The sequence below is a fragment of the Tigriopus californicus genome, chromosome 11 (genome assembly GCF_007210705.1).
Source record: "Tigriopus californicus strain San Diego chromosome 11, Tcal_SD_v2.1, whole genome shotgun sequence".
Classification (NCBI taxonomy): domain Eukaryota; kingdom Metazoa; phylum Arthropoda; class Copepoda; order Harpacticoida; family Harpacticidae; genus Tigriopus; species Tigriopus californicus.
Window position 1 is genome coordinate 12,732,822 of NC_081450.1, and position 114,380 is coordinate 12,847,201.

Sequence of the window (114,380 nt, forward strand, 5' to 3'; positions counted from 1 at the left end):
GGGATCCCTCAACCTTAACCAATTGCTTCCTACCAGAAATGAAACTTTTTAACCAATTGAGAACCTTGCCTTGGATCCCAATCTCATGGAGCCTGTTAACTAAAAGACCATGATCTACCTTGTCAAAGGCCTTGGCAAAGTCGAGATAGACTACATCAACTGATTCATGGCTCTCTAGTCCGTCAATAACCTGCTCAATATGTTCAATCAGTTGGGTAATCGTGCTAAAATGTGCTCGGAACCCATGCTGGCTAGGAGAAAGGACTTCATGAATATCAAGAAATTCAACAAGCTTGAACTTCATGATCTTCTCAAACACCTTCGCAATATTCGAAGTGAGAGAAATCGGCCTATAGTAACTGGGGAGCGACTTATCTCCCCCTTTAAAAATTGGAACAACGTGAACTAATTTCAGTGAATATGGAAACTTGCCCTGATCCAAGATGCAACGCATCAAGTAAGAGAGAAAACAGGAGCGAGAACCAGTGAGCATCTCATCAGAAACTGAGATGTCACGCCATCAGAACCAGGAGGGCTCGAAAGCCACAAGTCCCTTATGGCCTCTAAAGCATCTTGATCTGTGACTACAAGATCATCTAAACGCTCAACCTGACTAACCTTGTGAATCTCAACAGACTCATCCTCAGAGCAATGAGCTGTTGCTTCCGAACTCAGTGGGGTTGAAAACACACTGGAGAACTGATCTCCAACCATGTTAGCCATAGTCTCTACATTGCTAATGGCTGCCCCATCAACCTCAAAAGGCCCAACAGAGTAATTCATTTTTTCTCTTAGATTTCGCATAAGAGAAAGAAGCCTTCGGATTCGACCTGACCTCATGAACCATCTTACTCTCAGTTTGGAACTGCTCATATTCGATGGAGGCCTTAATCTTTGTCCAACTTTTTTTGGAGACTACCCACAAGTACTGGATTCGAAGTGCTCTTCAGCCTTTTTGCCAGTTTACAACTCTTTTTGAACAATGTCTTCCTACATCTTAGAATTTTTGTCCGTGTACCAACTTTCGGCACACATTCAGAAATTGCTCAACTAGAGCAAACTTCCTTAAAAGATGAAACTAATTTATCAATGGCTGCATCTATGAACGATTCCTGTTTCAGAATTGAAATCAGGTCAAGTTCTTCTAATCTTTCTATTATCAATGGTAAATGTTCATCTTTGAACTTGAACTTAGCCAGACCGACCTTTTTGACCGGTTTTACTCTAAAACACGCCGGCTTTTGAGTAATGGTCGACCCTATCTCAAGAACATGATGATCTGACAGATTACTAGGTGTCACATGGACATACTGGATCAGATCAGGGTCATTGGAAAAGACCAAGTCGAGACCGCTTTTCTCTCTAGTGGCTACACTAACATGCTGGGCGAAATTGCGCAAGATCGCGAATTCTTCCAGCTTTTCGAACGACTGAGATGTCGATTTCGAAATGGGAATATACCCATCAGGACTAACCTCCCACTCTAAAACGCTAATCGGAAAATTAAAGTCCCCTACAAAGAAAACTTCCGTGCAGACTGCCTTATCCAACTCATTTCCAGTGAATTGGAGAGCTGACATAAAAGAGCTTACTGAACAAGAAGGGGGTCTATGCATTGTTACAATAGACAAATCAAAACCTTGAAGATGACAAACTAAGACCTCTACTTCTCCATTCGACATTTGTACATGACTAATGTGCAAATCATTTCTAACATATAGGCATACACCGCCATGTGGGAATATGGGATTATCAGCCCCTTTACGGGCCTCTCTTTTGACGGACCAAGTTCACAAGATCTTGGACCATCCTCTCCAACCGTAAAAAATCCCTCTTATCAACAAGGCTACGTTCTACTGGAGGCAAAGCATAAGCTAATGGGGATGGTTGGGTTTGGGAAATGGGTTGGGCAGCTAGATCTGAATAGGAACGTATTTTGGGAATAGGGGTGGGGCAAGGAATATTAGGGAGGAGAGTGTTTATAGGAATAGGGGTGGATTGGGTATTTGAAGGAAGAGGAGGGAATTGGGAGAGAGGGTGGGAGGTAGGAGGAGGGGGAGGGAGGAAGTTAAATGGGTTAAGGAAGGGGGATGGGGCGGGGTTAGGTTTAGGAATAGGGTCAGCTCTAAAACTACGAAACTGAGGTATCCTATTTCTCGCTATTCTTTGTGTCCCTTCTACGTGGATGGAGAAACCGTACATTAAAGCGCGTCTTAAGTCTCATGGACTGACGGCACATGTACGGGTGAAAAGAAGACAATCTACTTTTGAACATCCCTTCTTCCCATTGTACTTCTCAAGGCCGAGCTTGAGAAGTTTTTGACACCATTTAGGGTGGTCAAACTGACAGCCTTTTCCTTCATGAGAATAAGGCTGCTTTCGATAAACAGGACAGACTATTTTCTCTACAACTGTCTTTGCTTGTTCTTTTTCAGGAGGAGGTACTACTTCAACCTATACATTGATCAAATCAATCGACCTCTAAAGAACCACACATACCGATTTGGAACTAGAAATACTACACTACAAATCAGAGAGAAACAACTGAACATAAACATAAATGAGCAATAAACTTATTAGGTTTTAAAGTAATTACGTCTTGCCAAAGAGCCGTGAAAAACCAAACCTAATTGAGTGAATGAATGGCAATTCCCATTCATTCACCCACACACAAACACCACGAACACTACGCGTGCACAACAACCAAGGAGCAACAGAGGAAGTCACACCTTGGTTCGAAATTCCTGGGAGATAAGAACGAAAGCAAACTAAATGCGTCTGTTCTCAGCGAGCTCCAAAATAGGAAATGAAAAAAATAGCAATACCATGGTCTCTATCATGGTTATTATGATTTAGAATCAACACCACGGCATACATTCCTTTCAAAAGATTTTTACTTATTATTTGGCAAATTTCTGTGTTTCACGCCAGAACATTTTAGCAATCTACCATTTTAGTCAAACGGCCAATGTCGCTTTTTAACTGCCGGCGGGAAGAAAAGAATGGAAATCATAAAACCTCCAAATCCATTCCTCATTGCAATGAACACCAGAATGAGTTACATTTTCTCAATATTTCGGTGATTTTGCAAGCCATTTCAAGTGACAAGTTTTTGAAGATATCTCACCTCAAGTGTGTCATCTTTTCTCGAGTCTTGTTTGGATTTTGAACCGCCAACTCAAGTCGTGGGATCAGAGGAGATATTGGATATATCCGGCCGTACTCATTTAATTCGTACAGGGGCACTTATTTGCTACGTCAGACAGCCCAAACGAAAAGGCACGGTAGATTGCAAAATAAGCTACAATTAACTTCTGATAAGCGCAAATTGTTTACCCGACGTTACTTGACCTGGGTCTCTAACTATACATTATATTTTGATAGAATTTGCCAAAAACAACCCCTACGAACCATAATTCAATATAGAGGGATCAGCCCAATCGGACCTCTATTTGGTCTAGAGATGAGGACTGCGAATAGGAGCAACAATTTGTTATCTCCCAAACAGTTCACTTTAGGCCAAATAAGCACTTCATAGGACCACAAGATCTTGTTGAATAGATGAACTTGGCCAGATTTGAGACCAAAAGTATGCTTAGGAAATTCAGGACGTAAGTCCAAAGCTATGTGGTAAGTATCAAATTTTAATTTTCGGCTTCCTCATGGTCAGGTACATGAGCATTTGACAACATAACTTTGAGACGAACCAGTTCACTTGTAAATAATTTAAAAATGACTTACCTTTAATTAAATGGGATCTACGCTTCTTATTTTATTATTTGAAGTCGAAATGTGGCTCAGAGCTGTTATGACCAAGAGCAGGCCGATTTGAAGGAAACCCCTTTCACAGTCCACATTTCTAGAAGTTCGTAACGCGGTAGAGTCTAACGAGTCTAACTTATAAAGCGCCCTCTGAAGTGCAGAACGTAAAACATATTTCGCGTAGCGTAAAAAGCGTATCGACAGATGTTTCTACATGGAATCAAATAAGGCTTCAATATATAATCTTCTGACAATTGGCTACTCAAAGTTTCTTAACAATTGAAAGTTTCTCTTCAAAAGTTTCTCTTCTCTTCCCTGAAAACACCAGTTCCAATGTTCATAATTTCATAAAAAAAAGTTTTGGTCGATAATTTATTAAGCATTACACTTGCAACGTTAATAAGAGCGTTCATGTCAAGCTGAATGATTTTTGTTTGGGCCAGAGTGTATGCAAGACCGCGTGAAAAAAGCTTTTGGAACAGAGAGTATTTGCACTTCAGGCTGGTTCTTGAGTTATTGCATCCGATGGCAGATGTTTGTCTTGCTCTTATTTTGGACCTATGATTGAGCCCCATCGTCCCAAATAATCCAAGTTGTTTCCCTTACAGCGGAAATGCGAGAAGCCTAATGTCTGCCAGTAGGCAAATATGTGTCCGTGAAGTACCCTTCTTTGTATGGGCTCGCTAGCCATAGCTCTCTGCAGCATAACAATAAATACTTTCTTTGCTAACTAATACTCCATGCAACCCGCTCTTTCAAAGGTGGGCACCGGACCCTGACGATATATTTAAGGACATTTGAAGCTAGCGAACATTTTTTAAGTACTTTTTATACTGAAATCAAAGAAATAAAATTAGAACTAATACACAAAGATGACGAAAAAGAAGTAGTAAGTTGGCATTTTACAATAACAATTATTAAAGCAAAAACCATGACATCGGACGTATAGCCGCTATCATTATGACAATATTGTTATGGCATGGTTATTAAAATCGCCGTCAAAATGAGAAGGTTGGAGAATTAAATGATCAAGTTAACATATACTATTAAAAGTAGTGCTCATTTAAGGACCTACCTGAAATGAGACATAAAATGTCATATTGAAAGAGTTAAAATGAGATACCAAGGGTTTTTTTTCCTTTTGTTGGCAATACCACGGTCTCTATCAAGGTTATCATGATTTAGAATCAATACAGGGACACCAAGGTATATATCTCATTCAAAATATTTTTAATTGCTAACTTCCAATTCCAATCTCTGTATTTCAAGTATCAAGTCACTAAATCAGCAACGGAACTGATTCTCCTCCTCTGCAACCCGGCCAAACGGCCCATTTTGCTTTTTTTTGCTGCCGGAGGTAAGAAAAGAATGGAAATTACTAAACCTCCAAACTCATCCCTCATTTAGTTTGTGTTACAAAGTCAGACGGCAACTCTCTCGCTTGGCCTGCCATCTGATGATGGGGGTCCCAATTGCAGAAGAGAAGTGGATAAACGTTATTCTCCACCGATTAGTTGGCGGTGCTCATTTTTAAATTTGTGGCAAAATATTGAAAGGTATAGATAGAGACCTTAAGGGTTATTAATATCGTGTTAGATTGGGTTGGGTTGGGTTAGGTTAGGTAAGGTTAGGTAAGGTTTGAGTAGGTCAGGTCAAGATTTAAAAAAGTAGCACCGCCAACTAATCGGTGGATAATAACGTTTACCAGAGAAGTGTAAAGATCTGGAATTTCACACTAGTGCGCCCTCTGGTCCTTCCATGAAGTAAGTGTCACCACGCCTTTACTGATGACCAGATGTTAGCACCAAACATTTTTTCAGATGGATGACATATTTTTGTCCCTTGCCATTTCATGACAGTTTTTTTAAATGAACGTTGGACTAGTATAGTTTAAAGTAATTGTTTAACGATGTCCCAAAATGGATAACAATCTATTAATGCAGAGTTGGAAGCACTGAATGAGCTTCAATTATGGTAGTTCTTAGCGTGATTGTGGTGCAGCCTGGCTAGCCCACACAACTGAATACCGAGCCAGTATTTTACACGTCTCTATTGAGGAATAGTCCCGCTTCGACCTCACAGTCATTAGAAAAGACAGAGTCCAGAACGTTATTCGCCCTCGTGGCTACACCAACATGCTGGGAGAGATTGTGCAAGATTGCAAACTCCTCCAGCTTTTTGAACGACTGAGATGTCGATTTTGAAATGAGAATATACCCACCGGGACTAGCCTACCCCTCTACGACGCTAGGCGGAAAATTGAGGTCCCCCGCAAGGAAAACTTTCAAGCAAACTGCCTGATCCAACTCATTTCCAGTAAATTTGAAACCATAAAAACTGGTTTCTGGTTTTTAGCACCTGTTATGTTTTGAAAGGTACGCCAATGATTTCCCGAGCATATGTAGCATCATTTTTTGGTTCATATAATGCACTCTACCGCCCAAAAGATTCAAAATTTTAAAAGAAAATTGCTTGATTGGCAAATGTGCAAAAAATGCAGTTTGGCCAATTTGTTACACAAAAGATGTAAAATATCTGATTGCAATTCTCTAGCTAACGCAAATCAAGAAATTGATTGAAATGGTGAGTGCCTGTATAAGAACCAAGTCGCAATCTTGATGCAAACGTAAGCATTGATTATTTTCCTGGTATTCTTTAAGTAAACGTAAATATCTCATTATCTTCCGAAAAGTATTTCCCTTCACGAATTTGAGATAGACCAAATCAGGAGCTCAAAAAATAGTTTCGAAAAATAAAAATAGGAGTGATAGGCAGACAATTATTAAGCTTTATTGCACGCGACAAAAACAAATTATCTTTCTTGGATGATTGAATCTTGCTTAAGAGGAACACTTATGACAATGAGAATAATTTTTGATTGTGTATAAAAATCTTCCTCAAATCCTGGAAAAATATGTATCATTTTCTCAAATAAAACTTTTATCACTTTTTGTTGTCCCCTTCAAAGTGTTGGGGTTCAAAATTAGTTGAACTTTTGAGTGATAATGTCAAAAACACAACAGCATCAATTTTACTGTGAGGTTTTCTTTGGATTTTTGTGTGTTTCTTATTTTTCCTGCATTTTTCAACTATGCATTACAAAACTCGAGAATATGTCCATTTCTTTCTGCAGAATTATCAGTGTACTAACTCTTGGTTCAATAGCTAAGTACTGTTCACTTCAACAAGCTGGAACTGAATCAAATGACAAATTCAGTCTATGCCCTGTACAGCTTGGCCATAATATTGGTTTTCCTCAAAATGCTCAGTATGAGGGTTGCCGCACTACATTTTTCTTAAATATCCTGCACCTAAGATGCCCTATACATTTGGCATGTTTTGGAAAACATAGCCATTTCATTTATCAGGTGTGTAGAGAGTTTCTTTTTTGTATTTGTTTATTTCAATCCCTTTGCATGCACGGAAAATCAATCAGAAAATGGATAACAGGACAAGAGATCGGAGAATCGCTCATGTCTGAAAAGACCTTTTAGTGAGCGTTTACCCTTTTGAATATTTGACGTTTTGGAGAAAAGAACATTTTTGTAGGGGGATAAGAAACAAAGAAATAAAAAGAGAAAGACGTGGAAGTAAGCCCACAATAAGGAAATTGTCCAATAATATAACTGGACCTGTAATCCGTTCCTTTCATTGAGGAAGGAGTAATGCCCTGTTAATTTGCCTTATCATTGCAAAATGCAGGAATTTTTTGGCCAAACCTTGATACCCTGTTAAGTCTTAAAGTCGAAGCAACCCCCATCTTGTTCCAAAGAATGTATAAAACGTGTCAAACCCGTTTTCTTAACAGTTTAGCTAAGAAATGACACATATTAAGTTCTAAATACTGACCAACCATGATGAAAAATGATCATTGAGTGCAACTGTGCCGCAAACCATTGCGATGATTCCCCTGGAAGGAGCTAAGTCATTCAATCTCTACTCTCGTTTTTCAGGGGATTGATTCGGTCGTTCGATCAAGCTGACCCCTATTCGGACATTTAGGCAAGCGTCGGTACCAGCAAACAAACTTGCCTGCCAATGCTAGTGATGCAAAATTGACGTTTTCAAACTGGTTTTAACAAAACTGACCGTTCCTCATATAGCAATGTGAAAGAAGGGGTCAGCCTCTCAAAAACGTGTTTGAAGCCCCAAACTTGCATCACTGACACTGGTACCAGCAAACAAACGAACCTGCCAGAGCTTGCCTAAACGTCCCCATATAACTTGGAAATACCTAATCAGTAGTCAATTCTCAATCTTAGCATGCCCGTCCATTTTCCAGTGGTTCCTAGAGCAGCTAGCTCACCTGTTTGCCGGTCTCGGCCTCCTTCCCCTCGCCCTCTGCCCCTGATCTAGCTCGCTCGCCCGGTTTTTCGCCCTCTCATGCATGCCGCTCAGCCACTTCAATGTTCATTGAACACCATGAGAGGAATGTGGTGCGTTGCTCGCGTTCCTTGCTTTGCTCGGCAGAACTCCTTCACAGTCGGAAGTGAAGGATCTTGGAGTTCGTAAGGCTCATTCCTCCTGAAAGTGGAATGGTTCCACCACCAGGCAAACAGTCGGAACCAGGCGGGAAAGCGTGCTACAGTCGTTCTCGAAACAACAATAAGACCAGGCCATGCCTCTTCTATGAGGACACGCCAGATTCCCTTGGATCAGATGTGAAGCAACATGTGCGATGCCCATCCCGTTGATCAGATCGCCGAGAATCTGTTCTTGGGGGACAAGAAGGCCGCCACGGATTTGGAACTCATTGGACGACTGAAATTGACGCACATTGTCACGGCTGAGCTGATTCCATTGCCACACTCCGTCTCATCCACCTTTCCGCATTTAGCTATCCTCCACGTGGCTTTTCCGGATGTGCCAGAGGCGGATCTTTTGACGCATTTGGAACAAACCACCCATTTCATTCGTGAAGGGGTGGAATACGGGGCGGTTTTGGTCCATTGCTATCACGGAGTCTCGAGGAGTGCTGCCATAGTAGCTGCCTTTCTTATGCGAACCCGCCATTGGACGTTGGACAAGGCTTTAGCTTTGATTCGCCGAGCTCGACCCGCCATTGGACCCAATGACGGGTTTCTACGGCAATTGGCGCTCTACAAACGGATGCAATGCCGTTTGGATGTCCATGACAAGGCCTACAAGTTGTACAAGCTCCAATGTGTCTCTAACCAGGTGAAAACGACCAAGATTCTACCTCATGAATTCTATCAGCCCTCGGGTGTGGTTGAAACTGCCCATGGGCCCTCCTCCACCACTGCCACTTCAGGTAGCCCCATGACTTATCACACCCGATTCAAGTGCAAGAAGTGTCGACAGACTTTGGGATCTCAAATCAACGTATTGCCGCACGAAAGAGGACAAACCTTGGATTGGAACACCCTTGGCCTTCAAGATGAGAGCGAGTTGCGAGAGTGTCAGCAAGGAGTCTTCTTTGAGCCTTTGATGTGGATGGGCAAGATATTTTCCACCACGCTCTCGGAAAAACTGCATTGCAACAAGTGCCTTTACAAATTGGGCTCTTATTCCTGGGTGGGGACAGTTCAATGTGCCTGTGGGGGTGGAACCACGCCCGGTTTCCTCCTCAACCTCAACCGAGTTGATCGGTGCACCATGTTGAAAGTGGTTGAAGCCGATCTTTGAATTGTGATCGAATCCTCCCCCTCCCTCGCTATTTGGCAATTCCAGCTCGTTATGTTTTGGTTCACGAACCTTTCACACCCTCCCCTATTGGATGTATTTGTGATGGCCCTAATAGTGAGTCAAGGTGTGGGGGCTTTGACCTTTATAATTGGATAACTGGCTAAGGACTTGGTAATCTAATGAGTTGAGACCAAGAATGATGAAGGGAGCTTGTTGAAGAGACGTACGCATAACAGCGCACCTTATTTCCATCAACAACACTATAATTGGCCCTCTAGTTGAAAAGCAAGGCGGGCTTTGCTCTTTCCCATTGGATTCACTCGACTCTCTTTCTTGATTGGGTTCATGGAAACTGATCATCATTTGTCGTGTGCAGTGTGTATGCCTCACTAATGGACCTTTACGGAGACCGACCACGATGCCAGATGATGATGATGAGCCCTTGGCATCGAGATTATTTTGGTAATCCTCAAACATCCAAAGCCCGCGTATTATTATTGGTATATCATTAGGACCAAAAAATGTCTAGCCCCCAGAGAAGAACAAGATCCGGACCCAATCTGGGAACAATGAATAAAAAGACCTTTATTGTCAATTGCTCACGTAATGAATGAGGGAATGAGATTTGTATGAGACCTTCCATTGGGTAAAACGGGTAAAACGAGTATTCCGAGTTTACATCACTTTTTTGATGATGGCAGGAGCAGGCACTCCCATCAAGTCTCACAACTTATTTCGGATGGGACGGAGGTTATCGATGCTTTGATCCCAATCCGTGTCGCTCAAAAGCGTGTTGACCTCATCCAAGTTCTCCTCGGGAACAATTGTGCGGTCGGCAAAGGTCAATAGAGCTTCAAACAGTTTATTAGCCGTAACTTTCCGAATCCTCGGGAACTTGTGGCACAAGAAAATGGCCAATTGGACCAAGCTTTTCTTGACCGTGAGTTCGTCGTGGGATTGGAGTAAGGCACAAATCACATCACAGCTAAGCATAAGTTTCTGCGGATCACCAGATTTAGATATTTCGTTCTTGACCAGGGTCAGCAACTCGAAAGAGAACGTGTGCGTTTCATCTTCGAGAATCGCTTCGAAGTGACTTGTGGTGAGAAGTTGGTCCAGAAACTTCAACACTGGAATGGTGACTCGGTCAACCTTGTGGTTGTCCCTCAGAACGGTTAAAGTGGCCTGAGCAAATCGATTCAGAGCCGTTCCGTCCATGGTGTCCAGTTCCTTGAATAAGGCTGCACTCGAATGTTTCACAAGTCTCTCAGTGAGACCACCCACACTGACCACTAACCCAACCAGGACCTTTTCAAGGTACTCGTCGAAATGAATGAGCTTCGTGAACACCGGAAACGTCTCCGATTCCACTGTCCATTGAAAGGTAACCATGTCCAATTGATCCGGAAACAGGGCCTTGACTTCCTTTGCCCGAGGGATTCCAGGCACTTGCTTATCGTGGTACAACAAGCTGGCGAAGAGTTTGGTGGCCAGACCCCGGGTCCGATCGATTTTTTCCATAGCTTGCTGAGCGAGGCGGGGCATCAGGTCTCGGATGCAGATTTCGGGAACCAAATCGGCCTCAAGATCTACCAAGTCCAAAGTCAGGGAACAGAGGGACGACATGGCCGCTTCTCGGACCCAAGCACCCACATCACCTCGACGGTCAAGGGTGTAATCGTTGAAGCCACCCAAGAGACACTGGTACAAACGAACCACGGTCGATGGAACGAGTTTGTCACCATCTGTAAGACGGATTAGATCAGAAATTATTTTCATAATCCATTGCAGGAAAGTTTGCATTCGTAATATATGATGTAATTTTAGCATACTTTGAAATTAAAACTTATCAATCTGACTCGTTAAGAAAAGAAACAATTGTGGCAAATTTGCTTTTGATCCAAGCCCACATTAAATTGAAAGATGAATAGATTTTTTTGAAAGCATATGAAGAAAAACGTGCGAAGGCTAAGTATTTCCAAGAACTGAGATTGAACTTTACAGGCTTCCCCCCCCTGTGTAATATTGATATTAAGCCAAAAAGAAATTCAATGCAGGTGCGAACACATCTTGAAATATTGACTCATTATAGAAAGACCAGGATTCTTGCGCAAGACCATTCAAACATAAACAAGCTGGGCATGATCGCTACTTAATAAATCTCGACATGGATATGAGTTAAGAATGCGAGGGTGAAAAAGATCCTAGGAACCAAATAATCTACGTATAGCTTGCACTCACCAGTGTCTCTTGAGAACCCAACGGTCTGTGCAATCGAAGTGAGAGCGAGAATCGAATCACGTCGACCTTCCGCCCATTTCTCTGTACTGGGCGTGATCTCGGTGCATTTGATCAACTTCTTCAAAACATCCCCGACCCGACCACTCAAAGCGAAGCCCGGGAACGCCCCCAAAGCCATAGCAAAACCTCGGCGATGCAATTCGCTCGAGTCGAGCTCGTGCAAATACTCGTCCAGGATGGCATCACGTTTATCTAGCAGAAGCTCTCCGGACTTCACATCCTTGAGATACTCGGACAAGAAATTGGGAACAGCGGCTCGGGCTTGATCCTGGATCATGGGGTCGGAGTTGGATAAGTTCTCGGCTGAAATTTAATTTCTGTTAACTAAAGCTTGAAACCAATCAGGCTTGAAAGATGGCCCTACTCAGAATGGCATGCCAAAGCTCAACAGTTTGGTCTTGGTGGACGGGAAATTTGGCCTTGGAGCAATTACTAATGTAACTGGTCACTGCTTGGCGTAACATGTCGCCACCGGTCATTCGCAAGGAGAGCTTTTCCACTAATGCACTTCCCACGGACTTGATATCCGAGATGGTGCCCGGTTCTGCAATGAAAATGCTCAGATGAGACCAATGAGAACTTGATCCCAAAAAATCCAATTCCAACTGAATTCTAGATCTTACCCAGAACATCTTGTAAGGTTTGGCCTTTCGTCTGAGCATCCTTGGCCAGGGCAAAGCAAACGGATCCAATGGCCACAATGCTTCCATGCTTGGCGAAAAGGTCCGAACCTTTGGCCTCTTTCAGAAGCTTGGACATCACCTCCTTCTTCATCATGTCTGGATTGATCGGCGTCAGATTATGCAGGGACTCTGCGGCTAATTCGCGGATGGCCGAGTCCCAGTGATTGATTTTCTTCTCGATCAAGTGGTCCACCAAAGCCGGGAGATAATTGCCCAACTTAGCCACAAATACACTCAATTCCAAGTAGGTGTGGCTTCGACTGCCCACAGCGTAATAATCGGCCTGCGTCAAGATCTCAATCCCGTGGGGAAAGGTGCCTTGTCGACCAACGTTCTCCTGAAATGCGGCAGATGCGGCTCGACGACAATTAACTTCACGGTCAAAGATGGTCACGGTCAGCAGAGCACTCGCGATTTGATCCACGAATGGTCGAAGCACTTCGGGGTCAAAAGCTCGGGCAAAGGCCCAACAAACGTAGCAGGCCGCATCTCGGATGTGTGAGCCCACCGAGAAACTGCCCTTCTTCTCGTCGTAGACCAAGGCCTTTAGCACAACACGGACCACTTCTTTGAGTCGCTGAGGCAACAAAAGGCCGCGGCGACCGAGTTCGGCCAAGGCCAGACATCCTCCGTGCCAAGCTCCGTCGGATTCTCGGAGGGAGAACAGCTTCAGCAAAGACCCGACCACGTCATCGGCCAATTCCTGGGGTAAACGATTGGTGATTCGACCAATGCCTGAGGTTGGAAAAAAAAGGACATACTTTTAATTTTGCGATATTAAAAATCGATGTTATTTGTATGAAAAGAGTAACAATACATACCCCGTAACTTTAAGCAGATCAAGCGAATCATATGCTAATTTGTATCAAAGTTCTATATCAGTGTGCTACTAATTTACACCAAACGCGTTTTACAAAACTCGAGTTCATCAATTATGGTTTAGGTTTTGTTCTATACATGTGGGTGGACTTGATAACTGAATGAATTTCTGACTAGTACGTTCGTATGTCAATGACTAGAATGATACATCCTAGATGAGCACGAGCATGTGCTCACCTAGTACAGCACAGGTATGTAAGTTTTCAACCTGAGTTACAATTTATTCATGAGGCAACAAAGTCTAGGATATTGTGAAAAAATACGAGTATTTCGGAGGAGACTACAAAGTAGGGCAGAGGCGAGTCCCAACGGTAGATATTACAACTTTTCTGCCGGACTCCAAGGTCACGCAAACACCTAGTTTGATTTCATAAATCCAAATTAGGCTAATGCAATCACCTTTAAAGGGCTCGTATCTTACGTGGTCAATTCATGACGGACTTCAACCAGTTTTCTAAAGAAATACATTCAAAAAAAATGAACGGTCAATTTTTCTAGAGTCGGGTAAAAGCTCGGACTCGTCCCAGCACTACTTATGGTATTTAAGTTTCCATCAGTCAAAGCATCGGGTAAAGTGTATTTTGAGTCGATAAAGTGGGCAAAGTATCATTAACGAATTGGCTTTTCCGTTTGGGAATTTTCGAGCTTCGGCTCAGGTTAAAAAAATTGAGCGCTGATGGCCCTACCCTTGGTTGATAAGCCTAAGACTGACCTTTAGCGGCCGACCATCGAATGACCGTGTCCTTGTCCCGGAGTCCTATCAGGAGCTCTTCAATGACGTCCTCAATCTCATCCGGGATGTCATAGTCATCCTCCCCCCCGTCATCCGGATGGAGTTCCAGATTCTCTTTCTGACCCGTCAACATACCACTCTGATCGGGTTGCAGGTTGAAGGCCAAGGACCGATTGCCCCGTTGATACCGCCAGGCAGCCACACGGGCTTTCAAAAAGATCAACCCAAAGCGTTGGATGACCTTGAGATTCAATTTGCGCAGCCAAGCACTCAAATTGTGCTTCAGGTCCAAGGCCAGTATGGCTTTCAGCAGGCGGGGCGTGAAGGCCAGCAGATCGTGGCGTTTGCCTTGCTTGTACACGGCCGCCAAGGCCTTGAGTGCCCCCATTTTGGCCGTGTTGACCGCCTGCGCGTCACGGGCCAGAGTGAGGGCCCAGTCGAAAAATTCGGGCAAGAGCTCGACCACAATTTCGGGGCGAGTCAAGAACTTGGAGGCCAACATGGCCGCCCCATCTTGGGCCCGATTGGCCACCCGCAGACATTGGCGGGTGGCTTGGTAAATGCGTCTTTTCAAGGTCAGGGCCTGTTGCCCGCTGTCAAAGCGGCTCATGTCGAAAGGAATCAAGATCAGCATGGACATCCAAAGTAAGAGCACATTCACAGTTTCCCAATGCGGCTCCACGGCCCGTAGTTCTTGGCTTAAGAGGGCTAACACGGGCTCGACATCGGCCACTTCATGGGGAAAGTGCCGCACGGCCACTTTGGCCTGCCGGACTTTGACCAGGTGGCCCGTGAATGCGGCGGCTTGGTGCAAGATCTCGGGCCGGTCGGCATTGGCCCGCATGATGGCCAAGAGCTGCCTGAGAAAATGGGGCAAATGCGGGTCGAGCAAATGGGGTTGTTCTTGGTAATAGTCCAGCACGATGGTGAAGTGCTGGTAGGTCCATTCCCACTGGGCGGGTAAGCCCCGCTCCGCCCCTTGGGCCAACACCTCAATCCAAGCTTGCACTTGCCGGGCTTCTTGAAAAGCCTCGAGCGCGCACCCTAAACCCACCGCATTCGTGTATAAATCGTCCGGTACGGGCCCTGGAGGCGTGGCCTCCGCTGATGCGGTCGACCCGCTCATGCTCACCAGCCACAGACCGTTCAATCTGACCGGGTGTGACACTTCAAGGGCCCATCAAGGCAGCAACTGGTCTGAGAGAGGGGGTCGGTCGGTCTGTCAGCCAGGTACGTATTAGTACTACCAGGGACACTGTACATATAACAGTTCATATAAACGGTACAGGGAACCATCTAGATAGGCTGCCATTTTAGCTGGCCTCACGGTGCTCCAGCCATAAGTCATTATTCAGATTGGCCATATGGCTCACGAGCTTGGCCAGCCCTGGGTACCCGGACTACGGCTTGACTGTGGTCCTACCCTCGGCCCATATTCTTCCGTTCCGGCTGAGATGAAGCGGATGAAGCGCCGAGTTTGGCCACCCTGAGCTCAGCGTTCAGCCGGCATGAGTCACATGGTTCATGCGTGAGTCATCGGAGTCAGGCCCGGCGTGTGTTCGTGACGATTCCCTCGTCCGATTTTGAGGGGTAGAAAGGGTAGAACGGAGAAAATAGTTAGGTGGGACATTCCTCGGATATTATGTCATGGGGTAGTTTTCAGGGGCCTAACCAACATATTAGAACATGCGGGGGGAATGATGACCAATGGGCTGGGTAAAATGAAGTGGCCACCGATACAGCTAACCCGGCTGGCCTTCTGTGGCCCACTTACAATCCATCTCATAACAGGGTCCTCATCTTGATCGTTTATTTTGCCCTAGCTTCCGAAGTTTGGTGCCTTTTCGTAAGGTCAGGGGAGACTATTAGGCCTAACATTTTTTTCTCGGTTGGATCTCATCGAGGAGTTTGCCGCCTCATACACTCTTGACCTACCATTTTCATCACGAAAGCGAATGATGAGCGGACGGGTCCAATCTTGCTTTGGTTGATCAATTCTAAAACATGGTAGAATGTCGTCTCTTTGTAATGCACCTAACCATTTATCTTCAGCATATAAAATCGGTCTTAATTCTGACTGATTATAATTTCAGTTAGGGACTTTTGATTTGATTTATAGCGGCAAAACCAAAACTTTCCTTGAGATTCTTTTTGAAAGCTACACCTCCTTTGGCAAGTCCATCATAAATGATGCATGAGAACTAAAAGGTTTTTCGTCCTCCCGACCAACATCAATTAAATCACACAGTCGCATATCACAAAGAAAGATGATTCTTCGTGAAAAAGACCGAACCATAAATCAACAGGCGTGTTGTCAAATTATTCTTGTCAAATGTTAAATTTGAAACCTGAATACATGTAAATGAAATGATACTGGATTTTCAATGAAACTCAGCATAATCGCTTCTGAAAGTTCTGTTGTTTCTTTTCTTCAAGTTCATTTGTGCGTTAAGCTGATTGTAGCAGATAATCTGATACGGGTTGAATTTCATGATGCTGAATCGAGTCCAAGATCCAGGATTCCAGCAAATGGGTCTTGCCACCCCCAATGTCGACAGTCTTTTCACTTTCACCTATAATCACATGAGCTTCTCGGGCTCGTTTTACCACTTGACCTCCTCCCAATTGCACCAGTTCTTTCAATTCTGTCCGAGACACTTGATGCGTGCGGGATGCTCTGATATAAACAGGTCCAACGGAGGCAAACAAATCGGATTTGTAAACATCCTGACCGAACGATGTTCGATCCAAACGACACCGTTGCACAGCTGTAGACAAGTCCACGCGTTCATAAGGTTCTTCGTCCACGTGATAAGCATGCTCTAGACAATCCCGCACCCACTGGATGGAGACAATCCAGCAACCCTGAAGGACGCCTTTCAACCAGTTGATAGTTCTCCACCTACCCTGATCCCCGCCTACAATCACGTGGCTGGTTGAGGGTGTCACTTTGGAGGCTAACTTGAACTTGCCAAGTGTATTCAACACTTGACGAGTCACCGTCAATTCCTCTTCGGAACAAGCCGTGCAAACAATTTCGGACCAAAGAGGTCGCTTTGGGCATTTCTTGACTTTAGGTGTCATGAATTCGACAGAACTTCGACGAGAGGGTTGGATTCTTCGCGCTTGCGTGGGAAAAGATGACGAAGAGGAAGCTGTGGAGGAGGTCACATTTGGACACTTGACCTTCTTTTCTTTTCGAATATGCTTGGTCGGTTCTTTGATTTGAGTTCTCCGAGGGGGTTGAGCCATGACAATGCGGCTACGATCCTTGATGATTTTGGTCTTGGACTTGGTTTTGGGTACGGTTTTGACAGCTACTTGAGTATGAACATTTTCAACGATGGGTTTGAGCACGTCCGTTTGGACTAAATCTGGAGTTTCCGAGAGTAAATCATTTTGGGAGAACAACTGGTGGCGTTTTTTGAACTTGAGATTTTTTTTAATGACGGGTTGGATTGGTTTGTTGGGTGTTATAAGAGCCTTCTTCTCTTCACGGTTCTGAAAATAAAGCGAACATTTTTTTGAAGGGCATTTACTCTTTTTTTCTTCAAAATTTTCTTCAAAATTTGATTAGATCCTCAATCAAATCAAGTTCAAAGGAAACGAAGTCGTTTCAATAAAAATTACATCTTAAGCCTTGTTTTGTGGATTTTTTTTGTTTTAACACTGCAGTACGCATAAAACGAAAGGCGAAAAGATTTTCAGGATCTCTTCAAGGCTATTTTTTTGACCATTATTTCTCCATCATTGGACCACTTGATATCACACATAATTGGCTTAAATTTGTCAATGAGCGTATTTTTAACAAGTAAATAGTCTATCTCAAAAACACGCTAAATAGTCTCTAACCATAGAAAATGCACATAAGGAAGAAATCACAATCTTATACCTTTGAGCCACCTTGTCATGCAGATCCTGGAAAGTGAATCGAATTGTCTCACAGGAGTAGGACATCAACTTAAATCTAATCCGGATCTTACCTGCCAAAGACTGGCTTCTCGACATTGTTTACCCATCTTTTCCTCGGCCAGCCAACCATCTGCCGCTAAATTCCGTCTGGGCGGATCAATATTTCTATCACACGAACTCGACAGGCCCTTAGCTTTGGCGAAGAACGGTGAACTAGCCGGTTCCGATGCGGATTCGGGTTCCGGACTTGAATGTCCCGGGTCATTCTGAGGTTCGGGTTCCGTGCCGTTGGGGCGGGTCAAAGGGGATCGGAGGCCGGGCGTGCTCGCGCCATTCGAATTCGATCGACTCAATGGGGTGCCCGGAGGGTCAGGCACGGGCGTGCGGAAGTATTTCTTAACTAATCGACGAGCTAAAGGCGTATCAAAGTCTTCGCTGGAACATGGACTGCCCAAGGGCGTACCTGCCGCGCGGGGCGTGGCTGGCTTAGGCGAGGTCCAAAGCATGGGCGAGCGAAGTTCGTCCAAAATATTTAAAATGTCATCTTTATCTTGACTCCGCTCAATGGGCGGCACCCACTGGAGTGGAGGCCCGGGTCGGAAAAGCGGCGACGCCTCGGGCGGACCTATGAAGGAGGGTTCGCGACCTTTGGCCCGTCGACGCGAGCGGGCCTCGATCCATTGCCGCATTTCATCGTCACTTTTGGGCTGCATGGACTTGAGTTTGCGCAGTTTGGGGAACAACCCGGGCGAATCATACTGGGAACACGACACACTAGGAAACTGGCTTTCATCGGCCCGGTATCCCAAATCACGACTGGTCAAAACCCACCGGACTGACACGATAAAGCAGCCTTGCCGTTTGGCCTTGTTATACGTGGACAAACTGCCGTCCTTGAAAATGAGATGCGTGGTCTTCTTGGTCAGATTGCCGGTGATGAGCGCGCCCAATCGCGCCAATTCCTCTTCCACGAACTTTGACCGATTCTCGTGTCGGGATCGGACTTGAACGCAAGCCACCACCGATGCCAAGATCTGGGTGGAGGCCACGCCCGGAGTTGGCCGCTCGGGCCCGGCCCCACGGTCTTCCCACTGGGCGATCAACGCCTGGGCCGAATCCGTGCTCAAGTCGGTCACACTGATGCCCGCATGGGGCCGGAAAGTCACTTCGGTTTCGAGGTCCAAACGCGCGTTGATATTGGCCGGGGTCAAATGCATCGGACTGTCCAAGCGACAAGTGCGCAAAGTCGGTGACAAGCCGGAGGCGGGCCCGGGGGACGGGCTGGCTTGGGATTGGAGCCACTGGTCCACCTTGGCCTGGGCGGTGGCCTCTTGCGTGGCGGCCACATAGGACCGGGGCCGGGCGGCCGAACCGCGGTGGGGACTAGCCTGGGCAAAGACGGGATGCTGGATGCGGCGCGGCCTGGGTACATCAAGCCCAGTGGGCCGACCCGGACCGGGCTGAGAGTCGGGCGTTTCCAGGATGTGTGTGGGGTGGTGGACGGGCGAGGTAGGTGTATCCGGGACGACCCGACCCCCGGAGGCATGGCCGCGGGCCAACGAGAGGCGGGTGGAACGGCGCGGTTCCGGGGTTTCAGACGTCACCGAGCCCGATCTGTTTGAGGGTCAAATTGAAAGGGGAATTTCCGCGAAGCCGCTGAGTGCACCCATAAAGAGGAGACCATGGGAGCCGTACGTGTATTATGCATTGNTAAGTTCGGATTTGGGAGCTTGGGAGGGCAACTTTGAACTGATACGTTGACCGGCCATTCAGGTTGGCCACAGAGCACAACGTGTTTGAGGGTCAAATTGAAAGGGGAATTTCCGCGAAGCCGCTGAGTGCACCCATAAAGAGGAGACCATGGGAGCCGTACGTGTATTATGCATTGTAGGAATTCGATATTGATTTCCCATGGTCATTTTCTTGGGACCAACCATATTCCGGATTTAGCTATGATAAGAATACATTGTCAAAACTTGATTTCAAATTACATAGCTTATCGTAAAATTGAAATTATAGTTGGATCCCATGGGCGATTGATCTAGATATTGGTAGCCCTCTTTCCCCAACCAAAAACGAATGCTTAGCCCCAAAATTAGGACATCAAATCGGATGTATTTCAATTCACCTGTTTCTTGATTACATAACCTGTTCCGTTTGGCCTGGCTATTATTTTCAATGGAGCCATATCATTTTTTTTTCTGGGCCCACCAAGAACAACCTAACGTGGAAATATTGGGTCCCAGAATTCTTGCCCTTGGAACACCTGATTCAGTGATCAATTCAAGTTTGCTATTCTTTGAGTATCGTCATTGACCCTCCCATCCAATGGAAGGTCCCACACTTTTGTGGTTCATTTATCCCCGTCGTCCTATAGTGGCTTAGGGACTCAAGATGGCTGATAAAGGGATATTTTTGGCATAGCTGAAAGCTGGCTGGGTAGGCGGTAGCAGCTGGTCTCTGGCCAACCATCGATCAGCTGATTGGTGATAGCTGTAGACTCCGACAACATATGTTGTTTTCACGTTGTCCAGCAGAAATTGCGAAAGTTTGGCAGTTCCGATGGGCGAAAGAGCTGGACTGAGGCATGGTGAGGAAAACCGATTAGTGCCACCCTCTCGAATTTCTCCTCCCCATACCAACAGCATTTTTTGTCGATGTCTAGTGAAAGGTAAAGATTACTTAACAGTGCTGGGTTTTGATGGTCCATTGCTATTTTTTGCTCTTTGCCAAGCTCGCCAAATCCGGACTTATGTCTTTTTGTAGAATTAAGTTTTGCAAAAATCTAAGAAATAATTAATAGCTCTTTTCGTGACGCGTCCAGACTCGAATCCTTTCGAAAAGGGTCAATACCGGCCATTTTCTCCCAAAAAAAAAAAATCGAGTAAATGACTCGAGTGCACCCGGGCTCGAGTTCGAACTTGCCCCAGCACTAAATTGCTTAATAAAGAAATATCAGCTGATTCGCTCGTTCTCTGATTGATCAACAAACAGACCGGAATATCAGCAACATGTGGAGTTGCTAAAACTCATCCTAAAATTCTAACCCTTTGAGGCCTTGATGTCGCTCTGGCCTCGAGTGCGAGGTCACATTTGGGGCATGGTCCATGTCGGAGCTTTGCCCGGCACGCCTTTAAATGCTGGGCAATGGCGAGCCCGGCTGGACCAAGCCCTAAGCGAATCCCGGATCTACGCTCAACACGGCTTGGACGGGATCATTCTGGAGAATATGCACGATCTGCCCTATGTTCAGCCTCAGGGTCACTTGATGAACGGACATAGGGACACCAAATCTTGGAGAGCATGGGTAGCTAGGATGAGCTGGAGGACCTCCCGAGACCCCATCAATTAGAGTAGTGGATGACTTTGGAGTCGATGAGTTTCACGAATGTCGCTTTGAGGAGGATCTTGGAAAATATAGCTTGGACTGGAAGTCATTTTGTAATAACGAACTAGAGACCTCTGCCTTAGCTCGGCTCAATAGCTCAATATCAGTCCGGTTACTCTTGAGACTCTTCCGCAACTAATGGGTGAGCTTCACCGTAAGTTTTGGGCTACAAGTACTCACTCAGTCTCATATCTACCTTTTTATGGGAAGGGGGGGGGGAGGCTCTGAAGTGGGTTTAACGGGCCTGGGTGGCTCAAGGTGCTCAGAGCCCAAGAGCGACGTCTTGAAGTCCCGTCTGTCAATTGACCCTGAATGCATTCTCCTTCAGCCATGGGCCCAGAAATCACGGCTCATATGGCCGTGATTGCCCACGAGGTTCGGGCCATCACCCCCTCACACATGTCGGTGGGCATTCAGATCTTGGCGGGGGCCAATCGTGAAGCCATGGCTGTGGCGCAAAGTGCGCAACTCCAATTCATTCGGGCCGAGGGATTTGTGTTTGGTCACTTGGGAGATGAAGGCTGGTTGGAGTCCTGCGCCGGTCAGCTCCTGCGCTACCGTCGACATATTGGAGCCCAGGACGTGGCTGTTTTCTGTGACATTAAAAAGAAGCACTCAGCACACGCTGTCACCCAAGACGTCAGCATTGAAGAGACTGCGCAAGCGGCGCAGTTCTTCTTAGCCGACGGCCTGATTGTGACGGGCGCTAGCACGGGCTCGCCGGCTGACCCGCGTGAGCTGGCTCGTGTACAACAGGCTACACCCAAAATGCCAGTTATGGTGGGTTCGGGCGTGGATTTGGGGAACGTCGAGAAATATATGAGCGCTCAGGCCCTGATTGTCGGTTCCCATTTTAAAGAAGGGGGTCATTGGGCCCACAAGTTGGACCAGAAAAGAATCGAGGCATTTATGGCCAAGGTATCCATCTTGCGAAATAAACAGAACGCTTGAAAGAAGACATCCAACGTAGAGGGATTGCTTTATGAAGAGATGCTTATGTTTTTTTCAGTTATGGCTTCAAATGGCAGCCGCTATCTTTTTTGGTGCTCCAATGAGTTGACCCAGTTCCGGATTCCAGAGTTTCACGCTCTCTCAGAGCTGTTCCAGATCAACCTCAAGTGGGTGGATCAAAATGAAAAAATGCCCTGGATCATCTTAGACCTGGAAAGTGAGTCTCAAGCTCGCCAAATCTTGAGCCGCAGTTTGTCCGTGAAGTATTGCATACACTTATGGGGCTCGGGAGATGGCGTGCCAAAAATGCATGAAGCGGTCAAAGCGTTTCCCTCCGAGTTCAAAGAGCCTTATTTCCTGGAATCCTTGTCTTTTAAAGTCTACGTGGAGGCCTTCATGAAGAAATTGACCATGGCTCAAAGGGTGGAGCGAATAGAAACTTTTGACTATCTACCAATCAAAGGACCAATCCGAATGAAGGACCCAGATGTGATTTTTTCTTACTTCGAGTACTATGGCGATGACCAAAACAGATTGGACGAGCATCCTCGTCAAGCGTTTTTTGGTCGCTTCATTGGTGACGGTCAACGTCATCTCATGTCCAAGTTGTCCATTAAGACTCGAAAATTTATCGGAAACACCACCATGGATCCTCTTCTCTCCTTGTTCATGGCCAATTTATCCCTAGTGCGACCCAATGACCTGGTCTTGGATCCTTTTGTGGGGACGGGTTCGATCCCCGTTGCAGCCGCTCAATTTGGCGCTTTCATCCTCGGTTCTGACATTGACTTTCTCGTTATTCACGCCAAAACCCGACCTTCCCGATGGAAGCAAAAGATCAGGGCTCAAGATGAGAGTATGAAGGCCAATTTCCAGCAATATGGATTGGCTGCCAAGTACTTGGATGTCGTTGTGGCGGACTCGAGTCGACCCATTTGGGCCCGGAAATCGATTTTGAACGCCATTGTAACAGATCCACCGTACGGAATACGTGAAACCATTTTGAAAGTGGGCACAGAGAAAAAAGATCTGGTGATCCCAGAGGAGTTCTTGGAAACGCATTACCCACAGAAAGTTGAATATGGGATCAGTGACGTGTTCTATGATTTGCTCAATTTTGGCGCAGAATCGTTGTGCGAAAGAGGCCGATTGGCGTTCTGGCTTCCGGTGAACCGAGAAGAATATTCGGAAGAACGATTACCTCGTCATCCGAATCTTGTGCTGAAGTTCAATGTGGAACAAGTGTTGAGTTGTCATACGAGCAGACGGCTCTTAGTTATGGAGAAGGTATGACTTTTTGCTCTGGCTATAGTAAAAACATTTTTTACGAGTAGGTCAATGGTGATTCATTTGCCAAATATTCATTATGAAGTTATCATGAACGATAATATATGCACTCTTGGTGTTCAATTTTTGAACATTGCATGCCTCTCTTTAGAGCAAGTGTCATATTGAGGTAGAACAAGCGTCATATTGACGTCTCCATTTTGGCCTACAACAAGTATGAAACACTTACTTTTTATGAGTCTTGAATTTCAAGTCCAACCCACATTTTCCAACTCAAACCTCGTCTAAAAGTGTTAATAAATAATGAATAGCTCTAACGCACTTCCTAACCACATTTACATTAGAATGACATGCTGGAAATTGGACAAAACTACTGTAGAACCTATGTTACGGAGTCATGTCTCTTTTATTTTTATTGTGCCATAAAACACCATAACCGAACATAAACCTGAAAGGAACGAGCGTTTAAGAAACACCTTTCGCTGATCCGAAAAAGTACTTGTGTCTCATATTCAAGTCGTTACTTCATTAGGAATTGATTTTGTAAGGTGTAACAAAGCAAAGGAAAGAAAAATTCAAAGATTTTCTTTGAAGCAGATGGAGCATTCCTATTCTGGAATCCTTTGTTGGGCCCCACCTTAATGTAGGGTGTGGGGCCTAACGAAAACAAGACACCCTGCAACAACACTTTGCTAGGCATCTACAGGGTTTCACATTGCCATCGTTTTCGTGACAAAAATAGATCTGAGTAAGCTCCGAAACCAAATATGTTTACCTTCAATCAAAAAATGAAAAGGTGGTTGAACTTTTAAGTCGTCCATTTGAGGCTTAGTCTAGTCTTGTTCATGAGGGTATTAAATTCAAACCACAACAACGACCTACTTTCCAACTATTGTAATTGACTCTCGAGACCCTAGTTGTTCAGAAATATTAATCCCATCTTTTCCACTTGTCATTTTTATTAAAATTATTCAAATATAGTACTATTTGGGAATATTTTGCTCCACTTACTTCGACCATCTCGTTGTATATCATTCGCAGTCATGGAAATTTGAGTTCATGCTTTCATCCCAATGATGAATATTTGTAGAAAAGTAATAATATTTTCCTTTTGTTTTCCTCTGTTTTTCGACAGGTCACGACGAAGGAAGGAGGCAGAGCTGTTCCACAAGAAGCTATTCCGGATTTTCGGGACAGCATTCAATCTGCTTATGCTCTGGACAAGAAAGATCGTAAGGAACGCATCAAGAAATTTGGCCATCTCAACCTGAACGGAAAGTGCTCGGACACAAATAAAACAGCGGACTTGTAGAAAACCAAAATGTACTTGTTTATTGCTTATCTACTATCAAACGAGTTCAGATGAATGATGGTCACAAATATTGGGATTTCACATGACAGGACAAAAGCTGATACATTATCACACGGGTAGTTTGGTTTAGTTAAGTAAAAGTTATTATTTCGCTTCAGATCTTTCTGGATTTCGATAGAAAACATCAGCTAAAACGGTGATGCTGAACCGTGCCTTGATGCCTGGAGTTGAAATACTGAGAAATCTCTCTCAAGACCAACCGCGACAATAACTATATTAAGAGAAGGAGAAAACGGTTTTAGTGCAGATGCTCAGCATTCAAAATGCCTTATCAGTGTTAGTAAAATTGAATTCGAATCAACCGATTGTGTTCCTATTTACACAAGACGATTGGATTTAACTTCCACCTGAATTGTACATTTGTGCTCATTTGAAGTGGCCCAAGCTTACGTGAAAATCTTTTTCCAAGACTACGCCAATTTCAAAATGCCCTCTTTGCAAATATACCGTCTTTCCCAAAAATGAAGAAAAAAACAACACACTCGGTTGATTGAGGACAATCCAAGTCATTTTTTCCTGTAAGGATACTTACAATAAGTGCCAACACATCCGCTCCCATGAGCATGTAGAACACGTATTTGAGCTCAGGAATAGCTCCCGCCATGTATGGTCCAATGGCCGCTCCAATGGATCCCGTTCCATCTATGATCGAAGTCACCGTGGCCAAAGCCATCGAGGATCCACGAAGACTCGGATGAGTGCCAAGTTCGGCCGACACGGCGGTCGTGATTAGAGCGTAGGGCCCGTTGACCAAAAGGCCCACCATGAGCAACATAACCACATTGGTCGAGAAGCACCCGTTGGAGACATGCCAGTTGATGGGACAGATGCTTCCGAACCATTCGTAGGTGAACAGCTAATGTGAGAAGGGAAAAACCAAACCAATGGGTTTCAGATGTTTGGGGATGGCAAATGTTCGGCCTTACCATTGGAATTGCTAAAACCAGCATGACAGCACACGTGGTGGCGCTTTTGCCGGTGTAATCCGAGGCTAGTCCGGCAATTATACCGCCCAGGATGCCTCCAATGTCGAACAAGGTGGAAAGATAGGCTGCATTTTCCGACGTTATGTATTTACCTGAGAGGCAGAATAATATTGAAGGGGTGTACCCACTTTAGAGCAGTGACAAACTGTCAATCGCTTACCGTTCTCTTTGATGAACGTTGGTAACCAGAAGAGGAAGGTATAACTCACTAATTTGGCAAAAAAAAGACACAAGGCGAATTCTGCCACACCCTGTAATGGAATCAACACAAATCAAGCACTCAAGCCTCAAATGGCGTCGCCATGATTGCTAAGTCAGTCTTACTGGGATTTTCAAGGCACCCCAGAATGTGATGGGACTTGAATGGTGCTCCTGAAGATTGGCCTCAATCTCGTTCGGGTCCACAATATTCGCATTCTGAGATAAATGAGACAATTGTAACCATTACGTCAAGCTCAAGGCGTCAAATTGTGCATTGCTTATTCGGACAAGGTCACATGTGTGCAATGCAAAAATGTCAAAGGCAAACGAAAATCATTGGGATTTTACAATTGGTTTGGTACACGTGGCAAAACCATGAAAAAAAAAAACCCGCAATCCCAAGAACAACATTCGAAAAGCTTACTACAATGCTCTCGGACGTAGAGTTAGATCGTCGAAGAACTTGCAATCCGTCATCATCCTTAAAACATGCATGTGATTTATTGAATTGGTTCCAACCTGGACCGTGTTCCCGACTTACATCGTCAGAGTCTCCCAGAAGGGGCGTGGTCTCTCCAGAGCGAGGCTGTTCATGATAGGCGGTGTCCGAACCGGGTCCGGAAGTTGGCACACTGGTTAAACCGGCCTAAGTGGGCAAGATGAGCAAAGAATAGGACGATTCCAATGTCGTTCTTGGAACTGGATATTCAAGGCCAACTTACATAGTTTCTACTGGAATCCACATCCAATCCGACATATTCGGGCTTGGGCACCAAGATGAACCAGAAGATGAATCCAACCGAGCCGATGATCATACCAGGGAGGATGAAGGACATGGCCCAATCTGTTTCCACGTAAACACCTACGGTACACAATCGCAATCGAGAGCAAGTCACTTGCGTGTTAAAAATTGGAACAAGCAAGGGAGAACCTCGATGAAAGTGGACATGGTTCTTTAGACAGGAAAATGATCCATCAATTGCTTTGGTTTTTGGCGTGAGATCGGACTTATATGAGACACAACGATAAACAGGACAATCTAATGTGAGGGTTAATAATCTTCTCCGGTCAAATAACCTAGATGACAAGATGGCAAGAATCTTGTTGAATGGGAAACAAATGATTGTTTGAAGTTTGTACTAATGGTATAGGAGCTCAACTTTTTCGGATAAATGCAATATATAAATGCATAATACTGAAAGTCCTCATTGGTTTATAAGTCAGCACAACTGTCTAGTATTGGGTGGCTGATTTTTCATGCACATATCTGTCTTCTATGAACGTAATTTAGCCGTTTCGAAAAAAGTTACGATCATGAAAACTTGAATAGGAGAAGGGCTAAATATTAAAGAAAGATAGCGCGATCAAATACAATGTTTTCTGCCCATTATGATATGGCAGAACTTGCAATCATCTGAGGTGAATTCACGGCCACCCGGTCCTTCTTGCATTATTCTAGTAAGTGAACACGAACCTGCTAGAAGCGATCCTAAAATGTTGCCAATGGAGGTGTGCGAGTTCCAAATCCCAAAGATTAGGCCTTTCTTGCCCTTGCCAAACCAATGGGCGACCACCGTGACCACACCAGGCCAACCCGTGGTTTGAAAAGCGCCCGCAAAAACCTGAACAGAATAACCATCACACCTAGGTCAAAGTCACGGCCCCAGGGCAATCTTTGCAATGTTAAAAGTCCTACCTGAATGGTGAGATAATAGTAGAAACTGTGAATCTCCCAATACTTGCCCAAACCAAAGGCCATGGTGAACAATCCGCACAGCATCATGCCCGTGGACAGAAAATACCTCAAATCAACGCGCTCGGCCACAAAACCGCTGCAACAAGAACACATTCGCATGCTCGACCTATAGATTGTCTTAGGACTCGGTCGTCGATATTACCTGATAAACATGAAGAAGGCGTAAGAGAATAAGAAAGACGTGTCCAACAGGCCTTCAATGCGTTTGGCATCCCGCTCTTCCTGGCCATTCATTTGGTCTAGGAACAAAAGACATGTGAGGGCCATCCGGTTTCCAGGATCACCTGATCCCAGGGAAAACTCACCAATGAACGAGGTGCAATTGCCTTTTTCGCCGGCTGACTCCGTGCAATTCAACAGAATGGTCTTGACTACACTGATGGGTTTGCGGGACATGTGGTAGCACGTATAGGCCACATAGGTCAGGAACAGAATGAAGAACTTGTATCTGAGGGAGCACAACTCATACATTCAGACGTCACGCCCGCTTCAATGACTTCATCCATGACTTACGATTGTAATCGAGCCGCGGGCGCAATGGGACACACCCAAGGTTGGATCCATCGGACCACCCGGGGACAACCCGCATTATCCACCAGCATGCTGCCCACGAGAGTAGAGAGGGTTTGACGAGTCCAGGCCCAGGGGAGTTTCCAAGTCGGACTAAGCGCCCGACCGATACGCCCTCCAATCGTTTGTAGTGGGATCCCGCCGACAATCTTGCCACAATGTCCAATGTCAAAGGCCCGATGAGGGGCTGGCTACGCGTCACCAATTGGACAGGAAATCCCGAATCAGCCACAAAGCAGGAGGATTCCGATCCACACTCAAACTAGCAATGCAATGCGATGATAACATGACGACAAGCCCACTAATATAGTCCAGGAGTAGTAGTAGTAGTAGTAGTAGTAGTAGTAGTAGTAGTAGTAGTAGTAGTAGTAGTTGACAGGAGCACTTGTACAACAATTGTGCGATAATCGACAGAGCTCTTTCTCTCTGTCTGATCTGTTCGTTCTGTTCATGTGTTGATCTTGGACGGCGGGGAGGAGGTGCCGATGGGGGATGAACACGCTCAAGACGGCGGGGAGGAGAGGGAGCACAAAGACGGAAGCGTGCCCGATGAGGAGATGAATGGCGATGGGGGTAGCTCGGGTCGCCACCAGCCAGTTCAGGGGGAGGACATGGGGTTCGACTCAGCGGAGCCCTGGCGTCATAGAGTAAGTTGGACCAAGAGTTGGCACGGCCAAGAATCCAAGCCCACCAGTTTTCACGTAGATGTGCCAGGTAATCAAAGTCTCCCAAAGGGGAATATCTTTGAAGCACAATGGCCACGAAAAACATGGATGGCCTCCGACATGGCCTCTGAAATAGTGGTCTGGCTTTGGCTTTGATTCCCAGTCTCTATTTTACCAATACGTAGTCGAGGTAATCCTGCCACCTGGCGTTTTGGAATCGAACTTACAGTCAGCTGTTTGTTATGATTTGCTTTGGGGTGGGCAGAATTTGAGTTCAAGAAGAGGTTTTCTCATTTTCAGATTAATGTTTATTTGAGGAGTTTGCCAACTGAAGCACAAAATACTTTAGCCATAATCACAAACTTCTGCAAATATAGACTCAATGAGCTTCCCGCCAAATTAGCCTGCTCCTAGTCATAGGAACTCTGAGCCACTTTTCAAATTGAAATAATAAAATGAGGATTATAGATTGCTTCAATTACAGGCAGGTCATTTTACATAATTCACTTGAAAATTGGTTCTTTTCAAGCCAAACAGTTGAAGTTTATTTTATGCTTGCAACATAACTTTGGACATATTTCCTGAATTCCTAGGCAGCTTAGTTTGGGGCTCAAATTTTGCCAAGTTCATTTATTCAACAAGATCTGGCAGCTGTATTGAGTGCTGTTTTGGAATAAAGTGAATGGATTACGAGAAAAGAAATTTTGGCCTCTCTTTGCTGTCCACATTTCTAGAAGTACGTGGAATAATCCAACATTTGCCGCCCAACCCAATCAGTGAGGCTCAGAGGCTCAAGGGTTCAAAGACTTCTCTAGACACTTCTTCCAAATCCCGTCCATACCAATGCTATGCTCTCAGGTTATTCAGAGGTCTGGCTTGAAAGAGCATTTGCATATTACTTCTTCTTTCTTCCGGTCAACTATTTTTGGGCCACTCACTCTTCATGAGACCCATTCTGATTGCTGACTGAGTGAAGGTTGAATCAGTTGTCTTGCCTGCCTTTCAGAACAAAGATCAATGCACAAGTGAGTGCATGATAGGTAGAGTTGTAAAAAAAAATTTGATTAAATTTGGCAAAGTAGTGGCTAAAAAAGTTGGGGAAAGTGGCGAAATAGTCAGGAAAATGGTCAATAGAATATGCAGGAAACAAGCACTTAGTGGTGTACTTCTAGAGTTTGAGGTACCAGAAGCTAGATTGCCAAATTAAAACCTCTGGACATTAGACAGACCCCAAAAAGGTAACTAATTTGGAAATTGCTTTCCTAAGACTTTTGAAATTGAAGGATCTTCCCCTCATTCTGGTCACCCTGAAGAAATTCTTAGCAAATTGCTTTAAGTTATAAATGCTTCTATGAACTTTCTTGGTCAAAGCAACTATGAGCCACTTTTCAAAAAAAAAAGTATACATGTATATAAAATTATGAGTATGTGAGTAAGGTATAAAGTATAAGAACGTAGATCTATTCAATTGAAGGCAGAAATTCTTAGCAAATTGCTTTAAGTTATAAATGCTTCTATGAACTTTCTTGGTCAAAGCAACTATGAGCCACTTTTCAAAAAAAAAGTATACATGTATATAAAATTATGAGTATGTGAGTAAGGTATAAAGTATAAGAACGTAGATCTATTCAATTGAAGGCAGATCATTTTTTATATTATTTCCTTGGAAAGTGGTTTCTTTCAAAGTTATGGTGTCAAAAGCTTATGTTGCTGACCAAGAGCAGGTTGAAAATTCAAATTTGATGTAGTGCTTACTAAATAACTTTGACCATATCTCCTGAGTTCCCTAAGCAAAGCTTTGGGCTTAAACTTGGCCAAGTTCATATATTCAACATGATCTTGTGGTCCTATGAAGTGCTTATTTAGAATAAAGTGAACAGTTTAGAAGATAAGAAATTTTTGCTTCTATTCGCAGTCCGTAGCTCTAGAAGTCTGTGGCTGAACTCATTGTCGTACTCTTCTAAATACAGAGCCCTAGTTGTACCTTCAACTGCATTTCTTCACCATGCAGCTTTGAGCTTTGTTGGGACATCTCCTCCCTAAGGCGCCCTTGTTTCAAACACTAGAACATATTAATTTCGTTTTCCCCCTTCTTGGCAATTCTTTTCAATGGTTGAATGTTGATGATGAGGGCAATCTGGCACCATTGGACTGATCACTTCCTTAGCATGAGGCGGACACGATGTCATCGACAACAAACACAAAAGCAGGGCTGGTAAATAAGTAGGTGAAAACTCAAAAAGGAGGAGGGAAGAGGAGAGAGTCCATGAGCGAAGGCCAGGTTGGTGGTGTCAAACACGATGATGAAATCCCATTCAACTCGTTTGATCCATTTGTCGTTGTAGCAATAAATATGGTTACTAGAATTCTTAACATTTGGTACTCAATTAATGGCGTAGGTATGACAGAAAGATGTTGAATAATGATTCTGCTGCTCTTCACATTCACCGATTTCTATGAAGATGAGCAAGAGGAACAACCTCGAGGTTATATAAACACGGAGTATTCGCTAATATCGAATATTTTGACATCACTCAAGGTATGCTAATACAGTACATGGAGTGCCAAAAGACATCTCGGCTTGGATCTTATCATATTTGAAAGGCCGCACAGCTATGGCCGAGTTTCTGGGGACACAAGAAACACGAATATTGATCAAAGGAACTCCACAAGGCGGAATATTATTGCCCCTCATGTGGAACAACGTTTTCGATAGTCTCCTAAACACATTAAACAGGGGACCAATTTAAATGATTGCTATTGCTAATGATACCCTCTAACAATAACTGGCCATGACCCCAAGTACATTGGCCGACCTCATGAACCAGTCCTTGATAGAAGTGCAAAAGTGGGGTGAGATACATGCAACACCTAAGCTATTATCTTTTCGAGGAAGAAAGGGCAACTAATTGTGAAAATCGATATCCTCCTCGAACTCTCCATTATTCTGGAGGGCTGCACCTAAATCTTTCATAGATGAAACCTGCGCAATATCTTTACCTCCATTATCTACGAGTGGCGTATTCAAAGGGGTTGGTTTATTCCGTTCTGGGCCATATTACTCTCAATAACCCAAGAGTAAATTTTATCCATGTCCTGCGCAAGGCTAACGGAATCTTGGCCATTCCAACAAGACACTAACTTATCGTCGTCAGCATAAGAAGAGAGACTGGCAGTAATTTCAAGCTATTGGAGCGAGGCAACGTATAATTTAAAAAGGAGGGGCCCTAAGATGGAGCCCTGGGGAACACCTGACTTGACATCATATGTGACAATAAGGGATCCCCCCTAGAGAGCTCTAGATCCCCCGACCTTAACAATTTGCTTCCTATCCTGAATGAAGCTTCTTATCCAATTGAGAACCTTGCCTTGAATCCCAATGTCATGAAGTCTATTCAATAAAAGGCCATGATCTACTTTTTAAAAGGCCTTGGCAAAATCAAGATAGATAACATCAACTGACTCGTGTCTTTCCAGTCCTTCAATGGCCTGCACTAAATGCTCAATCAATTGGGTAACCGTGCTAAAATGTGCTCGGAACCCTTGCGAGCCAGGAGGAAGGACTTCATGGACCTCAAGAAACTACTAAATTGAACCTTATGATCTTCTCAAACACCTTCGCAATAACCGAAGTGAGAGAAATCGGCCTAAAGTTACTGGGGAGCGATTTATCTCCCCCTTGAAAAATTGGAACAACGTGAGCTAATTTCAGTGAATATGGAAACTTGCCCTGATCCAAGATGCAACGCATCAAGTAAGAGAGAAAACAGGAGCAAGAACCAGTGAGCATCTCATCAGAAACTGAGATGTCACACCATCAGGAGCAGGAGAGCTCGACAGCCTCAAGTCCGGGATGGCCGCTAAAGCATCTTGATCTTGACTACAAGATCATCAAATGGCTCAATGTGACTAACAACTTCTATCTCAACACACTCGTCAATAGAACAATGAAATGAACTGTTGCGTCTAAACTCAGCGGGGTTGAAAACACACTGGAGAATTGATCTCCTAGCATGTTAGCCATAGGCTCTACTTTGCTAATGGCTTCCCCATCAACCTCAAAAGGCCCAACAGGGTGTTTCATCTTTCTCTTAGAGTTTGCATAATTCAGATTCGACATGACCATTTGAACCACGTTACTCTCAGTTTGTAAGTGATCATTTTCGATGGAGGCCTTAATCTTACCTTGAATTATTTGGCAAATTTCTGTGTTTCACGCACCATCATCTCGTTAAATCGACGGAGCTTTTTGCTGGGTTGAAAAGAGCTTTGTCCACTCAGACAGTGCGAGAGGAGGAGAATCAGTTCTTGTTTGGGGGGGACTTCCTTATCACTGCTGGGATTAGAATCCCAACAGTTCAAGGCGAGAAGTTTATTCATTTTCCTTAACTTTGATTTATATATATTATTTGATCGACCAACGAATTGAAGTTGGCTGATCAGGCTAACCCTTGAATATAAGGTTGATCTGAAATTATATTTAAAAATTTGTCCAAGTCTGACTTGAAAGATGCTACCGGATCAACAAGGCCTACGTATTCCCTACGAATATCAGAGGGAAGCAAATTAAACAATGAAGGAGCCCGAGAAAGAAGAGATGTGGACTTCATTGTTCGAACTAGCCTGGATTCTCGAAGACTTGAAGGCGCTCGCAATACGCACATTAAGCCTCTGCGGTCACTAGATTTGACCCTAAATCCTGGATTGGGACAAAGCTCATGAATGCTTTTGAAAACGTACAGTATCAGATACCATTCGTACCTTCTCAGTCCAAATAATTGTTGGGTCTTTGTGAAATTCCTTGCGACTGCAAACTAGGTGGTGGTCAGAGACTAATATTTCGTCCAAAAGAGCCATCCTTCGTTCACATTTGAGCGTAATAATCGTCAGACATTTCGCTCTCCAGAAATGTGAGGGAATGTTGGAATCACGTTTGAGACGAAAAGTGTTGGCAGCAAGTCGATAATGGAGATGCTTAGTCCTACAAATTTCTGACCGAACTGCACAACAAATTAACAAATTGATTTGATCTTTTTATGGAATAATCCAGGGCTTTCAAACTTATCCGGTATGAAGCCAATGCTCATTTATACATTTGTACCTAAGAATTCTGGTAAAGCGAAACGGGAACCATTTCGATAATTCAGATAGTGCATATTTTCTTTCCTCCCAATGAACGTAATTTTTGTAAAGAAATGTGCGAAGACATTTATTTATGATGTCCCATACACTTTCAATATGTCCTTCATGATACGAAATCCAAAACGAACAAAATATAAAACAAGGTGAAAAATGGCAAAAAATCGTGTGCGATCAAAGTTTGAAAAAAGTTTGGCCCCAATGTCAGTGGTTCATGCCCTATTATAAAATACCTCTAAGAATCCATAATCTAGTGATTTGTCACCATGAACATGACACTAAGATTGAAGTCTGTTAAAAATGACGCCCTGAAACTGATTCTAAACGTATCTAAATAGTCAATCAGAAGTCAGTTTCTATGCTCTATTTTTTGTTGTCCATTTTAAGACTTTTGAATTGATTTCAAACTATTATTAACCAATGGTTTTTGCTACTTTGTGCTTTTCTGTGAATGGCAGATCGTTTGAGCAAAGCCTCGTTTGTGGTCTTTTTATTAAATATACCTATATCTTTTCGAGGGCTTCTAGATAACGATTACAGAACGTGAGAGAGTAGACAAAAAGATCAATCTAAAGAACAACATGCAAAAACTGTAGTGAAATGCTGATGGCCCAAATGTGCAATAGCAAAAAAACTTGACGAACCGTTCCCTTCCAATGAATCATTTAACAGTCCTCCGACAGCTTTCTTGTAATTGTGAGAACAAAAGACGTCTCAAGTGTTGTCTGACTCCTTTCGTTGATTGCAGACAAAGAAAAGCGCGTCGAAAACACGAGAAAACACTTTAAGAGATGCCTGACTTTAACAAGGTGTTTTTCTCTGAACAACTAATTGCTGATCCATTCTAACACCATAATTACTCCACCAAATACTTTGAGAGACTTTTGTCATTTCCTACAAGGGCTAAATGGTTGACACTTTTGACATGCCAATAGGAATAGGAATAAACAGGGAGCATACGTAAGCAAAAATGAAGTTTTTAGAGTCAGTCACCAAAATCTTGCGAAACAATATTTTTAACCCTTTAGCCCTTCCTTCTTGACTGTTTGGCTAAACCAACAACCTACATCTTTATGTTCCATGATAAAAGATATCTGAGTTCAGCGTCCGCATAGAGCGTAAGTATTAAAGAAAAACATCTTTTAAAGTTAGACCTTTTATTATGTGAAAGAGATCAAATTATATCGTTATAAAATTGTTAAGTTACACGAGTGAAGCTGCGTCCCAACCATTGACATTGTCTCTCTTCAATCATGCCAATTTTTTTTTGAGTCACACTAAGCTATTTAAGATGGATGAATATTAATGCAGGCAGACTGATATCATATCTGCAACCTATTTTATAATTTCATTTCAAAAGACTGCAACAAACATGGAAAATTTCAACAACACAACGTGTTCCTCGAAATGACCCAAATTCACGAGTTATGATAAATTGTAGAAATTTAGATACTTTTCTGGTGAAATGGCTGAGATCGCGTTTCTAATTGCAGAAAAATGTTAGACATTATTGATAAAAATGCAAGAATTGGAGATACAATAAATCTGTAAAAAGTCTGGGATTTGCAGGATTCAAATTTTGGCCAGCACTAAAGCTGACACAGTGCATTGCAATTGTATACGAACGATGTGATGGTTGGTTGCACTAGCGGGGCAGAGCTCAAACCCCCGACCCTTGAACCCCAATTACAAAAACAAAAAACAATCTGCTATGTTTCAAAAAATGAGTAAATTGGGAAATCGAGCAACGACTCATGCCCACAATTCTTAACCGAAAATAATGGGTTGACAATTTTCACTCTAGATTACTTTCGACTCTATTGAAAAGATATCACGGCACATTTTATGGTAAAAACCGACAACCGAGATATTAGAAAGAGTTCAGCTCGTAAAATATGATTTGGTATTCCACTTGTGCCTGCTCGTTTCAGTTAGTTCATTATATAGAACATCACTTCATCCACCGATTTATACAGGCATTTGTCATTTATTTGGACTACTTTTTGTCTTGATATAACTTACATCACTACAAGAACCTTCGATTAGGTTGCTCTCTCCCCACAACAGGGTGGGCATTTTTGAGAATCAGCTTGATTTTTGGAAACTTGTGGACAAAAGTGTCCAAAAGTAAGCACAATTGTCCAAAAGTGGGCATACAAGCAATAACTTTTTAAGTCTGATTTATTTTTTTATTTAATCTATTTCTTAACCAGCAAATATAATCTGTAATTGATAAAATGTAACCTTTGTTGATATGCATACACGTTTAGTAGCAACTAACCTTTGTAGAAAACTGAGAAATCTATTCAACGATGTTTTTTATTTTCAAAACATGTACTGTTATGTGTTTTGTGGATTTGAATTAACTATTTTGATCAAATACAGCATTGCATTTATGCATTTTTAACATTTAACAATATTTTTGCATTTATGCATTGTGATGTATTACTTTTTAATTATGATAAGGTGTTCCTCTTCATTTTCTGACATAAAAAAATATCTTCAAAGCCAAAAAGACTTACCAAACAAAATTTTAAGCAACTTGTTTATGGAATACAATACATCAATGTGGGCAATATATCATTCTTTAGCTGTAGAAATAGCGCAAGACGTTCAATTCTTATTATCAACTGTGCAAAAAAGTTACAGACTTGAAAGAAGATATTCTTGTAAAAAAACAGACCGTGATGAATAAATGAAGGTATATAATCAGAATATGATGTTAACCCATCCCAGTTTTTGAATTGCTTTGGTTATAAACATTTATTTTGCTTTTGGCCCCATCAATGAGCTATTTTTTAATTGAAATAGTAGTTTCATTTAGATTTTCATATAGATTTGTAGTTTTCAAATTTCGCATTTTTCGACACTTTTGGACGCCAAGTGTCCAAAATTATATGCTCACCCCCTGCCCACGAATCGTAAAAAAAACGCATGGATCAGGTAAGAGTTCTTGGATCAGTAGAGAAGGTGAGACTAAAAATGACAACCCCTACCTCAATCTGGTCGGAATTAAGACCAAATAATCCAGGAGGCCACAGAAAACAGTGGGTCTATCAACCCAACTTAATCAAGTCATACACTTCTAAACGATACAAAGTAAGAAATTCTCATCTAAGGAAGTAGCTCACTTGCAAGATTGAAATTAACGGAAACAAGAAATGACTCACTAAAAAAATCAATTGTGCAATCTTTTTCCACTTTCCAACCAAATCATTCTACACACAAGCTTAAAATGGTATTGCTACTTCAAAATGATGAATATAAAGTCAGCAATTCTCATAGGAAGTGTCAAAATGAATCAATTCCACTTTCAAAGCAACACGAACTTGACCGCATCAATATTAGCTGTAATCTGTATTGACATAAGAGAATAGTAGTACACGAAACCAGAATGCGTTGAGAACTGTAGATGACGAGTGGTGGACCAAAGCAATGCCATGGATTATCGATTAGACGGCCGTACCTCGCTCCAAGTTGTCCTTGATTTCTTGCGTGTAGGTGCCGTAGAACCGTTCCAATTTCTTGTTGAACTTCATGTTCCGCTCGTTGATATAATCGATATCGGCATCCGCATCGTGCATGCGTCGTCGACTGAACTTGTCGCGCTTCTCCACTTGTTTCTCCACATCCTCGGCCATACGGTCAATGGCCGCTTTCCGATCCGTGTGGAGGCCGTGAACCACGGTGCCTACATTGGCGTAAAAGGCCTCACCCGCGTTTTCTTTGGCCTGGGCGTAATGTTCCATATCGGGCTTGATCTGGCGTACCAATTGGTTGTATTTGCGGGCAGTGGCGGCTTCGAAACTGGAAAACCCTTGATCCGGGTCCATTTTGCCGCGTTTGCGCTTGTCTTGAGCCTCAGCCTCGTCAGCCCCGACCCGTCGCAATTTCTCGCGATCAAAGTCTTTACCCGCTTCCTCGCATTTCTGCCGCATCTCCTCCTGCAAAGAAGTAAACCATACCCTGATTACATGATTGAATCAGCCTTCATGCAGTTCGAACTCGATGTTACTCTTTTGGGTCCTTTTATTCTTTTGTCAGTGAATTAGTTTGTTTTTGTTTATCAGCTTTGAAATCAAAGTTGCTTTCGTGTACAGCACGGTAAAAAAAATTTTAGGACTAGAAATGGGTAGTGTTGGATATCAAAGACACCCTAAATATTGAATTTCTCTCTTGAAGTATCACCTACTGGCTTGCGAAGCCTACAACAAGCTAGATTACTATACGTACAAATAAAACCTTATTCACCGTTTGGGCTGAGCATGACTCCCTCTACCGTTTCTACTACATAAAAACGTATCACAGTTTCGTCCGTATATTTGGGTGGTGATGACCCACACACATACCCGTTGTCTGCTTACTATGCTGATTTTTACACGTCTAAAGGCTTTCAGCACAATTCAAAAAGAATTTTTGGAAGTTCATCCACACCACACAAAATGTGGTCATCCATCCATCCCATTTTGGTATTGCCATGCCTAAGCTAGCATCCTCCAATTTTGCCACAATATGGCAGACAATCCAACTAACCTCTTCCAATAGATATTGGGCCCGACGTTTCCGCGCTTCCATGTTTTTGGGCTCTTGTTGGCGACGATCTTCTTCGACCACCTCGGCGTGATTCAATTGGCGGGATTGAGTGCGTTGGCGATGCAAATCCGAGAGTTTCTTCTTCCGTTCCGCCATTCGACTCTGCCAACTCGAAGAATCCATTTCGATTGACAGGATGTTCGCGATTTTATTGGGTATAAATGGGCTTCTCAGTTGGTTAGCACTTGTCAGCCTCTAATTTTTCGTCTATTACGTTGAACATTTGTTTGTGCTGAATTGGCAGCTGATGGGTGACAGAAGTAGACAGGCTGACGAAAAAGGCTCTTTGCAAAATAAGTTGCAATCCTTATACGCCCCCATGATGACAAATTTCATACTAAAGTGAGCCAAGATGAGTTGAAACAATGTATTAATAAAAAGGTGATGTCAAATTAATATGTAATATGAAGCATGATATCGGTTTTCAGGTTATGATTCATCTCCCAGAGTCAATGAAAGTATCAAAAATGCAAGGATTTTGGTCACCCTTAAAGACGGGAAGAAGAGCTCTAAATTATTTTTAACAGACAAGCCACACGGAGGTTGTGCCAGTGTTTTTCCTTATTACTGCGAATCAACCAACTTTTTGCCAACTTCCTTACCATCACTAAGAATAGAATCCCTAGAAGTTCGACATTGGAAAACATTTTGAATCCATTTGATTCTTTAACGCTCGAGCCATGACCTTTTCAAATGAAGTCATGGCTCAAAGAGGAAGAACGCCCTTAACAGACCAGCCTTAACGCTATGGTGAGGCATGGAACGATTGGGCAAGTCCTAATGTTGTTTGCCAATCTCTGTGTTGTCAGAGTAGATTACCAGTTCTTTATTTTTCACTGCACAAAAGATTGAGTGACATGGAGGAGCTATAAACGCCTTGATTCCATATCATTTTGTTAGGTTGGAGGATGAGTGCCTGGAAAAAATCATCGTAACTTGTAACTTGTAACTGAGCCACTCCAAAACATGCTTGAAAAGAGATGGCAAGATGTAGGCCAGAAATACTCAAAAATTGAGTAAGTTGCCATTGAGAATAACCAGTGACGTTACGACGAAGGGCAGTCCTTCGTGTTAGTAATACTTATGTGTGCTTAGATTTAGCTCTTGACCATGAAATCCACAAACCAACGGGATTGGCTCTGTCTGTAATAGTGCGATTCTAGCCCATCAGAATTGCCTTTTCAACCTCTTCATTATATGTGTGTAAAAAGTAGGTTCAGGCCTTCGACTAATTCGGCAATGCAATGTCTTGATGAAAGGTCAAAACGGTTTTGTTCCATTTGCGATGGTTGAGATCCTACTCTTCCATGGCACCTGGCAAGTTTGACAAATTGCGCTCATGGAAGGCCCATTTGATATTTGTTGGACCGTTTGTGTCTGATGAATTATGTACAATTTGGCATGGGTGTGTTTCCTCGACAATGATGTGGGCTTAGCCAGGCCTGCCAAATTGGAATGCCTAAAGCCTCAGGGGAAATAAGTTGGTAGAATAATGATTTTAAGCTTGTCCGTTATATGAAGTGATTTATGATGCCAAAGCCCCCTAGAAAGCGGCGCGAATATCTATTTTGAATTGATTCTCTCTCGAAAATTGAGTTGGGCAAGAATTTCGACATGGAGGTAGTGTATGGAGATACAATCAAATAAGATCTCAGAATTGAGTACATGAAACTAAATGCTACCGAGTGCAAGAATTACGCAAGATTGAAACTGGGCTCATTATGGGGTGGATGTAGGCTATCTTAACTTTGAGCCATCAGTGACATTTACTTCTGACATTCAAGTGAGCTTTGCCTTGAAACTACTAGTCTTCAAAACTTTATTTTAACGGAACTACTCTGGCACATCTATTAGACTGCTTAAAAACGGGTTTGTTGTGATTTTCTTCATCAGTTTAATCAGTAACCATTCACAGCGCTACTCCAGCCAGATGAACGTACTGCATCTCTACAATCTGAAACTGCATCCTAAAATATGTTACGTTGTTACCGCTGTTAACCCTTTTACTAATCAGTCTGGTAGTCATCCATCTGCTAGCAAAACTGCTTGGTCGGTGGTATACTAAAGGGAGATTCCATGTCACTACCATCAAACATCATAAAAGAGTATAAGAAACCCTTTCATCTCAAATAGTTGCAGGAAATTTCCAGGGCATTAGTTGTTCCTCAATAAAAGGAACGAATTACAGTTACAGTTACATTAGTCAAAAATAGTATTTCGTTGCACAACCATTACTCGAAAAAAAAAAAGGAATGGCGTTACTCGTGACAATTACTTTTACTAAAATTTTAGATGACCTATATTTTATGTTTTACCCCATCCAGACCATTCATCTCAAAAGGAATGGAATTTTTTTGACTCAAGCAGTCCTAATGCGTAACATTTGAAGATTTCTTGTCAACATTTTTCAATAATGAGCCTTAGCATTTAATTTTTGCATTATTGTTCAAAATGTCTTGCATCATAATACTTTGAGGAGTCAAGGTTGGGACCCTGGATGGGATGATGATTGTTAAAGGTTTGAAACAATGTCGCAAAATTCATGATGGAAAACAGAACAGTATTAGACATTGTGAAGTCGGTAAAGCTTCTCTTTAAGAAGTCCATCCCTTAAGTGAAGTGAAGTGAGGAGGCTTTGGAAATTTGAAGCATCATATTCAAGCCCAGGAGACATTTTCCGTGCTTGGGTCCAACGGAATTAGATTGAGAAGATGTTTCAACCCTGGCTTTCTTTGATCAAAATAGGCTAGATGGAATTAGTAAATCTGGCAATTTCTGTTGAGATTTCAGTTCTTCACCCGTCACGAGATAAAAAATTAAAGGCCATTCTGGAAGCTGAAAAGGGAACGACGAGTAACGAGTAATTCTTTTAGATTTAGGGTCGTTACAATCACACAATTTTAAAATATAATGCCATTACAGTTGCTTTTTCGATAAAAACGAGCGAATTACTGTAATCTCGTTACTAATGCCCTAGAAATTTCCTCGCTAATGAAAACGGAGACAAGTCAAATGAAGTGTCTTTTTCTCTTCTTGAACCCCAACTGACCCACTCCCAGGGTCTCAAATCGGCCAAACTGAAGAACTACGATCTGACGTCACTGCTTAGTCGATCTGAAACTGAATTCGAGATTGAACGTCAAATCGCCGTTGTCATAGCAGACTCATTTTCCTAAGAGATAGACAGACCCCTCGGTAAACGTTATTCTCCACCGATTAGTGGGCGGTGCTACTTTTTTAAACTTAACCTAACCTTATCAAACCGAACCTAACACGATATGAATAGCCCTTAAAGCCTCTATCTAAACTTTTCTAACAGTTTGTCACAAATGTAAAAATGAGCACCGCCAACAACTAATCGGTGGAGAATAACGTTTATCCAGACCCCTCCCCGGGTTTGATTAGCATCCTCTTTGACAACATGGAGGACGAGGAAGCCTACGTGGAGTCGGTGACCGAGAATGACTACGTGACACTGGATGAGGCCGAACCGACCACGCCTCCCTCCCTCCCAAGTCAGATCTTGCTCACCTTCAAAGAAGGTCAGTTCTGCGGTCCCTTTCTGAGCCAAAAAAATGGCTCTGTGTTTGATTTCAGATGATTTTTGTTCAAAGTTCATTCTGTCAAAAGTAATCTGGGACAATCTGCAGGAAGTTTTATTCAAATTGTTTTTTTTAATGAAATTAAGAATATCCTTTTAACATTCTGTAAGTTGGGAAAAATATCTAAGAGCCCATGTGAGGCCTTGCATTGGTAGAATGCTATCCATTGCAAAAACTTATTATGACGTCTGAGCTTCCTTTCTCCGGTTGTACCCTAAACCCTAAAACCCTTATTTTGGCGTCTCTAGAATGTGGGGAGACCCTAATTTGGAATTACCTTGTATTAACACGCGCTTCAAGCACCAATTAAATCCTAGGATATTGCATGACAGGAAAGGGATCGTTCGCAGATAAATATGTCTCATTGTAAATTGTTACTCACGAGCAACTAAAATTCTGAGTTTACAAGTATTTAAGAATGATTTGCAACACGTTCCAAAGGTGCTTCAACGGACGCTTTCAGGTTGGCGTCATCAATTTTATTGGCTACCGCCATCTGCCGTTCAAAGCGACAGTTTCTTGAAAAGTGACTTTTTTAAAAAAAAGTCTAATTTCGGTCAATTTCGGAGGAAATTCGAATTAATTTATATTCAGTGGAGTCTAGAGATAGTTAAGCAACTTAATCTAAATACACTGTCACTAATTTCAGTATTAGACCTGCGCTCTTGATTAATTTTAAAGTGATGTTTTTCTTCCTGAAATTCATACTCTGAACTAAGCACGGGAGTCCATAGTGCAAGTTGGCCCAAAAACTGGGGCCAAAAGTATATTGTGGGGACTCGGTTTTGATGGAAAGAAAACCATGCAAAGCTACCTTTGAAGTCAATTCAGTGACCTCACCCCTTACCACGTATCTCTCGCTCGTTTCAGTTCTGAACCCGTGGTACGTTGTTTTCGTGGCTGTTCTGGCATTTGTCATTTACCAACGCTTCAAGGACCTGTTCGACGCCAAATGGGCCCGATGGCAACGAGAACTCCAAGAACGACACGAGCAGGCCCAACTCAAGAAGAATCCCGACCTTTTCCGGGCCAAAATGGAGGCCATGGAAGCGGCGCGTCGACGAATGCAAGACAAATACGACCAAGAGAGCCGTGAGGCCGTGGCCAAGATGAAAGAACGCGAAGAGGAGAAGCGACAACAACAGATTCAAGACTGGGAAAATCTTCAGCAAGGCAAAGGTTACCGCAATAAGGTCAAAGTGGCCGAAGCCGAGTTTTCGGACGGGGTTAATCGATCCTCGCAGGCCAAGAAGAAATCCGCCTTCCGACCGGGTAAGTGGATCAATAATATGTTGATTCGGAACCCGAAAAGACGTCTCATTGACTTCATCAGTATTATTTATCACCGTCCTTCTTTTTTAGAATATAATCCTTTGATGGGTGGCGCTGGAGGCAGTTCGGGATATCGGCCATCCCGTCGAAGAGCCAATGCTGGCGGATGAGGTTAAAACCCGCGCGGATGAGATTCTTTTGAATCTTGGAAGCGCTGGTTGAATGACGAGACGAATATTGTTCTATCTCCATTTGAAATGACATCTCGTTCGCGAAAACCTTGCTGCAGGGTTGTGTTCGAGATTGATGTGGAACATTTTTTTTCTCGCGTTAGACAACCTCGCGTGATAATGTAGTTGCATTTGAGCGATGTTTTCCTTCTCTCTATTGTGGGAGATTGAACTAATTTAGTCCTTTTTGTGGGAGAATAAATGAATATCAAGAATGAAAGATTTATTCAAGACCGTTGGATTAATAAGAATTTTTGTGGTGGTAGTAGGAAGTGCCTCCCTTCCAATTTGGGCGGGATTTCAGGCCTCATGGGAAGATACCAATCGCCATTCACCTGGCAGGCGTTCGTTTGATACATCGTGGGTTTCTGAAATGACGGCATTTACATTGTCGTTACGGTTATTGCTCCAACTTTTTTGATGACAGAGCATTAGGGGACAACAATGAATGCCATTACTGGAGACGGCCAAAACATGCATTGAAAACCCTCGGTTTCGTGCCATTAAATGTTCATAAAACTGGTCAAAATATGCACTTCAGTATGTATGCAAAATCCAAAATATGTAATCTAAAATAAAAAAAAGTAGGATCAAAAGGCAAATGGTTGAAAAGTTGCGCCTAGCATACGTCACAAATCTGTACATCTCAGCAAAACCCATGTTGGGAGTGAGCCACTGATTTTTTGAGACATTTCACATTACAAATTTTTGGTCAAAACCAACCACATTGTTCTTGGCCAGAACACTCCTTTGTCCGCCTCCCAGCCAAATTCCATCAATGAAGGAGGCTGATAAAGGATTTGCTCAATCTGGCCCACCAACTTTACCAGAAAAAATAACAAGACTTTCATCTTCACATCTGCCGATCTGTTCTTGCTGTGCCGGTGACTTTGCTTTTCACTTTTCCCATGTGCACTGAACCAATTCAAGTCAATTTTGCTGTGATTTCACGTTCTAGGCAACTATTTTATCCCTGTGCCCATTTTGACCGCTCTTTCTTATACCCATTTATTTAGGATTATGTATCACTCTCAGTGATACTTTTTACGCACTGACATGACCAAAAGTCGCAACAAATGATCACTAAACTAAATTTCAATTTACTTACGCCCAAAAAACAAAAAAAAAATATGGAGAACACGAAATATGCAATATATGCGAATAAACCAGTTTAATGACATTAAATGTATAATGCATAATTTGGCCGTCTCTAGTCATCACAAACCTTGATATCGTGGATGAGCTTGCCATTCTTCGGGTAGATCATGTGAAATCGTTGCCTCGAGATTTGCCACTTCGTGAATAGACGCTTAGTCTCGAAATTGCTCTCGCCCAAAGACAAGCAATGATCTCGAAATGTATCGTTTGATATAAAATCCACGTTCGGACCTCGCCTCAGAGCAGATATTATGATGAATGGATCATCTTCAGTGCTATACGTTCGGAGAGCCATCAAGCGGAAATTAACACATGTAATGAATTGAGGTAAATTTGGACTAGTTGACTGAGAATTGAGAATCGTGTGATTAAAGTCTCATCATTGAGGAGCGGATAAACGTTTCTTGTTTGAGTCAAGAGGCAATCTAAAAAAGTCATTGGCACAGTCTGAACATTTCTCTCTTAAAGCAAGTCAAGCGAATATTCCTGTTAACTTGAGATTATCCTTCACGGCAAACAAACACACATTTATCCGCATTCTTCTCGCCAGTGCTACAGAGAATTCCAAAATTGAACATTTCTGTAAAAAACGTAGAAGCCTGGAATCCAGAATGGGACAAGACTGCGACACACATTAAATTTGTAAAAATACTGATCTAATGAGAAACAATCTCGCAATAAAGATTGAAAATAGAAAAAAAACAAAAAAACATAACCTTTGACTCGGATGTTCAATGGAACTGAAACTACAGAGTCCATGGGTGCATGAATATTGAAAACGAGCTTGAAAGTGAGGTTTAAATTTGTTCAAAGTCAACAGGCTCCTGTTCAAACTTACACGTGGGAAAGTATTTGTATCTCGCAATTTTCCTTAAGAAAATTGTAGCAAGCATATTGCTTCACGTTTGGCCGCGTAATCACCAAAGGTCGGAGCCCTTCATTCAAACAAAATTCGACCACTCGATGCAACTATGAAATGAAGAAAATACAGGTAAGAGTTCCTTAGGACACATAAGTACAACTTATAGTCTAAACTTAAATTTCTATTTTTTTGGAGATATTTGCTGACTCCTCACGGCTAATGGGAATGTAATCCCCTGCAGTTCAAAGCGAAAGATTGATGATTTCTTATTTGACTCTATAGTCAAAATCATATCTATGTTATCTAGATTATCTCTATACAGCGAATTAGAGTTCGCAGATCTGGCTAGCCCTTGAAAATGAGGTCGATCAGGAAAAGCACTTATCCAAGTCTGGCTTGAAATATCCTGCTCGATCACCGCCTACATATTCCCTAAGAATGTACGAGGGAAGCAAATTAATTAATGAAGGGGCCCTAGAAGCAAGAAAGCAGGACTTCGCAGCTCGAACTAACAGTATTCCTCTCCGAATAGTGAACAGTCCCAACCTTTATTGCCTCTTCCACTACAAAATCTCCTCATTAGGTTTCGAATAAAATAAATAAAAATAAAATAAATTAAGCTCAACTAAGTGGAGCTCAGGTGAGTGCAAAATATTCAACATGTGATCCGAGATCATAACCGGATCAAAAGGTCAAAGCCAGATCAAAAGAGAACAAATTTAAACCATAGATTACACAATTAAGTTGATTAAAAATATCGTCGATAGAAAATAAGAAAAAAGAACACTTGAACAGAGTTCAGTGCCCTTGATAGTGCAAAGAGACCCGGTTTTCTGCCGTTACCTATTCTAATTTGAATAATACCTCATTGCTTTGCTTGTTCTTGTTGGAGAATACTGAATTCCTCTGATATGTAAAGGCAATATTCAGTCCATCTAAAACGATGTCGTACTCAGCCGCACTCGACAAGAACTTCTGGAACCTGATTCGAAAAAGATCTTTGATTGGGGGCAAAGACAATGTAATACATGTTAGAATGCAATCTAGTAACTGTCACTCACTGATTCATTTCTTTAGGATCTGAGATCTGGAAGGCGTCAGATTTTTTCAGGACTTTGTTGGTGACCGCACTTTTGAGCTGCTCGTGTTCCTTGGGAGTCAAGTTAAATTCCGGCAATTGTTGCTTGGATTGTCGACAATAACCCCTTAAAATCAGGTGCAGCTAATTAACTCCTAGACATATTTTCCCAACAAATGTTATTCTTTACCTTTTGTTCACTGACACCAAGGAAATAGTGTATTTGGTTTGGTTCCGGTAGAACAATTGAAAGCTCCGAAAAACGCGTTCCGCCACGAAATAATCAATCTCGCGCATAATGTGGAATAATTCCTCGAGCTTGGTATGGTCGTGATCGATCTGACAGAATTTGATTAATTTCACCCACACATTGGATTGGACTTCGTCCACACTATCCGGAATTTTCTGGTGCAATGACACCAAGCCCTGATGGAATAAAGGCGATCGCACCAAAGTCAACGCCTCGTCCCACCGATTTTCCTCCAATAACCGCCGCACCAAATGATTCACGGTTTCCAAGGATGAAGACCTGAATGATGTTGGCTTCAAATGAGTCCTGAAAAGAATAGATCGTGTCACTCAGAAGGCTTTCAACCGTATAAGATCCATGTTGGAATGAAAGAGGTCATAACCCAAGCATAACCGAAATACGTAGTACCATTTTGACGCAAATCATTTTTCCGCGCATGATTCGGGCGGTATGTGACAGTTCCTTCGGGCATTTCATTTCGAAAATTCAGTGCAATATTCTTTTTCTACGAGGTTCCGCGCTCATCATTTTGTGTCCTAAAATTTTTACTAACCATTCATTTTTTTAAAAGATATTTTTTTTCTTTTAAAACCAAGGATCGAACTCCCTTTCAATTGTACACGGATTTAGATTTTCACAGATGGATATACAGTTGTATGAAATGTCTAACTTGACCTTTGGTCCATCCAAAAATAAACTTACAAAGCGGTTTGGTGGGCTTGCTGCCAAGCTCTCGAATTTGCCAAGGTCGACAGATAATACCACATGTCGGTTTCTCCGGCAATCCTGGCTTTGAACAACAGGTTCTCAGCCGGATCAATGAGGGCCATGACTCGATCATGATATTGATCGGGGATGTCATGGTCCAAGCGGCTGATGATTCGGATAAGAATCAAGAGATGAGAGCTGTTGATGTTGGTCCCTTGTTCCTCCAGGAAGGTGAAGTAGGACATCGCCGCGTCCAGATCCTCCAATTTTAGGCAACATTTCAGGATAAACACTTCGCAATTGTAAGGCGTCACGGACTGTGGAAATACTAAGATATTAAATAAAGTTCAGGCTTTCTTATTTTGCGTTCTCTGAATTTCTTAAGCATTTATTGCCTTCAGATCTCTCAACATCATTTCTCCTTCAAATAGGCCCCCAGAAGGAGCTAATTTTGATATGCACAATACTTTCAATGAGTTAAAAGTCGCAGTGTTGAAATTGAATGTGCCCATGAGGGTATCGGCATTTTTGCTGCATAATTAGGCTAGAAAGGTTAGATAGAAAGCTCTGCCCTCATTGTCATTCGAAAGGTATCCAATCTTTGGCTATCAATGAACCAACTTGTTTTTTCAACTCATGGACTCATCGATGCATTTTACTACATTGAGAAGATTCGTCTTCTACAGACCAATATACATCAATTTAGATAGAAAGGTCTTGTCAGATCAAGCTCAGACTTGATTAAAACCTGGCGAAAGTACGACCCAAATCACGCAACTACATTAAGAGGTTTGTGTAGGGTTTTAGTGTTTTATTGCGTCAGTTGCGTGAGATTGGAGGAGGTCAACCTTTTAACTCAATTCCAATTGCTCAAAGCGCTAGTTTCGCCATTTTTCCTTAATCTAGTGGTTTATGGTTCCCCCATAACCAGTCTTGGCCGTGGATACCTTGACTTTGGGCGCGTTGATGACCGGCTTTCGGACCTTCAACAAGGGATGAATGGGTTCGTCGGTCTCAACCCGATCGTACATACGGCGACCATCGAGCAATTGCTCCAAGATGGACGGCCAATCCGGATCCTCCTGCCCACGCCCACTGTTTTTTTTCAATGCCTTCGATAAGTAATCGAAGGCACTGGCCGTCGGCGGGGGGACGGGCGAGCGTTGGCTCGTGCCTTGACTACGAGCCGGCATCAGCCAGGCGGGTCGGCGCTCGGGCCTGGCACTGAGCCCAGCCAATCTGAGGGGTGAAACCCATCCAGAACGGGGGGTGCGGCACAACCACATGGTTTTATTCCGAAAATGACTTAGCCATTGCCACTCATGCTTTGTTGATCATGTGTATTTGTTGACAGTGGCAGTTGAGGTTGCGTGATTTAGGCAGGATCGAGGCTCCGCAGGAAAATAGATCAAATAGGGGCCTGAACCTTTAGCAGAGGCCGTGTGAATCGTGTGAAATGTCAATCAATGGGGCAATGAAGCTAGTCTCAACCTGAGACTGACTGAGCGGAAATTTTAAAATTAGTCCTGGTTCTTGACCTCATAAGAAGGTGAACCGATTTTGGGCCAAGTTTGGCCCCCCTATCCGATTAATAGCTACCCAACGTTGGTTCGATTCCCGGCGTTATTCCGAAGCACATGGATCGGTCAGGGTGACTGGCAGAATACCCTAGTCAATGTTCACCGAATAATCTTCTAAGACCCCCCGTATATCCTCCATCATCCAAGCATGTTCAATACCTCTGAATCAATTTGACTCATGTTTCGTCAATCCTTTAGCTGATGCTGTTTTCTCTACGTTTTTTGCCCCTGTCTCATCTAGATTCATTGGCATCTTTCAGCCCACCTGATTCCTTTCCTTTGGCTGATAGGGTCGCCATATCGGTCCCATTCAAATTTGATATTGCGCCTTTTGCTTGATCGTGGAAATTTCCAGTTTTGGCCTATTGTGGGGTGCTTTTGTAACTAATGTGTCTTCACGCCAAAATCCCTTGGCAGCGATGAATATGACTTTAAAAAAAACTGGACAAATATGTAGCAAAGACTGAGAAAAAGCTCCTATAAATCCATGATCTTGACCCTAATCAATTGACTAAAGGAAGTAAAGAGCCCATCATGGGCCATTCTTAGGAGTGGTTATACTATCCATAAGTTTTGGGCTTCTAACGAAGTAATAGAAAAGCATTGAACAATTAAAATTCGGGCCATGCTTTGATATTTGTAATGGAAGATTGGTTCAGTTGTTTTGCCAAGTTTTTGAGTTTTAAATTCCTGGTGTAAATTTGACCCCGCACCACAATCCTGACTCAATTTCTGGATACAACCTACACAGATAGAGAGACCTTTTCAAATGAATGGCACGTTTCGTCATGTATTGGGTGGATTAAGGTTAACATTGTCCGCATTATTTGACCCCTGGCGTCACATCAATTGTGGGTTTGAAGGGCAGTTCAAAGCGTTTCTCATCTTCAATCAATCTACAAATTCTTGCTTATAACTTGGTGACTATTCAATTCCTTATGCCCAATTGGGTATGTGTGTTTAACTTATCATGAAACATGGACCTACACCCTCGTCAAACCTTTGAGCTTGCGCTTTTTCTTGCCCAGCCTCCAGGTCAACACTGCGGTGAAGGAATTGTCGATCGTGTAAGTAAGATTTTGGTATCTGCACTTTGGAGTGAACGGATTCCTTGCCCAGCCTTCTTTCCGTCAGTCTGGCCTCGATTCACTGGGTCTGCGTCAGCCCAGATCATGACCGAGGACACGCCGGCCTCGCCCGCCCTCGACCACTTGGGTCCGGGCGTGTCAGCCAAGATTCGCGACGCCATCAAGGCCAAACTGGTGGAGTTGGCCGTGTACGTGGACGACGAATTGCCGGATTATATCATGGTGATGGTGGCCAATCGCAAATCGCCCGAGCAAATGAAGCAAGATCTGGGCTTGTTCCTCAATGAGCACAACCAAGTGTTTGTCGACTGGCTGGACCACGTTCTCCAGCAGCTTCAAAAAGTGGCTCAAGAAGGTGGGTCAGGATCGGAGGCCTTTGACCTTCGTAACCTTACTCAAAGTGGAATCACCACTAAATGTGTATTCATCGGATTGAACGAGCTATTCATGTGCAATCTCAAGTATCCACGAATTAGAGTGGCCAGATCGGGCTAGCCCTCCCTTCAATACAGGGCTGAGGAGGAATTTGAGTCAATAGATTGTTGAAGTCTGACTTTGGATCAACGCCTAAATGCACATTTTCCTGCGAAAATTTGAGCGAAACCAATTGTACAATGAAGCAGCCCGAGAAAGAAGATTCTCGTGGTCTTGAAGGTGCTCCTGTTGAGAGTGATATTAGTTTAGATCCGGGAGTAACAATTTATACTGTCCGGCTAATTGACTTGGTCGTAGCTCGTTTTAGTTCAATTTCCTGACCATAGATTCGAAGGTTGACCACCAGTATGTCCCATTCATGCAGGACATGAGTGGGTCGAAAATTCCTTTTTGACCGTACAAGCCCTTCACGATAATATTCGCGTACGTTCCAAAGGCAATTTTCATTGCCAATCGAATTATTGGGCTGATATTACTGTTAGGTAGGTGGTCGCGGAAGAATTGAATCCTCGAATAGTTATTTGATACATTCACTGAGACTACATTCACGTTCAACTAATCTAAATCACATTGTTTCTAAAAGGTGTCTTTCGAGGTCTTTAATTTTGTCTCCCCATTCAAGGCCCAAATGTTAACTCGTATCCCATCCATTTCAGGGCGAGGCAAGAAGAAAGTGCCCAAGAAAAAGGTCAGGAAAGAAGCGGAATCACCCGTGCGCAAAACCAAAAAGAAAAAACCCGTGACCCGCTCTGAGCCTGATCACGAAGAATACCATTCTGTGACCGAGGAGGTTCAACATCGCAAACGGGACACATCCGGCCGATCGCGTTCGCGTTCGCGCTCTCGATCCCCGCGCTTGTCAGAACGCGATCGGGATCATCGCCCGTCCTCGACCCGCCGCCCCGAATCGCGAGCCAACCACACTCGCGATAAAGATTACCGACCGGTCACTCGCGCCGCCAGCCCCGGTCGGCATTTCTCGTCCCGTCGTCGATCCGGGGATCGATCTCGGGCCTCATCAGCGCCCCGTCGAGGTCCGAGTTCGGTGGTTGGTGCGGTCATTTCTCACGAATCGGACGGGGAATACGATCCGGAACAGATCTTGAAACGGGCTCTAGTGGCGAGCAAGGTTCAAGTGCCCAGGCCTCCTCCACCCGCCGTGAGTGCGAGCAAAAATCTGGTTCTTAAAGCCGTGGCTGATGCGGATCGTTCGCTTAAGCGGCGGCGAATGGATGAGCGCGATCGAGATCTGAAGGCCGTCCACGAGAAGCGGGCTTTATTGAGTCAAGCGCGACGAGAAGGAAATCTAGATGATCGGGCATTGAAGGCTATCACCCGTGAGCGATCGCCATTACCCGTGAAAGCTCCACGAAAACCCGCGTCTTCGCCCGAGCGCCGGAGTCGATCCTCGAAAATTCACCGTGAAAGCCGATCTCGGAAGCGGGTGAATTCTCCTCCCCGCATCAAAGGCATGCGGGCTGATGAAGAAGAAGAAAAACGACAAAAGCTACAGAAAGCAGCCGCTGTTCAACCGCCTTCCCCACCCCGACCTAGTCCTCCACCTCGTGCTGCTCCCTTGGGCGACTTGGATCTGAGATACCATTTGGGACAACGGAAATTAGGCACATCGTTGAACAAACTGGCTCGACAATCCGGTTTGACCATCAAAGTGCGGAATGATTTACATCGACAAAACGTGGGTCGGGACCAAGAGCCTCGAGAGCAAGATAAAGAGGATGATTCCAACTTGGAAAGCATGAGACAAAAAGCGTTGGAATCGATGAAAAAGCGTGCCTTGCGCCGCTCTCCGTCCCACGATGACAAGAAGATCATCATTCCCCTCAACGAGGATTCCTCCGACGATGACACGGATTGTGATGCGAGTGCGGCCGAGAAAGAAACCGTTGACGGTTCCACCTCTTCCTCCGACTCCCGAGGCCCCAACTTGGCCGTGAAAAAGCAATCAGCGCCTTCCAAAGATCCACAATTCATCGTCACACTTCAAGGGATCGACAAGAAGTATTTCAAGAAAGCCAAAATCGAGCCGCCGATCTCTCCTCCAGCCACCAAGCCCGTCAGTCCAACCGATCAGCCCCATCAGCCCAAACTTGTGGCCTTGTCTGCTAAGAAGCCGGAAGCCAAAGTGGCCCCATCCATTCGAAGTGAAACGAAGCCGTTGAGGAAGCGAATTACGGCCCCCGAACCCGACCCCGTGGTCTTACCAGTTCCCTCCGCCCCACTGATCCAACCTAGACTACCCATCGTAGCCTTTGCGCCCAAGATGGCCGCCAGCCCCGATCGACCCGTGTGCAAGTTTTGGCCCAGATGTACGAGAGGTGAGGCCTGTTTCTTCTTTCATCCCAAAAGCAATCCGGCTTCGACGCATTTTTCGGCGCCGATCCACAAACCAGCGATGTCACGGATTCCTTCCAAGGAGAAACTGACGTGGACTTCAGCCTCGGCTAAGCCTTTATGAATAATGATAATAGACGGGAATGAAATCTGATATTGATGCTGTTTTGAACTTCTCCAATCTTTGAACAGGGTCTTCATTATCTGTTCGAAAAAGGGTCTACTTTCCTTGAGTTTTTGCGCTCCTCGCCATTATGAGAAAGCGAAGACATGTTGGGCATATAAAATCGGTTGATTACTTTATCTGTAATGTAATGTCCTTCATGAAAACAAAGGTACTATAAAAGTGAAAGGTGAAAGTAAGCTCTTCGAACACACCGATTTTAATCACTTTCTTAGCCCCATTTTGGTACCATGACAATGAGAGTTACTCATTTCATGAATTGAACTTGTACCAAACTATTCACCGATACTAAAACCCTGTTCAGAAGTCTTTGACGCTGACAGGCATCACAATATAAATCTAATATCGTTTGAAATGGGTTGAAAACAACAAGTGGGAGTGTTGTGGCGCGTGTTGTAGATTTTAATAAACGTGTCCAAGAAGAAATTGAATATCTATTTTCATTCAAAGTTTAGATACTTTCATTCATTCGTTTTGATTCGCCGTGTATTGGGAAGAGCTAGAGGTGGAAAAGGTCTTTAAACAAAACTGACCTGATTGATATATCGAAGTGAGAAAGACGAAAGAAATACAAGGTTGATACGGTTTCACTTCACAATTTCAGCACAAGTCAGGAAACAATTGAAAAGGCTCAACAATCATTTTAGCTAAATAGGGCAGGGTGAGCATCGTTATCCATAGCGGACACAATATATATTTTCGTAGGTTGACCTTCACATAAAAGGGGGATCACAGACTTGGTACAAGATCAAAGGGGGGTTACACACGATACTTGAAATGCCTCCCTTGCGTTTTAGCCTACCTACCAAGCACTTGGATGACGGTTTTTGATGGAGGGTAGCCGTAAACATATTTTTTGAAAACTTGCTTTTGGGGTTATTTTTTTTCAGTTAATCTTCTTAGGTTGAGCAGTTAGAAGATTATCTGTCTTTGAAGTGATTGATGTGGTTCTTCTTCATTTGTTGCCGAATGATTCTAAGAACAATCAGAATGAGGAATGTAAATGGGCTGAAAACCGCTTTCAAATACTCTCAAGATCCGTTGGTTCGAAGTGAGGAAATCCTCCAATAATCAAATCATTGGGCGCCGATGGCTCTCGGCCTCACAAAAGTTCGTCACTGGAAATCTGGTAATTTAGTTGGAACCTCACCAAGAAGAGACGCACTTGCCCTTGTATTATTCATTCAGTGTGATCTCGACCTTGGTAGCGTTCAACTTGGTTCCTCAATTCTCGAGGGCAATCGCGTCTTTTGTCCAATTGGGCGTGTTATAAGCACTGACATCCTTCCCATTGCCCATCTCCTCGCAAGCGATGTGTTCATCTTTTTGTCTTAACAAGGCAGGACTCGGGTTCCATGGGAAAAAGCACGTCACGATGAATGCGAATGCGGCAAATGCGGCTAATATGAAGAAAAGGCCCATGTAGCCCCAGGCCTCGAGAATACTTTTGCTCAAGATCCCCACCAAGAGGTTATTCACAATATCAGACGTGAATAGAAAGCCGTAAATGGTGCCACCATACTTGTGTCCAAACGTCTGAACCGTGACTGCGGGTTGTGTTGAATACGTCCCAGGAAAGGTTAGAAAGATCAACCAAATCCAGATGGCGAACCCCACTTGACCCAAGATCGACGTGACGTACAGGGTGGAGAACAAACAGAACAATCCCACCGTCTCCGTGGTCATGGCCAGACGGTAAGTGGTCTTGTCCATCAACAGCCCATAGAAGAGCCTTCCGGAGCAATTGAATATGGAACAAATCGCTCCCACCAACGACAAGAAGTGGTCATCTTCGATGAAGGTCTGACCGAAGGCTTTGTAGAAACCCGCGATGGTTTGGGTGACCAATACCACTGAGAACCGGGTGAGCCATAATATGTAGAACTCTCGCCTCCGTATCGCTTCTCGTGGAGTGATATCGAGTTCGAACGCCTCACTTTCTTTACTAAGCACTTCTTGCTTGACCGGTGATTCAACTGGAGATGATGAATCCACCGGACTCGCGTATCCGTCCAACTCTTTGCGATTATCCAGAAATTGACACGCCGGGGGTTCGGTCACCATAAGACAAGCCACCAATTGAATACTGACGTAAATGGCGGACAAGATCAGCATCAATCCAGGCACTCGTTTGAGCAAATCCTCATCCTCAAAGTAGCCGCTCTCGGCGATATTGACGTTTTCGGGGTTCAAGATGGCGGTTTGAATCTGGTTGAAGATGAACGCTCCCCCGCCAAAACCCCCCACAATCACTCCCATGGCCATTCCCTTTCGCTTGGGGAACCATTTCATGCCGATGGTCATGGTCGGAATGAGGGCAATGCCTTGTCCAAAAGCGGAGACGAACCCGTAGGTAAATGCAACCATGGTCAAGCTGTGGTTCAAGGTCCAATATGTGAGTGCTGAGCCCAAACTGAAGATGAAACATCCGCCAAACATGGCCACACGAGGACCAATGATACCAATGATGAAACCAGACAGCGGAAATATCGCCCCTTGGGTCATTCCCCACACCGATTGGACCACAATGAAATCCCCATAGGTCATGTTGGGAGACCCGTGAACCCTAGAAATGGACCGGACCCAAATATGAAGGGAGCCACATGTGACCAAGGATGGTGAGGGACTTACCTCATGTAGGAGGTCATGTAGGTCATGACATTGCCGAATGAGTAAAAGGACCCCAATGTGAGCTGGATTAGGAACCCTCCTAGTAATGCTAAGATACCTCCCCAAGGGATCTTGCTTGGACTCGGCATTTTATCCGTGGTTTCCTCGTCAGGGACTAACAAACCTGAATGGGAAATTGACACCTGGTTAGTGGGATGCCGAACCTGTATGACCGATTATGCATACACGAAGTTACGCAACAAGAACATACGATAATGGTAATCATCACGAATATGTGCTGTTTTAGAACCCCATACGTTGGTATGATACCCAATGACTTGGTTGATGTTCAAAGTCGAACAAACCAAAAATCACGGAGTAACAAAAAACCCACCGGAAATCGCGTTTCAATACCTCCATCCACAAGTACGAAAGGGCAAGCAAGCACTTACTCGTTTCCGTTCCTTTGATTTCAAATGCTCATTGAAATATTTCGCTTTTCGGTAGAGCCTACTCCGAGGCCTAAAATATGCCAAGCTCACTGACGTACCCGCTCTCTTCCATTAATCTTGGGTTTAGCTAGCAGCAAGTCTGATGCACAAACCAGTGAACCAGTTTTCCACTCTAATCAACCTGAACTTTCGTTTCCATGTCCATATATTGACACTCTCTTCTTACCACCTTCCACCAGACTACTTGAACTCAAGTGACTGCTCGTGATGTGAAGCGACCTTTCACGTGTTACGAACGGACAGTGGACAAGAACTGATCAAAAACCAGGAAGGGCTCGTTGAATGAGCTCCATTGTTAGATGGGGACCTGTCCCCGTGACGGAATTTCCGGCGTTGAGCCCGGCTTGAAAATATCAAGCACTCATTGAACTAACTGAGCCGCAAAATTGAGACCGTTCAAGTGACATTTGACTCGTTCAACTTAGGTAGAATCTCAGAGGTGGGCATTGTCGGCCACGAACTTACGTTTGTTAACTTGTTTCATAAGAGGAAGTGAAGAGAAATGTGTTCACCCAAACGTGGATAACTGGCATTTGAAAGTCATAAATGCATACAAAGAGCCTTTTAGAATATTTTTTTTTTTTTGAGAAAAACCTCAAGTGCTAAGCAGAGGTGCAATCCTTGAACCCAGAAAAGGACAAGACTCGGATGACATGCCAACACAAATATCGTAAAATAACGGATCCAATGAGACATTCTCGCAATGAAGGCTTTACAAAATTACAAAATTTTACAAAACCAAAAATCTTATGAAAATATTTTATGCTTCATCAATCATCACTACGACCTACATCATTGACGGCTAACGGCTCAACGCCCACCTATGTGAACAGCCAGAGATAGTTAAACGACAATCAAACCTGCTAGTCATGAAAGGGCTTTTGTAATAAAAGTATCGTGCCTCAGAGCTCGAAGGCAATCCTCCGTTTTCGGAAAGTTTTTGTCTTATAGAAGGTGATACGTAAGGAAGGATAAACGTACTTCATTGCTGGATCTTGCCAGCGCTCACAACTTTGCTGGTCAATCACATTTTCTCAGCTGTCTGGACAATCTAGCGTACTCCGAAGTATGTTGAAGTGGATTTTCTTTCTCAAGCGCGTTAGATTTGATAATGAATGCCTGCTTGAAAACAAATATCACTTCACTCTAGTTCCTCATTACAACTGACAGTTTGATATCTATCAGAGTACAATGGACCACCATAATTTATTAACAAGCATCGATCCAGCACAGGAGTACAAATTCGGAGAAACCGATAGCTAAAGATGCATTTCTTATTCATGAACTGCGAAAAGTGTGCTTGTCGTTTGTTTCTTAAACATATCTCCTTAACATGCCTGCGAACTCTTTTACCACCAAGGAACTTCATACACATATTTCATAATTTCATATACTATTCAACTTTTTGTCTACTGTCTTACCTCGTTTAAGCCGCGTTTTGAACGATTTGGAAGTGCTTTGTGGATCATCTCCTTTCCCGCCTCCAAAGCATTCCAGACACGATACCATATTGGACGAATAAGAGTGTCGTTCGTGGCCTTGTCTTCTCTAACTCTGAATGAAGAGATCTACACCACGTGATCGAAGGTCTCTCGTCTGGACACGCTAATCGGGGCAATTTCCAGAATTGTCCCCTCTGGACACCGAGTCATGCTCTTCTGTTTTCATAACGTCACTTTTGCATTTTGTAACCTGTCCTTGGCCATGGAAAGCCTTCTTCTGAATGAAGGTATATTATAGGCACGATTCGGCAAGTCTTTCCGTTTGTGAAACTCTCTTTTTCACAGATACGCAGCCGTATCTTAGATGGAACTACTTTTACGGACAATGTCTACTCGGTTGGAGGACGGTGTCAAAACTAAATCGTATCAGTGCTTGTGATATTGTGCGAGATCTATGGGAGAAATGTGCTTTCTTCCAACTTATCTGGCCTCTCGGACGGAATTGATGGGCTCAAATAAGTCAGCTGTTGAATTAGCTGAGAAAAGGAGAATCGCGCGGCAGCTTTCCTTCGAGGTCGACCTCGAAGCCGCTTTGTCTACGCAAGTAAGTAAGCCCCACCAAGTACCACACCAAGGTGGTTTCTCTCCGAGAAGCTCAATCTGGAGTATACCGGTTCCGCGTGGTTTTGAATCCCGGACGAAGATCCTACATAGACAGGCAATGGTCGTTCAAAACACGTGGATGCCGAAGAGCAAAGCTTGATTAGTTTCCTCCCTTGGCTTACAAACTTGCATCATTTATTAGGATACGTAACAGCCATTCATTCACCCATTGGTCATGAATAATACCTTTTCAGGATCAATTCCATTACCTGACTCGCCCCAACCCAAGGAACTGCGGCTGGTCAAGGATATTCGTGGGCTAGTTCATATTACCCCCAATTTTGTCTCATTCATTCATTGCGTTAACGGAGAAAGTCGCAGTAGACTGCCTGGTGACAAGTAACATCCTAATTAGTCGACAAAAGGGTGTTCAAAGTCAAAGATTAACAAGTAGACGTAGAACTGGATGATTCATCTAAGGAAGTCTGTTCAGGTTAAAAACTTGCTCAAGGAATATAATTCAGGAGCTCTTGCGGCTTTATACCTGATCAAAAAAATTGTCTCTAGCTTGCCTTTTCTTCGCCCCAATTGAATGCGCATATTTTAGGCTTCAAATCTTCTATTTGGTTGTGCATTTGTCTGGACCATCACACGAAAAGGCCGAAGCTGGTGTTGAGCATTAAGTGGACCTTGAGTGGACTACGTGGAGTAGAACAATGTTCATCCACTAAAATACTGTTTGACCGCAGGTGTACCTCTAAGGACTACCTCCAAAAAGAAGCAACAATAGGGCATGTCAAGTGAAGGAAATTCAAAGAAAAATGTGGTCCGGCACCCTGATTTTGGGCATTTTGGGGAAGGATAAATAAGACGAACATTGCAGTCAACTTGAACTATCCGCCTATTAAATTTTCAATAATCACTATCACTATCTAATTGGGTCAATACCACAGTGCTATTTGCTTAGAAAAGCATGTAAAATGGAATTAATGTCAAAATTCAATCTATGCACAATGCGATTTGGCTGGGCATGCTTTCTTTGATTTTACCCCATGGAATAACGTCATTTGTTTATGAACGCGTTCACTTGACCCCCCCCCCATAGTGGTAATGTTTATCGTCTCTAAGGCTGAGTTAAGAGTTTTAACAATTTTCACATATCCAAACCGACCAGCTTCTGCGATTTCTTCTAAGCATTAAAGCTACATTTTTTGATGGTCCAGAGGTTTTTCAAACCGTCCATGAAATGTGTCCTGGATTTTGCTTCTAAGATATTTTTCAATATGAACCTGAACTTGAACTTCTTATCTATGAAATTGCATATATTTTTCTTTTTCGTTAATGTAAAGGCAAACTAAATGTTTTATTTTCTCAACCCAATGAGTAAAATAACCTACAAAAACAGATTATAATACTAACTTTTGTTTAGTAAACCACCAAAGTGAGTGTATAACCAGTTGAATCACAACAAGTGTCACCTTTTTTACCTTTTCTGAATGTTTCCAGAACTTAATTTAAGCAAAGTCCAAAATTGAAAACACACTCTTTTGACCATAAGCCAAACTTTTATCCCGCCTATATTGATTATATTTGTTGCGGACTTCCTTGCCGCTCCTTGGAATGGAATTCCCAAAAGTTCAAGACGAGAAACTTATCCCTTTTACTTAACTTTTATTTTCATATGTTATTTGATCGACCAACGAATTAGTGTTGGCATATCTGGCTAGCCCTTGAATGGAGGGTTGATCAGGAATTTCGATCAAAAACTTGTCCAAGTCTGACATAAATCCTGCTGCTGGATCAACAACTACATACTCCCTACTAATATTTGAAGGCAGCAAATTGAACAATGAAGGAGCCCGAGAAAGATGATCGTTGAGCTTCATTGTTTTACCTAGCCTGAATTCTCGAAGCCTTGAAGATGCTCTCAAAACGCACGTTAAACATCTACGGTCACTAGAATTGGCCCTAAAACCTGGATTGTAACAAATTTGTGTATTAGTTGTTGTTTCCTCGAAATAAGATGCAATGTGGAAGTTACCTTCTAGCTCTTTGGGACACATGCAGAGAATGATGATCTATGAATAATTCCAGTTGTAACCCAGCAAGAAACTAATATTGTAGCAAAGAGCTGAATGATGCGTTCGCTCGTAGGCGTGCCTACAAGTGGAGCAAATTATCAACCTAACGTAACAAGCAAGTCAAACGTGTTTTTTCATAGCTAAAGACGATGTTGACTAGTTGAAATATCATTGAGAAGCCAGCTCATTTCATCAACAATGCCAACATACAGTAGCAATTTTTTTATACCTGATCTTCAATAATTCTTTTTACTTTATTTTGACTTTTCACGTCCTCTTTTGGACACATTCTGTCTTTTCTCAATGTAGAGAGGTAATTTTCTCTTTAGACAGACACTTGTTGCTCTTTGCATATCTCCTCGCTTACCGGTTCATAAAAATCTATGGCAACACTCACCTTTGCCTATATTTGTTAACAATTTGTTTTACTTCTTACTAGACAGAAAGTTCAAAATGTAGCACATCTTGTTGTAAAAAAGTGATCTATGCATAGTTTTAAAGTCCAGAAGAGCTGGAAAGTCATAGTTTATGACACAAGCTCAAGTGAAGGTTATTGCCCAGAAAGTATCATAGCGACTCAGTAAATTGTTATTTTTTTTAAACAATAACTGTACGCCTAAAAACATAACTGAATAGAGGAGCAAAACTACAACAAAGGCGTTTTTCAAGCGAGTAGTTTTGTCAATCCGCCAATTTAGCCTGATAATGTTTTACCAATTTTTTGTCAAATTCTAGTAGAGCATTCATTGGAGAGGTGGTGGGTTGGATTATTTTGCGTATAAAAAAGTGGCATCCTAACGTGGTGGAAGAACTCTGAACTGTGTATGGAATAGGGCCAAAGCAATTTGTCCGAGAAAAATATGGCTCGCTATGAGACTGATCAGTGAGAATGAAATGCAAGGCTGAAAGCTTTGCGACTTAATTTAATTCCCTTTTCTTGACAAGTCCGTTTGAAACAAACGATCCAACACATCTTGTATTGTTGAACAAATAGAAGCGTTGATCTCTGTTCTGATTAAATGTATTTATACTTTCGAGCCAGACGATGGGAGGTCTTTCTAAAGGCCACGATTCTAAGAAAAAGGATGAAAGTCATGACGCATTGTTTGACCAACTGTTCATTCTTGCACTCATGTGGCAATTCATCTGAGGTTTCAGGTTGGAAATATTGACTCGTTTTTAGTATTAGGAGGACACAAAAGCTAGGTAGTGCAAATATTTATATATTTTCGCAATGGACCACTTGTTCGAATGGAAAGCTCAAGGTGAATGGAATGTTTCTTGACGAATTGCCATTTTCGTGATAATTTGAGCATTTAATCTGCTTTAAACAATTTTTTTTGGACACAACGTTACTTTGAAACATTTCGCCAAAAAGAGTGAATCATTCATGACGAACAATTTTGGCAACATAACTGCTGGAAAACCTATGGAACAATACTTTGGGTGAAATATGATTTTGATCGGGGCTTTCCGACTTTTCATCGAGCCAACTCAATTGCCAGACCTGTGTCAAGTACTTAATAAATGTAATCAATAGGGACGGCCAAAATTTGCATTATCTTTTTTATGCCATGATTATTTGCATGTATTGCATATTTTGTGTTTTCATGGATATTCTTATGCATATTTTGGGTGTTTGGCGTAAGCAAAATGACATGTAGTGTAATAATAATTTATTGCGACTCTTAGTCATGTCAATGCGTCAAACGTATCAACTAGAGTGCATAATCATAAACAAATAGGTAAAAGAATGAGTGGTTAAAATATGTAGATGGATTAAAAAGTTGATAGAACGAGCTTCCTATCACATCAAAATTGACTTGAATTGGTTCATCCTTTGTCTGCCTCCGTCGTTGATGAAATTTGGCTGGGAGCCGGACAAAGCTGCGTGATGGCTTTGAAAGGATTTCGCCCCGAAGACAATAAGATTGGGTTTTACCAAAAATTGCCAATATGAATGTGAAATGTCTTGAAAAATAAGTGGCTCACTCTCAGCATAGGTTGGATGAGATGGTCCTCTACAAATCCCCTGTCATTGATCAGCTTATTGCCAAGGTCGAAAAGATATATGAGACGAATGCCTTTTTTGCAATAGTTTGGCCTTTTGATCTTGTTTTTTTTCATTTTAAGCAAGATATTTTGGATTTTAGATGCATACTGAAAACATATTTTGGGTTAAAAAAGCTTATTGAAGTGTATATTTTTGACCAGTTTTTATGCATAATCAATGGCATAAAACAGAATTTGCTAAAAATATATTTTTGCCGTCTCTAGTAGTTAATTACAGTTACATAGACATGGGTTTGAAGTGTAATTACTCAAACTGGAGAACCAACCCCTTGAACCCGAAGATACCTCAGTCGCGCGTTAACCAAACGTGATACAACCATCTAACAGACATTTCAAGACCTCTTGTCATCTTATGTTTGTATTGTATTTGGAAAGAAAAACTGTCTGCATTCATCTTTTTAGGAAATGCCTTGCTGAACATCTGTCATTTTAGCATCATGGGTTCGCCAAAGACGCTGGAGTTGATGAGATACATTTGTCTAAAGTATATCAAAAACAGCGCAGAATGCGGTTGGAAATAGAAGGTTTTGTGCGCTGAACGACGATCTATATCTTTCAATAAATTAAAAGTCTGTGTGTAAAAACGTGTCATGTGAGTGAGAATGTAATTGTACTTTGAAATTGAAAAAGCTCAATTGCATTAATTCAAAAGTAATTAATTACCATTGCAATAGCTTTGACTTCAAACGTAATCAATTACAATCACAACACAGGTCTGCCAGTTTCTTTGACTGGAATCTAAAAAAGATGTGCCAAACAAAATAGTTACGTGATTCTATTTGATAAACACATTTCATGAAGAGTCAATATTCGCAAGAAAATTTCATGAGTCATACATTAGAAAATATTCCCATAGCCATGAAGACACGTCATAGAAGAAAGGTATTCGATTTCAAAGTTACTCGACGTCAGCCAAGATCGTGATATGCGTATGTACGGTACTGTTCAGAATTGCATGTAGATATCATTTGTTTCCACCGTCCCATCTTGTCTGAGAGTTCGATTATGATTCACGTTATTGTTATGGAGGTTCATAGAGCCCTTGTTTGTCTCTTGGATCGATTTAATCCAGGGGTGACCGAGTTGGTTGAAGAAATCTTCATAATTGACTGGTGGCGTCCCCTTCGATAGACAGGGTTTGAGGTTGATCTGTGACAAGGATTTGATTGACTTACGACTGACTACCCAGCCCAATGAAATCGATCCAGGGATGAGAATGACTACTGATGCCCAATTACTCAGTCCATCCGAAAGGTTTAAGATCCCATGCAGAGAGAATAATATCACGATGAGTTGACAGAGGGTATAAATTAAAGAGAACACTAAGATCTTCAACATGATTCTTTGAAGACTTTGAATGTGTTCAGCAGGCAGGAGCTTCTTCACTCGAAACCCTGCGGCGATTCCAATGCTCAGGAAAACGGTTCCAAATATGATCTTGAGGAGCAGAGGAACAATGGAAACCAACACCATGGTGGGACTATCCTGGGGACCATGGCAGCAAAGGCTGCGAAACTCGTTCCCTTCGAGTGTAAATGTGGCATAATACAAAGCTGTCTCCAACAAAGGCCAAATCCACGAGAGGGAATGGAACAGCTTTCCATATCTAGAGGGAACAAGCGAAAGCGAAAGGTAGTGTTCAGTTTCCATTGCTGTATTCCATTGTAGGGCCAAACACTCTGAAGGTTTTCTTACTTTTCAATCACCTCTGACGCCCACATGAGCTTCACGGAGAGAAACCAGGTCACAGCCATAATCACCCACCAACAACAGGCTCCCATTTGGAAGTAGTATATGAGAAGATGAATTATGGAACAGAACACACGCTCCACACTCATTTGGGAGCAGCTTGATGGCTCGTCTTCAATGACCAGTACCTTAACGATGGTTCCTACAGGATGAGACACATTATTTTTTTTTCATCGCTTTACGTAACTGACAATAGAGGAGAATGTGAATGACGACTCACCTAAAGCTATAGAAGCGTTGCAAAATGACATGAATAACAAAGGCCGTTCCGGGTAGCTGTGCTTGCTCCATTGTGTGGTGAAAATGACAATAGCAATAGAGCTTGAGACCAAATTCAGCATGCCAATGACGAGCACAATACTGCTAAAATACGTGGTTTTGGATAGGATCTCTTCCATGTCTGTGGTCTCTAGGTCCCATTCATCGAGCTTTTCCCACCTTGGATCTTCTTCAAAATTGCTCTCAAAAGGTTCCAGCATGGTTTTAATATCGTCTTGAAGCACTGATCTCTTCCCATTCATCAAGGGATCCATGCATAGTTGGTTGTCGGTCGAAATGCGGGGCAATAACTCACATGCCATTCTTTCAGGCCATTGAAAGCCATACTGGGACATGATGGGGAAACACGAGGATTTGACCCGCTCACAAACTGATCGACATGCGGGGATTTTTCTCTCGTAGTTCGGAATACAGATCGGAGTGTACAGAGAGCATAAAAAGAATTGTAACTCCGTCGAACAATTCACATGGATCAAAGGTTTGAATTGAGAGATTTCTAACATGATCTCGGCCTGAGTGTGGTGATTGAAATGGTTGGGTAAGGATGTCATCATGTACTGCATACCTCTACACATGGGTACGCGAATCGGTTGGCACTTTCCACTCTCACGAAATTGGCACTTTACCCAACCTAACACCCAACACAAGATCAGGAATGAAGGGACGATCTTCATTTTGGTGACCTCTTTCCTCTGACCCTGTGGTTTCTAGACTGAGAAGATGAAGAAAATGGCCACAGTAGCTCAAGATTCAAGTTCACCTGTCCATTGTCAGATCTATTTTGGTCAATTACCTCCTCTCCAGGATTATCTGGACAATTTAAACAATCTTCACTCTGTGGTGGAAGCCCTAGAATTGTTACTATCCTCGTAGATGGGAAGCAAATCATCCAAATCATTTATACATCTGTGAGCTATTCCAATCAGTCAGGTGAGCTGACCTGCCTACTGTTTGAGCTATTGTATTCTTTGAGTAAGGTTGACCAACCTGAGCAGATCTAAGGTGCATTTCGACACAATGAAGAGCCTCTATTAGCTCTTCAACTTGAACGATATTGGTGGCACTATGAAGTCATGATAGTTAGATTTGTAAGAAATGAAAAATGTTTTAGCATCTGAAGGGTTGAATCATTATCTGACTCATTTTTTTTCGTTAGGTGCATTTTGTACAATCATGAGTTTTTGGCTCCTTTTGAAACCCCAAATGAGTATTCAAAAGGGCTGTCCCCAGTCAAATGTGACAGATTAGTACCAGGTCTTCGACATTGGTTTTAGAATGAGGATTTGGATTAGATTCTACAAGCTTGGAATAGATTACTCCAATCCTTCTCTAATAAATCATAATGTCTCGTTTTGATGGGATTCAATTTTTCATCCAGTTCCTTGTTCCTGTTTATTTTAACTCTCACACTATCCTTTTGCCGATAAGAGATTTAGATCTTGAAAAATAAACTCTTCTTTTTATAAGCAGTGCTATTTCGTTGCAAATGATGAGGCGAAGAAGTTACCAGGGCTGCCCTTATGGTTTATATTGCCTGTTCATCATTCTTCAAATCTGCTGTTTTATCCCCTTCCCAATAAAATAAACATACTGAAGTTCTCGTCCCTTTTGCCGAAGTTATTGGTACTTTTCCTATAATTCAAATGCAAGTTGAATGATAAGAAAGGCAAGACAATATATAAGAAGTCATCGTCGCACATCCTGAAAGCATGCTTTGATTTGTATTGATTGACCCAATGATGAATAGGCTTGCATTTAGAAGTCTAGACTATTCCATTATTAGCGTCATTGTTTGATGAAGTTTTGTTGCTCCATGAACCACTGAAATGTGGACGGAAAAGCAATCTGGTCATCGTGAGACTGGCTCTACGTCATTACAATTGCGTTTTTCAAATTTCAGCCCAATCGAACGAAAGGAGCAAAAGCAATGCGCTCTCAAAGCAAAATACAATACAGAAAGGGCATGGAATGAATGATTTAGCTCTTTTCTGATAACCAATCACCACAAAAGGGCTAGACCATTCATTCTGTGAAAAGTTATGTAGCGGGGTTTGGGAGGGCATAACTTTTGATCAAGGTGAAAATGAAACATATTGTTGAAGCAAATTCTGACCGGTTTCAAATGAAGAGGGCCCTAATGTTTTTATCGTGTTAAGTTTCAGGCTTCACACATAACTGAGCACCTCCTGTAAAAGCAAGGAAGTACATTGCAAGTCTCAAGCGAGAAAGAATATGCCATTTACTATTAACGAAGGAATCGACAAGAAAGACAGCTAGCTCCAACTAGTAATAATAATGATAATATTGATTCTTTGAAAACCGATTGCACTTGGGAATGTGCTCCAAAAACCAATTGCAACGAATTTTAAGCTCAGGGTGTTCACATTGTTAGGAAGTTATCGAGTTTTCTTGGAGAAGCAAACATTAGAGGATGAATTTTTGCCATGAAACTACTAGTTTGATAACTTTGCTCTCAAATATGTCTTGTCCAATGGTGAAACCAATTACCATAATGACATCTAAACATAGGCCATGTCAAAAACAGGTTTTAAAGCCACGAAGAATCTTCAAAAACATATTCTGACAATTAAATATGGATGACTTGAATACATATAAAGTGTACCACAGGAAAGTATAAATTAAAACTCAAATTAAAACTCTTACTTACGAAACAGAGAAACAAGATATCCAGCTCTTTTGTAAATCATTATTATGTCTCAGCGTCCAGTAATATCTCTATACACAGAATGTTTAAGAAGATTCAAGTTTGCTTCGTTTTTAATGAGAGAACAGAAAAATCAAAGACATATTTCAGGTTTCCTTAGGTTCATGTAGCTTTCAGGTTATTGGACACTTGAAATCATATCAATCATTCAAAATTCTGGTGGGATTTCAGTTCCCTATTCGCAAAAAGAACGAACTTATTTGTCGTTGCCATGCTCAATTCTTACATATTGAATAGACTAATTTCTATTCCAGTCAAACTCATCTCTGAATGACCTCCCCACACAACAAAACGTATTTTTCTTATAAGGTGGCCAACAAGAGTTTACAGATATCATTCATCGACGGCCAGAGGAGCTCTAGTTTATAGTTGTGACATACTTGCATCTTCATTGTCACAAAAATATGATTGTTATAGTTTTGATAGAGCTGTTGCCCAAACATTTGGCATTGAGGAGCATTATATGAGCACAGGTTCAACGTGGTGCCCCAACGAGCAAATAGAACTCAAGAACTCATCCGGATCCATCGGACTAAAGGCCTCATCAGCTAGGGGTCTTAGGCGATGATGGTCTTGACGGAGGTAATGTAAGTCGAACTTTCCGAGGTCCAAAACGCCTCGCACACCCAAAGTTTGTCTTTTTTCGCAATGATCAAGCAGTTTCTTGGTAAACAGATGCTCTGGGAAGGAAGCTAACGTATAAATAGGAATTGATCAATACAAAGTTTTTATAGTCTTTCGAGGGTTTTTAAAACCTATTCATAAAAATGGTCCCAAAATGGGGACCCTGACACCATGACCTTATTTATATGGTGTGGGTTGGTTATAAGACCCTTTGTTGTTTGGGGAATTATGTCTCCTCTAGATGTTATGATTTTAAGTTTTTTTTTCAAACGCAAATCGATTAGTATTCCTGTCATTTTTCACTCCTTCTCTGAAAATGGTCTGGAGAAGTTGCAACTGGAGTAAAAGTGCACCCGGAATTATTGCAAATGCGTGCTATGATTCTTTTTTACTTGGTGGTAACAAAAAAGATTGCAGTTTGATTTGATTTCCAAGGAACCTTATCTAAGATTGCAATCATTTCTTCTTTCAAACAATAGAGGAAAAATATTTTATTTTGGAATCGTTTTGTTCAGGAACATGCTTTTTCTTTCGTCATCTCGAAACAGACATTTTCGGGGTCTTCATCATAAGTGAATAGAGATTAATCGGTTCCCTAAAACGCTCAATGAAGTGACAAGAAAAACAGTGTCCATGATTTATTTTTCACCATGTATGAAGCAGTTTCGTATTGTACGCATGAATAGGAATACAACAAATCTTCAAACGATGCGAACGATAGTTTGGTCGTTCTTCACTGGAAGATCTTACTTTATATTTAAAGACATTCAATAACATGGTACATGCATTGCTGTACTAAATAAGAAAAAATACAACTGATCAAGGGTAATTCTGATTCTTCAAATGTCCTGTTTTTCTTTTCTTTAAATCGGGAAAACTCGAAGTGTGAGTGCTCACAGCCGGATTTGAAAAGCAATGCGAAAGAAATTTGGGACAAAATGCAAGGCATTAATTATTACATGGAACTCAGCCAATTGGTGGTGGTTATCGGTTTAACATTGGTGAAATCGATTGTGGGGCCAATGGGGTCGAAACACTGCTTATCGGGAGAGGTAACCCTCAACATCAGTCTTAGTTTCACAAGTTGAGGCACTTGAACACTTCACTGAAACACTACTGTACTAATCTGAGGGGTCCTCGAACGATTCTTCCTTTATTCCTCGCGTTTTGTGCATTATGGGTTGTACATTATTCTTGTGCAGGGTGACCATGCGCAAGCGATTCATCGTCGGCCCGAAGCATCCAAGGCAGCCCGCTCGGCCTTCGAGAGGAAATGTCGTCGAATTTGCGCCTCTGACTTATTTTTCGTTTCGGGAACGAAGAACATAATGAAGAAAAACCCAATCAAACTGATCCCACCATATAACCAAAAAACGCCTTCCCCACCGATGGAGTTTTTCAGATCGTCGTAAGTATGGGAAGTAAAAAACGAACACAAGCAAGTGAAGCCCACTGATAAGCTATTCGTGACGGAACGGACATGTTGAGGTAGGATTTCAGCCACAGTGATCCAGATCATGGAACCGTAGCCCAGGTTAAAGAAGAAGATGTACAGCATAAGGATAACTAGAGGCAGCCATCCGAGATGAGCAGTGTAGATGGAAGGGCAATCTTTGTTACCCTTGATGACACTGGCTGGCAGGGACTCGTCCTCCGTTGAAGCGGGAGTGGACTCCGAGTTCAGGAACTTTTCTGGCACTGGAATCACATCGGTCAGAGTGTCGGCACTCATGTTCATAACACTATATTGACTCTTCAGATTGTCATAGCAAGAGGAATGCTCAAGGGTTTTTAGGTAGAAGAACACGCCCATAGAAATGAGCATCACCGAAATTCCCAGGGATGAAAACAAGAGCATGAGACGGCGCGGCATCTTTCCGGCTACCAATAGCGTGATAATATTCGAGATGAGCAAAGCAATCCCGACAAAGATGGTGGCCATGAACTCGTTGATCGAGCTTTCGGCGGATTGGAAGATGTCCACCGTGTACTGCAGAATGAGATTGATACCAGTGAACTGAAAGAAGAACATGAGTACCAGGGCCATGAGGAACGGCTTGAGAACCGACGGCGCGGAAAAGTCCCGAAGTCCAATGTGATCCTTCTTTTGATCATGGGCCTCGGAGGCAATTTTGATGTCGGTTAACTCTTTGGTGATGTCCCAACGGCGACCCCTCAACGTTCGAAGCACACTGTGAGCCCTCTCTATTTGCTCTGTGGCAATGAGATACACGGGGGTCTCGGGAAGGAACAAGAGCATCAACAGGAAGGGAATGTTGAGGCAAGTCAGGACCAAAGTGAGGAGTTGCCAATTGAGTACAGCGCCCAAGCATTGGCAGCTCAAAATTCCAAGGGTCCCAGCAATGGCTGGCACCACTGCCAGGCTGGAGCGAAGGTTGGGAGTGGCAATCTCCATGATGTAAAGAGTGGATATGGTGGTTGAAAACCCCAGAGCCGTTCCCATGATGAACCGGCCGAGTTGGACCATCCACAGATATTGGGCAAAGAGGACCATGGCGTAGCTCAAGGTCAAGGTTCCACACGTCCCAATAATACTGGTCCACTTCCGGCCGATAAAGTTGGCCATGGGACCTGCCACAAGGCTCCCGGCCAACATCCCGAAAGAAGCGATGCTCACTAAAAGACAATGTATATATTTATAAATGGGTTAAGGACTGAATTGGTTCAAAACTGTGACTGTTTTACTTACTGATGAGAGCTCTGTCTTCATTGTAGACATGAAATGGCAAGGAGTAGTTGAATAAAGAATGTGGTAGGGTGGCATTGGTAGAGTTGGCATGGACCATCAAAGGCCAAAACACAGCCGGAAACGTCACTGTTGTGCCATGAATGTAACAGCCAAAGCTCACTGCGAGCACAGCCAAAATCTGCGTGAAATTCCGAGCTTCTTGGGTGGCATCGCAAAAACTGGAAAATAAGGAATCTTCGTAATAACATATCTTCGACAAATTTTGCTGTCAAGACCAGGATGCTTTTTGTTATATTAATGCAGAACCAGAGCCTAATTCTTTAAACAAATGAATGAATCTTAGATTGAGAAACTATTACTATGCTACATAAATTGGACCATTTCTCGATCTACAATTCACTTCTGGGTTGTAAAAAACTGGGCTCAGGAACCATCTTTCTTTTTGGATTATATTTGTGTACCATTTTTTTACAGAACGCGTAAATAAGTAAGAGAGAGGAGAACGCCATATAGGGGCCCTTATTTCCAACGTGAGAGAGCCCAAACGAAATGGGAAAAAGGCGCAGTAGATTGCTAAATAAACTACGGTTATCATGCCATGAACGCAATTTCTTTACCGGTCATTGTGTGACCTTGGCCACTATTCATACATAAGAATTTGATAGTTAGCCAAAAACAACTCAAACGCATCATAGATCATTAAAGATGAATCAGCCCAATCAGCCTTAGTTTTGCCAGAGGCTGACTCACAAAACGGCCTCTGAAGTGCACAACGTATATCATATTTCGTGTAGCGTTGGACGCCTATCAAAAGAGAGAGATACTGTTTGGGGCTCGGCTTATGTGCCTGTTATTATTTCTGTAATAATCAGACAATGATCTGAAATAAATTTTAACATGCTTTGAACTTGAAATAAAAATGGACTTCATTCAAATATTTCATGAAACACTACTGAATTTGCCTACTGAACTACTAAAGATTAAATCATATTTTGGGTCTCATTTCAAGTCACATTAAAGAGTTTTTATTTCTTTCGAAAATGACATGTCTTGTTCGATTTTCGTATGTCAACAATGCTTTGTTAAATGCACCAATAATTTGGTAGACTTTGAGGCTTTCCCCAAATTGATATACAATCTGAAAAAGTGCAATGACATGAGAATTCCTGTTCCGTGATATAAGTTCTTCAGGAAAGGAAGTACTAACGAAAATTATTTTACTTGATAGCTTGGGCAAATTCGGCTATGTACCGGTGAAATTACGCGTGGCACGTTTGGGAGCTTAATGGCTGACCAAAGGTTTACTTATGGGTTTCTTTCAGTTTTTGACAGAAGCCACCTAATTCGTCGCACTGGCCTTTATTTTCAAAAATTGCTCCAAGGGCTGACAAGTCAATGTTACTGCAGAACTAAATTTTGAATTTGGCTTGAGACATTTTGGCGAAAAGCAAATTCATTCAATTGAAGAATCTAGTCACCTTTAGCTCCTAGACCTATTAAAATGTTCAGCATTAGGTATGGTATATCATGTTGCATTTTCATTATTTCAAGAGATGTGACAGGGTCAAATTTGTTTATTGCTTCAGAAAGGGTTATCAAATGCACGGAACGTAAATTTGGCAGTTTCATGAGATTTACACTAAGTATCAGAGTTGTAAGAAAGATAGCCATTGCCAGTTTATCCAGACCATGAGTGTCCACCGCCATAGCTTCCACCCTTGGAAGAGCCACCTCCATAGCTAGATCCACCACCAAATCCCTTGGATGAACCACCATAGCTGGATCCACCTCCCTTGCTAAATCCACCGGATGAGCTACCATAGCTAGAACCACCCCCATGACCAGATCCACCAGAGGAGTAACCAGAGCTACCTCCCTTGGAGGAACCACCGCCAAATCCACCGTAGGTGGAGCCACCTCCTTTGCTAAATCCACCGGATGAACCACCACCATAGCTGGAACTGCCTCCATGACCAGATCCACCGGATGAGTAGCCAGAGCTACCTCCCTTGGAGGAACCACCCCCAAACCCACCGGATGAGCCGCCGCCATAACTGGAACCACCCCCTTTGCTGAATCCACCGGATGAACCGCCGCCATAGCTGGAACTGCCTCCATGACCAGATCCACCGGATGAGTAGCCAGAGCTACCTCCCTTGGAGGAACCACCCCCAAACCCACCGGATGAACCGCCGCCATAACTGGAACCACCCCCTTTGCTAAATCCACCGGATGAACCGCCTCCATAGCTGGATCCACCTTTGGAATAACTGCTTGAAGGGTGGCTGTAGCTTGACGATTGGGCGACGTATCCTCCTCCTGAAGAACCTCCACCAAATCCACCGCCGCTGCTTGAGTAGCCTTTTGAGGATCCGCCTGAGTAACCACCTGATGATCCACGGCTGGAATACCCTCTGGAAGATCTTCCCTTGAAGGACCCGCCATTGCTGTATCGTCTTCCGCCGGGATCGGCCAAACCGTTCACGGCAAGAGTAGCCAAAGCTAAGACAAGGGCGATTTTGACGACCATCTTCTCAGCTCTTTCTGTTGCAAGTGCAATTTTCGACTGGTTGAATTACCAGAGGATGTGCCTTTTATAGTGCCTGTCGAACTATTCATGACCAATGTTCACACACTCGAGGTGGCTTCACTCACCAGCACTCAGAGCCCGGCTTTTGACGAAGAAACATATCAGAGTGTTCGGAAGATGCCGGATCCCAAAGCTTCACCAACCATGCACCACCATGATAGCCCTCAGCCATGAAGCTCCAAACGTCTGGTCGAGGACGGTAGCAACAATATCGAAGAGGATGTAAAGTACGTCAATTCGGGCACCGCGACGACGACAATACACTCATAATTTGATCAAAGCATCAACATCGGGGGGAATTCTTTCACAGCCAAGTACACCCCTTGTGGTTTTCCTCGTCACAGAATGCATCAAATTGTCGCCGCAAACCCAGCAAACCCAGCCCTGCAACCGACCGTTGGTGATCCATTAAAAACAAAGCTTTTCGGATCTCATAAATTTCCTAAAACGTCATGTTTCCAAGAAGCCTCAGCGACAAGGTTGAGATTTGTGAAGAAAATTCCCCGTCGCCATTGATAGTGTGCTGGATCTCGATCATTGTTACAATACATTCGATCAATCCGTAGTGGTGAGCGCTTTAAGTGATCTAATGCACATCCTTTCAGCAATTACTCATTATGTGCAACAGCATGGAACTTCAAAATCATCTTCACAAGAAATAAATCGTGAGATGACAATCAAAGTGCTAAATCAGAGACCAGCGTCTATGAAAGGTTCCTTCCACAGTCGTATTTTTGTCTCAAAGCGGTTCACACCTCTCATTTGAAGCTAATTTGACAACTCTTTTCTTCAAAGTCATTCTCGAGATCGAGCTGAGCAAAACATGAACTAGAAAATTAGTGGTCCATGTTTTGTCAAAGTAGTCGTGTTGCTTGTGAGAACAATGAAAACCAAGGGGATTTGAGCCAATGATGCCAAATTTAGCTGCACCAATTTTTGTTTAAGATGCAACAAATTCGAAGAAAAGATTGTACTTGGGATCTGAAGGGACAGGTTTGCCGGTTTATTGCATTAATTTTTGTTCACACTGAACTCAGTTAACTGAATGAGAGTACAAAGCTCTTGTCCAGCCATAAATACATACCAAGCACTACCAAAAAAATTAGTCTTAAGAGGGTACAAGCCAATTGACCACGGTGCAAGATCTGCACAATTTGAGCGATCAAAAGTCGGATAATTATTCTTATCACTCACACACACACACGCACGCAAAACCAGCGGCGGTATTGAATCACATCAATTCTCCAACTTCACAGTCATTTTGACCTTGAATACAAAATGCATTAATTCCACCGAGCATTACATAAACAAGGTTAATTTTTCCTTGTCAAGTAATCCATTACCTTGGCAACAACAAATCTGGCCAAAAGAATCCGCGCGAAACTTAAAAATGGCCATGCATACCTAGAATTGATCGATTGGAATGTGTCTGAGACTCCGCTACTTCCAATTGCTCCAGAAGCTGCGGCCGCTGTAATAGAAGGCGGAGGAGGCATGAGCTTTTCCATTTCGGCCACATGATCATCATCCGAATTGTTGATGATGGTCTCGTGGTCCATGTTGGTAGCCGCAGAAAAGGGCTCGTTGGAGTGATCTCTGGATCTGGTTGGACTATCGTCCATAGCCAAGCTCAATTTGGAGTGGGACATGCTCCGATGTTCTGAAGCAGCCTCGTGTCAACCTACTGGAACCCTCATTAGAAAATGGCACAAACACCTGGAACAAAGTGGACAATGAATGAAGATAAGCCGTGACAAACCATGGGACAAAGAGGTACCATAACAGAGAAATGTGGATTTTTATGTTCAAAATTCAGCATTAATCATCAGATGCATCCCTCGAGCTCTGAAATTCAGTTGTGCACATGAGTTTGGATGTTGAACAAAAGCTAAAGATATGAGCGGAAATTATGGTCTTGTGCCGGTAATTACCTTACAGTGACTATGCAGGATTAAAAAACTAGGTCCAACGTACGTGCAAGCAGAAAAATATCCTAAGCTTTTAAATCTCAGCACTGTCAGCATGTGTGCAATTAATTTACTTGTTTAGGCAGGTAGTGGTTGGTAAATATTTTGAACAGATATCCCCTTCATTTTTGCAGTCCATCGTTTACCAATCTATGACTATCACACCTGCTTTGTTGCAAATGATAGGGATTGATGTTAAATCAATCAATGTACGATTGAACGTGCAGCAATCATTTCTGCATTTTTACCATCTTTTTTCCCTTGTTTTTTTCTCGATTCTATTATACCAAATAGGATGTTGCCAAAGTAATGGACGACCCCAGATGTCATGTATCCTAGGCGCCATTGTTGGCAAACAAACTAGAGTTTTCATTAATTTTTCAACATTGGACACTTTTAATTTTTTTATAAGACTACCTTGTTTAAAAGGAGATTGGCCAAAAACTAGGTCTGAGAAAATTGCCCCGCAGGATAGAGGTTTTTGAGACATTGTTGTGGAGCTTGACCAAGCCACATAATGTTTCACTGGTTTTTAATTCACTTTTCATTCATAAATCAAAGGTTTCAAATGTATTCATTGGCTTCAAATTTCAAACCTCTGGAACTGAACCTTAAGTGATATGGTCTTAGATTTATTCATGCATCCTATGAAATCTGGTTTACTCAAGGTTTAGAAGGATTTCGAGCTGTTTGTGTCAGAAATGCGAGAAAATTAAATTTATCATTTGTCTGCTTGCAACTACAACTGATATCTACAAACTTTCTGTGGTCCAATTCCTTCGGAACAACCCATACATCAATAAATAATAGCTAATGATCTGGTGTTGTACATAAACTCCGACAAAAAGTGTTGTTCGTTTGTCGAGAAGATATTTGAGAGGGTTGCACTAACCTGTTTTCTTCTCAATGCCTTGGGGTTCAGCTCTTTCGCATATCTGAACCGTCAAACTTCTGCAATTTCTGCTCGACGTGAAAACATATTTTGTCGGAGTCTCAATTTACGGGTATTTCCCTTTCATTTCGTTCCTTTCCCTTTTTGTATTTTTAGGCTTTAGGCTTAGGATTTGCATTGATGCCATCATCTTTAATTCAACCTTCTAAACCATGCTAAATAAAACAATGAAAAAAGAAAAGTTAAATGAAGCAAGCTGTGAAATGAAATTCAAATCTACCTTGGTTCTCAAAGCCTTTTTGTTCAACCCTGTTCCAATTCAGAAACATTTTCCTCCTGAGTGACGACGATGAAAAGACATCCATGGCAAAAATCCCAGTTGTCATCTCAAATTGCCATTTGACACCTCTGAAGCCATGAACTAACCAAGGAAATAGCTTATAATTATGTTTAATGACCGCAAACGCATGAAAGAGTGGAATTGGCAGATAATTAGCGTCAAATAATATGTCCCTTTTGCCTTTCTCGTTTGGGATTAGCAATATGATAATATACAATGAGCGAAAAATGCATAGAGGGGGTCATCTCGGGACATCCTTTCTTACGCATAACTTTAACCCAAGTCAAAATAATTTGGCTTAAAATAATTGCACAACTGTAATGCTTTCTTTTGTTAAGAGTATGGGTCTTATCAAGGAATTTTTCTTGTACGTAAGAATCAGCCAATCTCTTAACATAGTTCCTGAGAATGGAAAAGGTAATCGAGAGCTTCAAGTACTTGTGTCAGAAAATATAGACTAAGATATATGATGATTATTGTGCTACGATATTGTCACTCTTACTGAAAGCAGACATCTTCCTCTGCAGGCTAAAAACAAATAACGAAGTGATGCATTGATTGCTTCGAAACTGTCTGGCACATTCAAGCCCTCGTGAGTTCAGGGTCGATTTTTAGAGCGAAAAAATAAATCTTATATCGAGAAAAAATCGAACGATGCGACATAAGTGGAATTTTTTTCTCAATCTAAGATTCACTCCTTGACTTTCTGAAAGTTGGTCTCATGTTAGTTAAGACTTGCAAGAACACCCCTCCCCCTCCTTTCTCGGGATTACTTAGGTGTTGATTTTAATCTTGACTTGGATACATTTCCTATTAATTCTAGATCAATACTATTTCCGTGGCTTACTTTCTTTGCTAGTTGTAATTCGCTTATAAATGATACATTATGTCAAAGTTAACATACTTGAGAATTGTCAAAAATAGCACACGGGATTACGGACAATAATCATTACTATAAGAACCTTTATTTGTAATGTCAGACCGCCCAAACAAAATGGGGAAGAAGCACGGTAGGCGTTTAAATAAACTACTGGTAACATAAACGCAATTTTCCGGGGCATTGTGTGACCTGAGTCATAAACTAAACATAAGATTTTGAAATTACTAACCAAAAACAACTTAAACGTACTATAATGGAATAAAGACGAATCAGCCCAATGTTTCGTGGAGCACGGTTCAGAGAGCGCCCTCTGAAGTGCAAAACGTAAACCATATTTCGTGAAGCGTAGGAAGCCAATGGATGGCTAGTCTTGTCAACCGCATTTCACATTTGAATATGGCACTGCAAGAAAAATGTGTCGTCATCCTCAATAATGTTATTCCGACTTTGCTGCGACTGTGGCGCAAGCGCTCTTAATTTCATTTCATAGTATATAAGGTGATGGTCAATTGCCCTTGAATTCAGTCGCTCGAGAGCATTCGATTCATACAGTCGGTGGATCCCAAGCCCGTCTTCATCGTCCACGGCAGCCCATAAGTAAGGGTTGGAAAAAAGTAAATGGTATTCGTAAAATGTTTTGGTTTTCAGGCTATGAATTTTAGTCAAAATAAGTTGCAAAACCATAGAAATAAGTCACAAAAAAAGAAAACAAAAGGTCGTGGTTTGATTGGTTATTCAAGTACCGTACTTTAGAGATTGTTTGTACAAGACAAATATTGGCTGAATATTATGCGTTTATTGCTCAATGGGTAATTACAAGAAATTACTTTTTTGCCGTTTGATCAATAAAATTTCGAAGTGAATTGTTCAAAAGTTCGGTATGGCACTTGGGAGAGACTTTTGCAGATAACTCGAAGCAACAATCAGAGAGAAGGGTAGTAGTTGCCTTCCATTGCCGTAATCTCTCTCGGGCCCTTCCTTGTTTTTTTGACTACCCACAAATATTCGTAGGGAGGTATGTGGGTGTTGATCCTGTAGAGGAATTTAACTCAGGCTTCAACAATATTTTGATCAAAATTTTCTGATCAACTCTCTGATCAAAGGCTGATCAGATCTGCCAACTCTAATTAGTTGGTGGATCATATATTGTGTAATGATGGCGCTAAGTTAAAAAAAATACATTTTTCGTCTTACCTTGTTTGGGCTCCCAGAAACGGTAAGGAAGTCCGCAAAAAATGCATAATAGAACTAGCTAAAACATGAACTTCCCCGAGTTCAAGGTCTAGGTAAACGATCTTACTGGGAAAAAGTGGCAAGATAATTAATTTCTGTTAAACTTTTGTTTTCTATTCATTAATCTTGCTCTTTTTATTCCATGAAAATATGTCAAAACGTTATTCAGAAACGATCAAATTTTCAGTTAAGCATCGATAGTCCTTTGATTTAAGATATTTTAAAGTTACCAACCGAGGAAAGCGTTTCTTTCTCCAAAAATGACCGATATACGTTGATACTTATAGCCTAATAAATAAAGTAGGAATAAACTACTAAGATATAATGAATAAATCAAACAGCTGATTCAAATAGATTAATAAACTTAAATAAGATCTTTCAAGTCAGACTTGGACAAATTTTTAGATTGCATTCCAGATCAACCCTCATTCAAGGACTAGTTCGGTCTGCCAACTCAAATTCGTTGGTAGACCAAATATCATACAAGGATTAAAAGGTAATAAATAGACGAGTTAAATTCTTTCAATCTAATAGTAATTCTATTACCAGTAGTTGTTTTAGACACAAGCTCGTGAAAACAACACCCCCCCCCCAAAAAAAACAAAATAATAATACTAGATTCCTACCCCAATTCTGAAAGCACGGAGCACAGACAATACCCATGTAATCCGCCCTCCGGGTTTTGTCACAAAATTATTTGTTTGACTAGTGCACGCAAAACGCTTTTTAGTTATCAGTGGAAACTCCCAAAAACAAGGTTTGGAGGTAAATATTTAAACAATATTGAATAAATAAATGGCAAAGTATTTCATGAAACTTCTGAAAAGTGAGTAACTATTTAGGAAACATGTAAGAAATAATAATTTAAGCGGTCAAATTTTTGATTTTTTTCTTCAAAAAACCCATGCAATGATGAAGGTAAAGATATTGAACAGGTCTCATCCATGAAAGATTTAGAAAGATCTAGGTGTAGCCCTCCAAGGAAATGGAAAGTTCAATTAGCATACCCAGTTGAAGGTGGGTATGGTTTTTCAAATGTGTGGTTGGATCTATCGCACGTTTAAGTCCAGAGATAGCATCACGATGCCAAGTCTGTACAAATCGATTGTCCAGCCACATCTTGAATATGCCTCACCCATTTGGGCTCCAATTAGTTCAGCAGGTTTGCAAAAGCTTGAGCAGGTCCAAAGATGTTTTACTAGGAACATCACAGGAATGAGAGAGCTCTCATATTGGAAGAGGTTAGAAAGGTTGGGACTCTACATTATTCAGAGAAGGTACGAAATGTATCTGATACTGTACGTTTTCAAAAGCATCCCATGAGCTTTGTCCCAACCCAGGATTTAGGGTCAATTGTAGTGACCGTAGGGGCTTAACGTGCGTTTTGAGAATGCCTTCAAGTCCTCGAGAATCCAGGCTAGTTCGAACAATGAAGTCCACTACTCTTCTTTCTTGGGCTCATTCATTGTTTAATTGCTTCCCTCTAATATTCGTAGGGAATACATAGGCCTTGCTGATTCGGTTGCATCTTTCAAGTCCTACTCGGACAAATTTTTATATAGCATTCCAGATATACCCTACATTCAAGGACTAGCTCTGTCTGCCAATTCAAATTCATTGGTAGACCAAATATCATATAAAGATTGAAAGGTATAAATAGACAAATTATAACCTTTCCTTTTAAAAGTACTGGGGATTACCTTTCCTGTGGCGGTTAGAAAAGCCAGTGAAAAACCAAACCAAACCAAAATAAATGTGAGTAACTATTTCGACATCGTCCGAAGAGTGAAGATAAGGATACCAACAAATACAGACATTTAGAGATATTGACCTACATCACATTTGGACCCAAAATCCACCTTAGATTGGATGAAAGGTAACGAATGTTAACCGCTCATTGTCAATTACCAAAAATATTCCTTTCTAAATTAGTCCATTGATCAGAGTCAAGGTTTGAAGTCCTTTAGTCGTTAAGGAAACAGTTGACGTTCTTAACTAACATTCGACGATTTAACACCCACCTTGTTGAGGCGCCTATTAACTTTCAAGAAGTACCAACACTGTTTATAGACACTTGATGTAAGAGACCCCAGGTAAGGGAATAAATTTGGTCCATCGGATTGCCTGCTGGTTACGAAAGACAACAAATAAGCCCCAACCAGGAACTGAGTTGCTTTTCAGGAGCGTTTTAAGCCGTATTAATCAAAAACACAGTCCTTCTTAAACTTAGGGCACTGCAATTTGTTTTGACGTCGCTTAACAATTAAGGCCTCAAGATTTATTGCGCTGTAACGGCGAGTCTTGTTATGATTTGATCATGTAAGATGCAAGCCCTTGAAAGGGGATTGAATAAGCCAAATCTATATGTGCAAAATAAAAAAAGTGAAGTTTTCGGCAAACAAGCAGAAGATTAAAAGACTCGTGCGAGTCCGAGTTGTACCAGTATCGCCTTAGCACTAAGAAGATGTATTAATCTTAGGCCAAGATTTTGAAAATTGGCCACACGTTCTGACTTGTTTCGAGGTGAAAGGGCAGTTTTTGATTTACAGGACTTTTTCCAACCACGAGGTAAAGAGGGTGCATCAAGAAGAAAAAAAACTTGCCCTTGCCCTTCCAGGAGGGGGCTCTGACCTAGGATTGCCTTAAGACTCCCCAGATTGGGTTTCGTTCGTACACCGTATTTTTCCTTTTTTTCTCTAGAGTGCAAACTGGGGTCCTTTGATCTAAAAAAAAAACCAAAACGCATCTCTCCTCGGATCCTTTTCAGTTAATCTCCGATAAGTTTAGTTTTTTACAATGAGCGCTAACGCTCATTGATGTCATATGTCATATTTTAAGACTTCCATAGTGAATATAATGATATTGCACACGTTACAATTGTTTGCTGCTTTTTAAAAATTAGGCATGACCAAAATTTTTCAAGGCATAGCCTGAAGTAAATTGCATGAAAGCGAAAAGAGTTATCAATTCAAAAGAATGCAAATGATGGCAAACGGAACTCCAAGTGCAACAATGATAAGAAAGCAGTTCTGCTGTACCGTACATCCGATGATGGCAAACGGAACTCCAAGTGCAACAATGATAAGAAAGCAGTTGTGGATGTTGACGTCAAACAATTCCGTTAACAACGCTCACAAAGAAACGAGGCGATGCTTTGAACAAACGTACCATTAAGAAAACATACTTGACGAAGTTAATTGGTTAAAAAAGAACCATCTCAAAGTCATCCGTGGAACAAATCCCATGACAGAGCGATGTGTGACAAACATTATTTGATATTGCTTCGCGTCGTTGCAGACGATTGAATCATTTCCATTTGTAACACCCCAGGTTTAAAAAAACACGTTCTAAGTTGTAGGAGGAGTCGTGGTTTCCTGATCCGGGAGAAACTTCACTTTTATGCAAGAGCAAACAAGTCATCAAGGACTCCTCGAACAGGATGGGGCCTTCAGCGTCTGCTAAAGAAACATTGCGGGGCACTCTGTGCTCTGGTACAGGACCGAATAAAGAATCTATTCATCTGACTATTGATTGAAATACCAATTCATAGACTCTGTAGAACACCACGACGTACGCATACATTGAGCATGTTTCATAGCAAGTCCTATCTATCCAAAAGAGCCGACGAAGAGCTTGAGTACTAGAGTAAACATGGCCAAACAATGCAGGAAGGGTCAATGGCATCAACCAAAGAAATCTACAACTTCGTCAGTTATGAACATGGCACGTAATTTTTGCTGGGTTCTGTACACAATGCGATTCGCATCCGACTAACTTTTCATCGTCCATGAAACTCAATTGGACCATTTGCAAGTACAAAGTGCTTTTACTCAGCTGCTGATTTCAAATGGTGGCAGGGACCGTCAGCCCTGAAGTGAGTGGCACAGGTATTCACAACACTCCATCCAGCTGTGGATGGATGGACTGCTTGTCTTTTGGTGAGGAAGAGACGTGCAGCAGCTATAGGTTCGATTAGTCTTACCTTGTAAAGAATGTTTCACATCAATCTCATGGTTCACGGGTATCAATCTCGGAAATGACATCAACACAATTGCTTAAAACAGACGCGGGTGCTCATCTTTTGAGTACCAGATGATGTTGGTAACGACACCTCAACAGGAGATATTGAACAACTTGTTGCTCTACCACTGAGTCTTCTTTCTACCTTGTTCCTCCTGAGTCACTTGAACAAAATCTAGGGACTGACTCGATCGGGGTCTCCGTTGAAAACCCGCGAGAATCGCCAGGGGGCGCATCGTCGTTGTTGAGGAGGCCGAAGCCGTTTCAATGGCGGACTGGGTTTCTTTTTTCAAGTTATCGCTTCACTCCTTGCTCTGGATGGACGTTATGTGTATGCAGAAGAGTGGTTTGGTGGGGGTTACAAACTGTGGCACATTCACCGAACATACAGTAGTGTACATGTATACTAGTACATACACATTTGAGAGTAGTCACTACTGTACTTCATGTGTTCGAGATTGTCTTGAATGGCAAAGAGAATGAGATAGAAGGGAGGGTCGAGAGGGAGAGAGAGAATGGGAAACTCTCTTGACTACCCTCGAACTGGCATTTGCAGTGGAGAGTGAATACAATCATTGGGAGCACCCTCGTCATCGTGATCGCCATGGCCAACGTCGTCGTGAGAAATTCTCCAGGCACCTGGTCATTTCATATTGAGCTCAGTCGACTAGAGGACCTCCTCCTTCACCACCACCAAATACTACCACCCAACAGGGGAATCAGTGCCAAAGCATGAGCAATGAGTCGGGGTCCAATTTCAAGCCCTGAAATACTTTAGGTTCGAGGGCGAGGGCACAAAAAGTGAATTCCCCTTTAATCAGATTATGTCCGATGAAATCAGCTATAACCATAGAACACGATTGCTTGGAACTGAGCGTTATCACCGTTCAAGAGGTGCCTTACTGCATATCAAATGGCTCCTAACATTTGTTCTTTCGACGAGTTTTGTCACTGGAATTGCATTGGTCTTGATTATGCTTGATATATTGAAAACAATCTACCTAAGCAAACCGGAATTTGAACTTGCCTTGTTAAGCCTGGACCGCTCTAAGGAAACAAGAAGTGTACAAATTATTCATGAAGAATTCGGAATTTTCAGGAATGATTTAGATAAAACAGTTAGGATTCTGATGAAACCTCAGTCATGAGATTAAAGAGTAAATTCAAGTGAAGCAAAACTCACTCTTGGGAAAAAATCAATTACTAAAAACTGAATATTCTGGTGATTATGTTCATTTGCAAACTGAGCCGAGCCAACAACGTGAGTTTTTTCCCATTGTACTTGGCATCACTCTCGCAGACCAGAATCTTGAGTGCAAGTGGGCGTTGAATAAAGAACAAGAACGTGAAGAATCTTGTCGTTGTTCCTGAGATAAGATCACTCAATCCCTCTCCCGTATTTACTCAACACAAAAAATCACTATCCATATCGGGCCGACCAAAATGAAGTGCAAATGAAACTTTTTACTCTTGCCTCCTAGCGAGAGTCATAGTTCCAATCCTAGTGGTTTCATGTCTATGCATTGCGAACAATGAAGGGGTAATCCAACTTTCGTTCAGGCTTTATTCCACACAAGATGTACTGTACACATGTTGGAGTAATCTATACTTGAGAGTGGTCTGCACCAAAAAGCATAGCGTGCTTTACTCACGTTAGGATGAACAGCCCACAAATCCAGTGTCGAATGCGAGCCCAAGCCTCTCATAAATTGTTTGAAAAGTCACGTTGATGAATCTTTGTGCCTCGATTTCTCTTCAAAGGTTTTGGCAAATCGCCATGACGTCACAGCATGGACGTGACTGTCGACAAGTCCCAACTAATGGATTCGCGCGTACTTCTTGTCGTTCAAGTCTGTTTCCGAAAACAGGAGTCATATTTGATATGACATTCCTGCATGGACAGAACTGCGATCTGGATCAAAGTTGTATGGTCAAGTGTTTGGCAATTCTCAAAGTGGACAAACAAGTTCGCTGCAACGGAACTGACTGACCACTTTGCGAAAAAACCCAAGCTATAGGACCAGATTTGGCCAAACTAACAAAGCCAAGAACTTTTGACTTCGTGGTCATGTTTGTCATTGACCCTTGATGTCCTTGAGATCTAGACTGGATCTCTCAAAAAAGGGTTATTCAACTCCCTCCAAGTTGCAGATATGCCAGAGCTTAATTGTCGCTCACTCACAACATAACTTCTATTCTAAATGGACCGACCCACATTGTCACATGTAAAACTCTTGAATGGATTCAAAGTTGGTGAAATTAAAAGAAATGGCCAAAAGACGCCAACTCACGGAACGGAATTGGCTTCAATGTCGAGAGATTTGACTGAGAGATAGTCAGGCTAACATTCAAGCTCAGCTGATCACAAAAGACCTTTTCCCCTCCAGTCACAAGGCACAATTTAAAATGCATTCCAAACAGATAACAAGTCTTATAGCCAAGAGTGATTCATAGGATGATAGAAAAATTGAACCCTAGTGGCGCTTTCCAAATTTAAATTTACACGCTTGTTTTCTCAAAAAAAATGGTAGGGCGTAAAAGACGAATGAAATTCAATCCTCTTTCATTATAATCGATCAGGAGGGGAACATAGAGGGTTAAACTCAGGTCACTATTGGAACTGGCTGATCAAGCCAGTCTCTCCAATCTATAATATTTCCCGGTTGAACCGACACATATGCTTGAAGAGAAGATCCTCTTTGAAGAAGCAAAGTTACACTTCAATCCGTTCCTCTTTTGACAAAAGATGTGACCTAAGATGAGCAGGTTGATAATCAGCTCTTACCTCGAACTGGTGATGGTGATGGTATTAAGGAAAAAAATTGAGGTCAGACCGACATCTTGGGCACAAAAATCTCCGCATTCTACGCACAAGATCAACAAGGGAGCTTTCTATTCTCTGTCTGTGTCTCCCAGTGGCGGTCGGCATACCTCTTACAAAATTACCAATCACCATCAGCCCGGCTTCGTTCTAGCTTCGGCCTTCTCCTCGGCTTGTGTCCCTATTCCTTCAGCCTTGGATAGTAAAGCCCGCATGGCCTTTCCCTCAAGTCTCTCTTAGAGGGCCTATCGCTCCTTATCAAGGTTGCGTGAAGACCACTTTATCAAGTTCTCGACCGCCAAAAGCCGATTTGTTTACTTTCCTCCAGGTCTGCCAAAATAGACCATTTCCAAGAGTCAAGGAGCCAACTTCAGGGCACGATCTAGAGCGAGAGTCCAGCTAATTTGTGAAACCTGGGCAGCATGTTTTCTTGTGTTTTTGGCACATGCTCTGCTTAGAAGGCCAACATGATGAACAAAGTTAGTAAGTAGGACTAGTAGTGCTATCTAATTGAGGTCTTGAGAAAGGAAATCTTGTCCAACATTTGGGGTTCCGTTGCTTTGGCCTTTCGTCAGTCACTTTGCTAAGGACAATTGATCCCACCTGTCAGTGAACGTAAGGGTTAAAGAAGAAAAACACCGTTGGGAACATGGCTTCGCTACCCGCAAATACTGGAACAGTGGGGGACTCCTCATTGTGCTCTACCTCATCCCAATGTCCATCAGAGGGAACATCCAATTCTCTGACGGATTCTAGCCCACCGTCACTCTCAGGTTGGAATAAGAACTCAGGTTTTCAAAATGTCGTTGAATTCGTTGACTTATATTGGGTTTATGTTCATTTTGTAGAGCCTGTGCGGAAATGTTTGGCCGCCTTGGCCAAGGCCGAAACAGACACCGAAAGATTGGCTGCTTTATTTTTGGTCCCAAAACTGGTTAAAGGTCAAGACTGTGACAAGCAAGCACGGCTTCACCTCATGAAGGTAAAACAGCAAGAGCTCTTGGAAGAAGCAATTGGCGAGCAGAGTTTAAATGCCGTCTTGACATAAACATTAGCTTGGCACTCTTGCCTGCTGCCAAACATCAAAATTCACTATTTGGCCTTGGAATGACAAAGCATGCATTCTTCTTGTATTCCAGAGCATTGGCTATTCGTTCCTAGCTAGAATGCTACGGAGTAAAGATTCACCCGAAGGATGTCCAGGACTCATGTACCAGTCAGTGGCTTTGGCCGTTTTGTCATGTTTTACGGGTGATGAGGAGATCATGACCAATGCATCGATTCTCTTCAACCTCCCGATTCTGCTGGATATTATTAACGATGCAGATAACGAAATCTATGAGGAGAATCTACTCGTCATCAATGATGCGTATGAAGTCATCACGGCGATTGTTTCCACTGAGCAAGGCCGAAACTCATTCATTAGCAACCGCGGGATTCACACATTGTGCGATATTAATATCCGGCAGAGCTTCCAGAGTGAAAAAGCTCTAACTCTTTTGCTGAGTCTTCTTAAACTCAGTGGAAGTGCGTGTTGGTCCTATCATCAAGGCACGCAGGATTTTAACAATCTCATGACCAAATTCTGCGAAGAGTTTTACAACAGTAAGAATGAGGGCAAATTCGAATTATGCCACACTTTGAGGACAATCATTCGCAGCTTTCCCAAATCCAATTACTGCGAAGAAGCTTGGTTACCGTACCTTCAGAGTGGTTTGCGCGACATTCTCTTCAGTAAAATCACCAAAGAGCAACGCGATCCCGCACTCATGCTCTTGGCATCCGTGATCGAAGTTTCAGATTTCGAGTGGTGCATCTGCGGAACCAAAGAAGTGATTGCCAGCGGAAAATTTGTGGCCATGATTCTCAACCTCTCTTTCATTGAAGTCATCATGCATTTGGAAGAAAAGAAACTGGAGGATGTGGTTGGGGATCTTGATTTGGTTGTATCTTGCTACTTTATTATTGAAAGTGGCGTGTCTTATATGGCAAATGAGCGCTTGAGCATGCTGGATGATCGACAAAAGGGTCAGTTATATTCGGCAATGAAGAACGTGTTCTCTACGGTGCTGAAGTTCTTACACGAGGTATCGTTAGACTTGAAGGATAATCCCACCGAGTTGGATGATAATGACAACAAGGCCTTCATTTGCGCCACCATTCGGATCTTGGCTTCCTGGTTGGCGGAAGAGACCACAGCTAGTCGAGACGATGTGTGTGCCATTCTACCTTTTATCTTTACCCTCAGCAACGAGGCTTTTGAGGCGCAAAAAGTGCAAAAACTTCAATCTCTTCCTGGGAAATCTGGCTTCGGAAAACCACCAATCCAATCTGCTAATGGTAACGAGGCGTTTTAAGAGTAGTTCTTAAAGAGTATCCATTCGATTTTGTTTTATTTAAGAATTCGTCCCGGATGTGTTAAGGTTTCTTCTACCCGCTCTTTGTCACTTGATCGCCGAGGACAAATCCCGACAAGTGCTTCTAACCATCAACATTCATGAGCAATTGTATGCTTACTTGGTTTATCATTGGTCCATTTTCGAGTGCTGCAAAGACTGGGTTCAACAACAGGTAGGAGGTCAATTTATATGTACGTATTACGCATATTTTTTGGATTTGGATTTGGATGCTTTGGTGTTCTTGGGCAAAGGTTGATGGTCAATAATGTAGTCCTGGCCCCAAACTAATCGATTGATGCCTTTGCCAGCAAAATACACCACTGCTCCAAATAAACTCATAGCAGCGATGAATAACGCCCTTTGAATGGGGGGTAAGACTTGCAGGATAGGATACACCCAGAATCCTCCTACATAGGCCACATAAAGAGTCCAACAGATGTAAATGAAGTTGTAACCTACGGTCGTCATGGATCCACTAACATTGGATGGATATTTGTGGTAGACGAAAATCATTTCATAGAGTTGTAATGGAACCACGCTGAGAAGGTTAAAGTCGTTGATTTTCACAATGAAGTGAATAACCTTTGAATAAGGATTAACTTACATTGTATGCATTAGATGATTGGCCCATGATGGAACGACTTGATCCAAAATTTCGGGAAAAGACAATTCTCGGTCCACGAAATAGAACGTCCAAAATACAATCCCGACAATCATCCCCATGGGAAATCCCAATGAGGCGAAAATGTGATCCTCCAAACGCGCCAACTTCGTTCTCGTATTCCTGAATCCTAAAAGGGAAATGTCCGAGGTTCTGAATATTAATGGAACATTGAGTTCTTTTGTAACAATATGGCTTGGATAGTCATAAAACTAAAACTGCATTTGAAAATGTTCCCAAAAGGACATATTTGTTACGCGTGACAATCTTAAAGTAAAGGGACAATTTTCAATATGGCAACGACAAGCCAGACTGGTTATGAAGTAATTTCCTCTACTGACCTTTGCGTCCCAAAACGTCGTTAATGAGACAGAGTCCAAAGTAAAAGAGCTGGAGCCACAAGTTCCAAAAGGTGAGATATTTCCAATTGCCGCCAAATTCGAGTGTTCCCAGCTCCTTCAGCTTACTCAAGACCTCCAGAGGAATTGGAATATCTTGGAGTTGTTGCCATATGACTAGGGCAAAGCTGGCCACACCAATCAGATGAACCAAGATCGAAATTAACCCCATGATGGAAGCCAAGTCCCACTACATAAGCGTTCACGTTGATTCGGCCTCCAGGTCAACGTTTAATGTCTCATGGAAGAAAGATAACGAATAGTTGTACCTGAGCGAAGCTAGATTGCAACTGTGATGGGAAATACTATAGCACAAATGAGCAGCTTATGTAGAGCAGTAAGTCCATTTGCCCACTTGGGTAGATGTATGTACTTTGGTGTTGGGGTCAAGTTTCAAACTTGAAAGAACTGAGCTGAAGATCATAGATCCACAAGGTCTAGAGGGGAATGGAAGCTGCAGAATTTTCTATTAGATTCTCACGGAAATAGGAAATTAGTACGAGTCCGATTTTGAAGCTCGGGTTTTCCGAGCAATGAAAGGAGTCCACCCGAAGGATGGACCTCGGAACATCTTGGTTTTTTTTACCCTTCCACAAGGTTCCAGAGAATTACACGGATCAAAAAAGATTGGGAACCCTTCTTGGTGTTGCTTGTTAAGTTAAAATGTTTCTTTTTCAGAAATGTTGATTCCAATTTCATGCCTCTTTGAACGATGTTCTCTTTAACCTGTGAGATAAACTCCTTCTTGCAATCATTTAAGATTGCAAAAACAAGTTTAGATGACAAGACACTTCCACACTTATTTGTTAATTCGGTGTTAATAAAGCTGAACGAAAGCGATATCTTTCTAGTAGTGATTGTCATCGGTTTTACAACCACTACTACAATCACTACTAGCGCTGGGGCGAGTTCGAGCTCGAGTTCCAGTTCACCTGTGCCTTTTACTCGATTTTGAAGAAATTGACCGGACTCGAGTTCGGACTCGTCAAGAAAAGATTAAGAACTTTTTTTTTAGAATTTCGCCAGACAAGCCTTTTTGCAAGACCTGATTTAAGTGAAAGACTCGAGTCCTCTCCCGGACTCGAGTCCAGAGAAAAGTCAAAAGTTATAGGACTCGCCCCAGCACTAGTTTCTACGCTTCATCGGATCTCCCAAAATTCATTAGAGTATATCCGGGGTAAAACAATGTTATGGAAATTCAGAGAATTTGTAACAACTTGGTGTCTTATCAGATGAGATAAAACAATGATTTTATAGAAACAACTACCGAGTTCAATGTCTTTGAGAAGTCTTTTTTTACTGATTTTTGCCCCAAAATGCCTAAATACATCAATGCCCAAAATACTTGTTTACTTTTGCAGTATAATATGAAAGCCCGTCGCGAGTATATGTGGTCATAACAAAACCAACTTCTTTGGTGTCATGATTAAAACGGCTAGTTCGCTCCCATCGTTAATGATTTATGATTGAAAAAGCCGTTCTTTATTTGTTGCCATTTCATTGCTTAGCTACGTAATTTATTTTGACTTTTTGTGTTTTTAATTAGATCAATAACGGGTGACACAACTAGATATTAGATACCGAGGGTTACCGGGGCCCCTTTTTGTCAGCCAACAGCTGTCCCACTTGTGGCAAGGACTCTAAACTGCTTTAATGTCCTTGCTTGAGGGTGCATTCGTTCCTGTTTTCTGATTTCAGCCTCCGTTTAGTATTGGATTTATTGGCTTAGGGAACATTGTGGAATTTGAAAATTATTCATCCAAAAGATATGCATGGGACAGTTTTATTTGGGAAGTGCTGTCAAGTTTGAGACCAAGGCGAAAATGAACCTTGATTTTGGGTTATGAAGGAAAATAGTTCACTTCCCTAGTAATTTCGAAGGATTACGTACATCAAACAGTACCTCCGACCCAATAAGTAGGTTGCAGCCCACTTTTTACCGTGCCTAAAGGGCTAAAGTTATTCATAGCTAGACCCAATCTGAACCCTTGTGTTGTCTAATAGGAATAAGTGAAGACATGGAAGGAATCGGTTGTAATTCGGAGTTTTATGTTTTTGCATCTTAAATGTCAGCTCCTTTTTCTTGATCAGATCGTCTAATGAAACGTCTTTTTGCAAGCATTTCCTGCAAAGTCAAGAACTCTCATTTCGTGGTTAGGGGCATTTTGACAATTGTTCTTGCAAAAACAACCTGTACTCTTAAATATAAGAAGTCGAAACTGATCACGATTGAGTACTAAACTTAGTACTACTAGTATGAAACATACATAAATGTGGACGTTGTTGAAGAAAAGTGGAAATCCGGCGTTGATTATCACATCGTTGATTTTAGTTTTGTATACAGAGAGCCCTCAAATGAATCCGAAATTTCGTCATTTGTTGTGCTGAAGTTATTAATTTGTAGCATTTAACCACAGCCGGATCAGAATGTGCGGTGAACTTGTCAGGCTTTAAAATCGTTGTTCAGAGTATTCAGAAACAACTTTCACTTCCAAAGACTCGTGACAAGAACATTTTGCAATCATTCTCAAATGAAAATAAAATGTGTAGTGATCATTTTTTGAACAAAATGTATTTCGTTTCGCAGAGTCTCCAGGATTATTAGATCTTTGAATTAATTTTCTTTTTTCCTCTCCAAAACCAGATGCTTCAAATGGGTGCTCTAGACCCAAAAACTGCAAGCTGTCGAGTGTAAAAACAAAGTTGCAAAGCATACCGCAAGTAAATTGTACTTATAACCTGACGGTGCTTTTTTTGCCCCTCACTAGCCTCTCCCAAAAATCATTTACAGTAGCCCAATGGGATAATATAACTGAATAGGTCTCGAGGTCAACATTTATTGATGTGTTGCTCATCTGCACCATGCTCAGTCGTGTTTCACTCATCTTCTATGGGTTAAAATGTGTGGCAGATGCCACAAAATAATGAGGTCAAATGTGCAGTTGTCTCTTTTTCGAATGTACTTCCCATGCATGTATGTACTTTCTTCCCACATGTGTACCAATCTTGTCTTCCAGGACTCCGATGGACCCGACAAATCCTCCTCGGAGCCCACTTATCTACTGGATAACGCCAAATTCGACACGGTGAACTCCAAGTTCGCGATCTGTACGATTTGCAACTCGCTCATGAATTTGGTGGTCCTGGAGCCGCACTTTGTGGACACCTCTCCCATGTTCGGCTCACTTCTCAAATTTCTCATGAACGCTCTACCCACATTGCAAAACTCAGGTAAGATGAAGGAGCCAGATCATCTTCGTTGCAATGCCTCCAATTATGAGCTATTCCTTCGGACATAACCGGGAACAAAAATCCATCATCTAGGGTAGTCTCTCTTACCTACTAGTACTACGTACATACGTTCGTAAGTACGTACGCGTACCTTTACATCTGGGGGAAAAATAAGATTGGCCGCCATGACAAACGTTGACGAACCAACAAGTGCATTGTGAGAATGCAGTTCTTCTAGTCCATGGTAGGACATGAGTGAACTGGGGACCAATTGCTGCATGCACATGGACTGGCTTCAGTGGCTTGGCGTTGGATGGATGACAAATGTCTTGTTCATGATTCGGGCTGAGATGCTTGGCGATTAGTTTCACATTTCTGGCCCAAGGCCATCATGCATTGGTCGGCGGGTCTAATCTTAATCGTTCAGGTAACGATGGATTGCATTAATTAAAGTAAGTGAGCTTCTCGATTAGAGGCTGCCATGTTGGAGGAGCAAATCGATAGGTTGTACTTGTTTCTCCCTGGGAAATCTGAGATTATTTGAGGCATTCATTTAGGCTGATAGGGCTCAATTACTTACAAGGAATGTGAAGAACCTTTTAATTCATGAAACCCAGCATACGTACTAATGTGCATGATATGTTAGTGTTGGAATTAGCTTGCACTAGGTATGTGGTCCTTCTATGTACCTTTTTTCGGAGGTCTACGCAGCACAGGAACTTGAATAGGGAATAGTGATTCGAATTCAATTAAGTTGAATGAATTGAGCCAAATTCAGAGGACAATGATCCAATTCTGAAGTTCTTCGCAATCCGTAAATAGATATTGGTCGTAAATGCAATTCAATTGTAATTTTCAAATATCACATCAGGAAATGATGAGGAAAAGAAAAGAATGTCGAGTCAGCGCTCGGGTCCTTCTATAAAAGTTTCTACATCGACGTTTCTCAAGAATTGAGTAACGTATTTTGGAAACGCGTTCCTTACCCAAAACTCGTTTTCTATACAAGGAGCTTTATTCTAAAATGTGATGGTTCAAAAGAGGAGCTTAATTTTGGGATACCCTGTACCTATTACAGGGTGTTACGAGAGGGACGGGACCATTTTAAATTTTCAGATATCTTTATTTTGCTTAAATATTCGATGATGTACTCGTGCATGGTAAGAAGGCAAATATGCGATTAGTTTTCAGCATTTTTTCTTGATCAACCAAGCCTTTGAACATTCCCGATTTGTATACCATAGGACGCCTTTGGCCAGATCATTCGATAAGAGCACGAAGTTCTTCATAGTTCAGGCTTGGACAGCACTTGAAAACTGGAGTACGCTTTTAGTTGCGCCCGCTTCTTGTGTGGGCCTTTTAAGTGCCTGATGGCCTTTGGAACCTTGAAGGTCGTAGTGGGACGGACACAAAGCACCTTTGATGTCTTGAATGTAATGATTCTGGGTTGCAGAAGATTTGACAACCTTTTGATTTGTTGTTCGGAGATCTTTGGGCTGATCAAAAATGGTGCTAAACAAGATATGTTTGTGTGCAAAAGCAGAGACATCCTGCACATTTGCCTTGAACCTCTTTTTAATCCAAGTTTTGCTTTTTAGTAAATAAAAACGTTATTATGGCACACAAAGAAGAATGAGTTGTTAGCTTCAGCTTTAATTGTTGTGAAGTTATGTATTGTTAGAATCAGCTTTCGTAAAAGAAGAATGGTAAAAAGCAGAAAACAGAAAAGAGCGTCCACCATTCATTAGACTCTGGAAGCCCAAATATGTTGCAAATTAAGTCGGCCAAGCTTCTGGGACAACGGTTTGTGCCCTTGCCAAACACCAGGTTTATTACCTTTTGAAATTAAATTGCCATTCATTAATGAGGAGGCCCAAAAGTAACTCTTCGTTGCTGATTTCGGAATACCTACTTGAAAACACCTGGAAAATATATGGTATCAAACTTCCCCACAACATCTGGTTAATTCTATGCTCCAAAATGGTTGTAAGATGCTACCTACCAAAATTAGAAAAGGTTTAATCTTTACGTTTGTTCAAATCGTTGCAATTACAATTTTTTTTTGATGAATTTGAGTAGTCTATCTGTTTCCAAACACCCTATACAGACGTGTTAAGAAACGCCTCGGATTTCAGTTGTGTGGGCTAGCCAGGCTGCACCACAATCGCAGCAAGAATTATTATTATTTTAGCACTTCTAGTGCTTCCAAATATTCATTGACAACATTGCTCACCTTTTTATGACATCGTTTGAAAATTGTCTTAAACCATATAACTCAAAGATTCATTTGCTAAAGATGTCATAACACGGCAAAAGACAAAAATATGCGAGAAAACACGGAAAAAACATTTGGTGCCGACATCTTGTCATCAGTAAGAAGCATGGTGACACTTAATTCATGGTAGAACCAGAGGGCGCACTAGTGCGAAATCCAAAAACTTTATGCTTCTCTCAAAGATCTTGAAACGGCTTGTAAAACCTATCCATATTAAAAGTTACTTGAGAGAGAGTTTTCATTTTCGTACTTGTTAGCAGCAATATTTGTGATATAGGTATTACTGTATGCATGATTGTTTTTCTTTCAGGCGAGTATTTGGTGCTCTATGGAAACATTTGTGTTCTTGGGCTTCTGATCCTGAAGGAACATTCCACAAGGCCAAGTTCGTCGGATTTTGTGGTTTTCAAGTTCATTCAATGTGTAGTCAGATTTCTGTGGGATGCTCACAATACGGACCAGTCCCCAGATGGATCCCAATTGACTGTGTCCCAGGAATATAAGGACTCTTGGAACGATGCCAGCGACCTTTGGTTTCTTGGTGTTCAAGTCACTTGCGCCCTTATAGTTCAGGTAATGAGTCCTCACATCACTCTAATTCAGTGTTGCCGAGTGACAAGGGATGAATATTCGTACCTTTGTTCCAGATTTCGTGGATCAAGGATTTTGTTGTGGAATCGGGGTGGGCTCAATCGGTCATTGAAAACTTAGTGAACGTCAAAAGTCTGGAAGAACCTACTTTGAGTGCCTTCGAGGATCTGTTGGTCAGTGTTGCGGTGGAAAATAAGAGCTTCATTGAGGAAATGAAAACATTAGGCGTCATTCAAGTATGCCAAAATCTGAAAATGCGAACTCTGGCTCAATTGATCTCCAAAGGCGGAAAACTCCCGAAATCATGACGAGAATAAAATGCACTTTGTATATTTCACTTTCAATATCCTTTTTCTTCGTTTAAGATGTTGGCTTGAACATAACTTTGGTTATAATTACTGTAAATTTTGGCAGGATTCGACTCTGTTACAGGCTTAAAACTGATCAAATTTCATTTCGTCATAGATTGAAAGTGGGTGGGCATCTTCAAGTCATCTGGATGGAATCTCCACTGTCGTTTTCTTGGGTATTGAGTCAATAATGTGCTCTAATTTGTCTTGCTTGGCCATTGCCAACGGTGTCAGTCCTTGTATGGCATCCTGAAAAAGAAATGGTTCAAAATGAAAACGAGGCATATCTTTCCTCTACTTGATTGGCTCGAAAAACTCGACATATTTTCAATCATTGACGTACTGTACAAGAAGGATTCGTAGTGAATGGGGCGTAAATACCAAACTTGGGAATGCATCTATCTCGAATCTTTTGTTACAGCGATCATCTTTATTTTTATAAGTTGAAGTTTTCTCAAGCTTTGGGCCATCTCAGCTAAATACACATTCACTGTATGAAATATGTCGGAATGGATTCCAACTACTACGCGCTATATCTGTTTCCCATAACTCTCTAAGAGTTCCCGTCCGCAATGAAATATGTTTACACGTTTTTTAAACCCCATTGTTCCAATTCAGCTGCTCACTTCCAACTTCTGCAACTAAAATCTCCTCTGTCTCTCAGGTGCAATTCCTTGATTAGTAACACATTCTACCCACGACGACATCACATTTATCATTTTGTTAGCCCAACAGCATTGTTTACCCTCTTTGGTCTTCTTAGGATGTTCTCTGTCCCCCCAAAACAAAGGTATTTCGTAATTAAAAGGACCTTCCTTTTCTCTCAAACTTGGTTTCAACTCGACGCCCTCTGGTGGCAGAACAAAAAAAAATCACTCACCGGTATTGAGGGGTTTGCACCGTATTTCGTGAGGATTGCGGCTGACGAAGTGTCGCCATTTATAGTTGCAATGTGCAACGGGGTAATACCTAAAATTTCAAGGGAAACAATTCCGTCAAATGTTCTAGTTTTCATGGAGAAGGACAATCCTTCAGGGAGATTTTCCTACTTACCAAATTCATTGAGACGGTTCAAACAATCTTTGCTCCTCAAATGCTTCATCAGAAGTTTGAGAATGTCCAGGGATTTGTTGGCTATCGCAGTGTGAAAACTGGTATTGCCTCGCCTATCTTGAACACCAGGATCGGCTCCAAAGGCCAGAAGAATGTCCACAATCTCCACCGAATTGTCTTGGATGGCTAGATGCAATGGGGTCTGAAACAGAGACTGGCCAGTCAGCCAACTGGTTTGGATTCCCCGCCCTTCCTTTAAGCTTTCTTTACAATCATTTGTTGGCCACGCTCCAAACCAACAAGCAAATTTCACCAAGAATGGGCATCGACCTAGGGTCTTCATCGTACGTACATACTACCAACTTTTGATTCAAAGGGTTTCCACATAATTTATGGCTTCCCTATCAGGCTTTGATCTCCCAGATTTATTGCCAAACCGATAAACTCCATTCAGCTAACTTCCAAGACCTGATTAAAATGAAAGGAATCTAGAATAGCACAGGTCATCATTAGCGAGGTGAGCAGTTCCTCGTAGTTAATGAGCACCACGATGTGTAAATGAACTCAAATGGTTTAACAAAGGCCCTCGCCAGACTCATGGTCACGACCTGGAATGAGTGAGTGAAAAAAATGCCTTCAGGGTCAGGTTTGCGAGGCCATGAATCATAGGTCCGGTTCTTCAAATGTGACGAAGACTGAAAATGCCCCGAAACTTGCTCAATGCTCGCTCATTTCTATGTTTAGAACCCAATGAGTTCATACGTATACATCTGCGTTATACAATGCATGCATCAAAGAAAAGGCATACATTACATACTCTCTTACCAATTGGTCCTCGTTGAGCAAGTCCATGGAGGACTCCAAAACCTGAAGAATGCAGCAATAACGACGGACAAGGTCGGGTTTCCTCATCAAGACGGACATGTGAATCGGACTGCAAGGAAAGATGAGAGGGATGATTCGATCGGGCTATAATGCCAATTTACGTTTACGACATCAGACTCATCTGCGACCACTTTCATTGGGAAACAAGCACATCCGGACATTTCGTGAACTGGAAGAAGGTGGCCTTGGCAGATAACTGGCCCTCTTCAGAAAGAGTCCACGCTGGACAAACATTGTTCTATGTACGTACATACAATCCAGTTTGTTGAAACTGTGGCCTTCGATGTACTTAAGCCTTAAGGTCAGAGTCTTTTCAACAATATCGAGCTTATCTTATAGATATCAGTTCCTTTAACAAGTCAAGCTTTCGTGGTTTGAGAATTTTATAATATAAAAGGGCTTTTGTATTGGGTAGTCTTCTTGTTTGAGTTGAACATTTCAGAACGTGTCGCGTGCTCACTCAAGTCCAAAGCGAACAAGTTTGACGAATTGCCTCGATCATCATTATAATCATGTTTTTTTACTCTTGAGAACCGGTTATAGACCTGAATAAATGAGCTGAGATCGCAATATCCTGGTAGTAGTTGTTCATCAACTTGGACACCTGAAACTGGCCATTATTGTTGTGCACTGATAACCAGATGCAACCAATCGATGTATTCCGATGTTGGAAAAAATCCAGCTTTGAGTTTAAACGTTCCGATTTATGGTCAAGCTCTCAAAAATACGTGAGGTTTTCTTCCCCGTGCGACATTTAAATGATCTTGCAGATCACTGGATTAGATAATCTAATGGTCATGTCAGGCAAGGTTAGATGAACTCGTGAGATTGTTTTCAAACCCACCGACATTTACAAAACGCTCGTAGCAAAGCTGCCTTTTGTCAGGGCATCAACTGAATGCCTTGCTGCTATCCGCGATACATCGACAAGAGACTTTATTCAGAAAGTTATCACGACTCTAGCTCCAAAACGACTTTATTTGTACACACATATGTAGGTATCTAGTGCGAAGGCAAGCATCATGTGGTAACTGTATTATGGTTCTTGAAATTAGGCATTTTGCATATTGGACATAAATGTACCCACATCAACAGGATACAAAGAATATTGAACGAGAATCAGAAACCTGTTCTTGAAACGCCCACACCAGTATTGCACAGGTTTAGATATTCATTATCCCATCAAGGGTTGGTCCTTTGTTGAACCGTCTTATTTGGAGATTTCAATTTTTTTAAAGGAATTCAGTTCTGCTTGCCCATGGCTCATGCATCAAATAACATTACATTGTGTAATACACTTACCGATATCAAATGTATCCTTCAATGTGATACTTCAAATATGTCTTCGAAGGTTCTCATGCGGAAAAATTTAGACAATTAGCAACATTATTCCAAGAATTTGTAAATCAAATCTGAAAAATGGCTTCATTGCAAGAACTCAAAGAGCAAACCTGAACTTAGATGCACAAGGGTAGCTCGTTGCCCTCATGTTTAGTTAATTCAGCCCACGTTTCTTCTACGTATTCGAAAAATGTGAATTGGAATGTGGAATAATCCATGAGCCCCTTTGATTCTAAATGCATTCAAGGATGTACAAAGAAGACGTCGTCCGGTGAAACCGCTTTTTGACCTCACTCTTGTTGTATAGGTATCTAAAATAATCCTTTTTATCAAACAAACACCTATTTCAGGGTGACTTACGCCTACCTTCGCTTCGTACGATATATGGCGCGAGTGGGCCCGAACACCTGTGATTAATCAGTCCTCCATCAACCCGTTTTCTAAGCTTAATCCATGTATCACTGACATCCTGGTTTTAAACCTGTTCCGTCAGTCTTGAGTTGCCCATCAACTTAGTGTTTGGCGCTAAAAATTCGGCAACGCACTCATGATCTCATCGTACGTTCGTTCTTTTTTTGGTCTTCAAAGAGTTGAATTGACGGGTTGTTGTAAGTTGCAAAAACATCACGCATGGTGCAAGATCATAAGAGTAAGTAAATATGTACATCGAGTTCGGGTAACTTACTAGTTTCCGTGGACGTCCTTGGTGTGGGCTAACTGGACATCGCGCAAGGCCCGGGTCTTAATACTGTCCAAATGGACGTTGTTCTCAAATGGAGAGGCACGTCCCACTTTCTTCATGGGCGAGTTTGGTAAGTTGTCCCGCTCCACTTTCTTGATCTCCAGTCGTGGGGGTGATAACGTGGGTGGTTTGACCACAAGCTTGGGGCTTTGGTTAGGCGAATACTGAGCATGGGCCTTATGTTGTGAAGGGGACGACCGATGCTTATCACCCGAAATGGAACCGGACAAGTGTTTGGGTGAGCCCGCTGTGCTCATGTGAGCCACATGTCCGTTGGGTTTGGATATCTTGGGTGGAGTTGGAATAGGGCGAAGGTAGACCTGAGTCGTTTTACTGGTGATCCCAGATTTGGTGCTTAGGTTCAAAGCACAGTCCGATTTGGCGACGGAGTGTCCATCCGAAGGGGAAGGCATCTTACTGATCCACTCCTCCACCATCCGCGAGATATTCACCGGTTTGTTGGGCGGAAGTCCCACCTTGGAAGGTGAGGGTGGTGTGGGGTGAATTCGGGGCTTGACCGAGACTACCACCGACGACGACAGAACGTTTTTGTGAATGTTGCCCTGGTGCTGGTGGGAAAACCCCGGGGGTTGTCTCGGCGATAATACTACTGGCTTTGGAGTCATGGGCTTGACCTCAACAATGAGATCGTTGTTGTTTTGAATGAGATTGGCCACCATGTCACTGGTTTTCTTAATCCCGTTCAGATGATGCTTGGTGTGGTTATTATTGTTGTTGATGATGATGTTGTGATTGCTATTGTTGTTATTATTAGTGCTAGTACTGTTATTAGAATGATTGCTGTTACAGTTGTTGTTCTCCTCTTTCATCTTGTGTCCACCAGGAGGAGATTGCCTGCCCATTGGGAACGTGTTCGGGGACTCCCGTTCCTCGATTAAAACCGGCTTTGGACTCTTGGGCTCCTTCTTCACAGACGACAGACCTTCTGACGCCAGGACGATATCAGTGAATTGCTCGAGTGTCATGGTGTTGCTTTCACTGATGTCCACAATGTCTCTGTTCTCGTCCGTTTTGATGTCATCTGTCTCCTTCTTTGGAATCAACGGAGTCGCCGAATCTGTTCGAGCCCTTGTTTGGCTTAATGTCTCCCGGTTACACATGTCTTCCTCGTCCGTCCTGGACACTTTTGGAGCAGGCTCCTCAGATAACGGATCTGGTTTACCATCTTTGGAGCTTTGAAGTTTCAGCTTCTCGAGGATGCGCTTCTTGGCCGTTAACTTTCGGTATTTTCGCAGCTCCATGGACGAAGATCCGCTAGATCGCTCTGAAAAGAGAGTTGAGAACAATTAGCTTTGTGCCAAAGTTTTGTACATTGCATTGCATTCCACTCCACTCAATCGCTCACAAACACACCATCACACTTACACTGAGTGATTTTTCATCGAGTTCATTGTCATTTTTCTCTCATCTCGCTCACAAACCTGTTTTAACATCCTTGTTTTTATGGCCAATAAAAGCAACCAGATGCTGTTTTAACATCCTTGTTTTTATGGCCAATAAAAGCAACCAGATGACATTTCGTCTGCTATAAAAGAGCTCAAAGCATCTGGTTTTAACCCGAACTCCCCCCCCCCTCCCCATTGGCCAAGTTTAATGCCACCTGCTCACTCCCTTGCTGGTTTGGCGGTGGAAGAAAGTCTTCATTGGATGAAAAATGAAGCTCACCTTCGCCTTTGTCAATGCCATTGATGCTGTTGTTATCACTGTCTTCGGTATCCGTCATTGTAGAAAGGTGAAGATCGTTCATGATTCATGGACTTGGAGGGATTGGCTCTCTGCAATGAGGGAATGAGTCAGAGTTTTACACACTTGGTCGAATGTCCGCAAATCCTCCCCTGAAGCAGGTTATGCTCAAGAACCGGAATATGGTATTTTTAACAACCAGGAGAATGAATGTTGGACACACTTGGTAGGATCAATTGGATTTATCTGACAGAAACGGCAAGGATTACCCCGGCATTTCAATTTGCAAAAACAGTTCGTGAGGTCTCCAAGGTGGTCACGGTAAAGAAAACTTGGCTGTGCACTTGAGCTAAAGTGAATGGGAATTGGAACATGAAAGAAACTTGTTCAAATCTCTCGTCCACCAAACTTGCTTGGTAATCAAAACTTGGTCAAACCGGAAAAGAGGATCAAATAGACTAAGAGCGATAACATGTCCTCGTCTCTCTTTCTCTTCTCTTGCTTTATTACAAACAACCTCGATCCATTTCTAATTCATGAATGAACATTTAAGAAGAATGGAAAAAGCCGGTTGGTTCAGCATATCTTTTTAAAGGCCAGCAGAGCATCAAGTTTTGCGATTCCGGAATTTCTTCCCCACTAAGATAATCGATTTTTGCAAAAGATGCCATTCCACTCATGTTTACGACCAAGGCCATGGGAGTGAGAAAACTGTCGCACACAATTGGCAAAGACATGAGCTATTAAGCCTCGCATCCTTGAAACTGAAGCGCAGATCTGTGTATTCACCACCAACCAACCAACCAACCAACCATCCAGCCAAGAGAGAAATATGACTTAACCTCGTAGTACGATTACCTACTAGACACCCTGTAGTACCTAGAACATATATCTCCTTGAGGCGCGAGGAATCGCTCCTTCCTTCCTTCCTTCCTTCCTTCGTTGAAGGTTCAAAGAGGGCTTGGTATCTTCGAGGAAGAAGGCAAGGCCAGCCACAGGCGTCAGTCAGTACAGACCACCGAAGACTTGTCAGCTCCATGGAGGGAATACTCAAAACTTCTCACCCAGTCCCAAATTGATTTCTGAACAATTCCTGAGCAAGCCATTCAAGTTCATGGCAATTTCGTTAAATACGAGGAACCCTGATATGTATGAGTGAAGGACTTGGTAAAAAAAAGTGATGCAAGGAGTCATGACACAAGTATATCGAGACTGGAGGGAGGAAGGGAGAGAGAGGGATAGAAACGGAGCATGCACGTACCTATGAGAGGGCAATGTGTGACATATGTGCACATGGCGTAAAAGAAGCAACTCAGCGTATCGTTCCTACACTTTCTATGATCTATGATCAAACCAGTAATGCAATCGTAGGGAGGTGTAACGGAATTACCATCGAAGGTCTCTCCCTAAAACCGAGGCCACCTCCTTGACCTTTCACATTCCTAACCTTACTTTCCTGCACACTTGGGAAGTGAGATGGATATTTCTCTTCAAAACAGGATTTTTCATGCTCTAAGTCTACAATTACGCGTCTTGCATTCGTTTGGCAAGATGCTTGAAGTAAATTCATTGCTAAAAAATGTGGTCTCGTAACTCTTGAATATCTCCCATAAACAAGCGTACATCGTTTAGAAGTAGCCATGTTATAACGTGGTGCAAACCCATAAATTAAGAGACATAATTAATGAAACAATGTCATAATCAAAACCTAAGAACAAATTGCTCCCATGTTATGACCGCCTCAGGCTGGCGATAAAACCACTCAAGCCCCTGCTTCGAGGTGTTTTCCGAAGCAATTAACAAGTAATTCTGATTTATATCAATTGGCCTTTAAATCAAAGCAACGTGCACTTGATTTTCTTCCAATCCGAGCTCTTCCTTTTATGTTCACTCTCTAGGTATTCCTATAGAAAAAAAATCACAGGATTTACCAAAATTCAGATGATCTGTATGTTGTAGGGTCTCTATTGGATCCGTTCATTGAACTGTTTGTGAGCACTAAATGGAAAGAAGTGTCACCACTCTGTCAGGCAAACGGAGCTGTCATGCATCACCGGAGGAACAGTTCGAAGGTTCACGGGAAGAGTCACGTCGTCTCTTGTTGAGAGCACAGATCTAACTGAACATGAGCGCCGACGTCTCGTCGCCCTAGAGGAACTCGGGATCATGAGGATGGTCTTTTGCATTGATGACTTCGCAGACCCGATCAAACCAGAGTGGCCATTTGATGCCTTCATTTTACACGTTTGTCTCCTCAAAAGGTGGGGCGTTCTAAAACACTCTCCTTAGTGTAAATTCTGAGGGTGCAAATGGATAGCCTGAGCATTTCCTACCTATGATAAGATACCGTTGTACGGTTATGGTAGGCGTTCCATCTCTTTGGTTGAGTTCGTTAAGTCACGCTGCTAAAGGGATCTTACTTATTGTTTGGCAGGCCCTTCAAGTTTCCGCCTAACCAGGGCTGGTACGTCTCATGAATGTTTTGCTCGCTCGCCAGCCGAGTCAAGGAAAAAAGTAGTTTGACGTTTCAGAGGAAAAAAACCCGCTTGCCAAGAACAAGTTTTTGGGAGTCCAACCAGATTATTCAGACTGGAATTGGCGGAACCACGAACGAGGCGCGAGGGTGCGGTGATGTGGGCTTCGTGGATGCCTCATTGGCTGGCGAATTCGGAGTGGAAGAACTGTAGAGCATCATCTCATCTCGATCCAGCTTCCCTTTCCCACTGTCGAACATTCCATTGCCCTATTGGAAAGTTATTGATTTGCAGGGCGATCAGCGTGAAACCCTCCTTCCAGAACCATGACCTTTGATCCCATTCAACCTTTGGTTTGGATAGAGACGCTATCGCAAATACCGTTCCAAGGCAAATGGTGACTATTTCTCCATTTTTGATGGACCTGGGGAATTTGCATATGAATACCTCGAATCTTATCAACACATACGAGTACCATATTCGAATACTTTCAGAGGATTGTCCCACAGTGCAGAAGAATTTCGTGTATCCCCGCCCAAGGCAAGCCCAATTAAAAATGTGTTTGTGCTTTGGACAAGGCCTGAAGATGGAATCATTCTCGTACCAATTTAGCCCAACCCATTCGAAACGTCTTCGGACTCAAAGGTCGCACCCGAAGCCCAAAGTCAATCCAAGAAGAAACCCAGAGGAAGCCGTACGTAGAGGTGTTCATTTTCCACAAACGCGTTCTTCAAAAGAGGGGCAAAGATGACGATGGAATTCTGAGGCATCGTCCTGTCGTGTTCTCTCCAGCTGGGAAGAAAATCAGATGATGCACAGGCCCGGGCCTTAGAATGTGGCCACGTTACACCAACGAAGACTCTATGTTTAACCCTTGGAGGACGCCAGATGTGTTTTGACGGCCGGTGGAGTGCGTCTCAGAGAGGTGTTTGAAATGGATTCTGGATGACTTTCCTGAGCGACGTACACTAAAGTAGTCGTCGTCGTCGTCGTGGAAGCAGTAGGAATTGGATTCCAATACCTTCTCGCAAGCGCGAACAGGATTCTTCCAAAGCTACTTCCAAAGTAACATGCCGAACAAAACAGGTTTTTGAAACAAGGTTTTTAGCACACGGTGCATCCGTCCGACGAAGAGGCAACCGAACGGACACAGCGAGGTCGAATTTAGTTCGTTGTCGGTGAATTCCGTTCTCGGAATCCTGTCAGAATGAGGAAAATGTCACTTGCAGCATCGCCGTATCTATTTGGTATTATTAAAAGATTTGATTTCAGAAGACGATATGATATCTTCATCGCTTGATAGGGCCGGTTGCGTCACCCTGCCTTAGCTCTTGTTCTTGTCCTATCCCCCTAACAAGCAGGTGAGACGGAAGAAAAACTTGATGGCTGACACACATGGCTGGAGATGAGCTTAGATTCCTGTTTTTTTCACAATGTTCAAGGTGCTTCGCACCAGGATGCTATCATTGAACTTGTTTCCTCATATATGGAAATTCTTTAAGGCTGCTAAGCAAACAATGAATGACCTTTCCAAGCAAAACCGGTTCAGTCGAATACGCGAGGAAATGTTCAACGCAAACTTGAATATGTGCATGTTGTTTTATGAAGTGTGGACATTGTTTATTGTTTCGAGTCAAGGACCGACGTCGTGGTCTTTCCTCAAACATATTCCAACAAATCTTCAAATAGTTTCCGTTATCAAAACTGCCATTTGTATTCGAAAAAAGAAATGTTTGGTGTCTTTTTTATCTTTCAACTCACTTCAACATCGAGGGGAAATAGGAAAAAAGCGGGGGCTTCTTTTTTTTGTTTCAACAGATTCATGTTGTAAGGGGATTTCTCTATCCTGTTTTGTCGTGCTCGCCAAAAGCTGCGGGAAACGAGTGAAAGAAATAGCTCTAGACCATTATTGATTTCTTCATTGCTCTCTCGTTAAACATCAGATTTTGAGGCTTCTATCGGAACGAATGTAAAACATTTGATTTGATAATCCTGTGATGACTATGACATCCTTTAACCGTGGAACACCCTAAACCTGTTTCAACGAATGAAGAGAGATACAATAATATTTTTGACAGTTCTGAGCACAAAGTTGCAGAACGAGTCCTCACACAGAGTAGATTCGTTTATGGACTCCAAGCATGAATGAGCAATTTGCAAAATTTTGACATAAATAATAATAATAATAATGATTGCCCCTACGAGTGGCTCCAAATCAGGTTGCAAATGGCATCGCTCGTCCGCCTTGTTGGGATGATAACCTGTCAAGTTAAACACCACCTCAAATTCTCTTTGTTTGCTCATATATTACAAAAAGAGAGTCGACTAGAGAACCAGCTTCAAAATGGATTCCCCCCCCCCCAAAAAAAAACTTGAACGCTTCCTAGACCTGTTTTTGAAAATCGTAGGGTGGCAAAATAAGAAATGACAAAATGTGCTACGAAACACTTGCCAAAAACACAAATTATATATGGAACTGAACAAGAGGGTGGCAAGACCTAAAAAGTACTTGATTCAACGCACCACATGGGTTGGATCGTAAAAGGGAACAAGTTTCTTGCTGAATACCAGGTCAGTTTGCAAACTGAAAAGAAATGCACACTTTTGTGTAGCCCCTTTCGTTGAAGACCTCACAAGGCTCTCGGTGGTCAATGGTCATTCTAGCGTTGCTTTCATTGACAAATGGCAAATGCTTCCAAATGCCGACTAGAGTTTATCTTTATTTCTCAGGGAAACAACTAAATGGGTTGAACAGATGTGCCATAAGAGCTCAAAATACCGTGCCAAGTCAATCTTTCCCCAGGTCTTTAGTAACACGTGTGGCTTGAGATAATCTTTTCTCGGAATTTCCCTCACTTTGGAAGATTCAGGTCCTTCCTAGGGTAGATGAGCTGAAACTTCCAAAAGTGAAGAGACCTCCTTTCTTACGACTAGGGTTTCAAATAACGTTTCCTCCATTTTCATAGATACATATGTCAACCAAGAGGCACTAAAGATAGCTTGGAATGCCACTAATCCATCCCAAAGCTCGAGACGAAATCAGGTTTGCTTTACTCTCCGCCCAAGCTGAATTGTTAATCTGAGAACGTATCCGCAGGAAGCATTAAAGAGTAACTAACTACGAACTGATAGTTGTCAGTTCCATCCCTCAGATAAAGACTTGGCCGAGGCACTTTTGAGGAAACTGATCCAAATTTGACCTCTGGCACATCTGCTGTGTACTCTTACCGAGAACATGACAATGGATCAAGACTTACCCGCCCATGCATAGGCTCCAAAAAGATGTAATCGTGTCAGGTTTTTTCGAGGCAGTTGGCAGTTACTTCAAGCCATTCCGTGTAGTGCACAATCTAGTGTCAGTATGTATATGAGGTTCACCAGGAGGCGAAGAACGGGTTAATTTTACGGTGGAGGAATATGAGAGACTGGAAATACGTTGGTGTGAATGTGAATGCGAGCATGAGGACGACCTACTACAGTACATACAACAACAGTACAGCCATGCTCATATTTATGTACGTAGTTCATAGCACGGGATAGAGCAATGAGAAACAGCACTCTCAAATCTCATGGATTCCCGGCAACAAGAATAAAGAAGAAACAGGTTTGAAGTAATTTCAGATCCAACAGAGCTTTGCCAACTCGACACCCGTGCGGATCGAGTCTCTGCCCTTGTTCGTTTTTTTGTTTTTAATGGATTTCCGAGCTTAGTTAGAGTGTATACTACGTACAGTACACGTACACTCCGGGGTCTCACTCATGGACACGAAGAACTGGTATGCAAAACTGCAACGACTGCATGCCAATATTCTTGGTTCTCGCTCACTTGGAGCAAATCAACCTTCAATTAACGTCATTAAACGTTGGTTGTGTGGGGGAAATTAATCAATACCACCCGGACTTGACTCGTTCTTGTATCAAGGCATCATTGAGGTTTGAGATTTTAGGGGGTTTCAATGTCAATAACGTGTCAAACGTAATTCGATTCATTCAAGGAAGTTCAACGAGTGGAAACGTTTTGACCAAGCGAGGAACAAAGAAAAGTCTCGGAATTGCGGCTATTGTTTAGACATTGGTCGGTCAAGACAATTAGTTCGAGTACAATTTTGTTCCGAACGTGAATGGTAATTTTACGAACAAAAACTTTGAGTCATCTTTTTGCAAAACTCTTGGTAGCAATATGGCACCTCTTCACCTATATAAAAAAACCACTTGGGAACGAGTTGCTCTGGCGTGTTCACACATAACGTGAGCCCACGATTATTAACAGGCCCTTCATTTCTATAAAGTTTGTCTATGTTACTTTGAGTGGCCATTTGCTTGAGTCCAGTTTGATTGCGTTGAGCTTTGAATTTTTTTTGCATGAAATTCCCGGCTCTGCAGGTCAATTAAATATGCATCTCAGCACAAGTAGTCCCCACTCTATGTTGTCAATAACTTGCCGTGTTCCATCTAAAGTGAGCTTTATGGAGTTCATTATTGAAGGTTTTCCACTGATGAGATTACTTTTGTGGATTCATTACTGCATTATGGTTTTTTTTATTGATGAGATTGAATTAAGCCGTTACCAGACAAAAGAAAAATAGGGTTGATGGTTTAAGCAATGGAGGTTTTGGGCAATCACAATTTCAATGGTTAGGCCATTTTTTCACCTAAAGAAGTAACATATCTCTCTGTGTACATATGAGTTGAAAAGTTGACTTGAAATCCCCTTGTTATATCTTTTCTTCAACCGATCGAGTTCCACAGGAATGTATCTTTTAATGTTTGAAAACCTGAAAAGTTTGCGCAGATGCCCGAAATGAGAAATTCGTATTCCGTGGAATTTCAGAGACACATTCTGTGTCCTGTTACCGATTAGCAAAAACACACTTGTACTGTAGTTTGAATCAGACCTCTTTCATGTTGAGTGTTATGGCAGCATATTGATCTTTGATAATTATCCGGTCCAAAAACAGTTCAAGTACTTGTAATGCATAAACCATGGGTTACGTCCGAATAAAAGTAACAATCTTCTGGCGTGATGGAAGAGTCGGTACTTAATTTAAGGCCCATCAACCATGAATTGATTTGAGCCAAGGCTCACCAACTGAAAGCTGGGCTGTACAAGGGCCCACAGTTGGCACGTAGCTCTCCAAAAGGCTAAGAGCTCAGATGTGTAGCATGCCTAGTATAGCCTACATGCCTAGACCCATTTTTAGCACATGTTCCTGTTAGCTCAAGGGTTTCCGGAAAACCATCTTGGACTCACATATGAACTGCAACCCATTAGTTGACGACGGCCTTTCTTTATAGATGATATGAAGGCCGAGCTCGTCCAAATCGGTATTTTCTTTAAATCTTGGTCCGGTAAATGTGCCAACTGTTTTCCAATCCATCTTCACAACAATTTAAAGCTCAAATCTGTGAATCAGATAATCTCTTTCGGTACATTCATCGTTAGGAGAATAAGATGCCTTGGCCAAGATCGATTGGAGTCAAAGTCCGTGTTCCGACCAAAGTCTCTTTTGAACCATCATTGCATACAACATTCTACAAAACTCTACAGACGGACAGGAACACTTTTGGTCATTCATCTTCGAGTCTCGCCTTTGTTGTCTGCTTCAATCTCACTTTTCTTAAATTTCACCATGTAATTGTTGCAAGGCACCTTGTCTCCTTTTCCCTTCATTCGCTTCTTTACTCGTGTCCAAAATATTAGCTTGAACATTTTCACCCTGCAATATTGCCAATGTAAGCGTGTGCTCCGTAAACAACCCATTCCAACGATTCCAAAGTCAATACAACAAACCACAGAACAACAAAAGTTAATGTGAAATATTCGATTTCAATCTATTGTCTCAGCCCCTGATTTTTAGGGTCAAGTTATGACAATGCGGGTAATCATCGCGATGAAGCAGGGTTTGTGAGAAGCCCCAAGGCTGCAGGCTGCATCCATGCCACCAATAACCTCGTGGAAATGACTCAGTAAGCAGTTGTCCGAATCATTGTCCGCATTTATCAATCAGTCCGACCCCCCATCTCTTATCGGTGATGGCCCTGAGCCGAAGATCGTCATCGAGTATGTCTCTGTCATTAGTCTTACCTGCTGCAATCTGGGTTGATTTCAAATTCTGCGAAGCACTTTTGCCAATACACCGTTGTGTCTGTCAACATCCGTTTCACCCTGGGTTGAAAACTCGAGCTTGTCTTCACTCTTCACGTGGACTGAGCGATTCTGAACACCAACAAGGAACGTGAAGAAGCGCGCCACTCTCCGAAATTTCGATCCCTTGTCCAAGAGTTCCATGCAATGCAGGCTTCCAGAGAACCAAGCGGCGCTTTGTTGGGTTGCAGAAGCGACGTCACACCGCATGCCACCCTCCAACAAATTCGACTACTACTATGTACTACTGCTAATACTAGGATCCTCCCTCTGCTAGAATACCACCATCATGATGATGGTCGTAGTAGTAGTGGTGATGGTGGTGGTGGTGATGATGATCCTGTTCTTCGAACGTAACGTGGCCTGCTTCGGGTCCGGAGATGTACGCCATGCACACAGGTACTTTAGTACAACTCCTCCAGATCCATGCACTACGTACATCAGACCGAGCTTCTAGCGGGAAAGATGAGGATGAAACGAACGATAAAAAAAAATTGTAGCACAACTGGTCGACGAGGAGAAAAGCCGGTTTGTGTTGTACAGACTTGCCATGTTCAGCCGGGATTGGGAAGCTCCTCCGACTACTTCTTTCGACTTACAGTACGTATGCAGCTGCTTTTCCTGAGACTTCAAACAGGGCGGCTTGACTCGATAAAAAGGCTCTAACGGAGCTGATTGGCTTTGAATCATTGTGTTTAATTTTCTTAGATCCAGCCAGTTGTTACTCAACATGATTGATTTTGCCGATCTGAAATTCTGCTTTTCTCCCAATGATTGGGATCTTTTGACGCATTTCAATACATTCCTTGACGTTTTTCAAGCGCGGGACTTGAACCTATGGTCATTAGATAAGCTACGTACTTATGCATGGCTATCTTGGATTTTAGAAACCTTTTCTTTTTATGGGTGGGATTTACGGGCCCCTCCGTACAGTTCAACATTCACGCGGTCACTCTGAATATTGAAGTCATGAAGTTTGGAGTTTTGATTAAAAAATTCCAGTTAAACATGTTTCGAATAAGTGGCAAAAGGCTCCCTGGGATCGAGATCCCTCTCGAATCTTGTATGGATCGGGAATTGTGATTGAACTCGCCACACGTCAGAGCTGAAGTGGACGATACAACTGGTCCCTGGTTCTTGTTCAAGCCATCCAGTATCTAATCTGAGTTATCTAGTATCTGTCTGGGCAGAAGCCTCATGAGTATTTATCTAATTCAACCCTTCTTGACATATCAGATAACCATAATTCTTCGGACCTTTCAGGCTCTCACGAGAGCAGGGAAGATGGAAGAAGACATTGATTAAGAACGTGTGCCAGATCCCATCAGAATTGGTGCTAATTTGATCAGGTCACGCTATGGCGGGATGATACCTTGTTTGCAGATTTTCGGCGCATTTACTTCTTCCCAAGGTCTTTGTTTGACCTGAACACATTAAGGGCACGAACGTTAGACTGGTTTTGAGAGCCATGCTTGGTTGAATGATCAGAGAGGACACTCCCCCTTTTGACGAGAGGGTATTATGGCTTCTTGGAAGGACTCTTCGACAACCTGGGTTACATAACTACAGTACATAACTCTCAATCGCATAAGTTGCCGGTTCAGTTCTGCCATTCGAAGTTTGGCGCGTTTCACCTCAAAATCCCGAGTCGTCGAGGGTCGAATCAATCATTTTGTCTCACAAAGAAGAATAACACTAATGTAGCGCTAGCGGAGACTGGTGGTTCCAACGTGTCCGTTCAATTTAAGATGTCAACGAGGTTAGAAATGCTTCGATGAGCTTTTCATTGCATTGGACTGACATCGTCTGGATTTGGTCAATTTGTCCATACCATCTATCTAAATGTCCCAGACGAACCATACATCAAAGTGGGACTAAGTAAATGGTGGTGGTCGAGGTGAGAGAAGGAGGAAAAACATGAGCATATGCGAGCGATTGCGCAACCTTTGGGCCCATTGTGAAGTGCTCGACTCGATGTTACAATCTAGACAGTTCCCTTAATTTGATAGATTAACAAAATGAGTTGCTGTGTGATGTTGCATACCAGGTATTTGCCACAGATTATCGGCCAGTCAGACCGGTTGGTGGCATGAATGATGTTGCATGACTCGAAAATGCCGAGAGTGTTCGTTGCCCTTTCCTCTTCTGATCATCAAGGAACATCCTCCGGAGAGTCTTTGGTAGATTCTACTAAAGAATAGATGAGGATTCCCAAACAACGACTCCACGACTCCTCCTAAAGACAAATTTGATTAGTACACCCGGCGTCTGAAAGAGTTCCTAAGTCGGCATTGAGCAGTGTTGCCACCTTCATTTGTTCGGCTTAGATGGCAACCCTATTCCTAATCAAGGCCAAGAGGGTCAAACCATTGAAAGCTCTGAGCGTTTGGAAAGTAAAAAAAAAATGGATGACCAATGCCAGTAAAGGTATCATTGAAGTTCATTTGAGGTCATCGATTTAAAGATCCGCGCATGAAAATATATGGGAGCCCTGGAGTTGGATTTCGTGCGATCCCAATGGAAAACCGGTTGGCAAACAAAACAACAGAGATGCCAAGGTGATCGATTGAACGTCTGGCAACACTTCAGCAAATGAACCGGGCTTAAATCAAGGCGTGAATAGGGTTGAAGTAAGGAATAAAAGTTAGTTCTTGATACTCTTTGAACATTAATCTCCTTCAAATTGAACAATGAGAATCTGACGCTGAACGAACTCCTCTCAAACTGGTTCTTGCTTTGTGTTGGTTATGAATAGGCTGGGGAAGAAAGCTTGGAGTTTTTTTGCACTTCTAAGAAGTCATATACCCAACATGGAGAGGTTAGATATGTGGTTATGAAAGTTCCAACAACCTTCAAGGGGACAAACTATTCAGAGAAGTACGGTATTCAATCGACCTGGATGATAGGTAGCATTGATTCAGCCAGTCATTCATTCATTCATTATTTTCTTTGCTCAACTTTTTTTTGAGCCGATTTGCTTACTTTTCGTTCCAAATCAAGTTTAGATCCAAAGTGAAGTGATCCTCGAAGGAAGTCTGGACATTTCCAGAATATTTGCCAGTCATTTAAGTTCCATTAAGAGTCTGAGAGAAGAAGCCCAAGTGCATACTGATAAGTCTTTTAAGTATGCTGGATAGCACCGATTTGAAGAACTTGCTTTCGGAGGGAACAAACCACATTACGGCAAATTTTAGCCATCATTGTTGAATACTATCCAATGTAGGCAAAGGTCAATGATTTCATATTGCACTAGGAGCAGAACAAGCATGACATCAATATGTGCTGTGCTGAAAACTCGAGAATAATTTTATTGCAATCACGCGAAAGAAAAAGTGCCAACATGTCACTTCCAATTGGAGACGTGATCGATAGACAGAACTAGTTGTACTCGTAACTGCATCCTCTTGTTAAACACGGAGGAAGAAAGATCTCAAGATCTCGTGGGAAATCTCAAACTTAGGCCAATGATACTCGATATGATGCTCGATTTGACATTTACAAATGTTTTGGGCGATTGTTGCCTGTTTGTATATAGCGCTTCAAATATGTTTAACTAGTATTGGTTTTGCCAAGTACACGTTCACAATGACTTTTCAATGCATTTCCTTCACAAGTGAAATACGAAATTGGGCTAAAGTCTGAACTGGAAGACATTGAATGAATTAAAATCAAATGAGATCATTGTTCATACTAATAAGGGAGGTCAAGGATTCACGCTACTTTAATTTCGGTGTTATTGCACCACCCAATTGAACACTTCCAAAGGAAGCCAATGCGGGGCCATTCATTTAGCCTACCCTAAAAAATTGCAGCAATGAAAGGGCTGTCATCCATTACCCACTTATGTTTCTGGCTTTGTCATTATCGTGATCACCCGGGCTCATTGCACTCATGTCCCAAACTTGATTGGACACGTCGATCTAGGAGCCCTTCTTTCCAGGAACCTGAGTCATTCCACCATCAAATCGAACCGGATATTGTCCGCGAGTTGAACCGTCCAAACCTGTTTCTTCGAACCCTCGAACGAAGAGGTGCCTTGTCACTCAAAGAAAACCAAGTCTAGAACCCAGATCCCTCTAATAACAACACCTGCCGGACGGACTATCACATCTCTACATCTGGCAGGATCTCCGCTCCACAGTATACTATTCACCGATTTCATCAAGTCCCATTAGCCATGAGATCAGATTTCCACTCAACCTAGATCTGTTTGTAGTGTATAGGTCTGGCTCAAAACGAGTTTTTAGGGCCAAAAATGAGTGAGTTGCAGGTGCTAATATTTGTTTCTCGAGCCGTGGAGATGGATATTCGGCTCACACACACGTACACGTACGTCCCTCCGTACGTACGGTGTTTA

The 114,380-nt window shown here is 42.5% G+C and overlaps 16 protein-coding genes across 28 annotated transcripts; 5 read left to right on the plus strand and 11 right to left on the minus strand.

Annotated features, from left to right (window-relative positions):
- Positions 1-8,156: 8,156 nt before the first annotated feature.
- LOC131890984 (dual specificity protein phosphatase MPK-4-like) lies at positions 8,157-10,003 on the plus strand. Its single transcript, XM_059240449.1, has one exon. It carries the CDS (start codon positions 8,434-8,436, stop codon positions 9,406-9,408), a length of 975 nt encoding a protein of 324 aa, XP_059096432.1. The 5' UTR covers positions 8,157-8,433; the 3' UTR covers positions 9,409-10,003.
- On the minus strand, positions 9,968-15,221 carry LOC131890983 (tubulin-specific chaperone D-like). The gene is made up of 5 exons (XM_059240448.1): positions 13,984-15,221; positions 12,333-13,127; positions 12,074-12,253; positions 11,650-12,012; positions 9,968-11,153 (listed from the first exon to the last, which is right to left on the minus strand). Exons 1-5 carry the CDS (start codon positions 15,128-15,130, stop codon positions 10,132-10,134), a joined length of 3,507 nt encoding a protein of 1,168 aa, XP_059096431.1. The 5' UTR covers positions 15,131-15,221; the 3' UTR covers positions 9,968-10,131.
- A 1,094-nt stretch (positions 15,222-16,315) lies between these two features.
- On the minus strand, positions 16,316-19,508 carry LOC131890985 (microcephalin-like). The gene is made up of 2 exons (XM_059240450.1): positions 17,988-19,508; positions 16,316-17,505 (listed from the first exon to the last, which is right to left on the minus strand). Exons 1-2 carry the CDS (start codon positions 19,131-19,133, stop codon positions 16,453-16,455), a joined length of 2,199 nt encoding a protein of 732 aa, XP_059096433.1. The 5' UTR covers positions 19,134-19,508; the 3' UTR covers positions 16,316-16,452.
- A 939-nt stretch (positions 19,509-20,447) lies between these two features.
- On the plus strand, positions 20,448-25,181 carry LOC131890987 (uncharacterized protein F13E9.13, mitochondrial-like). 3 transcript variants are annotated; one of them, XM_059240453.1, is made up of 3 exons: positions 20,448-20,587; positions 22,314-23,542; positions 24,678-25,181. In XM_059240453.1, exons 1-3 carry the CDS (start codon positions 20,479-20,481, stop codon positions 24,852-24,854), a joined length of 1,515 nt encoding a protein of 504 aa, XP_059096436.1. In that variant the 5' UTR covers positions 20,448-20,478; the 3' UTR covers positions 24,855-25,181. The 3 variants fall into 3 exon arrangements, with proteins under 3 accessions (XP_059096436.1, XP_059096439.1, XP_059096438.1); XM_059240456.1 differs by lacking the exons at positions 20,448-20,587; positions 24,678-25,181 and adding exons at positions 20,895-21,176; positions 21,633-22,222 and having other exon boundaries at positions 22,314-22,515; XM_059240455.1 differs by lacking the exon at positions 20,448-20,587 and adding an exon at positions 22,086-22,222.
- Positions 24,849-29,232, minus strand: LOC131890986 (glucose-6-phosphate exchanger SLC37A2-like). Of its 2 annotated transcripts, XM_059240451.1 has the most exons (13): positions 28,371-29,232; positions 28,163-28,305; positions 28,000-28,096; positions 27,798-27,933; positions 27,576-27,723; positions 26,824-26,963; positions 26,643-26,747; positions 26,526-26,582; positions 26,225-26,317; positions 26,061-26,151; positions 25,841-25,992; positions 25,447-25,770; positions 24,849-25,125 (listed from the first exon to the last, which is right to left on the minus strand). In XM_059240451.1, the coding sequence occupies exons 1-13, from the start codon at positions 28,457-28,459 to the stop codon at positions 25,039-25,041; spliced, it is 1,662 nt and encodes a 553-aa protein (XP_059096434.1). In that variant the 5' UTR covers positions 28,460-29,232; the 3' UTR covers positions 24,849-25,038. The 2 variants fall into 2 exon arrangements, with proteins under 2 accessions (XP_059096434.1, XP_059096435.1); XM_059240452.1 differs by lacking the exon at positions 26,526-26,582 and having other exon boundaries at positions 28,371-29,227.
- An 8,341-nt stretch (positions 29,233-37,573) lies between these two features.
- LOC131889990 (pre-mRNA-splicing factor syf2-like) lies at positions 37,574-39,075 on the minus strand. Its single transcript, XM_059239232.1, has 2 exons — positions 38,765-39,075; positions 37,574-38,175 (listed from the first exon to the last, which is right to left on the minus strand). The coding sequence occupies exons 1-2, from the start codon at positions 38,945-38,947 to the stop codon at positions 37,684-37,686; spliced, it is 675 nt and encodes a 224-aa protein (XP_059095215.1). The 5' UTR covers positions 38,948-39,075; the 3' UTR covers positions 37,574-37,683.
- Positions 39,076-41,876: 2,801 nt separating this feature from the next.
- On the plus strand, positions 41,877-44,148 carry LOC131890383 (selenoprotein S-like). Of its 2 annotated transcripts, none has more exons than XM_059239720.1 (4): positions 41,877-42,019; positions 42,208-42,366; positions 43,297-43,698; positions 43,789-44,148. In XM_059239720.1, exons 2-4 carry the CDS (start codon positions 42,246-42,248, stop codon positions 43,866-43,868), a joined length of 603 nt encoding a protein of 200 aa, XP_059095703.1. In that variant the 5' UTR covers positions 41,877-42,019; positions 42,208-42,245; the 3' UTR covers positions 43,869-44,148. The 2 variants fall into 2 exon arrangements, with proteins under 2 accessions (XP_059095703.1, XP_059095704.1); XM_059239721.1 differs by having other exon boundaries at positions 41,900-42,019; positions 42,230-42,366.
- Positions 44,131-49,606, minus strand: LOC131890382 (mitochondrial ribonuclease P catalytic subunit-like). The gene is made up of 8 exons (XM_059239718.1): positions 48,932-49,606; positions 47,979-48,301; positions 47,217-47,582; positions 47,010-47,153; positions 46,813-46,930; positions 45,925-46,055; positions 45,154-45,361; positions 44,131-44,296 (listed from the first exon to the last, which is right to left on the minus strand). The coding sequence occupies exons 1-8, from the start codon at positions 49,268-49,270 to the stop codon at positions 44,156-44,158; spliced, it is 1,770 nt and encodes a 589-aa protein (XP_059095701.1). The 5' UTR covers positions 49,271-49,606; the 3' UTR covers positions 44,131-44,155.
- A 995-nt stretch (positions 49,607-50,601) lies between these two features.
- On the plus strand, positions 50,602-53,593 carry LOC131890064 (zinc finger CCCH domain-containing protein 14-like). Its single transcript, XM_059239335.1, has 2 exons — positions 50,602-51,007; positions 51,744-53,593. Exons 1-2 carry the CDS (start codon positions 50,737-50,739, stop codon positions 53,561-53,563), a joined length of 2,091 nt encoding a protein of 696 aa, XP_059095318.1. The 5' UTR covers positions 50,602-50,736; the 3' UTR covers positions 53,564-53,593.
- Positions 53,594-54,037: 444 nt separating this feature from the next.
- On the minus strand, positions 54,038-58,735 carry LOC131890065 (oxalate:formate antiporter-like). 3 transcript variants are annotated; one of them, XM_059239336.1, is made up of 3 exons: positions 58,167-58,735; positions 56,255-56,417; positions 54,038-56,189 (listed from the first exon to the last, which is right to left on the minus strand). In XM_059239336.1, the coding sequence occupies exons 1-3, from the start codon at positions 58,252-58,254 to the stop codon at positions 54,848-54,850; spliced, it is 1,593 nt and encodes a 530-aa protein (XP_059095319.1). In that variant the 5' UTR covers positions 58,255-58,735; the 3' UTR covers positions 54,038-54,847. The 3 variants fall into 3 exon arrangements, with proteins under 3 accessions (XP_059095319.1, XP_059095320.1, XP_059095321.1); XM_059239337.1 differs by lacking the exon at positions 58,167-58,735 and adding an exon at positions 56,784-56,974; XM_059239338.1 differs by lacking the exon at positions 58,167-58,735 and adding an exon at positions 56,686-56,974.
- A 4,912-nt stretch (positions 58,736-63,647) lies between these two features.
- LOC131890159 (frizzled-5-like) lies at positions 63,648-65,867 on the minus strand. Its single transcript, XM_059239450.1, has 3 exons — positions 64,914-65,867; positions 64,640-64,835; positions 63,648-64,550 (listed from the first exon to the last, which is right to left on the minus strand). The coding sequence occupies exons 1-3, from the start codon at positions 65,644-65,646 to the stop codon at positions 63,890-63,892; spliced, it is 1,590 nt and encodes a 529-aa protein (XP_059095433.1). The 5' UTR covers positions 65,647-65,867; the 3' UTR covers positions 63,648-63,889.
- A 3,077-nt stretch (positions 65,868-68,944) lies between these two features.
- LOC131891115 (facilitated trehalose transporter Tret1-2 homolog) lies at positions 68,945-86,052 on the minus strand. Of its 3 annotated transcripts, none has more exons than XM_059240624.1 (4): positions 85,739-86,052; positions 75,026-75,337; positions 71,032-71,249; positions 68,945-70,958 (listed from the first exon to the last, which is right to left on the minus strand). In XM_059240624.1, the coding sequence occupies exons 2-4, from the start codon at positions 75,268-75,270 to the stop codon at positions 69,544-69,546; spliced, it is 1,878 nt and encodes a 625-aa protein (XP_059096607.1). In that variant the 5' UTR covers positions 75,271-75,337; positions 85,739-86,052; the 3' UTR covers positions 68,945-69,543. The 3 variants fall into 3 exon arrangements, with proteins under 3 accessions (XP_059096607.1, XP_059096608.1, XP_059096606.1); XM_059240625.1 differs by lacking the exon at positions 85,739-86,052 and adding an exon at positions 84,606-84,954; XM_059240623.1 differs by lacking the exon at positions 85,739-86,052 and adding an exon at positions 82,916-83,299.
- Positions 72,588-73,618, minus strand: LOC131891116 (loricrin-like). 2 transcript variants are annotated; one of them, XM_059240628.1, is made up of 2 exons: positions 72,949-73,618; positions 72,588-72,819 (listed from the first exon to the last, which is right to left on the minus strand). In XM_059240628.1, exons 1-2 carry the CDS (start codon positions 73,559-73,561, stop codon positions 72,710-72,712), a joined length of 723 nt encoding a protein of 240 aa, XP_059096611.1. In that variant the 5' UTR covers positions 73,562-73,618; the 3' UTR covers positions 72,588-72,709. The 2 variants fall into 2 exon arrangements, with proteins under 2 accessions (XP_059096611.1, XP_059096610.1); XM_059240627.1 differs by having other exon boundaries at positions 72,588-73,618.
- A 139-nt stretch (positions 86,053-86,191) lies between the features above and the next one.
- LOC131891112 (neurochondrin homolog) lies at positions 86,192-95,666 on the plus strand. The gene is made up of 7 exons (XM_059240618.1): positions 86,192-86,547; positions 86,623-86,756; positions 86,914-88,114; positions 88,176-88,345; positions 92,250-92,463; positions 95,049-95,311; positions 95,386-95,666. Exons 1-7 carry the CDS (start codon positions 86,424-86,426, stop codon positions 95,635-95,637), a joined length of 2,358 nt encoding a protein of 785 aa, XP_059096601.1. The 5' UTR covers positions 86,192-86,423; the 3' UTR covers positions 95,638-95,666.
- On the minus strand, positions 88,151-89,553 carry LOC131891117 (androgen-induced gene 1 protein-like). The gene is made up of 3 exons (XM_059240629.1): positions 89,176-89,553; positions 88,778-88,964; positions 88,151-88,711 (listed from the first exon to the last, which is right to left on the minus strand). Exons 1-3 carry the CDS (start codon positions 89,402-89,404, stop codon positions 88,372-88,374), a joined length of 756 nt encoding a protein of 251 aa, XP_059096612.1. The 5' UTR covers positions 89,405-89,553; the 3' UTR covers positions 88,151-88,371.
- On the minus strand, positions 95,644-110,528 carry LOC131891113 (homeobox protein 2-like). Of its 4 annotated transcripts, none has more exons than XM_059240621.1 (7): positions 109,964-110,528; positions 101,387-101,496; positions 99,644-100,985; positions 97,558-97,666; positions 96,733-96,934; positions 96,560-96,648; positions 95,644-95,928 (listed from the first exon to the last, which is right to left on the minus strand). In XM_059240621.1, exons 2-7 carry the CDS (start codon positions 101,466-101,468, stop codon positions 95,821-95,823), a joined length of 1,932 nt encoding a protein of 643 aa, XP_059096604.1. In that variant the 5' UTR covers positions 101,469-101,496; positions 109,964-110,528; the 3' UTR covers positions 95,644-95,820. The 4 variants fall into 4 exon arrangements, with proteins under 4 accessions (XP_059096604.1, XP_059096603.1, XP_059096602.1 ...); XM_059240620.1 differs by lacking the exon at positions 109,964-110,528 and adding an exon at positions 107,136-107,298; XM_059240619.1 differs by lacking the exon at positions 109,964-110,528 and adding an exon at positions 103,336-103,532.
- Positions 110,529-114,380: the final 3,852 nt, after the last annotated feature.

Bases quoted from the DNA above. Each gene is read 5' to 3' on its own strand.
- LOC131890984 (XM_059240449.1), top strand. From the start codon at position 8,434: ATGTGCGATGCCCATCCCGTTGATCAGATCGCCGAGAATCTGTTCTTG.
- LOC131890983 (XM_059240448.1), bottom strand. From the start codon at position 15,130: ATGAGCGGGTCGACCGCATCAGCGGAGGCCACGCCTCCAGGGCCCGTA. The intron at 13,128-13,983 runs GTCAGTCTTAGG...TTCCAACCTCAG, and splicing joins TCGATGGTCGGCCGCTAAAG to GCATTGGTCGAATCACCAAT. The intron at 12,254-12,332 runs GTAAGATCTAGA...TTTTCATTGCAG, and splicing joins AACCTTACAAGATGTTCTGG to AACCGGGCACCATCTCGGAT.
- LOC131890985 (XM_059240450.1), bottom strand. From the start codon at position 19,133: ATGCATTTGACCCCGGCCAATATCAACGCGCGTTTGGACCTCGAAACC. The intron at 17,506-17,987 runs GTAAGATCCGGA...CTTTATTTTCAG, and splicing joins GAGAAGCCAGTCTTTGGCAG to AACCGTGAAGAGAAGAAGGC.
- LOC131890987 (XM_059240453.1), top strand. From the start codon at position 20,479: ATGGGCGAAAGAGCTGGACTGAGGCATGGTGAGGAAAACCGATTAGTG. The intron at 20,588-22,313 runs GTAAAGATTACT...TGTTTTTTTCAG, and splicing joins TTGTCGATGTCTAGTGAAAG to TTATGGCTTCAAATGGCAGC. The intron at 23,543-24,677 runs GTATGACTTTTT...GTTTTTCGACAG, and splicing joins GGCTCTTAGTTATGGAGAAG to GTCACGACGAAGGAAGGAGG.
- LOC131890986 (XM_059240451.1), bottom strand. From the start codon at position 28,459: ATGCTGGTGGATAATGCGGGTTGTCCCCGGGTGGTCCGATGGATCCAA. The intron at 27,724-27,797 runs GTAGGACTTTTA...TATTCTGTTCAG, and splicing joins ACTATTATCTCACCATTCAG to GTTTTTGCGGGCGCTTTTCA. The intron at 25,993-26,060 runs GTAAGCGATTGA...TCTGCCTCTCAG, and splicing joins AACGTTCATCAAAGAGAACG to GTAAATACATAACGTCGGAA.
- LOC131889990 (XM_059239232.1), bottom strand. From the start codon at position 38,947: ATGGATTCTTCGAGTTGGCAGAGTCGAATGGCGGAACGGAAGAAGAAA. The intron at 38,176-38,764 runs GTTAGTTGGATT...ACTTCTTTGCAG, and splicing joins CCCAATATCTATTGGAAGAG to GAGGAGATGCGGCAGAAATG.
- LOC131890383 (XM_059239720.1), top strand. From the start codon at position 42,246: ATGGAGGACGAGGAAGCCTACGTGGAGTCGGTGACCGAGAATGACTAC. The intron at 42,367-43,296 runs GTCAGTTCTGCG...CGCTCGTTTCAG, and splicing joins CTTGCTCACCTTCAAAGAAG to TTCTGAACCCGTGGTACGTT. The intron at 43,699-43,788 runs GTAAGTGGATCA...CTTCTTTTTTAG, and splicing joins GAAATCCGCCTTCCGACCGG to AATATAATCCTTTGATGGGT.
- LOC131890382 (XM_059239718.1), bottom strand. From the start codon at position 49,270: ATGTGGTTGTGCCGCACCCCCCGTTCTGGATGGGTTTCACCCCTCAGA. The intron at 47,583-47,978 runs GTAAGTTTATTT...TATTCTTTTCAG, and splicing joins CAAGCCCACCAAACCGCTTT to GACTCATTTGAAGCCAACAT. The intron at 46,931-47,009 runs GTGAGTGACAGT...TTTTCGAATCAG, and splicing joins GATCCTAAAGAAATGAATCA to GTTCCAGAAGTTCTTGTCGA.
- LOC131890064 (XM_059239335.1), top strand. From the start codon at position 50,737: ATGACCGAGGACACGCCGGCCTCGCCCGCCCTCGACCACTTGGGTCCG. The intron at 51,008-51,743 runs GTGGGTCAGGAT...CATCCATTTCAG, and splicing joins TCAAAAAGTGGCTCAAGAAG to GGCGAGGCAAGAAGAAAGTG.
- LOC131890065 (XM_059239336.1), bottom strand. From the start codon at position 58,254: ATGGTATCGTGTCTGGAATGCTTTGGAGGCGGGAAAGGAGATGATCCA. The intron at 56,418-58,166 runs GTAAGACAGTAG...TTTCCCATTCAG, and splicing joins CAAAACGCGGCTTAAACGAG to GTTTGTTAGTCCCTGACGAG. The intron at 56,190-56,254 runs GTAAGTCCCTCA...GTCCATTTCTAG, and splicing joins TACATGACCTCCTACATGAG to GGTTCACGGGTCTCCCAACA.
- LOC131890159 (XM_059239450.1), bottom strand. From the start codon at position 65,646: ATGAAGATCGTCCCTTCATTCCTGATCTTGTGTTGGGTGTTAGGTTGG. The intron at 64,836-64,913 runs GTGAGTCGTCAT...CTCATCCTGTAG, and splicing joins CAACGCTTCTATAGCTTTAG to GAACCATCGTTAAGGTACTG. The intron at 64,551-64,639 runs GTAAGAAAACCT...TGTTCCCTCTAG, and splicing joins GCGTCAGAGGTGATTGAAAA to ATATGGAAAGCTGTTCCATT.
- LOC131891116 (XM_059240627.1), bottom strand. From the start codon at position 73,561: ATGGTCGTCAAAATCGCCCTTGTCTTAGCTTTGGCTACTCTTGCCGTG.
- LOC131891115 (XM_059240624.1), bottom strand. From the start codon at position 75,270: ATGTCCCACTCCAAATTGAGCTTGGCTATGGACGATAGTCCAACCAGA. The intron at 71,250-75,025 runs GTATGCATGGCC...CTTATTTTCCAG, and splicing joins TTCCAATCGATCAATTCTAG to TTTTTGCGATGCCACCCAAG. The intron at 70,959-71,031 runs GTAAGTAAAACA...ATTGTCTTTTAG, and splicing joins TGAAGACAGAGCTCTCATCA to TGAGCATCGCTTCTTTCGGG.
- LOC131891112 (XM_059240618.1), top strand. From the start codon at position 86,424: ATGGCTTCGCTACCCGCAAATACTGGAACAGTGGGGGACTCCTCATTG. The intron at 88,346-92,249 runs GTAGGAGGTCAA...CTTGTCTTCCAG, and splicing joins AAGACTGGGTTCAACAACAG to GACTCCGATGGACCCGACAA. The intron at 95,312-95,385 runs GTAATGAGTCCT...CCTTTGTTCCAG, and splicing joins CTTGCGCCCTTATAGTTCAG to ATTTCGTGGATCAAGGATTT.
- LOC131891117 (XM_059240629.1), bottom strand. From the start codon at position 89,404: ATGGGGTTAATTTCGATCTTGGTTCATCTGATTGGTGTGGCCAGCTTT. The intron at 88,965-89,175 runs GTCAGTAGAGGA...TTTCCCTTTTAG, and splicing joins CGACGTTTTGGGACGCAAAG to GATTCAGGAATACGAGAACG. The intron at 88,712-88,777 runs GTAAGTTAATCC...TAACCTTCTCAG, and splicing joins AATCATCTAATGCATACAAT to CGTGGTTCCATTACAACTCT.
- LOC131891113 (XM_059240621.1), bottom strand. From the start codon at position 101,468: ATGAACGATCTTCACCTTTCTACAATGACGGATACCGAAGACAGTGAT. The intron at 97,667-99,643 runs GTAAGTTACCCG...CTTTCCTTGCAG, and splicing joins AAGGACGTCCACGGAAACTA to TCCGATTCACATGTCCGTCT. The intron at 96,935-97,557 runs GTAAGAGAGTAT...TCTCTGTTTCAG, and splicing joins TGCTCAACGAGGACCAATTG to ACCCCATTGCATCTAGCCAT.